Raw genomic sequence first — 105,627 nt, forward strand, 5'->3', positions numbered from 1 at the left:
TCACCCCGCCATAGGCGGACATTGTATGTCCTTGGTTCGGTATGTATCATCTACTATCGGCCTGAAAGCCGAAGGTCCTTTGATAGTCCGATCGGACAAGAGAGATCTGACTCGATATTGTGATAGATATAAATCCATTTCAAGGATCTTCAAGGCTTCGATTCTTTCCCCCTTTTCGATATTGTTCTTCAAAATTCTTCATTATGGCAGAAAAACCCAAAGTCCTCTTCCTCGGCAGTACCAAACAGTAAGTTCTGCCAATACCCCAAGGAACATGAATGTTCTATATTCTCCCTCTACAGATATCATAGTTAACGCGCTGCTCTAGAGCTCATGAAGAGTTTGCCTCGCTCTGTGAGATTATAGAACCTGTCTACCCACAGTCAAATGAGCGATCTGCTTTTATAGAAGAGACCAAGTCTGGTGCTTTCGATGGAGTCAAGGCTATCTATCGTACAAACAAGTCTGTTGGCATTACTGGACTCTTTGATGCCGAGTTACTAGATGTCTTGCCCAAGTCTCTCAAGTTCATTTGTCATAACGGTGAGTGCTTCGAGTATGCCGTGACCAGGTTTACTAAATAACTACTTCAGGCGCCGGATATGATCAAATTCATGTCTCTGAATGCACCTCTCGTGGTATTCGTGTTTCAAACACACCCACAGCTGTAGACGATGCCACGGCTGACATCACTATCTTCCTTCTTATCGGCGCCTTGAGAAATATTTCATCCTCAATCTTCACTCTCCGAGAGGGAACCTGGCGAGGTTCCCCTCCACCTTCACTTGGTCATGATCCTCAAGGCAAAGTGCTAGGCATTCTAGGCATGGGAGGCATCGGTCGCAATGTTGCACGCAAAGCCCGAGCTTTTGGCATGACTGTGAGATATCACAACCGAAGCCGTTTATCACCTGATCTAGAGGACGGTGCTGAGTATGTTGACTTCGAGAAACTTCTTAAAGAAAGTGATGTGTTGAGTCTCAACTTACCCCTGAATGTGAGTCTAGTCATGAGTGGGATATTCAAGGGATTCCAAACTGACCTTTTACAGCCCAAAACCCGACATACTATCGCAAAGCCTCAATTCGACATTATGAAGCGTGGCATTGTAATTGTCAACACCGCTCGTGGTGCAGTGATGGACGAAGCTGCTCTCGTCGACGCTCTTGAATCAGGACAAGTTGCTAGTGCTGGTCTTGATGTCTTTGAGAACGAGCCAGAGGTCCATCCAGGGCTCTTGGAGAACAAGAACGTCTTGCTTGTTCCACACATGGGAACGTGGACTGTAGAGACCGAGAGATTGATGGAGGCTTGGGCTATGGACAATGTTCGTCTTGCAGTGACAGAAGGAAAGTTGAAGAGTATCGTTTCTGAGCAGAAGGATCTGCAATAGACGGTAACTCTGTCCCCACATCAGAGCGTTAACGGTGTAAAGAGCTCGGAACGTATAGAATGGGCGAACAAAATAAAATTAGATAGCCCAAATGAAGCTCTGTTGTGTAACACAAGATCCCAAGCTGACCTAAGACTCTGAGTACTTGGGATGAAAGTCTTTCATCTCATCTTCACCTACACTACCAAGATCGGATGATAGATTGCAAATAACCTTATATCTGCTTAATTGACTTTTAGCTGGCTACCTTAAATTAGAACAGCTCAACAGTTGAAGCAAACCTGGTAAAACAATAAGCCCAAAGCGACCCAGAGCACAAGCAATACATGACGGCTTCAACCCAAGACTACGTAGAAGTGACCGAGCCTTTGCGCAGTAGACAGTCAGAGGATATCATAACGAAATAATCACATAAGGAGCAATAGTGTTAGAGTCAGAATCTCTCTTTTTGAAGTTCTACTCTATCCTGGCCACGGTTGACGGGCCTGCCTGTATCGAGTTACCATCTCATCCATCCCTATGGGGGAGGTCTCGTCTTGGTCATATCCGTCCATATCATTCCATTCATCATCCATTTTTATAATCTCGAAGGGGGGAATCATGATTAGCAAAAAAGCCAACGCCATTTTGTTGAAAAAGCAAGATTTTTTTGCCCCTCCCTGCACCCTGCGAGGAGTCTTCTCGTTGATGATTCAGAGAAGTAACCCAAATAAGCAGAAACAAAGAAGAGAAGAGAAAAAAAAATCAGAAAACCGCAGATGTCCTTGTAACTCTCCCAACCCATATGCCACGCAAGCTCATGCTGTTGAAACTAGAATTTTGCCGATTGTCATGTCGACAGAAGAGGGAAAAGTTCGTTACACGTAGGAATCCAGTTGAAGGATCCTGGGTATTGATTACACACGCTTAGTAGCGGTAGATATCGGCCTTGAAGGGACCCTCGACGGTGAGGCCGAGGTACTCAGCCTGGACCTTGCTGAGGGTGCTGAGCTCAGCCTGGCAGTGGTCGAGGTGGAGACGGGCGACCTCCTCGTCGAGGATCTTGGGGAGGACGTAGACACCGACGTCGAGCTTGTCGGTCTTGGCGAACTCGACATACTTCTCACCCCAAGCCTTGTCAGCGGCCTTGTACAGCATGATCTGGGCAAGGACCTGGTTGGTGAAAGAGCAAGACATGACGAAAGAAGAGTGGCCAGTAGCACAGCCAAGGTTGACAAGACGACCCTCAGCAAGGAGGATGATGTGACGGCCGTTGGGCATGAGGAAACGGTCAACCTGGGGCTTGATGTTCTGGACAGAGCTGGCGTTGGCCTTGAGCCAAGCAACGTCAATCTCGATATCGAAGTGACCAATGTCTGTTTACCAATGTCAGTGATGAATCATTATTGAGTGAAAGAGTGATAAAACTTACTGCAGACGATGGCGTCGTTGGGCATAGCCTCGAAGTGCTCGCCAGTGAGGATATCACGGCAACCGGTGGTGGTGACGAAGATTTGACCGACCTTGGCGGCCTTCTCCATGGTGGTGACTTGGTAACCGGCCATAGCAGCCTGGAGAGCGTTGATGGGGTCAATCTCGGTAACGAGGACACGGGCACCCATGCCGTGGAGGGCCATGGCGCAACCCTTACCGACATCACCGAAACCGGCAACGACGGCGACCTTGCCAGCAATCATGACATCGGTAGCACGCTTGATACCGTCGACAAGGGACTCACGGCAGCCGTAAAGGTTGTCGAACTTGGACTTGGTGACGGAGTCGTTGACGTTGATGGCGGGGACAAGGAGCTTGCCATCCTTGAGCATGCGGTAAAGGTGGTGGACACCGGTGGTGGTCTCCTCAGAGACACCGAAGCAGTCCTTGAGCATCTCAGGGTACTTCTGGTGGACAAGGGTGGTCAGGTCACCACCGTCGTCGAGGATGAGGTTGAGCTTCTTGTTGTCCTTGAAGGCAGTGAGCTGCTGCTCGAGGCACCAGTTGTACTCCTCCTCGGTCTCACCCTTCCAGGCGAAGACGGGGACACCGGCGGCGGCAATGGCAGCGGCGGCGTGGTCCTGGGTGCTGAAGATGTTGCAGCTGGTCCAGGTAACCTCAGCACCGAGAGCAGTGAGGGTCTCGATGAGGACGGCGGTCTGGATGGTCATGTGAAGGCAGCCAGCAATGCGGGCACCGGCGAGAGGCTGGTCAGCAGCATACTTGGCTCGGGTCTGCATGAGACCGGGCATCTCATTCTCAGCGAGCTCAATCTCCTTGCGGCCAAAGGCGGCCAGAGAAAGGTCAGCGACCTTGAACTTGTGGGCGGGAGCAGACATGATGAATGGATGTGGAGGAGGAAGGGATGAAAGGATGGATAGGAAGAGGAGAGAATAGAAAGAGAAGAAGAAGGGATTGAAAAAGTTGAACGGGAAGAGGAAGAATATGTAGGTTGTAGAATCAACAACGAGATAACATTGGGCGGGGCAGAGAGAACTGCTTCTATGGGCTGAGAGCCTCTGGAGGGGCCTGGAGGGGGAGGGGTTGACCAGGGCCCAGCAGTGTCAGTGGGGTTTTTTTCGCGGGCGGTGAAGTCAATGGACGGCAAAATGAGGGGCAGAATTTTCTTCTGCCATTGAGGCCCAGCAATTTTGAGGCGGGGCAGAGCAGAAATGCACTCCGAGTCCAGTCGATCTCGAGGCTAGGTACTTGTAAGCGGGTGGTTGGCTGGGTGCTGAACCTGGTACCCTCGAAGAAACAGCGCCAAAAAGGTACCTCCGAGTGAGGGTGGATCTCAGGGACTCGGAGAATCCACCAGAGGAAAAAATAAAGAGGAGCTTTCTCATGATGGGAAGCTCCTCCAGGTCTTGGTACGAATACGGGACTAGTGAGAAGGAGACCACGTTGATTTTTCTCATTCAGTGAGTGGGCAAATTACTAGGCTTCTTTTTTACTGTCTATAGTGACTATTCAGTCGTCAATTGATCGTTCCGACTGTGCATATGTAACTTGCTTCGTACAGATGCAGCTTTGGCTGACTTTGACTTGACCCTTGATATTCCCCGCTCGGAAGCCGAGCACCGCTTCACGCGAACACTACGGGTCATTGATCGTCTACAAGCTACAAACAGACCGACTAATCTGTATATCCGAATATTCTGAGGGGAGAGTAAGCTCGGAGGCACCTCTTTGGTCTCGTTAAAAGACTCAATGATACCAGACCCATCACTCTGTTTCATACATCTTTTCGCCGCGTATAAGTGAGATGAGATATTTATACCATGAAACCCTGGTCTTGGATTAACCATGAACCACTTCAAATCCCGAGTTTATTTGCCGAGTTCACTCAAAGACAAAGCAACAAAGCGGCAGTACTAATGAACTTCTAAACGTAAAATTGTTTCAATGCTCTCAGACTATGAGAACTTGTTTGCAGGCGCTATCTACGAAGCCAGCTTTTTATGACCAAGGCAATGCCACAGTCGTGTCCATCTCTTCGTGACTCTTCAACATCAACACCAAGACATCAACGTCAGGCTGGCCCATCATGTGCTCATCAAGTGCTCCTTTCTTTCTGTCTCTCTCCCTCTCTCTCAACGCTTTAAAATCTAGACCAGCACTCGATATTATTCGACATTGTCCGGAACGCCGCCAATGCAAACCATCACTGAGCGTCTCGTATTCCTGAAATCCCTCGAGACTTTTTGAAATCCCCGTCTCGCCCGTCCTCCATCTATTTTGGCATCAAGTTCTCCCGCACGGCAAACATCTTGGCACTGACGTTGGCTGTGAATCCATCCACCTGCTTGCTGTATTGCTCCACCTGCTTCGCGTTCAGCATACCCTCCAGTCTGCTGGGCTCCTGGGGAAGCTTGAACAGTCGCTGCCACTCATCCTCGGGAAGAGGAGCCTGCTTGGCAGCAGCACGTTGGGCGTTCTCAGCCTTGCGCTTGGTCTGCCATTGTGTAATCTTGGTCTGCTCACGACCGAGTTGTCGCTGGTAGAATTGGAAGTTGTTGAGGTCGGTGTAGTGAGACTCGATGCTCTCGAGCAGAAGATCGCAGGTCTTCTCGAGGAAGGGGTCGATCGCAAGGTCGAGGTTGTCGATAGAGGGATACAGAGGAGGCTCGAGAGCGCTACGGTTGAGGTCGCCAAGCGATGAGGGCTGCTCAATATCGCCCTTCACGGGAGCGGAAGGAATCTGGTGGAGGAAGGTTGTGAGGAGGTGAGAGTTGTGGACGTTGACAGGGACCTCGGTGAGGATATCCTTGAAGGTGAGCTTAGACTTTTGCAAGCTGTTACTGGTTAGTATCTCTGTCTCCAGTCGTGGCAATAGCATCATCGTACCTCTCGGTTGTGAACTTGCCCTCCTTGTAGGCGCTCATGAAAGCAGGGGAGAGGCGGAAAGCCCGGAAGGTCAGGTTGCCCTGAGAGCTCTTGCTAGCATCATGGACGAGGGCGACAGTGTTCTCGTTGGCGCTTTGGTAGTGGAACTGGTTCTCGATGAAGTTCAAGTTGACAAAGTTGCCCATGGTGGCACTTGTGTACCAACCAACGTTGTTGGCGTCGACGTTGACCTCCTTGAGGTGTCGGATCATCTCATTTTGGTAGTGGATGTTGTTCTTCTGTCGGGGAGCAGCAGCGGCGATCTGCGAAGCATCGTTCTGGTGGCTATCGGTCGTAGCGGGGTCGACGGTAGGAAAAGGGAATGTGTTGGTGACCTCGAGGAGACCCTCGTTCTCCATACCAACAATAGCTCCAGTCGCAACAGAAGGGAAAGCCGAAGAGCAGTGCTTGGCAATCTTCATGATAACCTACACCACCGACTGAGGTCAGTCCCATTACTCTTTACTCGTACTTCAAGAGGGGGTCTCAAAGACCAAAAGGTGGGGCATATTCTACTCACCAGAGCCTCGACTTGAACGGCCTGGAAAGGCGCAGCAACAGCCGCATCGTTGGGAGCGTCCGCCATATTGACAAAAATTCGGGAGGATATATTCACGGTGCCGCGAGAGAAGGATAGAGGTTCGGCGCTACGATCGCGAAAGAGGCGGGTGGTGTTGCAAGGCTTCGGGGCTCTGAAGGTGGGAATATCGAAACTTTTCGTTCGTGTACTCATTTGTGGGCTGTGGGATTATCTAGGCGGTGAGGTGCGGCAGATTATATATCCCGCGATTGACGGTACGAGCCGACCTACGATCTTCGTTTATCACCATCAGGTCAAGCATACGGCGACCAGAAAAGATGCCTTATGTGCTCTAATTTACCGACATTACGCTCGATATCATGATAAGAAATAGCCATGTACTTTATCTCTTCGATACGTCTCTTCGCGGTCCGTTCTGAGCTCTGGCACTTTGCCCTCGTTCTCAACGTTCTACAGATCTTGAATGCCATCAGCTAGAATATCACGAGCAATCTAAAATCTAATTATTGTTTTATTTCGTTTATCATTCTACTGTCTAGTCCGTTTTCCGAGAAAATCATCATTTATCCGAGCAAACGCCATTCTTTTTTCTGTCCCATGTTTTTCTAAACCCTCAAGACCGACACCAAACGCCTCATAAGCTTCCTGAATAAAAGGTTTCAGAAGTCTCAAACCTTGTCATCTAATCCTGCCAGGGGATGATCTCCCAGCTCTCGGCATTGTCCCGAATCACAAGTCGATGTTGATCAATTCTCCAGAATGCGTACAAGGAGCGAGTTGCTCCAGCAGCCTTGCGATGGGCTGGGCCTGTACCGCCATTCTTAGCATCTTCCCGCGAACGCCAGACACAAGTCGCCAAGTTGGCCAACTCTGAGTCAGGTTCACCAAACCAGTATCTGTTCATGTCAATACGATGGACCCATACAGAAGATACACTTCCAACTTACTTCAGGAATCCACCACTCGCCACGGCCTCAGCGTGTGCTCCCTTGTCGAGAACACCCAGGTCAGCATACTCGGTCTCCTTCTTGATTCGTGATCGGAATGCCACGATATAGAACGATGTTTCTTTGAAGGGTTTTCCAGATTCGACCGCAAGACGTTTCACTTCTTCGATCACCTCTGGCCAGTTGAAGGATTCTGTGTATGGGGCTGTCGCATAGTCGTCGCGAAGAACTCGAAGTTGACTCAAGGCTCGAGCGAGGAGCTCATTTTCGTTGTCAAGAGTGTCGAGGTCAAGCAAATGCTCACGTTCCGTGTATGGCGATTGGATAAGATACCGGTGGTTGGATGCGAGTGCTGGGCTAATTTCTCTCACGTCGACTTCGGCAGCTGTTTTGGAAAATACGTCAAGTGATGATCCAGGGGCTGTTTGCACATCTGCAGTTGCCATTGTGGGTTTTTTTGAGTTTTGCTGTGTGGTTGAAGAGGTACCGAGTGCGCAGTCAAGACAGAGTGAAATGGTTTGGGTATCTCGACACACAACGGCAGAAGATGGAAGGGAAATATAAGGAACTACGAAGTCAGGGCGCGGCGACGGCGACAGCGAGTCATCAGCAATTTATAGCACTCGATACATCTTTACAATCTCTTAGGCAATCAAGCCTTGAATAACGTGCTCAAATGACACCATCCGAGCCGGACGACGACGGTTACACATGTGGGTCGGTGAAGGGTGTCAAAGGGTCGTTCTGCCGGTAGTTCTCGAAGTTACTTACTTGTTAGTGCGGATGGTCGGGCGTCTCAAAAATGGCACTCTTCGAACTAGACCGGTCAAGACTTGTTGTCCGAGTCAGCTAGGCGTGTTATCTGAAAATCGGAGAACTCTGCAAGTCGTTTTTTACTGGAATACCTTGATAAACGGCTTCGCAAGATAACGAAGTATGCCGGAATTCTCGTTGTCTCTGAGAGATCCGGAAACTCGCATATCAGAGACATGGATCTATGGCGACTTCTCACCAAACCATGATGAAATACCGGGATCGGCTACAAGTAACGAGCGAGATCCTTCCTTCACCGCCAGAAGAACGCTTCATCGACCATTTCACCGGTTTCGGGCATCCATGGAAGGACAAGGTGAAGAGTCGGAACAAAGAAGGAATTATACTTTGGTGTAACCAGGGGTCCTTGATAACACGGATGTGAGACTAACGCAGGCCAAAATGCAATGACATGTGGCTGCGGTTGGCGCTAAAAGAAAATGGCCGACGGTACGACCCAACCGACCATCTCGAATTACTACTACACCACACGGATACAATACTACATATTCGAGGTCAGCCGGACACTCGACGAGAATGACTCTTTGTTGACAGTTGCTTTTCACGTAACCCATTTACACACTACATTGTAAGGACCATGCCTTAATCTCCCAATCAAAGTCAACTCTTAAAGTTCTGAAAAGCTTCGTTTGCACGCATTTTTTTGAAGCAGCATAATTAGAAAGCATGGTCTTCGTTCTCATCGTTCCCCTCTGATTATAGAAGACGTGATCTGGCATTGTCGAATGAATTCTCTGGATTACGAGCCTCCCTCGGGTTGTCGCACATAACTTTGTGAAGACGTCAGAAGCCACGGGGATGTCGACATCTGATCTACGATCGTGCTCGTTGATCATTGTATAATTTCATAATTATTATAATTTTGTGATACAGTCCTTTGGGGTCTTTATATCAGTCAATTGATATGGAAATCGCTAGAATATATGATCGAATATCTAATTGGTTTATCACAACTTATATCGCACACCATCACAATGGACCATCGTCCTCCACATCTGTCTTTCCCCTTCTCAACCAAACTTTGGCCATCTCATACGACCCCAGATAGAGTCCACTCCCTAGCATCGTCCACCCGGATCGCAGAGCCGCACCCCGGAAGAATCCCCGCACTCCCCTCTCTTGGTAAACCTCCTTCGAGACAGTCCACGCCCCCTTCTTTGGTTGCTTCCCCTCCATCTTTGCTGCGACTTCGCTCTGGCCTTGTGTCGACTTCTCGCTCTGATTTCCGGCACTCAACATCATCCTCGTCTTGACGACATCACTCGGTGTCGTTATGAAGGCAGCTATTGATCCGGCGCTTCCAGCACTTAAACCTGTAGCGAGTCCCGTCTCAATCAGCCCCGGCTCCGAAGTTCCGGAGCCTCGTGATTTCCAATATGTTGCTCGCACATGTTCGAATATAGGGAATTGGAGAGCTGTGAATGGTAAATTTCGTGCGACGAGTGCTGTGTAGCCTGTAAAAAGGCGACGTGATACTCCATCACCGGCCAGCTGACGGAATGCCTGTATGGAGGTGGAAGATCCAGATCGTCCAACCCCATGACCATCATTTTGCAACATCTGAGCATTTTGCTTGATGACTTCTGCTGGTGCGAGGACTAGGCAGGATGCCATCTCTGCCACCCCCGAGGCTGCTGAGTGGACCAGTGGTTGTGGTAATGGCGTCGCATTACCGATGATGCGTTTGGCGCTCTCATATGTCGAGAAGAATAGACCCGCTGTGAATTGTGTAAGCCAGCAATTCCTCATATTACGTCTTCTGTTACAAACCTGCTGGAAGAGTAGCTAGGACTACACTTCCAATGCCCTGGTAGAGTCCTCGTACAGCCCATATGTTCTTTTTCGAGCTGTCAGAATATGTCTTGAGGTAATCTTGGCTTTGCAATCGAGTCTTGATGGTATCGAGAGGGTAAACCAAGACATCTACTGTAAATGCTGCAATAGCACCAGCCTATAGGTGTGTTAGTGAGTGTATCATACTCGGGAAATTGATTTATTAGCCAGCCTTACAATATATATGTCCGACATGTTCTTCTTTACACGTCTGCTGCATGCATCGTGATGATGAATTTCTTCCAGGTTGGTAGTGAAATATGGGCTCTCTTACACCATGAGCTGGTGATGTCATGGTTGTGTGCTTATATCCACTCTAGGATTACCCTGCACTTCGACTCATCATGGAAATATCTCGAGCTCACAGCATGTAAAAGGACGTAATATAACTCTGAATAAAGACATCTCTACTTTTTCAGTGGAAAACTCATTGGAACCCCCTGTCATGAGTCATAGGTATTTCAATTTATCATAAGAATAACTCCATATCGAGTTCAACACCTCACTCATCTTGTCTCATAACTCAAGTCAGATGATACAAATCAGAACTACTTTTAAGAATTAAGAATGTACATGATCCCATCTCTTGACGCCAGCCCATATACAACCCCATGATTCAATCCAAGCAAGCCGGCGCTTCCCCTGCCGTCTATGTGACTTAATGACTCCAAAACGTCCCAAGATAATAAATCACCAAAATGCTTGCGTTCCCGTCTTTATAAGATGTCCTCTGCTCTATCATAAAATCGCGCCGTAAATCCAATGACAAAGGAAATCATAGCTTGCTCTTTACAGCGGGGGTCGTCTCGTTAACTACAGCCACCACGACACAGATATCGTCGACTTTGCCGCCATGCCAGTTTTCTTGGGGGTAGTATTTGTGGACCTCCTTGGCGAATGGTCCATCAAGTTTTGTGTTGACGCTGGCTCGCTTGGCGGCTGTCACGATTTCCGTAGCGAGTGCGCTCTGGAGTGTAGCTGTTCGTTTGCCCTCGGAGGCTTCAGGGAACTCAACCAGAGGCTCTAGCGAATCCGCAACGCGCACACCTCCAGCATCAGTCATTACCCAGGCGCCTGTGGATACCAAAACTCGGCTGGCGATTCGCAGAATATCTTGGTTAAAGAGATTGTCTAGAACACCGTCGGTCGCAAGAATAAGAATATCGCCGTGACGGAGCGCGTGCTGGGTAACGTCAGCATCCCTGGGAAGGTCGCTAAGCTGAGCACCACCAAACGCTGCCATGCGAGCAGCAACGCTGGGAGGTACGAGAGATAGTTGGAAAGGAGTATTAAAGGCGTGTGTTTGGGGTTCGGAATATGTATGAACTCCATTGAGTCGAAGTTGCAAGAAGCCGGAATCACCAAGGTTCGCAACGTCCAGGTTGCCATCTGCTCCAGCAATAGCCACACATGCTGTGCTTCCGCCAGCACGGAGACTCTTGTCATTGCAGATTGCCTCGTATCCTTTCTGCATTAACTGTCTTGCCGTCAAGGGAGGCTCTGAGCTGGTCTGGTGCTCGTGGGCAGCCAATGCCATATAATCGCAAAATCCGTGTGAGAAATCAGCGGGGTCGACACCGGAATCTACCCAGCCCCCAACACCATCAGCAACGCCAAAGGCTACTGACCCGGAGTCGTTAATTCGGCTGACGAAGAAGGCATCGTGTCCAGATTCGGGTCGAGCGGAAGGTCGACGGTTTCGAGGGGGTTGAATGCGATTGTATGGGTTGAAGTGGAAGACGTGAGTGGAGGGATCGTATGGCCTGTCCTTGGCAATGAAGGAGGAGGCGACATGGTAAGAGAATCGAGGAGCATCGTTGGAGGTGGAGTAGAGTCTGGAGCGAGGGCACGAACTCATTGCGACATGAGGATGAGCACGGAGTCGGGAGCAGGATTGCGTCGGAGCTGGCACAGTTAGAATTGAGGGTTGTCGAGTATTTTACGGGCAATGCGACCAACCCTTAGCAAGCGTTCGCAATGAAGCCGTAGCAAGTCGATTGTAGGGCGTAGCCATGAAGGGCTAAGGTGGGAAATGGATCGTCTAGAGACAAGATTCGATGCGAATAGTGACGAGTCGGAGCGAGGATCGGAGGAGGATTAAAATATTGGTGACGATAAGACTTTGATAGAAATTACAGAGAAATCATCTTTGCCAAGGAGATCGTAAGAGAAAAAAATTGGTGTCATGAGAGAAGTGGGATCGTGAACGGAGAAACAAAGTTGTTGAGCGCCGATTTACCAACTTGTTATCTAATCTTCCATGACTGGCCAAGCAAAGCCCCTCCAATGGATATCCTTTCACAAGAACCAATTCCTCGGAACAAAGAGGCAAGCCTCAGGGGGCAAGAAAACAGCGAACCTTAATAGAGGGTGTCAAAATAAACTCAGCAGAGGCTATCCTAAGCTTAGGCTATCTTACCTAAGTCTTTTTGTCATTTAGGATCAAAATCCTACGTTTTCTTTCCTCCCCTAGGCAAGCCACATACGGATATGCAAGATAAAATAAAAGGAGGCGGTGCATGGGTTCACAGCCACTGCATGCTTCTCCAAGATTTTCCCGGATTCCCATCTCCGCAATTATTGATACCCGCTGTTGATCCGCGATCTATATCCGTGAGCAAGGCAAGTCACGTGGTTTCACGAGCGCTGTTCCTGCCGATTCCGAGAGCAGCGAAGCCGAAGTTGACAATCGCAAATTTGTGATTGGCCAGAGGTCATCCGTAGGTCCCAGTGTAAACTGCAATAACCGAGGAAGGTTTGCCAACCCAATACATGACGACGAGAATCCTCGAAACGCCACCCTTTGCGAATAGACAATTCAACTCTATCGGAGGAGATTGCACGGCATTTCTTTCCTGTCAATTGTCTGACCACAGCTCCAACTAAACATTGCGAAGTTTGACTGTCCTTCTCCTCCGGTCCCAATCGCAATTGTACTTCCTCGATTCGATTCTTCGTCAAGATGGCCGCTCTTCGATCTTCTTCCCGACTCGTCGGAGCCTTCTCAAGGACGGCTGCTATCCGACCTGGCGCTGTCTTCACTCGTTCTATGGCCTCAGTCAGCGAGCCTCCCAAGGATTCTAATGCCAACCTCAAGTCTTTCCAAATCTACCGATGGAACCCCGACACACCCAGCGAGAAGCCTCGTCTTCAGACCTACACTTTGGACCTTAACAAGACTGGACCTATGATTCTCGATGCCCTCATCCGAATCAAGAACGAGCTCGACCCTACTCTGACCTTCCGACGAAGTTGCCGTGAGGGTATCTGCGGTAGCTGCGCCATGAACATCAACGGACAGAACACTCTTGCTTGCTTGTGTATGTACCCCTTCACCCAGGTCGCATGCGGCAAATCATGTCGGGAATTGAATTGCTAACACATTACCAGGCCGAATTCCCACTGAGGCTGCTTCCGACGTCAAGATCTACCCTCTCCCTCACACCTATGTTGTCAAGGACCTTGTCCCTGATTTGACACATTTCTACAAGCAGTACAAGAGCATCAAGCCCTACCTTCAGCGCGATACCCCTGCCGAAGATGTACGACCCCTTTCTCACATACGGAATCTTGCATTTACTAACCCAATTCTCAGGGCAAGGAGTACCGACAGACCAAGGAGGACCGCCGTAAGCTCGACGGTCTCTACGAGTGTATTCTCTGCGCCTGCTGCTCTACCTCATGCCCGTCTTACTGGTGGAACTCTGAGGAGTACCTTGGCCCCGCCATCCTTCTCCAGTCTTACCGATGGCTCGCCGACTCTCGTGACCAGCGCACCGCCGAGCGAAAGACCAACCTCGAGAATTCGATGAGCCTATACCGTTGCCACACTATCCTTAACTGCACACGGGCCTGCCCCAAGGGTCTCAACCCTGGCAAGGCCATTGCCGAGATCAAGAAGCAGATGGCTTTCGGCAACTAGATTTAACAAAACCACGAATATGTCGCGAAAACGATGTGACGATTGCAGGGAGAAGCGAAACATTTAAAGGGTTGTCGCAGAGCAAAAATCTGCGTATGAGATTATTAGGACTTTAACCCTGTGTATAGGCTATGGATGGGAGTTCCACGCTTTGTTCTATAGCAAACTTGGCAATATTATTTTCTTGATCGTTCACCCCTGGTTCCTGTACTGTTGCCGTCTTTCTTGTGTTCGTTCGGGCATAATCCTGTAAACTGACTTTAGCTACGCTCGCCACCCCCGTCCTTACGATACCGTACTCTCGAGCGCCTCGAAAAGCCTGTCCGTGTTTGAGAAAGAGCACCATATACAGACCGATCGAGAGTTAAGAATTTAGGACTTCGCCTGACGCTGCGATTCTGACCTTCCGCCCTGACTGGCCCAGTCGCAGTTGTCGATCGAGCCCCTGCTGGATTGCCTTAAAGTAAGGGTCATACCGAATGTCGATATTTTCAAATTGCCCTTAATTCTCGAGCTTCGGGTTGAAACTATCATTTTTTCCAACTCGTGTTTCTGCCTCACACGAGCTCTTGGCCTTCTCATCACTTCTACAACACGAGTCTGCCATGAAGACAGCGAGTGCAGATTTCCAATGATCGACACACCCAACATGATCAACAAATCATGCTACGTGATACATTCCGTTATCTCACAAGGATAAGAAAGACCGGCAGTTTCCACGTGAATTGGGGCAGGGGTTGAAGCAGTGTAAAGTACCTGCAGAGTGGCTTCGGGACGGTTTATAGTGGCTTTTGATGACGGAACACTTTCATACAGAATGTGTTTTCAGAGCAAGTGGATCAAGTCATGTACTGTGATGTTTAATATGTGGCTTCGGAGAATTTGCAGGCCTGAATCGCAACTATAACAGCCAGAAGCTTGTGTGAACCTAACCTTGCTCCTGTTCTTTTGACATTTGTACGACTGTGGGCTTGAACTTTGTGGTGTTGTCAAGATTTCTTACAACCGTGATTAACCTCCCTGACCAAAAGATGCTTTCATCGAGCAGGGAATCACAGTCATTCTCGTCAAGACCATTTGACATAACAGGCGGCAGTTGAGTACATGAGCTCGTTGGTATGTTTGTGCTGCTCATCAAGACATTATGTTCCGAAAACTGCCAATATCTTGGTGCTTGGTACTTGATTCAAAGACAAGGTAACCTTAGCTTTTTTCCACGGCTACTTACATTATGTATGTTGAAGATCGCCATCATGTTTCACAACAACTGCCGGTCTGCGGAATACTGAACCTTGTATACTGAGTAGCCATGATGATACGTTCGAGGCAAACGGTAAAGTGAATGTTGATATGAGTTGGAGTATTTGGTTCTATCGTCGAAAAATCTTAATTTATTGGTAGGGCCTGAAGAAGTATAAAGTCTGGTAACTCCTACCCACCACAGAAGACAAACCTTGATATCACCATCCACAACTTCACAATTCAGACCTTACACTTCACATCTACACAAACTACCCACCTAAAACCTCATCATGTTCTTCAAAACCACCATCATCGCTTCCGCTATCGTTGGCCTTGCTGTTGCTGTGCCCTTAAGCACCAACACCACCACAAGTGCCTGTCCCACCCTCTGCGTGGACGCTATTAACGACTGTGGTGTCATGTACGGAGCGTAAGTTATTCCAACTCCAAAGAGATACAAACATAGAACATTCAAGTTGCTAATTTATCAGATGCTATCCTATTTGCTCTCCTCACCTGTATCCTACACCACGGCCATGCACTCCTAGCACCCCTATCACTACGCCTACCATCACCCTTATCACTCGAGACATAGCCATCAATCTTATCACACCAACTCCTGAGTCCGCCACTAACTCGACTCTGTAAACGGATGGCTAGCCATTCTGATTTGGCTTGAGATGGAAAGAGTTTGGCGATGGAACGATGGAAGTGTTCGACATTGGAAGCTGTATCTTTCAGGATGATGTCCTTTCCTAGGCATTCGAGATTGTCATTAATCTAGTTATACAACACGTTCTACTCTAAAACTACCTAGACCTCTCCTAGAACTAGTAGTAGGCATTGCCTGGCGTGCTTGGGCTTCGTGAATAATCATCTACCGTTCCTGGGAACGCACCAACTGGTGCTGAAGGTCCACCCTTGACATCGTCATCTGAACTTAGGTCATCGACATATGTATCGTCATCCTCAGGTGGTGCGCGCATGGCTTCGAGGATATCCCTGTCTAGCGAGGGCACTTCATAGGGCTTGAGTGTATGAATCTCTCGCCCTGATGGCATCTTGCTAAGCAGCGTGTTGATGGGGGGTATTACTTGTGTGTTCATCTAACATAAATGTTAGCAAATAACATATCATTCTCGATGTAGTGCTTACTGTATCGTTAACTTTGTTCCACTTGGCATCGAGCATCTCTAGTACTCGAATCTCCTCCATCTTACCAGCATCGCTTCCCCAAGCAGACTCCTTATCCACACGTCGATCCTCACGCTTTTCAGTGAAATCCTTCTTTAATCGACTGAAGCTTAGTCCCTTCTTGTTATTGTCTTTGATCTCAACACCTAGCTCTGATAAGCCCGCACGAACCCATCCAATGCCATCTGCAACCTGACCACCTATCTCAGCATCGATTCCAAAAAAACGACATGCGCGAGCTCGGCATGTTCGTCGAAGATCTTCTAGATATTTCAGAAGAGCGATGTTGATCTTATGTGAACCAGAACCTGCTGTGCTGCATAGGGATGATGCTTTGGCTGCATGCTCTGAGGCTGCTAAACACAGTCGGGCATAAAGATGGGCGCGAACTTTTGGAATTTCAGGAGCCTTGAACATCCACTCCTTATCGTTCTTATTCCGGTCCTGGGCGACTATTGCTGGATACGGATCGTCTTTAAGAACGGCTAGTAACGTAGCTTCGGCCAATGCTAGAGAGCACAAGGCTCGAGCTGTCCCAGGAGCAACATCAGGACATGGAGGGGTCGCTGTAGCGTGCTTAATTCGACCTGCGAGATAATCATACACGGAAGCAGCTTCGAGGAGACATTTCGTTGCGGTTGTGACTGCATTTGTTCGCTCCTGGGCCCCGAGAAACTCGTTACTGGTGGAATAAAGTGGTTGTAAAGCAGACCGAGCTGTCAGAACATGAGAGAAGCCCAGAGTTGAAAATACAAAGGCAATTTCATGTTCCAAAGACGAAATCTTGACTCTGGCTCTCTCACGTCCTGGGACGACTTCGCCAGACAAAGTTGGTCTCCATTCGATAGCCGGGGGGGTCTTTTGCGTGACGATAGCCAGACCCTTGTTACTTAGACCGTCGTCCACTGCTAGTAGGTATGGGATGTAGCCATTGACGCTGGAAATGACTGTGTTTAGATTTGAGACCTGAGAGCTTGGGGGAAGTCTCTTGTGCTTTTTCAGGGCATCTCGAACTACCCCACGATATGTGCTGGCGTTGAGGGGCAGTGAAGGATGAGACTCGGAGCTGAAGCTTGATGAGAATGAGAAAGCCGAAGTTGTTGGGAGAATGAAAGGGAACGGCATTTTGAATTAGAAGAGAGGCCTCACTGTGAGGTTAGGTATAGAAAGACTTGCAGTAACAAAAAGAAAAGAGTCAAGATCAAGTTTTGAGTTCAATTGTTTTGCCAAGCTCTTGGTCCAGTCCAGGCCTGACGATACCTATCACCATAAGAGTACTGTACTGTGCGCATATCAGCTGTTTACGCACTGCTTCAAGTGACGTCTCTGCCCTGGCTTTAGCTCCGGGGTTCGGAAGCTCCTTTTCGGCCGATGCTCTACCTACAATTGAAGCTCCACCAAAATTTCCGGGGTCGCATTGGATGTCATTTAGTTAGAGCTTCGCTACACGCACGCTCTCTCCTCCTCCTTCATCAACCAAACCACTCTTGTTAATGACGACTTTCGCTATCTCGAGGTGACAATGGCTGGTCCTTCTCCGTCACCACACAAGCCTCGTCGCAAGGCTAATACCAAGAAACCTGGCAATGGCAATGGCGGCAGTGAAAAGGCCCCTCGCACAGAAGCCCTAGTACGAGCGCCCGCGTTCCCTCTCGCAGCGTTTCTGTGGCCGGCGCGGACTTCTTTGTCGCAATGGGAGGTCCTGCCCGTGATTCTGATGGTGGTCGGTCTTTTTCGATGGGCTGCTGGTCTGTGGGGATATTCTGGTAAGGATGGCCGCTTCGACTTGACCATCATGACACCTTTCGCTAACGAGGAGCTTGATTTGCAGGGTTCAGCAAACCGCCCATGTTTGGAGACTACGAAGCGCAGCGGCATTGGATGGAGGTCACGACACAGCTTCCCATATCGCAATGGTATTTCCACGATCTTCAATGGTGGGGTCTCGACTATCCTCCCCTGACGGCCTACCACAGCTGGCTTCTCGGCAAGATTGGCTCTCTCATCGATCCCTCGTGGTTCGCGCTCTTCACCTCTCGAGGAAACCAGGACCCCAACCTCAAGATCTTCATGAGGGCAACAGTCATCATCTCGGAGTATCTCATCTACGTCCCAGCCGCCATTGTCTTCGTGCGACGATATAGCAGACTTCAAGGGGTTACAAACTGGACAGCATGGCTTGCGCTCGTCGCGATCCTCATGCAGCCTGCTACCATTCTCATCGACCATGTTCACTTCCAGTACAACACCGTTATGCTCGGATTTGTCATGGCGAGCATGTCGAGTATGTTGGCTGAGCGCTACAAGTGGGCTGCTGTCTTCTTCGTCGGCGCGCTGGGATTCAAGCAGATGGCTCTGTATTATGCCTTCAGCGTCTTCTCCTATCTTCTCGGCCGCTGCGTCTACCCGCGACTTAACTTTACCAGACTCTTTGGAATTGCACTTGTGACAGCTGTTTCCTTTGCTATCCTAATTCTACCTCTGGTTCTTGGTACACTCTACGACAAGAGCCAGGGCATCGATGCTCATGGGGATTCCAAGGATTCTCCTTCGCTTCCCCTATTCCCTCAGCTTGTCAATATTCTAGACACTAAAGCCTTTTATTGGCCTATTGTGGAACAGTTGGTTCAGATGGTTCACCGCGTCTTCCCATTTGCGCGTGGTCTGTTTGAGGACAAGGTCGCCAATTTTTGGTGCGCCGCCAATGTCGTTATAAAGCTCCGACAGTGGCCAACAGCTCTTCTCCAAAAGGCAGCTCTTGGTGCTACTCTTGGTTCGATTATACCACCTAACATTATTCTCTTCCTGCGACCACGAAAGTCCACACTTCCTTTGGCTTTTGCTGCCACAGCTTGGGGCTTCTTCTTGTTCAGCTACCAAGTGCATGAGAAGAGTGTCTTGCTTCCATTGATGCCAATGACCTTACTTCTGGCTGGAAAGCACGGGTTGAACAAGGACACACGAGCTTGGGTGGGCTTCGCCAACCTCTTGGGAGTCTGGACTATGTTCCCTTTGCTCAAACGGGTCGACCTGAGAGTTCCATATGCGGTCTTGACCCTCCTCTGGTCCTACTTGCTCGGCCTCCCACCGACCTCTTTGAGCGCCTACTTCCAAGAAGGTCAAGCTGCCTGGTTGCAATGGTGCACAGCACTACTGCATCTGGTGTTCTATGTCGCCATGGGCGCGTGGCATGTTCTTGACACATTTGTAACACCACCTGTTGATAAGCCCGACCTCTGGGTCGTGGCAAATGTTGGAATTGGTGCCGCGGGCTTCATAATCTGCTATCTTTGGTGCTTCTTTAAGCTTATCCAGGAGAGCGACCTATTACCTGGAGGCTCATCAAGTAAGAAGGATAAAAAGAGCAAGACCTTGTAGAGAGGCATTTTTTTTGTCGATAATAGATTTCAATACGATTTTGATTTGGCGTTATCTCTCCATCGTTGTCCAAACTGCTAGAACGAGCTTGTTCAACTTGTGTCCTACTCTGTACCAGGTTATTCGTTAATGGGTGTAACTCTTTCGACATCCCATCTCGTCTATCGGATGAACATTCGTTTATGCTTGGGCAGCTTCCTTCAGAAAGCCATGACAGTAGTGGCTGACCAAGGTCGAGGAGCAACGCTTGGTTGTCGACTGATAGACTGCTTACACGACTCAGCCCGTTGGCCACGGGCGACGATAGCAATGAACACATTCTCATCGTCATTGACTTGGCAGCTTATAGGTAGACACAGCCGACACTATTGCTAATTAGACAGCAGGATCACCTTGGGGCAATAGATCTTGGTCTTTCAAGTATCGAGGAGAATTGCAAACTGCACTTGTTTGCAGAAAAGACCTTGGCGAGATGACTGGATAAGAGAGTTGTGTGTTTTGGTCAGACTTCTAGGATAGACATAAGCTGAGACATTACCCAAAAATTGTTGTCCTCTCGTTCAGTGACGACAAGATCTATGGATGATTATGAGATCTAAGATCATAGAAAGAGCGCAAAGATAATCCCTCCTGTGACATCATTAATTCCTGCTGATACAGGCCGCAGGAACGGTTCCAGCGTGACATTCTAGGCAAAGAAGGATTCAAAGAAGGGGTTGAATCGCGAGTACGGCAGATGAAGGAGCTGTTGGGATGAATGCGACTCCCGTTCAAGGCGCAGTCATGACCATGATGCTTTTGACACCGAGACTGGGAACATGGCCTCATCCTTCTTCGTATTAGAGATGATTGTGATAAGGTCAGTTCCTGGCCATGATGAAGGATGACAATGAGCTTAGATCTTGCTGTTGCATCGCCACTGAGAGCCTATCAATGCCACAGCCGAGATTCTTTACTATGAGCCCCAGAGTATGGACAGTTTCATGGCATCAACAAATGTCAGAAGGCCTGGAGCTAACTTTGCCAAGTGTCCAAGAAACCAAAGGCCTGAAATATGCATGTGCTTCTTGCCTGGGGTCGGATCCGATTTGAGAGCCTGGTCGAGATGATTGCAGATCTTTGCTGACACTAGGTCTCTTGGGGAAGTTGGGAGTCGTTCATTTGGAATTTCACATTCTACTTTGCCTCATCATCAGTGTCAGTCTTGGTAGCCAGTGCTCGAAAGCCAAGGGTAGATCATATCGGAATACGATGGACGCATGCACTTTCCAATCTGCAAGGTCGGGAATAAGATGCTGATTCTGGAAACGAGTGAGAGCAAGGTTCAAGACTCTTGGTTATCCCTCCCATGAGGCAAAACGACTTTGGGGTGAGGTTGGGTTGCATGCTTCGGGGAGGAGAAGAGCCATTGGGGGCCAAATGAATTGGGTGAGGAGATTGTTGATCTGGATCATATGCCAATGACCGAGAATCTACCCGATGCCTATTGGTGGAGAAGAGTCTTGTCGAGTAATATTTTATGCAGGATAACTTATCATGGAGTTGTTCTCGTTCACAAGCGAACCATGAGATACCAGGCTTTGGCCGATATGACGAGATATGGGATTGACGAGTAAGACAGAGCTGAAAGCGAGGATGGGACTTGGAAGGACGGACGCGTGGAAAAGACCCGAGAAACGAGAGACGAATCTGCAGGGCAAGGATATATAATCCTTGCCCTGCATTGACCGATCTTACATATTTAGAGAGGCCCTGGCTATGGTTATAAACATGGCGATGTGAGGATAGACCCCAAAGTCCCAATTTGGTCAACCAAGTCAAGCCAAGAGAAACGCAACGTGTCACTGCTTGGTGAACAAGTGTTTCATTTATTATCCCGTAGCCTGTGCAATACAGTACAATATACTCGGTAGTATAAGGTAGTATTAGATGGTGAGTATTGTATAAGGCTGAGATGATTTTCATAGCAAATTGCGGAGCGGCCAGGAATAGTTAAACTTGGGTTAACCCACAACAGGCCAACAGCTCCGAGAGAAAGAAACAAACCAACCTCGGCCGTGTTGCTCAGCCTTTGTTATGGAGTTGCAGTGCAGCTGCAGCTCCAACTGCAAGAGAGAGCAAAAGAGAAGAGGTGAGAGGTGAGGTTGAAGTCTTGGGCCCCAAAATAACTAGTGTCCGTTGCTGCAGCGCTTGGCATGGATACTAAGCCTACAAGCCCCAGCAAAAGTGCAACCTCAAATTGCTGCTTATTAGTTGAGGCTGGTGCTGACTGGTCGGATATAGAACATCCCTACATATAATCCTTGGATAGTGCTGACTGTGTCGGTACGGTACCTTGTTCGACAGTCTGAGCATTGGACTCCTACACAGCAGAAGTAGAATTTGGCTAATAAGCTGACAGTGGAGATTAGGAAAATCCTTTGAGAGAAAAAGACTTTTCTACTGTGCTGCAGTGTACAGTACGTAGAGTACTTTGGTCAGTTGTAGTGGTTGGTGGGAGAATCTAAGTCTAGGCTTAAGCATAGTGGCCAACTCTATCTTGAAACTAACAAAGCCCGAGATCACGACTTACACATAGTCTATACAGTATGATTTACAGTAACTTCACTCGAGCAAAAGAACCAAAAGACAGCAAAATATCAATGCTTCGTGATGCTCATCTCAATCTGAACAGGGCAGAGTTGTCTAGTGGGATCGCCGAGAGAGACAGAGACGAAAAAAGTGAGCGGGCTTTGGCCATCTTGGCTCCTTTGTTCACCTTCCAACCCATGCATCCTCCACCAACAAGACAGGCCCATATACGTAGATACGGGAACTCGTAGAGCAGATCCACAGATAGAAACAGGTGGTGTGCTGAACCGAAGCAGCGAAGCAGAGCTGTGCGTTCCCTCAGCCCCCAGAAACTCACTCTCAACGCCCCCCATCCTCCATCCCCTAGTCTCTTGACCCAAAGCCAAGAGATGCTCGAGCTGTCTGCTGTCAGCCCTCCTTATCCCGTCTTTGTCTAGCCCTGCCTCCTCCAATATCATCCATCCCATCCCTTCACCTCCCCTGTCATGTCATGTACTGCCCTATGGGTTCGCCGTGGTACAACGGCAAGGTAAAAGGGACGAGGGTTACCGTTCCCGTCTGTTGTGGACTGTGACACTTCTCTCTTCATTACTCAGCTCCTCCCGCCTCGTTTCTCCTCCTACTCCTCCTATTTCTCTCGTTTTGTTTCTGTTTTGTTTCGTCACTTTCACTCTTGACCCTAGAAACCTGGCTTGCTATACTCAAGCTGTTCCTCAGTTTCAACTAATTCACAATGGTTTCAAAGTCATTGCTAGTCCTCACGGCGGCTCTCGCCACGGCCTGGGCTCAGACAACAACAGACGAACCTACAGCAACAGCTGAGGAGTCTTCCACAGGAACTTCATCTGGAGAGGCTGTAACACACACTGTCAATGTTGGAGCAGTAAGTTGACATCATGAACACATAAAGACACATCAATGCTAACTAGTATACAGTCCGGTCACAAGTTTACGCCAAACGAGGTCAAGGCCGATGTTGGTGATATCATTGAATGGCGCTTCTATCCCACCGACCACTGGATTATTCGAGGCGATTATGACAACCCATGCATTCCCTATGAGTATATCGGAGTGAACCGCCAGGGTTTCTCAAGTGGCACACAAAAGGTTCAGGCCATCACCGACGATGTAAGTTGATCAAGTCTCTCAGCTCAAGTCTAGACAAGATGTTGACACTCAAACAAAGGGCCCTCGATACAGAGTTCGTGTAAACAACACCGATCCTATCTTCTTCTACTGCGGAGCTCCAGAGTCATGCTCCAAGTGGAAGATGATGGGTGTTGTCAACCCTGTAAGATATACACTCTTACATAAGTGGTACTTATGAACTAACATGACATCCAATAGTCCAAGAATGAAACAATTGAAGGATGGCTCAAGAACGCGAAGGACGTCGACATGCAACTACGACCCGGAGACCCTTGGCCGAAGGAGGGAGAGTCAACTTCTACTGGCGCAACATCTGAACCGACCGCCGACAACAGTGACGAAGATGACGAGAGCAGCGGGAGCGGCAAGAAGTCTCTCTCAACTGGAGCCATCGCTGGTATTGCCGTCGGTGGTGCTGCTGTTCTTCTCCTCGCTGGTGCCCTTCTCTACCTCTGTGGACGACGAGGTGGCTTCGACAAGGCCTATCGCAAGAGTTTCCGCAACAGCGTTCCTCCTGCTCCTCCAGTTGTCGAGAACCCTTACTCGCCTCACCCAAGTGTCGCTGATCCCTGGGCTGGCCAGAAGAGCCCTGGTCTCGTGGCTGCTCCTTACGGGCAGAGCCCTCCTCTCAGCCCCCACCACTCGATTCCCTATGGAACACACCCTGGCATGGTCGCTCAAGATGGAACCCCCATTTCATACCAGTAAGTTTCTCTGTTCTGATTCTCATCTGCCTATTCTAACCCTTCACAGCGAGGGTTATCATCACCCACCCATGGCCGCTTCTCCCGCTACAACTCCCAAGCCTCACGAGCAAGTCGCCCCCGTGGAACTCCCTGGCTCTCCAGACCCCAACCATTCTCCTCTCCCCGCGTACAACAACAACAATGACGGAAGGGGATTCTCATGGAACGGGGATGAGCAAGGATACCGTCCCACGAAATAGTTGTCACGTATACGAAATCCAGCAAGGCAGGTCGTACATATTACGGTGTATGCGAATCACTATAAAGCGGCGTTCAACGGGAGTGTCATGTTACACGGGAGTTCTGTAAAGGAAAGCATTTTGTGATGATGCGGTTTTTGTGCTTTTTGTGAAAATTCACTTATACTTTACGATATCAGGGATTTTTAATCTTGTGGATGGCTTAGGGATATCGCATACCTCATACCCTTGACTTGGATTCAGTTATTTACAATTATAGCTTGTTACTACTATAAAAACAATAAGTTATTTCACTGCACGAGTTTATTCAAGTGTACCAGATTCAAGATGTAAAGACACCAACCATAGATGTAAAACTCAATAAAACTCGCTGGAAAACAAAGACTTGGATAAGATGAAATTGAATCGTGCACTGGGAGATTGACTCGAAACAACAAAGAATTCGCAGTTGGTGCTGAAATTGCTGAGGTCAATGCCTAGTCTCAGATCCTCGACAGCCAAGCTCAATTTGATCATCGAGTGAAGAGAGCACAGGAGAAACTTGAGCCGCTGAGGTCATATGAGAACAAAGAAAACCCTTGACGACTTGATCCAAGTCGTAATTGACTGACGAAACTGATCATGTTTGCACACTACGGACATCGCCTAACACAACATGGCCGAGCAATGATCAGTGCAGTTTGACCAAGCAAGCCGATGGTATGCAGAAACAATTCACTGCTTAGAAAGGCCAATAAATTTCAAGGTAAATGAGGCGATAAAATACGGCACTCTACCGACGAAACTTTACAATGAACTCAGGAGGTTGGTTCGATCATCGTCGTTGGGACCCTGAACCAAGGCCTCAAGGTTTTACTTCTCAAGCAACTGACCAAAGAAACTCACCGAGAATCATTTCTATATCATCATCAGTCATAGGGTAAGTTGTGTGATGCCACACGCCGTCAGGCCGAACAGTCATACTTGGCAAAGTATGGTATGGCAGAAACCCTAATTGGAACCAGTTGGTGTGGCTTCACCGAACATGACAATACATCAAGACATGCTTTCACGAGAGACCATTCACAGTGTGACCAAATACTCGAAGAGCCGAACCGCCTTTTTAATTTTCATAGACCGTATTTATCCCATTTTTACAGAGACCCAATCCAGCCATGAGTGGCCAATCCATCCACGCCAGAGACACGTAAGAACTGGTAAACAACCCGTGCGTAGCATCTTCGAAATTCGTGAGGGGGCGTAACCGTGCAGATCTTTAGATAGAGATCGCTTAGTCGAAGAGACCGAAGCCCATATCCTCGTCGGACTCCTCCTTCTCGGACTCCTTGTCCTCCTCCTTGGCCTCCTCAGCGGCACCGCCAGCGGCAGCAGCACCACCGGCGGCGGCACCACCAGCACCGCCGGAGGGAACGGAAGCGAGCTTCTCAGAGCCCTCAGCAATGAGCTGAATGGTATGTTAGTACACTGCAGTCTCGTAGCGATCATCATTGAATCTTACCTCCTGGATGTCCTTGCCCTTGAGCTCGGAGATCAGGGTGTTGAGGCGCTCGTCGTCGGCCTCAATGCCAACGGACTCGAGAACGGCCTTGACATCGGCGGCAGAGGGGGAGGTGTTGCCTCCGAGGCCGAGAAGAAGGTAAGCTGCGAGGTGCTTCATTTTGATAGTGGTTTCTGATTCCAAAGATATTAGAAAAAAGTTCTTGTTGGAAAGATGTTGCAACTCGTCGAGTCCAAGCAGGGGGGTAAGGCACAGTTATATACTTACATCTGAAGTCGGAAGAGAACACGAGAAATCAATCACTTTAACCGCAAATTGGGCGGAGACTGAAACCTTCGAGTTCGGTGGTGAGGTTGTTCGGTGTGACAAAAAGTAGAAAAGTTCGCGATCCCGTAAAGGCGATTTTTGATCCTGTGGGAACCAAAACTTTGGCGACACTGTGGTCACGTGTGGCGGGGTTTTTTGGGCAAGACTCACGCCGAATGCACCTGAACCTTGAGACTTGAGACTTGAGAGGGTCATGGCGGGGAGAGATCGGAACAAGACAAACGCCGGATCCGTTGGGCGCACAGCCACAGACACCACATTCCCCACGTGACTGCGTTCAGCTTGTGGCGCTTTCCTGATTCCATGGCCTCGCCCATAAAGTTGGCTGTTGACTGATTCTTTGCTCTTCACTAACTGTGTGTTTTCCTCTTCTTTTGTTTCGTGATCGCCTGTATTTCAGGCGTATTTGATGAGATTTTCGAGCGAATACGACCACGAATAGCCCCTCTATCGACTCTGCGCCTCTTATCACCAGAAAGTCTTAAACTCGAGAGTTTAACGACGTCAAAAAAGTGCCTGACGACAGACCGAGTGAACAAGCTTTTGCCAGCCGCTCAATGACTCACAAGCCACGCCTGAGGCTACTTGTTCCTCTCTGTCTTTGAGGACTCGAGTCAACTGATATTTTTTAAAGTTTTTTTCAACTACATTAACGACGCGATGCCGGTGAGTAACTCCCCGGAGGCAAACTTCGTGAGTATCAGGAAAAAGTTGACCATGGCTTTCAAGATTGGAGACCTCCTGGCCCAGATCAGCGGTGGTGATGAGGGATCTTCCGTACCCCCCAAACAGGGCCTGGTCCGGTCCAACACGTTACCCAAAAGGAAGGCCGACGATGATCCTCGATCGAGTATTTCAAAGGCACCTCGAGTGACAACATTATCCAGTACCGTGGCACCACGAACGATACAATCCCCTACTGCTGTCTCAAGACCCAACCTCCCATCACGACCCGCCGAAAGATCGATACCCTCACAACGACCCTCGAACCCCTCGAATGGTAGTAGTAAACCTTCCGTCTTGTCGTCCAAACCCATGAATGGGGCTAACAGGGTCTCCAAGCCTGTTGCCCCCAGCAGACCGTCACCTGGTCCTGCCAGTGCACCTTCAGCACCACCGAAGAAGGGGTCTTTCGCTGAGATTCTTGCTCGGGCTCAGAAGGCCCAGCAATCAATGGGACAAGTTGGCAAAATCCAACACAAGAAGGTTGAAGGTGGTGCGTTGAAGAAGGTCAAAGATGAACCGCCTGCAAAGGTCGATCCTCGAGCAGCCAAAAACATGAAGCAACGTCCAGCATCTACTCACTCAGGCTACTCCGGTACAGCGAAACCAGGTCAAAGGCCAACTCAACGGAATGGTGTACCTGTGTCTGGAAACGGAAGGGATCCGCGCAATGGAAAACCCCTACCTCCATCAAAGGCAGAACGTGGCAAGATGGCCGGCAGCAAGTCGTCAGGTAGAGCTGCACCCCCTGAGGAAGAGACCAAGAAGGTGAAGAAGGCTGCCATGGCTACGACTGGTTATACTGGCACAGCCAGACCCAGACCAGGAGGTGACGCTGGCAAGAAGAAGGAAACCCCTCGCGGTGGCGCATTACTCAGTGCCCCACGGGCTCCTCGTCCATCACGTTCAAAGTCACGATTTGAGGACGATTACGACGAGGATTTGGATGATTTTATTGACTATGACGATGAAGAAGACGACGGTGGTCCACGATATGATTATGCTTCCGATGGTTCTTCAGATATGGAGGCGGGCATGGATGATATCGACGACGAAGAGCGGCAAGCAGAGCGACTTGCCAAGCTCGAGGATCTCAAAGAAGAGCGGCTCGAGAAGCAACTCAAGGCCGAGAAAGAGGCTCGTAAGCGACAGGCCTTGGAAGCCTCGCGTGGTCGGCGCTGATGATGGAAACATCTCAACGCCTCTTTGTGCCATCTATTTGGTCACTCACCTCAGCTGGGTCTATCGTGCTTGGAGCTTGCCCCCATAGCATCGGACATTATTACACCTCACTCACCTTTGGATACCTGCATCTTTCTTCCTTACTCGAGATTTCTTCATACGCAAGCAACGGTCGAGGAGTTTGTTAGTAAGGGGCGTTTCACGAGCTTGACTTTTTCACCACATCTTCACAATTACACCCCTTTGCACTTTGCGTCCGATTGTTTTAGGTTCAGGGGCTACATTAGCGACGGAGTTGTCATCTTTCCTCCCCCATTCTGTTTTCCTTTTGTTACGTCTTCATTTTCAGGGGTGGTTTGCATGGTTTTGGCAAAGGACACTGGCGATGCGGATGGATTAAAGACAAGAAGGTGATGAAATCATCGGAGCTTTTTTTGGCCAGGGATGGCAAAGTGGATGTACTGTAGACAGAGATGGATATATGTAGACAACGCTTCACAATGATATCGTTGTCTAGAAGTAATTGTTAAACCTCACGATTCCTACGACACCCTATCCTACACGCAAGACTTTCTATCTCGACGTGATCTGGTCTTGCGACTCTGGTGTTGTTACCTCAGTTCCTCATTCTATCGCTACGCCGTTAGCACAAACTTGGAGAGTACAGCGCACTCGCGCGATCATCGATATCTTCTAGGTTGTTATTTTACTGCAAACCAGTTGATACACTAGTCGTGTGTAACCATGAAAACCACAACTTTGCGGCGTCTATGGGTAGATCAATTGTTCATGCTGAGAAAGACTGGCTGGGCAATGCGCATAACAGAAGCATGAAGTATATATTTTCCGATCCCAACAAGTCTAAAATTTAGACGCCATTAATGCCCTTGACTGATTAAATAACGCCTCATTTTCCAGCCCAATCCAAAAGCAATGCACCCCATGAACGTCGCAACAAATGTGGTAAATAATCTTCAGTGAAGCTCGTCACTGATATAGCCATGCTCTTGAACAATGTTTAGACAACCTGACATCGTTTGGGTGCGTGAAAAAGGTGCAGAAACCCACAGTAAGCTCGACGTTAAGAATCGGCTGTTATACTTATACACAGTATATAGGGAAAAGGGATTCCAGGCCAGGACAACTATCCTTTTAAGGGGTACCAAGCCACAATCTGACGGGTCAGATATCTGTCAAGACAATATCAGGCCAGTACCGTGACATAAGTTGATCAAGGAAGATCGTCACTCTTGGACGACTTCCCACCAGTGCTTCCATAAGGCCTCAAGTTCCATCCTTGATATGGTTTGACTCCCTGAGTGCTGCTACCGTTGGCACCAGGGATAATGGACGGAGGTGGGTTATGACGAGGTAAGTTGGGCTCTCGCTTGATAGGTGGAGGGGGAAGGGATGCCGATGCAGCAGGAAGAAGGCTTGAAGGAGGCGGATGGGCCGGTAGGTCGGCCTTGACTGGCTGTGTCTCCTTTTTGACCTCAGGCTCCTCAGGCTGCATGAGCCCCTTTTTGCGAAGATACTGGATTGACTGAAGGACAGTAAGATCTTCTTGCTCCTTGTCGTTGAGAATCAAACGTTGCTGAATAGTGAGCCGTCCATTGTTGGCCTCACGATCCTTCATGGCTGCTTCGCGGACTTCAGGGTCGTGGACGAAGCGGCACTTGCCCTTCTTGCCACATGTTCCACCAGTGGAATAATATTTGCAGTGCTTGGATACATCGGCTTTCTTGGCCGGCGGAGGAGGCGGGGGAGCAACATGGGCACGAGTAGACATAACTTCTGGCTCGTCATCTGTTGACTCCTCTGATGGGTCTCGCATCTCGTCACCTTCGTCACCCTGTTCTCGCTTTCGCTTGATCGACGACTCAACTTTGCGCAACTGTCGTCTGAGTTTGTCGGCTTGTTTTTCTAGCGAGGAGGCCTTGTCTTCGCCATTCTGTGCCAACTCGGCATTCTTCTTGGCTTCTACGCGAGCCTTGGTGGGGAAATGCTTCTTTCTCTCCGCTAGGAAAGAGGCAACATCTTTCACACTATAACTGTTAGCAATATTATAGCGGAAGGGCTACTAGTACTTACTTGAGTGTTTCTTGTCCGATCAAGTCCGTCAAAACCTTCTCCTCACCTTCGTCATCTTCAGACTCCGAATCCATACCAGGAGTGAGGCCAAGAGTGTTGGTCTTGCGCTTCTTCTTCTTTCCCAAAGTTGGGGTTTCGGATTTATGATGAGCAGATTCGTTGTTTCCATGTTTCTGGTGACGTGACTTGTCATTTCCATGGTGACCCCCGCGACCTCGTGTGTTCCCGTCACGAAATCCTCCTCTACCGCGGCGGTTGTTGTGGCCGTAGTAGCCGTCCTGATGATGACCAGGGGGCAGAGGGGGGCCAGGGTAAGCCGGATACTGAGGAGGGGGATAGTGAACTGCTCGTGGGTCATGAGGATAAGGCTGACCATAGCCATTAGCTGGTGGCATGGCTTCATGCTCATAGCCAGGTCGCACGGGACCATTTAACGGGGGCTTTGGGCCATTGCGGTCATTGTAACCGCCGCGACCTCTCCCGTTGCTATAAGGGCCTCCAGGGGGCTGTCCACCACCACTCCACTGGGCCTGGTTTGGGGGAGGTGGCCCTTGGTAGGGGTAGGCCTGTGGAGCGCCGTAAGGTGGCTGTTGAGGGTATTGGGAGGGAGGGTATGGCTGGGCAGGATAGTTGGGATGGTAATTGCCTGGAGGCATAGAACCTTGCGGATGCCCATGAGGAGGATGCCCGTGCTCTGGTCCCCATTGAGGCTGCGGAGGGTAGCTTCCTGCAGGGGGATGCGCGGCACCGTAGGGGGGCGGGTTGTGATGGGGAGGATATGGCTGGCCATTGTATTCATAATGGCCTTGAGGGGAGCCGTGGTAGTCTCCACGACCGCCATTGTAATGGCCACCGCGTCCTCGTCCATGATGCCCTCCTCGACCCTGGCCATGTTGAGGGTATGATGGAGCTTGTGGCCCATAGGTTGAAGTTCCACCAGAAGAAGGCGGCGGTGGCGGAGGTGGAGGACCGTAACCGTAACCTGACATGGTGAAGATAAGTGTTGATGGCAGTAGACGTAGGGGGTTCGATGCTTAGATGGCAGGATTTGAAGATCGCGAAGGGAAAAGTCGAATTTTCAGTTGGGGATCGAAGCCTGAAGGCGTACGTTTGTAATTGAATCGATTGTTTGTTCGCCAAGTTACTCGATGGAGCGTCGGGATTCAGTGAGACGAAAGTCGGGAGTGGTAAAAAATCTAGGGAGTTGCTCTGACCGAGTAAAAGTTTACGTAGGATAAGATAAAACGAGAAAGAATTCGAGTGAAAGAGAGTAGGAATCAGAGTTAAAATATGTTGTTGGAACTCTCAGGCCGGTAATTGGGGCAATGGCACCTGGACTGCAGTTGCCCGTTTGTGATGCCCTTTCCAAAAAAAGACGGCACGACAATGATTGAAAGACGGAAGGAGCTTCCTCTGGAGCGCCAGACGGTGACGAACTTCCCTGTACACCGCAGTCGCGGTTGGTGTACCAGTCTTCTTTCAGAAGGCGGTGGGATGTTTGAGGCTTCAGGCTAGCCAAAAGTGGCTTAGCGGTACTGGCATTCTTTTCTGCCGCTTTCAAGGTTCTTTGGACGCTGAGAAACACCCTGAGGCTGGTAGGCAAGAACTTCATAGAGCTGAGTTTCTTTTCATAAGCCTTGATCGATCTTTTATATCTTCTTTTTATCCAAGACTGACCACAAGACTCACACTGGTCATTTTACCAGCACTCGGTGTTCCAATGTTCATCCTGGTTTGTTTCGCCCTGCTATGAATGCATGAATGAAGAACTCATAAGTTGTTTAGACGAAGATCGCCGACTTGGTGCAAATTGCGCCGGAGGATTTCTCCAAGCGCAGCATAGACGCAATCGAAGACAACATCAATGCTAAATACTCTAATAAAGTGAGATTCATTTTACTCATCGCATATTGAATCCGTGACTAACAGGGCGTTGCAGGTTATTCAAAAGATTGGACTTTGTATCTGCTTGTACGATTTGCAGTGGGCTTCAGAAGGTCTCATTGGTCATGGCACAGGCTTGGTGAACGTGAACAGTGAGTAGAAGTGCACTTTTAACTTGAGGTGAAGCTAATGGAGCATCGCGCAGCTGAGTTTCGTATGGTCGTATTCCGCCCCTTTAAAGGTGAAGTCATGATTGGCAGAATACGAAGTTCTACACCCGCAGGCATCAATCTGAGAACGGACTTCTTCGACGATATCTTTGTGCCATTTGAGGAGTTACCAGAGGGTGCTGAATAGTGAGAAGCCCGTGATGGTTTGCATATGCAGATGCTAACACCGTGCAGCAATCACAGCGAACAGCTCTGGATCTGGAACCTCGATGAGGACCGACTCTTCTATGATAACCATGAGATGGTTCGTTTTCAAGTAATTGATGAGGAGTGGCACGATCAAGCTCCCGCTGGACCAACACAAGCCGAAGATTCACCTTTGAAAACTCCGTACCGCATCAAGGCCAGTATGGCAGCTGAAGGATTAGGCGTATGCCTCTGGTGGGATGGAGCATAGTGTTGGATAATGGACTGAGGAATTATGGAAGAACATGGGCCCAGGAAAAATATGTCACCGCGTTTTATTTGGCGTATGTACATTTGCTCGTTCTATGAATCTACGATTTGATACCCGCCAACAGACGTTCCTCAACGTTGTCCAGCACAGAGTAGTGCTCCACAACGTTCAAGTTCTCAATCTCGGCCACGAACTGCTTGTGGGGGTCTTGTCCAGGACCACCCATCATGGGGTTAGGCATCTGCTGCGCTTGCATTTGCTGGGCAACCTGGCTAGCGGCTTCATTGTGTTAATGGATGGTCAAGGAATTGTTAAATCAGGACGCTTACCGTTGTCACTGCCAAGAAGGAACACATAAACAAACTGGAGACCGAAGATGCAAAGGAAGTACCAGCTGATACTGGACATCCATCGAGGATCCATTTCCCTGGTCTGAACACCAGCCTGGAGCATGCTCTTGAACTTGATAGTAATGGGAAAGGGTAATTTCACTGAAATGGTTAGCATTTTCCAGATTCAATGATGAAAGAACATACTGATGACGTATCCACTGAAAAAGGCGTTGATCCAGCTCATGATGAGCGTATTGGGGATAATCATGGCCATATTATTCTTCATCATACCCATCATGCCGTCCATAGCGCTGGGATCGGACAGAGGGTTGGCAGGAGGTTGGCCCTTGCGATCAGGCTCCTTAAGGTATGTCCCAGCCTCGTAATTGGTTGTCAGAACGTCACGTCGAGATTCGAAGGCCTTCTGTGAGAGGACATGGTGGTTGGTTCGAAGAGCTACGCCCCGAGCAAGGTAGCGTTGCTCACGCATCGCCTTTTCGTCCTGCTTCTTAGGTGCGGTCGCCATAAGGACAGATGCGTAATGACGAAGCACACCAGTCAAGACCATGACAATGGTGATGGGGATAAGGATCCAGTAGCTACAAGCTCAAGTTAGTGGCTTCGTCCATTGGCGGACCATTCGGGAGGCGACGAACAATAACTGAGGATCCCTATGAAGGGTCTGAACCGGAGCTTGCGCCATGATGCCGATAGTTGCAAACGTGGAATAGCAGCGTTGGGAAAGGCGAAGCTGATGTCGCGTTGTAATGGTGCTGTTGAAGATGTGAGGTTCAAGGTCGTCAAATAGCCACGATTCAAGGCAACCGACGCCACATGTAAGCGGAGCTGCATGATTGGTGGCGGTACACTAACGACCCTGGAGCAGCCACAATTTACAGAGGACTTTAGCTGTTGGGCGTTAGACTTTCAATGAAGGGACAGCTATCCACATGCTTCGCTTCGGCCCCACGACAGCCCAGACTTCCCATGACAGCGAGTCTCGATACTTACATAGAAAACGACCAGTTTCTTTAGCAACATACCACAGCATTCAATTTCCCCAACACAAGCCATTGCGCGCTTATATATATCATGGCCAACGCCGCTGAAAAGATCTCGGTCTATAATCTTGCTGGTAAGCTCTCTAGCTCCTTATAAGCTCTTATACGAGACCATCTTCTGACACGGTGGCTCTTCGCGACACAGACCTCAAGAACACATCCGACGATGCTATCCCCAACTACCTAAACTCTCTCAAGTTTCGCCAATCTCATACCCTCACCGATGTTCGCCTTGCGCTCGGATACACTGCTTTCGGTGTTGCAGCTGCTTGTTTCCTCTGGGACTACAAGCTAGGCTTTGAGAGCACGAAATACTACACAGCCGCTGCTGTTACGCTCTACACCTTGATCAATGGGGCCTTGACACTATGGATTATGTTCCGTGAAAAGGGTGTTGTATACGAGGGAACTTCACCATCAGGAGAGAAGGTCAGACGCAGTTACTCGCATCTTCGTTACAGTCTACTAACATCTTTGTTAGATCTCCATCAGCAGCTCTACAAAGAAGAACGTCCCCATCTACAACCTCACCATTACCGTCACTGATAAGAACTCGAAATCTACCGTTCACAAAATCTCCAAGCCTTTCAGCGGCTGGTTCGACCAGACTGGCCAATTTGTTGCTGTTCCCTTCCAGGAGCTCCTCGCCAACTCAGTACCTTTGATCGGCAAGCGAGATCCCAAGCGTGTTACCGTCTCTAAGGAGCTGTTGGATGCCAGCCCTGATGTTCTCGATGCTATTCTGGCTGCGAACGCCACTGGTGCCGAGGCCGCATCCACACCAGAAGTAACTGAGAAGAAGGGTGGCAAGCGACGCAAGGCGTAAAATGGAGTATGGGAGAATATGAAGTGGTTATATATAGTATGGCGTTTGTAGGGACTCATATTGATACCATGCACTGACAGGGTATTGTCAGAACTCCGGCAGAACGTCTGATTGTGGTTCTTGTGCTTAAATATTGTCCAATTCTGAATGATCTCTGTTTTATGAACCTTTTCCGACTACCTATCTAGCGCCAATCACGAAAAGGAGATCAAGTCCGATAATGCTATGATGCTATGACATTGCCTCTATGTAAAAAACAGCTCGTCATCTTACTTGAGATCTGCCCAAGCGGCCCTAGCCAATCGTGCTGTCTTTCTCACCTCTCGTACGCGATGTCCACAAACCAATGTCAACTGTCGTTGCACTTGAGGCGCATGTGGTATCAAGTGCTGGGAGTCGTATGTCTGTGGCAGGCTCCCCACGATCTCCAGCGCAAGCTTGCCACAAGCACCCTCCGTCTCTATGTCAACAGATGTGGGAGATGGTTTATGTGAGAAGACGCTGCTGCAGATCTTGATGATGCTTCGAATATGCCCCTTGCCCTTCTCAGGAGCCTCTGCGAGTGTGTTCTTAATCACGTCCAGGGCTGCCTTAGTTTCAGGGCCGATGCCACTGTTTTGCGCAACGGCGATCGAGATTCGGAGGATGCTGTCTGCATCGGCTTCATAAATTGGGAAGTTCATGTGCTTGACCATGAGTAACACGGCTGTGCTGTAGTTCGCCTTGCCCTGTTGGTCCTGGACCTCTGCTTCCTTTCCAGTAGCGGCTTGTAGCATTGGGCTGACAAGCTGGAAGTAGACCTTCTGGGTCCAGAGAGGCTTGACGATGGCGTAACACTCTTTGGTAAGCGGTTGCTGAGGGGCCACGATCATTTCGAGTCGTCGAGCAAGTTCAGTGCCGAGCTTGGGATCCTTGGGCGAATCCTTGACCACATCTAATAGTGTCTTTGCCTCCTTGCCGCTATATCGTCTGACCATGCCCGCAACAAGAGCATAGATAGAGGTGATTTGCTCCAGGCGAGAGGCGTCATTTTCAGATGTAGATGCGGGTAACAGACTAGAGGATCGTTTCTCTAGAGCTGTTATGAGACTCGGAATAGTCTCAATTTTGAACTTGTTTGCTAGAATAGTCAAGAGGGAAAGGGTCACTGGTCTGCTGAAGTTTGTGTCTGCTGCGAACCCGCTAAGAATTAACTCTTGGGCAACCCCAATGTCAAACTACAATTGAGTTAGCAATAAAGAATATGAGTTATGATGGAAGGGACCTTACCAGGCGAGATACTGCTGATGGTTGCAAAGCTTGCAGTATACCAAAAGCTAGAACATTGGGCGCTTCGGAAGCTAACCAACTCCAAGATGAGCCATTCTCCAGACTCGACTGAGCTTCCGGCGCCGTCTTGGGAACCGTAATCGATTCATCACGGAAGAGGCTAATGGCAAAACTCTCAGCCTTGAGTGATGTTTGTTGAGTTTCACTGAACTCGTGGATGACAAAGCCTGCAAGAGTGGAAATAAGATGAAGGTACTGGTGTCCAGAGACTTCGTCGACATTGGCGAAATCATCGCTCAAACTCAGAGCTTGTTTGCCTGTCTGAGGATGTGTTTCAATTACCTTGGTCGCTCTGCGATAGAGTTGCCTAGCAATGAAAAGGGTAACGAGTAAGAACTCGCTTCTTATCTCGGTCACAGAGGCTGACTGAGAAACTCGGCTATGATATTCAGGAGAAGACCCAGCTGCTGTCTCCCCACCAAGCAGACTCAGGGCAGGGTATGCAGAGCCGATCTTTTGTAAGGGCTCGTCTTCGATGGAGAATTCATTGTCGGAATTCTTTGCCAAGCAGGCGTCGTTGAAGTATCGAATAGTGGATTGGATTGTAGCAACCAGGGCACACCAAATTTCAGGATCCGACTTGGACTCCAGCGAGTCAAAGAGTTCTGATAGGAATGCGCGAATAGAGTAAATGAAGTGATCGAAACCGTCTCGTGGTGTGAAGGGTAGTTCCGAGGAGCCCAGGTATGCAACCAAACCTCCAAGAGTCTTGATCGTCTCAACCGTATCAGGAACATTGCCATTTTGTCGACTGGAGCGAATGATACTCAAACTCTCATCCACAAGACCATTGAAGCCGCGAGGGAAGTATCGAATAGCCCGTTGGAGAGCCTGGGCAGCATCGTTAATGAGTTCATCACCCCCAGAAGATCGAGGGTACCCGGGACCCGACTTCTTGAGAATGGCAAACAGAGATGAGCAGATTTCTGAGCAAGTTGACTCGGGAAGTAATCGCTGAGAAATGTCGCTAGCAGCATTGTTTGAGAGATCCAATGACTTGGAGGGCCGTTGGCAAACCAGAACTCCAGCTCCCGCGACGGCTTGCGTAGCAACCTTGATATCATCATAAGAGGCATCCGGTTTAGAGCCAAGGTTGACAGGGTTCTTGAAGACATCTTCATAAAGAGACTTGAAGAAACCGTCGATGGCAGCAAAATCCTCCCGGTCCTCAGCGGTCATATTTGTGTCAACTAGTAGGAAACGAGTTTCTAGAATGACATGCAAGACTTTTAGAAGGTCCTGGGTGTGAACAGGTGCCTTTGGATGTCGCAAGTTCTCTTTGATATGTGTAATGACGGGCGCAGCCATTAAGACAAAAGCACTAGGCTTGGAGCTTAAGACACTGACCATGAGTCGGCCAGCAGGTGAAGCATACATAGTTGTCGCAAGATCTGGTACGCAGTCTCGGGTAACTGATAATGTGTAGTCGCGAAGGCTATCCCCAGCGAGTCGTCGGGTGAGAGACTTGAGAACTTCCAATGTGCCCCAGATGGTATCTTCAATTTCTCCATTTCGAACCTCATACTTCAAGCTGCCCCATATTTGGTTGGCATAGGGGGCAATTGCTTTCTGAGGATGGCTGTACTCATCAAGACAGGCTTGCATGGTCTTGAGGATATCGAGCTAGTTTCGGTCAGCTTAACTTCTCCCTTTCAAGAATCAAAGAATGGGTTCCACCAACCTTGACATTGACCGTCACAGCATCCCCCTGGTCCAGTTTGCCCAAGAGGAATGGAAAGACCTTATCAGCTAATAAGTGGTTTGCCGAAAAGCACTTTCGTAGTGCTAGCTTCAGCTCTTCAGGGGTGATTGCAACTTGAGATGCTCGAGGGAGTGAGATGGGAAAGTATGGCTTGAAAACACCATACACCTCTTCCAGCACGTCTTGAGAGACTGTGTACTCAGACATGAACAATCTCAAGATATCAAACCACACCATCAAACACTCGGGGTCTCGTTCACTTCTGCACAGTTGAATCAAGTCGAGCATAAAGCCAGCAGACGAGCCATGTGTGTTCTGTAAGTCACTTGCGACACCAGGAGTTATCATGAGTAGTCGTATGAGCTCGTAGATTTCGAGTCTGGTCTTGGACACTTGACGTGGGAAGTCATCCTTGAGAGAGCACACTTTCTGGAGAATGTCGTGTCCCATGTGCCGTTGGAAGGACTTCATGGCGACTATCCTAGATAGCGCACTTGCGGAGGGCATAATTCCAGCTTTATGATCGACCTCAAACATGGCTCCGAAGAAGCTGACCAATAGTTTCACTGGTTAATTGTTAGACAAAATTGTAGTCATGTTTTGTACATGAGCTTACCTTGGCTGGGTTTTAGAATATCATTGCTTAGAAAATCCAACGTCCGTGATAGAAACTCGAGCGCTACGACAGTTAGACATGATCAATGCCACGATGTATGAGCCGAGACTCACCCTTTGCCCTCGCCGTCCAATCTGGTGTCTCATTCTCGGACTCGTTACCACCACCGGGCATCCAAGGCTGCACAGCCTCGACCCATCGAGCTACAGGGTTTGTATTGGCGGCTGAAGTTTGAATCTCTGGTCAAAGTCAGAACATATTCATTTAGCAGGGACGGACTAAAGTACCATTGGCAGCCTTCTTGGCTATCGCTGTCTGTTGCCCCTCATTGTTGGCCAGAACAAATTCAAGAGCCCATTGCCTAAAGTCCGCCATGATAAGACAGTGTGAGGCGGCACAAGCCTTTCGATTGTCTTCTTGGATGCACAAAGCCAACTATTCGGCCTATTCCAAACAACTTATAAAGAGCAACCTGCAACTTTGCCCCTCGAGTTTGCGATAGTGAAGCGGCAGAAAGTTGAAGCCCACCAAAAGCGGTGAAATTGTATGGCGGGGTAGTTGAGCACTGTAGTTAGTTTTCTGCAGAGTGATGTCAAAAGTGAGAAGATATTATGAGAGACGTTGTGAAATATGACCCGGATCCTTTAGTATATTGTATTTCGAGGTTTTTGATATCAGTCTTATCAGATTGGTCCAATTGCTGAACCCTCTTTGTCATCATGTCAAACTCCGAAGCCGGCCATCAACCTCAAACGGAGATGTCCCGTCATTTCGCAGCCACGGCCCCACTACAGTATTTCTTGGGTTGAGTGACGACAGCGAATTTTGGTGGCCGGCCCCTGTATTTCTTTCTCCGTCATCGACCTTCAAAACACATCAACACAGCTGAGCCCGACACGTCCACAGGTGGCTTGTCGACTCAATTGACCTCCAGCATGGCCTCACTACGAATTCCTGCCCTTCGCCGGCTTGTAGCCGCTCCCATACGCACCACCCGAGCTATCAACCAGCGACGATGGGCTCAAGTTCACGATATTCGGTTCCTCGCAACAACCCAACCTTCGCAAGCCGTCGTCGAGAAGTACAAAGAGAAGCTGAACCAAAAGGCTCAAAAAGAGGGTCTCCAGAGCATCGACCAGCTCAAGGCAGCTTACGCTGACAAAATTGATGCTGAGCGTCGAAAGAGTGGCATTGAGATTCCAGTTGGAACAATTCCTCAAGCACCCGAAACACCAGTTGTTCAACCCAACGCCGACGACCCTCCTGGGCAAGACGAACCCACCAGAGACCCTCGCGATCCTCCTACCAATCCTCCTCAATATCCTCCACCCGGCTCCGATAAGCCTGCTATTAAGACTCTAAATGACATCATTGACCTCCCCAAGGCACGGGAGCTTCCAGAGAAGGAGCTTACAGCTATCTGGCGTCTACGACATGCCTCATCGGAGCAGAACCTCTGTGCTGTAATCCCGATGTCTACATACAAGGCCATGGAGGACGCTGCACGAGCAGCCCCTCAATTCGTCCTCCCGGTGCCTCATCCCGCCCAAGGCGCAGAGATTCACTTCCTGCAGTGGACCTTTGATGCCGCGTCCAAAACTAGCACTGTTCTGTTCACCCAGCTTGCTGAATACAAGAACCGAGGCGAGTTTGCGCAGCCTCACACTACAATCACACACCACCTCGACCTCGCCGATGAGCGAGGTCTGGTTTTGATGCAGGGCCAGGTCCTGCCTGACCGAGGTGTTACACCAGAGAACGCCAAGTGGCTACTCATGTCCCTTCAGCGATTCTATGGTGGCTGGGATGGTGAGGAAGTCGAGCTGACTGGTGAGCGTAAGGATAGGGCTGAGGAGCGAAAGAAGCTGCTGAACTGGTTCGCAGCTGGCGACTCGAGATTCAGCGTTGAGAAGCTGCTGGAGGAGGCTGAGCGCATGGGTTAAGTATGGGTGTATTGAGTATCAACCATGAGTTCTGCACCATGGTTTTGTGCTATTGAAGACAAAGAGCGTGACATCCACCTAAGAAAGGTGATGCATTGTAGAACATACGACTAGTGAACAAGATAATTTAAACACCTGCCACGTCCTACGATGCTCTCTCCTTTGCCGTGATCTCAACTCTTGGTTAATACAGACTTGCCACAAAGCAGTGCAGTTGGTGCAGGTAGGATAAAGTTCAAGATATCATGTTGACTTAATGATTAAAATAATATGTCTAAATTCGTTGCCTCGATATTCAATACAACATGACCAACCTCAACGCCGTCCAAATAACACCATTGCCCCATAGGTAGGTAGTGAAAATCAGCTCGTGTTTACAAAGCCAAGCAGAGGTATCCGTAACATGATATCAATCCATATATGCTCCAATCCGTATATCCTTTTGCGTTCCATGTATATCCACGTCCGTCTTTCATCTACGTGTATTGGCTCGTGTATATCGTTATTTCTCTTCGAACACTTTCTAAGTCTCGCCACTACTACTCGATTGGCACTCCTCTACCATATCTTCTTTGACAGACAGTTTCGCCTTTTCTGGTAGCACCGCCTCACAACCTTCAGGGACACGGCAAATATCGCGTGCATTGCATGTCTTCCATAGAACTTCACGTACTTCTTTGAAGACCTGATCGACCGCATCCATCGCCCAGATGACATCCAGATGTTCGTATTCAGGGATCACCTTGCTGTGGACCAGGTTGACATGAGGCTCGCGGCCCTTCTCAAACCGCCGGAGCAGTTTCCTTCCGTCAACAAGATCGTCGTTACCACAAACCCACATAGCCATAGGTGGTGCTTGTTTGTTGTACCACGCGGTAGAGCCCTTGGGATGTTTCCGATGAGCTTCGAGCGCCGACGAGGTCCTTGGTGTCACGGGACGTCCATCTCCCTTGGAATCCATGTGCTCCTCAGCTCTAACAATCTCTTTCGTAGACAAGATACATTTGTGCTTGGCAAAGCACTCTCGGCCAAGCCACCATCGCATAGACTCTGCGCTGACGTAAACAGGCGCAAACTGGAACATGCGATTGCGAAGGCCACGATCCCAACGGGCGTCAGTCCAGTCAAACAGAAACGAGAAGACTTTGTAACCAAGCCAGCCATATAGACGGGGATCCAGCAGTTTGTGCATCTGCATCATGAAAGGGATGAATGCATGGATGCCAAACATGAGACGGAATAGACCCGGTGAAATGATTCGCATGAACTTGAAGTACATTTTACCGATCAACGGCCCAGCATATGCGGCTGGGGCGAGGGCACAGAATACGGTCAGCTTCTCGCCCAGCTCAGGTCGCTGTTCTTTGGCCAAGGCGACAAAGGTTTGAGTTGTGCCTTGGGAGTGGCAGATAAGTCCAATCTTTTCGAACCCTGTCTCTGTAATGACTCGCGACGTCAACGCGGGAAGATCGAAAACACCCATCTGTCTGATATTCCAGCACCACATCCTCGGGTCGTTGTACTCAAGCAATGCATGCTTAGGATTGAATCCACAACGGTTGTTGCCAAGCCACACGTCATAGCCAGACTTGCACAGCCAGAAAGCGAGAGAGTCGTCATCATTACAGCAATAAGCACCCGAGCTTTGAAGGAGGCCATGCATGAGCAGCACTGGGAACTTTGGCTTCTGTGACGGGTCTTTGAGCTTCTTCCTCTGGCGTTGGAATACTTCCGGTCCCTGGTCAGACCTTAGGCTTTCCTCGAGTTCGGTATACTCCTTAGGGTCGTAAACATGCCATAAGTCGATTATGAAACCGTCTTCGGTTTGAACCTCAAATGTCTCAACGTCTAGACCAACTCTGCGCGCATAATATGCGACGTCACAGATGATTGGGTCTGGTCCGCCTTCGGTTGGAGGGAATTCCTCAGCATTTTCCATCCTGTCTAGTGTTCGTCCATTTGATGATTTTTGCTTCCAAGCCTTTTCTTGCTCGCGTCTGGCTTGAGCTCTGCGCTTTTCCTCTTCATAAAACGGTCTGTCAGAATCAGGATCGCGAAAAGTCAGCCTGTACCAGATGTTCTTCCAGATCACGGGTATCGTCGTAAACAATGAGCCCAAGACGATGACTCCGAGAAATGCCAGGCTGAGAAAGAATGCGCTGATTCGAAAGAACATGCATTGAAGATTGCGTAGCATATTTGGTGGCCCATATAGCGGCAGTGGAGGGAAGAGAGGATTGGTATGAGAAGGGGGTGTCTGTTTTCGCAATGTGCTGTTGCTGTTGGACTTTTGCAGAGATGCGCCATTCTGTTCTGAAGGCAACTGAACGACCTTTTTTTGCTCGGGGTTTGCGTTCTCGACATTGGATATCTTCTCTTTGGTTTCGTCTCCTGCTTTGATTTCGACACTCTCAGGCTCGCCTTGAAGCTCTTCCCTCAGGACATTGAGCTTATGCGCCTCCTGCAGTGGCACACCCGGGAGTCGTTTTCCATCTGAAGTGATGATAACAGGGTCATGAGGCGTGACAAATTGTGCTTCGATGGCAACACCGGGGTCTTGGCCCGTTGGATGTTGGTGTGAGAGCTTCTCAGCTTGTTGTGTGAATTGGACGGCTGTCTCGGCTAGTTTCTTGCCAACAACTTTAGGACGATGCTCCTGTGTCGTAGTTGACGAGCCATGCTGCTGTTGTGTCATGGTTTCTATGCAATCGTCGATTATGATGGCCGACTCGGCCAGTAAAGAATGTGTAGATACCAGATGATAATATGGCTATGGCTGTGCGGGACAAGTACCTAGTCGAGCGATTGAACGACTGCTGGCCTTGAGATGCGCCGTGGAAGAGAGATCTACTGTTCAGGGAGCAACTCGCATGTCGGACAGGGGATTATAAAGGATTATGGAGATACAAATCCAGGACGGAGATGGCCAATGCAAGAACAGGTCAAGGATGGATAAAAAGAGGGTGGGATCATAAGGAGAATAGATCAGATGGTGTACGTCCAATATTCCACTTAACGGACAGACCGATCGTTGACTTGAGTCTCGGTTGTTATGCGGTGTATAAGAGACTGGCGTGATGATGAGAAAGAAACTGTCAAGATTGTCTAGACCGAATCTTTTCTTCTGTAACGGTTAGAAAGAAGGGGAAAATCTGTTTCAAATTCATCAAACAGGCCGGCAATGTTTAATCATGGGAAGTGACAGGGCAATCAACTGTGAATGGCCGCTAATAAGATAATGGATGGATAGTTGCGTCATGGGGAGTCGTTAGAAGCAGAGATTTGGCCAGACAGCCGGATTTGTGGCGGGAACTGCGACTTTAATGAGCGATGATCCTTGCTGAAAAGCATGTGAAGGCTGTCAAAAGGGGTCTAAGAGATCATCTAATTTGCGTTCTCAGCTGTAGTTCACTGTATGTTTTGGATGATCATGCTGCAATAGACACTGCCAACGGCCAAGAATTGATGATGCGTATGACATTCTGTATTTGAGTACTGTTTGCTTACAATTGGGGAAATGATAAGAGCGTATTCGCGTCGTAAACGACCAGACATCCAATCCATGATGTATGATTTCGTTTTCGTTCATATGATGCTGATTATACATACTTGGGTAAGTTAGACCTGAACAAGTAGGACCAAGTATACAATGCCGCTTGTGTCATTCTTCATGCAAGATAAGCTATTTTCAGCTCCTGTTGATCTTGCGCTGTGCTCTGTTTCTCCAATTGAAGCGTTGCAGGGTCTCGCCACGAATCGACCAACCCTGGACTTGGCTTTTTACCCCAGATTGGAGACGCTGGGCTCTGGAGTTGCTGGCCGATACAGAGTACCCGCCTGTAGAGTAGGGAGTAGACCTAGGGAAGACCTGGTAGAATCTTCATCCATGGTGACAAAAAGACTTATATGAACTATCCTAATATTAGTGGACTAGTTGATGAGTTTACTTTAAATGTTCTTTTCAAGGCCTTAAGGTATTGTATATTTTTTGGACCTTAAGTCCTGTCGCACACGCTTCTCCGCGTTCGGGGCACCTCACGGGCTAGACGGGCTTCTCGGTCTCGGTACGTACCTCGGAGCGGTAGAGACCCCGTGTATATTAGCACCTACCAACCTTAGTCAAAGCTGGGAGAAGCCGAGGCAGGCCACTGTTGCTGCTTCGGTCGCTCTGAGCCGCTGCCGAGCTCCAATGGAAGCCACCTCCAATTTCTTAATCTCAACCTCACAGTCAGTCCCTTAGTTTCATCCTCATCCCCTTGGGGTTTCTTTTTTTATTTACGCGCAATTGTATACTCGAGACTGCTGTTTCTTGTTTGTTTGTCCAGATCTTGCGACTTTACCAATTGAAGGAGTCCCCGAGCGATGCAGTGATCCCCGCGTTTGCGCTTCGAGCTTCCTGTAACAATATCGTCCTCCGCAAACTTTACCACATTCCTTCAAGCTTGACTTCTTCGCAAGATGGCGTCCTCTTCAAAGCCAGCTTTAACTTCAAACAGGAGGAGGAACCGCAGACGTCGCCAGGATAAGCCTGCCCTTACGGCAAAACTGGTGCTCGACGATCATATCAAGAGCGATGTCGGCATAGTATCCGAAGACATCTTTCGAGATCTCTTCCCTCATCTAGGTAACGGTAAGTGAAGCACATCTTTCATTACAAGTCAATACTAGAACGAAATCTTAGCTCAACTCTACCAAGGTGCTACCGAAGACGTTCACCACATTGCGATCGCTCCGTGGATACCCAATGCCAACCCTACCGACAGTCCGTGGTCAATTGTACCCATTATCGAGTCTTCTGCACTCGCGCCCTCGACCGTCCGATTCTCACCGTCTTCTGCTTCCTTACAAAGCTTTGCCGTGACGTTACAGCAGGTCGCGCCATCCAAGCTATCAAGTCACAGCCGCGGCGGAATCGAGATCCTCGTGCTTGACGTGGCACCCGTTCCTCTCGAGACCGTCTTTGTGAGCCTGGAGAGTGAATTGACGAAAAGGCTGGAGAATGGGGAGGGTACCTTCTTCCGAGACCACCCTGCCAGCTCCAAGACGAAAGGTGCGGATTCAACACCGGATGGGCGTCTTGTGACTTCTCTCAGAGCTGCCCTGGGCAGTCTGAAGGTTGTACATGCTGGCGATTTATTTCCGCTTCCTCTTCCGCCGCACCCTCTTACACATGTGCCTCCGAACCCTGGAAAGATCATGCTGTGCGAGCCTGTTGCCCAAGGTGTTTTAACGGAGTCAACTAAAATTATTCTCATGCGCGGTCGTGTCCATACTAAGCAGATACGTCGCGTTGCTTCCATGAGCGCCAGCCAGCAGCTTAATGGTGTTCCCGAGGATGAGGATGATACCAGCAACGACCAGTTCTATTCCGCAGCTGAGGATCGCGATAAGTCAGGAATGACGACTGAGGATATGGAGTCTGCGACCGAAACCGAGCCAGATATATCTGATTTCGACAACGAGGACGAATTATCAGACGATTCTATGGACGATATGATTTCTTTGCAAGCACCAACCTTGCCAACAACCAATGCCAGCGGTATATCAACGCTCCAGCCAGGCACGCCTATGACAGTTGGAACACTTCGTGGCAGGAAAACAAATGGAATCGCAACGCCTGGCTCCGTTTTCTCCAATTTCACTGCGACCACTGCTCGACCAGACCGACCCCGAGGTCGTCTCTTCAAAGCACAGGGTCTGATGGAACAAATTCCGACAGACCTTTTGCATCCGAAGCCATCCTTAGAAGACGATGAGGAAGCGCGAATCTACGTCGATGTGACATCGCTGAGCCGTATCGGATGTTTTTCTGGGGATTGGGTACGAATAGAAGCTGCAGAAGAACCCCCTACGAATGGGTTCGGCGCATTTGGCCTCGGAAGTTTTGGACAAGTTGAGTCAGAGCCTGCCAAGTGGCGACCCGTACGAGTCTATGGTCTACCCGAAGGGTACTCGCAACGGCCAATGACCAGAATACCCAGCGCCAAACATGGCGAGAGAAGATTGTCGTTCTTCGAATCCCAGATTCAGCGGCCTGCCAGTCCCACGGCCTACGCCTCACCTATCCTCTTAGCCAATCTTGACGATGCACCCTATCTGCGTCTTGCGCCCTTGAAAAAGGCGTCGTATCAGGGCAAGGGGACAATCCCTCGATTCACAAGTGCAGCTCGCCCCCCTTACGCTCGAGATATTACTATTCACCACATTCGAACTCCTATCTCTGCAGAGCGAGCTTTCCAAACCGCCGTTCTGGGTGGCCTCAAACGGTATTTCGCCCAGAAAATCCGCCTTGTTCGAAGCGGCGATCTTATCGCTGTCCCAGTCGACGCTGAGCTTGGCCGTACACTTCAGGAGATGCCTGGCGCAGGAGGGTCCGAAGTGGACGACGTGATGGCACTCACTGCTGGTGGACAGGAGGGAGGAAAGCAGCCCTCCAAGTTCGACAGCGTAGCATGGTTCAAGGTTGGACATATCCAAATCCAGAAAGCGGATGAGGACGAAGATGGAACTGCCGAGGCTTTCTGGGGATCAGTTGCGTGCATTGATAGTTCATCTGTTGCAATGCATGGTTCAGGCTTCGAAACAAGTCGCATACCAGGTATCAAGCAGAGCACATGGCAATATTATCTTGGTCTCAAGAAGACACCCAAGAAGGCATCCGAGTCAACTCCAGCTCCAATTCAGGAACCCGAGTTGCCTTATGTGTCACCTCTCAGACGCCAGTTGAGGGAGTTGATCGCAGCAGCCACTAGCGCTAGAGCGATTCATCTGAAGATGCCCCCTGTCGCAATTCTGTTAACGTCTACACATCGAAATATTGGAAAGTTGACTCTGGCGTCAGGGGCTTGTTCCGATATGGGTCTTCATACATATAAAATTGACGCGTATGATATTCTCAGTGAGGGGAGCGGCAGTGGAAGCGATGTGAAAACTGAAGGCTTTCTCAGGACAAGAGCCGAGCGTGCCATGAGTTGTGGTCCCGATTGCTGTGCTTTACTTGTTCAGCACGTCGAGGCCCTCACTGCCGATCGCATTGAGTCAACGATCAAGGAGATTCTAGAAGACACACGAGTTTTGATTGCCACAACGAATGAGGTTGACAAAGTGCCCGATGGTGTTCGAGCCTTGTTTACACACGAGCTGGAAATGACAGCCCCTGACGAGGCGGAGCGTGAGTCTATTCTGAAATCCATCATCAGCGATAGGGGTGTTAGCCTTGAACCTTCGATCGACCTCAACTCAATCGCTCTCAAGACCGCTGCGCTCGTGGCTGGCGACTTGGTAGATGTTGTTGAGCGTGCCTCTATCGCTCAACAGTCACGACTGGAGCAGCTCTCAGCCAAGAATACGCATGATAACACGATTATCACGGTACGGGATGTGCAGGTCGCCGGTGGTCCCCTTGCCCGCTGCCTCACCAAGGGAGATTTTGAGATTGCTGTTGAGGCTGCTCGCAAGAACTTCTCCGACTCCATTGGTGCCCCCAAGATCCCCAATGTTACCTGGGATGATGTTGGTGGTCTTAATAACGTCAAGGAAGCCGTTACTGAGACCATTCAACTACCTCTTGAGCGTCCTGAGCTGTTTGCGAAGGGTATGAAGAAGCGATCAGGTATTCTATTCTACGGTCCACCCGGAACTGGAAAGACATTATTGGCCAAGGCAATTGCCACTGAATACAGTCTCAACTTCTTTAGTGTGAAGGGACCAGAGCTTCTCAACATGTATATCGGAGAGTCCGAGGCCAACGTTCGACGCGTGTTCCAACGTGCTCGCGATGCTAGACCTTGCGTTGTCTTCTTCGATGAGTTGGATTCAGTGGCACCCAAGCGTGGCAACCAAGGTGACAGTGGTGGTGTTATGGACCGTATTGTCTCCCAGCTTCTGGCAGAACTGGATGGTATGTCTGGAGGTGATGATGGCGGCGGTGGTGTTTTCGTTATTGGAGCAACCAACAGACCAGATCTTTTGGACCCTGCCCTTTTGCGACCTGGTCGATTTGATAAAATGCTTTACCTTGGTGTCTCTGACACCAATGACAAGCAGCAAACCATTCTGGAAGCTCTGACCAGAAAGTGAGTTGATACCATCTTCCTCTAATCCAACAGCAGTGGCTAACCTATTTGCAGATTCACACTTCATCCATCAGTATCCCTCGCTTCAGTGGCAGAGAAACTGCCCTTCACATATACCGGTGCCGATTTCTATGCCCTATGCAGTGATGCAATGCTGAAAGCCGTTACACGGCAAGCCACAGCTGTGGACAACAAGATTCGCGCCATCAATTCCGACCCAGCAACTCAACATCCAATTTCTACGGCATATTATTTTGACCACTACGCTACCCCTGAAGACATTGCTGTTATGGTTCAGGAAGAAGACTTCCTGGCGGCTAACGATGAGCTTGTGCCCAGTGTCAGTGCTGGCGAACTGGCTCTCTATGAACACGTCCGGGCAACATTTGAGGGAGTCCGAGAGAAGGAGCCGGAAAACAAACCACCTCCAGTCCAACGTGTTGTCTCAGGGGCGTCGACATCATCAAAGGGCAAGGGCAAGGCGGTTGCTTCTGGATCGAGCAAGGGCAAAGGCAAGGCGATCGCATTGACAAGCGACGACGAATTTGATGAAGAGGATGAGGTGGATGATATGAATGGCAGCAGATCCAAGGGCAAAGGCAAGGCCCCTATGGGTTTCCAAGATGGAACAGCCAGCGATGACGATGGACTGTATTAGTCGGGGATGGAGTTGAACATTACAGCATTATATAGCATTTTTGTATATTGAGTGGTTGAGGGGAGACTGGGTATTTGTTGTTATTAATGTCATGGTGGTATATCGGTCGAGTTTGACTAGACTCTGTACACTATTATTTCCCCATCTGACTAGAACATTAAAGCGAAATTCTTTGATTCGTCCTGCTCCAAATCGCTCTTATTTCTTGGCATCCTTCTTGACTTCTTTCTTCGAGTCTTTGTGGGAGTCTTTCTTGGTATCTTTCTTAGACTCCTTCTTAGTATCTTTCTTGGAATCCTTCTTAGGGTCTTTCTTCACGTCTTTCTTGGTCTCCTTCTTAGGATCCTTCTTGACTGGCTTCTTGGTATCTTTCTTGACATCTTTCTTGTGGTCCTTTTTAGAGTCTTTCTTTGAGTCTTTGTGGGAATCTTTCTTGATCTCTTTCTTGGTGCTCTCGGACTCTTCTTTAGGCTTGTCATCTTTGGCGGCTTCTGCCGTTTCTGCAGGTGCTGCCGCCTCGGGTTCTGGCGTTACCGCAGGCTTCTTGGTTTCTTCTTCCTCGTCGTCTGTTTCGTCTTCCTCATCTTCTTCGCTGTCCTCGTCACTATCCTCATCAGTGTCCTCTTCCTCTTCCTCTTCGGTCTTATCCTCATCGTCGTCCGAATCATCATCGTCCGACTTTATCTCAGCCTTCTTTTCCAATTCGGGCTCTTCCTTTATGGCCGTCTTAGCTTCCACAGCTTTAGCCTCGTCTGGGCTCACCTCCACACTGGCTCGTTTCAACGAGGAGATTGAATCTGGACCGCTTTCCTTCCAAGTGCCGCTTGTTGGACTCTGAATAGCGTTTCGTCCTGCATCCGTCTCGGCCCACGAACCGGATGTTGGCGACTGAATGCCATCGGTCTTTGAGGCAGGAGTTCCTGATTCCTTAGATTTTCCAGTCTCCTTTGCGCTTGTGTCGTCCTTCTTAGCCTTCGCACCATCTTTACCATGGATCTTTTCTCGCAGAGTCTTCAGGCGAAGTTCCTTAGCCTTTTGCGCAGCTTCGTCGGCGACGGATCGGACAGGTAGGGCCTTCTCTTCCTTCTTAGGTTCTGTAGAAGCCTTCGGTGTCGCAGAAGACGCGGCGGCCTTGGCTGCCGGTAGCGGAGGCGCAGCAGGAGCAGGCTTTGGAGCAGCAGCGGCGTTGGCTGCTGCAGCTGCTACGGCCTTGGCGACAGGCGAAGGGGTCATGGAAGCAAGAAGGCCGCCGGTAAGGTCGATGGGCCGTTTTAACGGGGGCTCGGGAAGCTTGTCGTTAATGGAGGGGATGGTGAATTCGTCGAAGTAAATCGTGACGTGCTCCTTGAGCTCGCCATATTCGTTCCATTCTTCGATTTCAACAATATCCTACAGAAAGCCACATGCATCAGCTATACGACCCAAGGTAGTACTAAGGGGGATGTCTGTCGTACACCCAAAACCCAACCCTCCTGAACCAGGGCAGGAAGTTTCCTTGGGCGACCGCTCTTGTCTTTACCGGCCCTTCGACCCCATAGTAAGCGAGCCTTGGTGTCGACGGCAATATCGACGGCTTTGAAGGGAACCCGGTTGGCGCGTAGGATGGTCTCGAGACGTGAGGTGGCCGTGACGATGTGGGACGAGCCAGCTGTCAAAGAGGTGAAGATAAAGAGGGCGGGATCGGTCAAAAGGTTTGTCATGTTGGATTAAATATTAAATGAGAGGTTTGATATGATTCGACTTGATAGAGAGAGTGTGAGTTGTTCGTCAGGGTATTCGCATTATCTGGTGGAGTTATGGAATGCGGTTGGGTTTCTATGGACAACTGTCAAAGCAATGGAACGGTAGTAGGGATAATGGAGCTATCCTCATCAGCTACGTAAGCACAAGGTGTCCAAGGTACTGTGTCTCATAAAATAGCAGGCGGAGTACTTGAACGCCCAGAAATAGGGGAACCGAACTCCTTAATTATAGCGCCTTGGAGCGTCAGTTGGAGAGGTATGATGCGGGGGCGGGGCATTTGGAACTGTTCCATGCAGCAAGAAGATCCCCTGATCCCCTGAATGCATGAGAGTACTTTAGTGGAAATAAAATGCATGAGAAGGGTTTCGAAATACTTTCGATGTCAGAAAAGTGTTTTATGGGAGTTGCCAACTGAAGATGCAATACTCTCACAGAAACAGAAACAGACAATACAGTGACTGAACTGTGCATGTATCTAATCGTTTGTGGCTGATAGAAATCTCGTGTTAGTGATATGATGATAATTGAGGTACGGAGTAGAGTGAGGCTGTTGAACTGCATTACGAAAGAAGAGAAAGAGATTCTCCACCATGTCGTCAGCTCTTTCTTCCCTTTGTTTTCGTTCTTCTTCTCATCTTTCTTTGTCTCTTCGATTACTCAGAATGTCCTTCTCTCCTTTATCATCAACAATTGATATCAACCCCCTGAGAAGAGCCCCTATGCCCGAGGCCTGTCCGCCCTTTGTTGGCCGCTACTGACGGATGCCCACGGACACTATGGACGCCATCTTGATTCGGAATCGTCCACTATCGACGCATGGACAGCGAAGGACAGTGTCCAACTGCCCGTGATATATCCTGAAACTCCTTTATCTCCCACTTGATACCAAGCGATCCTCAATTCGATCAAGCCATCGAGCTAAAGATAGCCGCGTACCCGTCTGCACCAGCAACTACCCGCGTCTCCCGGCGTCCACCAACAACTAGTATCAGCAAAGGAAGCCATATCCTTCGCCTCAGAGGACGACAATTTCGTGTTGTCCCCACTCTCAATCTATTTATCGACACTGCAGATGATAGTCGCATCTTGGCATGACTCTGAGTGGCAGTCGAGAACCAACATCAGAGTACCATCGGCTAGTCGCCGCTCTTTTTCATGATATTTACTTCTCTTATCGATGCGGTGTACCAAGTCACTGCGCCAGGACTATTCCATTGGCAACTGGAGCCGCCGCAGATCCAGTAATTTTTGTGCTGTACCAGTCTGGCTCAAGTCATGCCGCTCGCAATAACCAAGGGCCCGCCCCTTATGGCCAGTTAGACATTCTCCCTTCATCTAGACTAGGCCATGGCCTTCGGTGTGGCTGTCATTATCCGTGGGCGGCGCCAGTTCAAGATCTGGAGGCGTCTTTAAGTGTTTCAAGCCTTGTGCACGCACTTTAACTGAGGCATCTGTGACTGTCTCTGAAGTCGATGTCACTCACAGCCAAGTCATCACGAGGGTTTTGTCTGACATTGGTTTGCAGTTACTCTCCTCTCACCACCAACCTATCTTTGCGTGGCGGAATAATCCCCTCGTCAGACGCGCTGTAGCAAGCCGTTTCATAACCTTGCCCACGACGCCGCGTCGTGGGACGTTGAATGAGACGCTCTGGTCCTCGCCATGGGTCCGGGAAATTGTGTGTCAAGCGATGCAACCGAATTTTGCAGTCAACTCCGTTAGTGAGTCGCATTGGAGGACAGTCCGAGTTGCACAAGGATATTGGGTCTGAAGAAATTTCTCTTCTTCTTTGTCTCTCTTGACTCATTTCGACTTACAGCTTTGTCGACGCACAAAAAGTCAAAGGTCGCATGGCAACGAACCCACACCGACTTCTAGTCTACAACAATGACAGTTGGTCAAGACACAACAAACCACGCAAAAGGGGAGGTGCTAAAATAGAAGTTCTTTGCTGGCTCCAGCAAAACACGTCCCTGTGAGCCTGGCAAGCTTTGATTGGCCCAAGATATGCAGCCGAAGACAGTTTGCCAGTGACCGATGCTTCCTTTGCAGGGAGCAGACTGGGGCCAGAATAGAGCTAGACCGGGGTGAGCCCTCTAGCTCAGGAACAGGCCAGTCAAAAGCGCAGTAGCCAAGGTTCTGCCCGATCCTCAACCGGGTTCTAGGCTGCCTTTGGATCCAATCACCGTCCACATTCATGACTGCAATGCAAGGTACCGTTGTGTGGTGGTACTGACGAAAAGCATTTGGACCCAATGCCGGGGCTAACTCATTAACTTCCAGGTACGGGGAACAATGCCAATCAAGTTGGGGGCTAATGAGGTGACAACGCAACGCACCAGGGCTCTGACTGCTAGACAGGCAAGGGTGTCTATGGACAGGTCCAATGGATGGATGGCCTTTAATGGACAGAGATTAAGTCCCGCAATGTGTGCGAAAACTACAAGTTGCGCTCGGTATCCGCCCAGGCGCCTTGTTTGGTTTCCTCTTGTTTACCTCTTCAAGTGCGCTTGTTTTCACGATATCAATCTTCCAGCCTTGTGCTATACACTCATTAAACGATTCTTGATAACATTCTTTGTGCTTTGCACTCTACAGTCTTTTTTTTGCTCAACGCAACAAGAATCTCTTACGATATCTTATAAGAAACCACCACAATTCTTTTCAAACCACCAACAATCACCATCACAATGCAGTTCTCCAGCATCATGATTGCCGCCGCTGGCGCCTCGGTCGCCGCTGCTCAGGACTACGCCGCTCCTCCTGCTGCTGGTCTGGATACCACAACACTCACCTCGACCACTACCCGGGTTATCACTCTTACTCAGTGCAACCCTACTGTGACCGACTGCCCCCTTCGTACCACAACCTCGACTGAGGTTGTCGTTACCACTTCGACTGCTGCGCCCGAGGTTCCTACCACCTCTGTCTACGTGCCCCCTACCACCAGCGTCTACGAGCCTGTTGTCAACACCACCAGCCACGAGCTGCCCACTATCATCAGCACTCCTACCATCAGCACCACCAAGAAGGCTCCCTCAGCCAAGACCACCTTCTACCCTGCTGGTAACACTACCACCAAGGCTGGCCCTACTGCCCCTGGTTCTTACACCACCACCAAGCTGCCCGTTCCTGGCAGCAGCACTGATGTTCCCGGAAACCCTGGCTATGAGGCCCCCAGCCCTTCCACCGTGCCTACCGCCGGTGCTAGCGGCCTCATCGCCTCTTCAGGATTCGTCGGTGCTGCCATGGTCGCTGCCCTGATTGCTCTCTTCTAGATGCATTAAACCACTTGGTTACACGACCCAGCCTGTGCCTTGACATACATGAATTATTCTTCACTTCACTTATGATACCTTGTTCTTCTTCTTTGGGGATGGCCGTTTGGAGATTTTTATAAAGGCGAGATTTTTGCTGCGAGGCAATGTCTTTTTCGAGGTTAGCTACTGTGTAGCCCTTTGATTCCTTGCAGGTCATCGATGAGGCGCATGGAATACCCAGCGCGGAGTTTTCTGAATGCATCATATGTCGATCACGTACACGTACATCTTGAGTTGTCTGCGTGCGTACGCATATGGTGTCTAGTTCTGGGCTTGGAGGCGGAAGCCTCGGAATGTTGAGGAGTTTAGAAAATTATGTTCACATCACATTGATAGAGTCATTGAAATCCAATTCGACACGAAACGACACCTGACGAGTTTATCTATGCGTGTTTGATGATTGTGCATATAACTACTACGTGGTTGTGTGATCAGCTGCTGTTGTGGATGCATCGCCTGCTCGAACGAGCTGATTCTTTGCTTACATGTGCAGACTGACTCAGCGGCGACGTCTTAGTAGAGTGACATTATTCTCTTGGCCTTCACTGACTCGATAGTATATGTATGGTGCAGGCGAGAGACGTCAGCTATTTCCATCATGTTCCTTGCAAAGATTCATGCAAATGTCATCAACTCCAATGAGGTTGAGGATTCAATACAGTATAATAGGCATGTACTATACTGTAGTATGTCATCTGTAGATGTCTGCATATGTAACTAGCAGTATATGTAGACACACTTTAGAGTATGTCTCTCGGTCTCTGCATTGCATTGCATTGCATTGCCTTTTGGTGTGAGGCATGACTCTCGTACCTTGGACATTAGATGCGTGTAACCACGCCACACCACGCCTCACTCACTAGTTGCGAAGATGAAATTCTCATCATCTTTTTCGCCTCTTTATGACGTTTTGCTCCAACGGCAACTAAGAATTGATTGACTCAAGCAGTCAAGCTAATAAGGTAGAGTTGAAAAAAAAAACTGGACATATCCACAGCTGCAAGACCGTTACTCACGTGGTAAAAAAGTAAAAAAAATTAAACTAAAAAGACACAAAAAAGTTCGCCGAAGTTTAGCTGCTTCGTTCCTTGGCCTTTAGAGGCAATTATATCCACAAATGGATAAAACATTGGCCCTTTTTCTCTCTCTCTTCACACCCTCTTTATTAGCCTTTATTGTTCCTCGCCTCCAAAGCTTCGGGCCCGAGCCGTTGGAGTGCATTGAAGACTTGAGGCCTGTAGCGATGGTGTAGGGAATACCTACCAAGTCGATGAGCCTGCCAAGCTTCTCCCAGAGTTCCAAGTATTCCGGCCACTTGAGATCGAGTCTTTTCGGGTTTCCTACATCTCCGTTGCATGTGAGACCTGTCATTTCTTTTTTCTATGTCCTTGTTACACTTATCATGCCTGCACAGCTGATCAACACGGGCTAAAAGACGGGAATTTGCCTTATCGGGAAGATTCTTCCTCTCTTCTGGCGGCCTGCATATGCGCTGCTTGAGTCGTTATGTAGGAGCCTGAGGAGGGAGGTCACTGTTAATGTCGATCTCTCTGAGCCGCATCTGGTGACGTGCTGGTTTTGGCTGAGCAATGACTGGGACATGCAGAGAAACGCTTGGAATACGTAAAACGGTAAAATACTTGCTCGCAATGCGCAGTCATCAGCTTACCTATGATTGTACATGTATCAACTTTAGACGCTGTGAGACAGACATGACGGGACATGGTAATAGCTGCGAACAGTTTACTAGAACTGGCTTAGATAACTTAGGCTGTCAAAACTAAACAACCAACGCACACGGACGGACTAATATTATTAATCACTAAAAACATACGGACTAATAGAATCTCACTTCTCTGCGAAGTTCTCACTGTCGGCCCGGTCCACGCCCTACAGAGCGGTCCGCCAGGATACACCCCCCGGCCACAACCCACGGATATAGCCAAGTTTATTACTGACCTTTTTTGGATAGTCACATACACGATACATGGAAGATGATAGACTATTTTGGTGAACAAAGAAACAGCTAAAAAAAAAACAAAAAAAAACATCAGATCATATCATATCATATCGTATTCTCAAGCCTCAACGAACAAGCCTGTTCTCGCAAACCTCGCCTGTTTTGGCTCAGCCACTTTCATACATACAGGAAAAGTCGATAAACTTTATGAGGCTTAGACTCAGGAATAGTCTCAGTATCTCGTTTTCAGTCCAATCACGACATTGACGGTTTGGATCTGGGGGGAAATGGGACGGGGATAATAGCGCCTTGCTTCCAGGCTATGAGATACCTACTGTACGCCGTAAGCACCACGGCCCTTTTGAGAATATGCATGTCGTATATATTGTCTATTTCGGAGCCCGATATTAACCTGCTTCATCCATATGGATCTCCGTGTCGTTGGTCTTACATACATACATAGTACAGCATCTTGCTTGGCAAGGGAGCGAGTTGCAGATGCCATGGATGATGACCTCTTGATGGGGTCTGTCATGAATCGCATCTGTCACTCATGGCCGATCTTCACTTATTTTTCTCTTAACTACGAATAAGAGAACCACTCTGACAACACACTTGTCACCTCATGGAGCGTCTAGTCTCTTGGCCCTCTCTGTGAAGGTTGCGTGTCATTTCGCTATCTCCTCTAGCCTCGTGATCCTACAACTAGCACTGGCGGACCTGGAGCTTTGCATCATATTCACTGGTCGATTGACAGCGCTTAATGAGATCCTAGGTGGCTTTAGTACGGGCGTAGTGGCATCAAGGTTGGCCACGGCGGCTAAAACAATGAACTAGTTAATAGATATCCATTACACTAATACATCATATCCTGAATATCACGGCCATATTATGGGTCGATAGATAGTTTCCGCCGTAGTAGACGTGCAAATCGTAGACTATCTCTTGATATATGCTGACTTACTCAAGGAAAGGGAGAGAGAGAAAAAAACAGGACCCCAATTCCATCCACTCTCGGTCGTCAAGCCGACACTTCTCACTGGCCCAAGTTCATATACGTCTGTGCCTTGTGTTACAAGCCCATCAGTCTCACCCCCTCCCGCATTATGCTTTCCGATTCTCCAATGAACCCTGCTAATGTTACGCCCCAGCATGTGGGAACCACAGCCATGCCTGGCTAGGTTCTTCATCAAGACAGGCGGTTGTCTTACATGATTGCGTGAGTGTGTGTGCGTATCTGCAGGCAGACCCCTACCAGTCTCCCATACCGCATGATCCGAACCATCGCATCGGTTACAAGTCTATCTCCAGACCTCCTCTGAAGGTTGCCTTGCTCGATCGATTCAGAGCGCTAAGACAAGACCTGGGGTCATGTAGGAATGGCTCACCATCACCATCGCCGAGGATCTACACGATGGCCAGCCAAGGTCGACAGAAAGTTTCTTTAACCGCATTGCGAAGCCTTGCACATGATGCAAAGACCACTCCCGTCTTTACTCAAGTTCGCGCAATTGTGAACAGAACTGTGTTCACACAGGGGGTCGGCTTGGTCGACAAGTCCTGACGAGCTGGCGCCAACTTTCATGTTGGTGTTTGGTCGCATTGCAGCGCCGTTTCGACGAGATACCTCCAGATGAACCATGGGGGATTGTAGACGACTTGATTTGACCTTGCAGCGGCTGGTGAGGCTGCAGATGATATATTGCTCCAGATGACAGAGCTGAGTGGGATAGTTGGTCGAATTCCGCAGACAATTGGGAAAGTAAATGGTAAAACAGTCAAGAATTGCTTTCAGAGTAAAAGATTAATCTCCTATGCAGATGATATTGGCCTCAATGGTAAGTTTGGAAAGGGGGACAGGCTGTAGTTTTGTAGGGCTGAGATGAACGAACGAGTGGCTTGGTTGCAGCAACAGTGCTCACTTCCAAGTATTGGGCGGGACGGGACCTCCGGCTTCTTATGAGCATTAGTTCTCGTCCATGACGGGGGTGTTTGGCTCCAGGATGGTCATCTGGGCTCTACCTTGAGGGTCCTCAGTTGAATCTCTTGCCTTCATCGTCATCAGACGGGGCTCCTCATTTCTCTTCTCTCAACGCAGTTCCCATTTGCGTATCAAACGTCATGCAGCAAAGCGGCGGGTGAGAGGATAACATCTGTGCTCCAAGCCATTGGTACTAATCGTTGCCTTGTCGCCAGGTACGGTCTATAGTTGGCCGTGGAAATCCTCCGTTTGGCACTACCAATCCCAATACGGTGGGTGAAGGTCTCACTTCATTTCTTGATCTCCTTCGTTTCTAGAAATCCACACTGCATCGACGCCAATCGGCAACGGGTCTGAACTACAGGATCAGCAGTGGTGGTACCAACAAGAGATGGCTTCTGCATAAACCACGCAGGGGTGTTCTGTATGGCCAACTGAGGTTACAGCATCCTACTGCCGGTCTCTGGTCAACTGCCTGTTTTCTCCCATGTGCCGTACTCCGTAACCGTTCTACAGCACCTCATGTTGAGCTTTGCCGGGGTGGCGCGGCCAGCAACACCACCATCTGTTCTTCCAGGGCCTCGCAAGCGACTAAGTACTCATCTGTGTTTTTGTCCGTGACCACCGCGGAGGGCCCAGTTGACGAGACAGCGCAAGAGACCAAAGAGGGGCTTGGCGGGTAACTAACGGCGGGTTTTCCGTGCATTCGAGTAGTGTACCGTTTAGTACTGTGCTATGCTATTATCCTGTGCATGTAGCTCCTTGCCCACGTTTGTATGGGTTGCAGTGCAGAGCTATGGGCCAACATGAAGCATATTGTAGCTCGACATGTCAGTAATTGCGGCCATTTCCCCGCAGCGTAATCCACAGACAAGTTGCTCACCCAGGTCTCCCGTCCCGTCTGCATTTCATCAATGCGACTGATAGTATATGTGTGGTGCAGAAACCAGCGTTAGACCTTCAGAAACTGAGATCTGATGAGTTACGTATGCTATTGGATACTCCATGCCCGTTTGTCTTGTGCGTGTGTTTGTGTGGGGGCCGGGCTATGAGGGGAACAACACACAAGACGATAGTCGGCCTTACTCGCCGTGACTAGTCGCATCTTGTACGGCCTATCAATTGAATTTTTTAGGACCCGCGGGAGCTGCGTATCCCCTGTGTTTGTGTTGTGCCGCCGCCTGGGCCGTTCTTGGACTTGGACCTGGACCTTGGACTGTCAGGGTCTTCTTCCCTGAACCTTATGCCAAGCCATGAATCCTAAAGACAGGGGATGGAATGGTTGAGCAGCACAAGCATACCTAGAGATCGGAAAATCGAGCAGCCTTATCGTGCAGACCCAAAGAGTTCGTTTCGGTTGCATTGGTCCACAAAGATCGATCCGCCCTCTGTTTGTCACTATCCCTGTATGTTTGTGTAACACAGAGAGTGAGATTCCACGGTGTCGTGATGGCGAAGAGATGCGTGTGACAGTAAGCCATTTTCGACGATGCAACTGATGGACTGAGCCCAGCCCTGATGGTGACATGGACCACCTAAGACTCCCGGCAGTCTTACAGTGGAGAATATGTGACAACTAACATGACTTTTTGCCGGCGGCAACGGGCTGGCCATGGTGTGGCCAAGGGTGATATCAAGACTGCCTTTGGACATGCATGAGTGGCCGTGAGAGGGATAATGGAAGCACACTGGAGTGGCTAGCCGGTACATGAGACAGGGTCTTGCCATAGCCAAATGCTACTCAGCGTATTGAGCATTTCAGGCCACCGATTATAAGCCATCACGTCTCAGGCCGGCTCAGACGTGCACCGAGGTCCAAGACTTCCACTGGAAAACAGAATGTGTTCTTGATGGCCAACTCGTAAAGGACATTGAGCAACTTTAGAGATCGAAGATAACTTTGCCATGCTCTACCAGTAGCTCACCTTTGATCATACAGGCTAAACCTGTCATGGTCTTGCATGCTTACCCTAGCGTTGGCCATCGTCGGCTGGGTTCCATGGGTGTGATCTGATTCGCCAATATGAGGCTAACATGCAACATTTGCCTTTGCCAAAACCTACACAAACCAGATGGGCTGTGCAAGCCGTCTCAAATGGGGAAGAAACTGAGACATTTGCCCACACATCAAAGTGAACTATGGCCTCGGCACTTGAGCTATTCGATATGCTCTGCCATAATATCGAATTGACGCCAAATAACAGGTTCATCAGAAGAAGGATCTGGATGTCTAACGAGGGGCCCGAAAGGGTCCAACAAGAGGCAGGAAGCAGCAACATTCAACGAATCCTGAGGTGAGTACCTCTTGGACACCTTCTATTCTCCTATCGTGTTCCGGTTATGTGATCGTGGAAGTTGTAAGCTGCTAGACCACCTTGTCGCCCGAAAGAATTCAATTGATACAATCGATCTGATGCTTGCACTGTGATTTCTTATCTTGAAGCCTACTTGCATAGAGGCCATGGCAAGCTGAAGCGCCATTCGTTAAGCGAGATGCCTAATCTCGATGTTCAGTGTAAACGAGCCAGGCAGTCACTGGCGCTATAATTGGTTCAATGGCGCATGCCGGTTTGCGGTGGCGGTGGTACGTGGGTATGATTCTGGACTCGCAAACTAGTACAGATACTGCCCATGTTGTACAGTCTGATAGTAAACTGTGATCTTGGGACTTCAATCGTTGGTAGGATGGAGTGTATGGACACGATCCATAGAGGCTAGGTCGCAAGCATGCCTGGTAACAATGCAAAGGGAAGGATTGTCAACCAACCCGCGGTGAGCTATTAGTTATACTTTCCGAGTTTTGTACTAAGCTTGCTGCAGCGTGCAGTAGGTGGCTTGGTGACAGGGAGCATTGTTGTCCACGACCCATTGGACTCGTTTGAAATATGTGAAGGGACAGGTGAGGTAGCTGTTAGCATGGTAATCCAAGAGACCAGAAATCGGGCGACGAGACGCTTTATGTATATTCAATATATGGATCGACTTGCTTGACCCACGGCATGGCCAGGTAATAGAACGAGAATCAAATCTCATATCGCCGTCAACGTTGATGTCGAGCCAGTGCTTGCAGTGTTCAGTCAACAAGCGCTATGCGATGCCCCTACCATCTTGGTAGGGAATTCACCATTGAAAAGTACACAGCTGAAGCCATATGCATATGAAAGAAAGATCGAGACCTTGAAGCAGTGGCGGGTTCGTTCGGATGTAACGTGATGTCATCTTGAAACAACATTGTTTTTTTGGATGTGTTGGTTCGTGAGGTGAAGTTGAAATGAGGTTGCTAGAACCAACAGCTAAACGCGCTTGTGCACGTGCTATGTAACTGTACTTGTGCGGCTATCAAGGCAAGCGCCGTGATTGAGGTCATCATTGACTCTGTTTGGGAAACAAGATTGGCTGCTCAATGGAGTCCCTTCCAAATCCATACTTGCCGCGGCCGGGTACCTTCCAAAGTCTGTGCTGTGCGGTGTTGCACTGGCATTGTGGGCAGGTGCGGACGGATTGTACTGCAACTGCAGACGGCAGCTAAAAGGGCTCCCGTGCAAGCTAATACTGGTATCAAACTTAATCGCAAAAGGACCCTCAACTGAGATTCCTGGGACCTTTGAAAGTTCCTTGGCGAAGCTAGTGCCATTGACTGAGATTGACAGTAACAATGTTTGGATGTTGCTTTCTTTTCATCCTTTCCCCCGCACTTGACTCGTGAGAGAGAATTGCCTATCACTTTGCTGACTCAATTTCAAAAGCAAGATGCATTATCAAGACTGGGCTTACCCTACCAACTCGAATGAGGTGTCTAGTAGTTTGGAATCAGGAGTCGAAAAGAGCTATTTCTCGTTGTATGTGTCTTGGTTTCTGACTCTAATGACTTTCATAAGCAATATTCAAATGCAAGTCCAGCGCCACCAACGCTTGAATATCCCCGCTATCCCAAACCAGAGACTCGGGGTCAGGCAGGTCATTAAGGAAATCCCGCTATCTTTGTGTAACCTCATCTGGCTTAGGTGCCGTATCTCTCGTCGGCATTGACATCATCCAGACCCGAGAATCCGGGTGCCCCTCTGACAACTCAGATGACCCTCGACAAACATTTCTCGAGGCACTCAATGCCCTCATCATTCGGCCATCCTTCAAGCAAAGTTCGAGTCATCTTTCTATCCCGCACTGACCAAACTTGGCCAGGGCTCTGAAAAACACGAGTTATTATCAGTCTTTATCAAATACCGCAAGCAAACAGACCTCTGTTTGATGCACATGCTCCCCCTCCTTCAGGCAGCGGCACAGCAAATCCTAAGGTGATGTATCAATATTCTGGAGGTGGACTGACAACCTGACTTATAGGATCCTTGAAAATGTGGCATGGCTCTCAGAATCACAATCACCTGTTTGCCTTAGTACCTAGCCTGTTTGTTGACAGCCCCCACTCGACAGACTCAGTTCTTAAAACAAAGTTCCAACAACCAACAGACAGACAAACCATTATCTGCACCTGGCCAAACATGGTTCTTCTGCAGGATTGCACCCCATTTCAACGCCAAGAGTTTCAAGTATACGTCGCTCAAGCCCCGAAAAACTCTCGTCTTCCTATCGTTGGATCCGAACCTCTATTAGAATGGAACTCCCAGAGTTCTAAGCAACCCATAAGGAGGCCTGAAACATGCGAGACATTCATCAACTTGCATCAACACGCCGGTTGATGATCAGGCAAAACGCCAAGAACGCCAGTTTTTGCATGGAAACAACGTTGGAATCCCAAGGGGAGTAACAGGAGAAACATGCTGTCCAAAAACGTGGCGCACAACTCTCCTACCTTTCACGTAACTTTCAAACGACAGGTCAACTCGTCAACGACAGACCAACATACATCCGAGGCCATTAACCGAGTGGCCTGACCCGAATGCTACACAAGCATAAAAAGAAAAACCAAGGCGAAGGAACTGAGCTGCATAATGTCGGCTGATATGAGCCACCACCTACTTACGCCCAGTTATAGGTCACCAAGGTATAACAAATGCAGGCGGCATCCTGAACTGCAGCAGCCATGAAGACACGAGATCGAAATCAAACGATTCATTATATCAGGGCTTGATATGGAAGACAGCTTAGGGGTCCTATATGCATATGCCTTTTTTTCTTCTTTTTCTTTTCCGGAACGGACAACTGCCTGCACTGCAGCTTTAGCCTGAGCATTGCTTCATATCTGGGCCGTGTCAAAAAGGTTTCAAGCCTGGTAATCCTTGCTGGACCCTGAAAACTTTATGTTAGCCTGGCCAAAGCTTGGCAAGACATTATTCGGTCTCCCTGAGTCCCTGACACGAAACCAGTAAGCATATGAAACACTCCAAGAATTGCTTCAGACTCTGCCTGGCGGGGATATTGCGAAAGCAATGCCTCCATGAAAGTTGATAGTCTAAAATCGAGATGCCTTTTAACGGTTCTGACACGGGAGCATAAATGAGCATATATATACTGTAGGTACTTGTATCAAGACTTGAACAACAATATTTTCCCTTCACTCCAAGGTGTGGGACTCGTAGCTGAACGCCAGAGCATATTGTCAAATGGATCATCAAGACAAAAGTCGAACTGTTACTTCTGGCTGGCTGGAATCTTGTCCAGCAATAATCTCCCCTGATATAGTTTCTTAAATCTTAACCAAGACTTGATGGCAACATCTGAATCTTTAGGGATGAAGTGCCTTCGGCGCAAGAACAAAGTAGATTTGAAATATTAACCTGAGTCAAATCATGTGAAGCTACTAATGATTCACCGTGATGCTCTTACGGAGCTTCTGTGAGTTATTCCATGAACGGATGTGTCTCTCTACCCCGCGAATGGCTTGGTGTTGAGATGGGTCGGGGCCCGCGGACACGGACGACGGACATCGAGGGGACGAGCTTGTGTCCCAGCTACTTAAGCAACGAGCCCCGGTCAGGTTCGGTCAAGCTGAAACACGCAAACAAGCAGCTAAATTATCTATAAATTCATTTGTTTATTCTTGTGCTGGATTATGAACGACTTGAGTGTGGCTGGAGAGGAAACGTAATAGAGCTTGAAAAGTGGCCTCGAAAGCCATAGATAAAAAATCAGAGTCCTGAAGGGCCACGTATCCTCAGCTGCTAAAAAGAGGGGTCAAACGATTAGACTTGAGCTGGTGTCGTGCATAAGACCCTACGAACCCCTGAAAGAACCATCGTATCTGGTAAAGCCGAGTACGAGAGAGAAAGGACATGTAAATCCGGAGGCTGATATCGACCTCAGACCTCGGAGTCGTTGGATTGGAATTGGAATTGGAACGAGCTTGGTGGGGGGCTTGATCGACAATTGGTGAGGGAATGACTGGCTGGGACTGTAGCTGTACCTGCGTTTTGTGGCTGGGATTAAGCTCAGGAGAGAGAGAGAGAGAGGCTGAATTGAGAGAGAAGCTGCTTATATGTTGCATCAGGTTGTCGTGTTTATCTACTGAATCAAGTTATTGATGAACAATTAAGGATCTGGACTGTCCCGTCCCTCCGCGAGACATTGGACTGAATTGAATCTCAATACCTGAGCTGCTGCTATCTTACCCCTATCACCGCTGAAAAGAACACCTTAAAACTAGGTACCGACCCGACACTAATCTTTGTGAATCTAGGGGGTTTAGGTGACCCAGCCACCCAATCATATACCTGGGAGTTCATCTGGGCCCTGTCTTTTCACACCGCCCCTCCCCAAACACAGGCCAAAGCTCCCTCCCTTTTTGGGTTCTGCCCCACGAAATCTCCATCGAGTCGCCCTCTTTAAAAAATAAACCCGCCTCAGCGACTTTCTCCCTCTTCCCTTCCATCATATCTTTGGTAGCCATTGGGATCTGTCGTCACAATGGCAGAGAAATCAGGCGTCACCGGCGCCGACTTTGAGTTTGTTAAAACTCCTGCTTATCCCAAGCCTGACTTTGACAAGCTTGAGGATGTTGGTGTTCCTACTACCAGGGTAAGTTTTGACTTGACTTGAACGTTGTCTGTCCTCTTCGATACCAGGGAATCAATGCTAATATTCACCCTATAGTATCCGGCCATCAAGAACGCTCCTCTTCCTGCCGATGGCTCTGGTGCCGATACCTTCAACAACTATGTCCTCATCTCCATCCTGGTAGCTGTCCCTTGGTTCCTCAGCCGAAAGGTTGGCGGTGGACTCAAGACCACCATCTTCTTCGCCCTCATCGTCGATCTTCCCCTGCTCGCCGCTTGGTGGCTTGTAATCTCCTCCATCAGCCCTCGCAAGAATGAGAAGGTTCGCCTCCCTAACCGTGGTGTCGAGCACTACCTCGAGTTCAAGAAGGAGGCCGACCGCCTCAAGTACCGTGGCAGCAACAAGATCCCCATGGAAACCTTCCACGAGATGTACTTCGATGGTGATGTTGACTTCAAGGGTGACTGCCTCGAGGTTATGGAGTACCGCCATGACTGGGCCAGCTTCCGCTTCACCATTGGCCTTATCAAGTTCTTCCTCTTTGGCATGATTCCTGAGGTTATCATGCACACTCGCTCTCAGGGTATGTGCTACAATTGAGGATCAGTTGAAAGATAAACTAACGTATCACAGACGAGGAGCAGGTCCGTGACCACTACGACCGTGGTGATGACTTCTACGGCTGGTTCCTTGGTCCCCGCATGATCTACACTTCTGGCATCATCTCCGACATCAACCGCGAAGAGACTCTTGAGGAGCTCCAGGATAACAAGCTTACTGTCGTTTGCGAGAAAATTGGCCTCAACAAGGGTGACTCTATGCTTGATATTGGCTGTGGTTGGGGTACTCTTGCTCGCTTTGCCAGTGAGCAGTATGGCGCTCACGTCACCGGTGTTACTCTTGGCCGCAACCAGACCGCTTGGGGTAACAGCAGCATGCGCAAGGCCGGTATCCCTGAGGAGCAGAGCAAGATTCTCTGCATGGATTACCGTGATATTCCCGTTCCCGAGGGTGGCTACAAGAAGATCACCAGTCTTGAGATGTCTGAGCACGTTGGTATCCGCCACTTCGGCAGCTTCTTGAAGCAGGTTCACGACATGCTTGACGATGATGGTGTCTTCTTCCTTCAGTACGCTGGTCTCCGTAAGGCTTGGCAGTACGAGGATTTCACCTGGGGTCTTTTCATGAACAAGTACATTTTCCCTGGTGCTGACGCTTCTACTCCTCTCGGCTGGGTTGTCGACAAGCTGGAGGGTACCGGCTTCGAGATCAAGCACATCGATACCATCGGTGTTCACTACTCTGCTACCCTCTGGAGGTGGTACCGCAACTGGATGTCCAACCGCGACAAGGTTGAGGCCAAGTACGGCAAGCGGTGGTTCCGTATCTGGGAGTACTTCCTGGCCTACTCCACCATCATCTCTCGCCAGGGCAGTGCCACTTGCTTCCAGATCACCCTGGTCAAGAACATCAACTCTACCCACCGAGTTGAGGGTATTGAGACCCAGTTCGCCATCACCGGAGCTCTGGACAACTGCCGCGCTGATCTCCAGTCGTGGGCTCAGAGAAACAACGTCAAGACTCCCTCCGAGTACCTGTAAAGGTATGATTGAGAGGTCAACAGTGACTGGTCAAATCTTTAGCCGTGCCAGACGCGGCAAGAATTTAATGGAATGTCTTATGATAAGAGGCCAGCTCTGAGTCTTCAGTCACTTACTTATGTGACGGCCAACTCAGGAAATGGGAACTGGATCTATCTGCATATTTAACCCGGAATGCGCCCCCTCGGCCGATAGAGTCGGTTGAGGCTGGTCCAGTCGCAAAGGGCAAGCTTCATGTGTTTCATGATAGATGTGTAACGGCAACATAAAACAAACGGGATGGGTATGGATGAGTATCTATATAGATACTATATAAGGGATGAATTGAAAAGTTTGTTCGTGTTGACTTGATCGCCTCCTTTTTCTTCTTTGACTTTCAATATGTATCATGACTATCATCGGCTTATCATGACATCCGTAGCCCAAACCCCGTGAATTGCCGTGACTTTTTCTACCGTGTATGACCGTGAAATAAGACCTCAGGCACTTTAATCTTTATGAGCTTGTTTCATTTTATTCTCGATTTTAGCTATTACTGTGCTATATAGAACATTTATACGTATGGCGTTGATTTTCATACAATTTTCATATTTTTGGTTGATGATCTTTAAGCCGAGGCTTTCCCACTGTAATACCTTGACTCGGCAACTATTATAGTTGCAAATCATCAACCAACTTTGTTACCAAACTCAGGACCTCAATACAATTCAATATCAATAGATCTCATCATGAGGCCATTATCTACACTCAACCGCCAGTGCGGCCCTGTATTCCATAGAGCCTATACCACAAAATCATCCTCATATATAATCTCATCACTCAAAGCCCACCCACCAAAGATAATAGCAGACTATCTGACTCCAATGCCCTCTCATCTCCTCACAACTACAGTTAACGACCTTCTATATCCTTCGCCCACGGAGTCAAAAATATCGTCGCCTCCTCGCGCTCTTCCTCAAGGCCATCATCTTGTCTATTTCCCCATCCAATTGCCTCCCTCGCGCCTCATTCCTGATGGCGCAGATCCTGATCATTCACCAGGCCCGCCTTATACGCGGCGTGTATGGGCAGGTGGCGAGGTTATCTTCAGAGGAGATGCGATGAAGCTTGATGCGAGGCCGGCGATCTGCAAGGAAACGATTGAGGATGTTACCTTGAGAGGTAAAGAGGGCGAGGAGAAGGTGTTTGTTGATGTGTGGAGGAAATATGGAACTGGGCATGAGATTGAGGGGAGGACAGAGTGGGATATCGAAGAGAGGAGGACGTTGGTATTTATGAGGGACGAAGAAGCGTCTGCCTCATCCTCATCACCTTCACGTTTGCTCAAGTGTAAGGTTATCCATATCAAGCTCCAGGATCATCATTACTGACACACCAATCTCAGACCCTCAACCACCAAGTCATTCAATCTCTCTCACACTTTCACCAATACACCTATTCCACTTCTCAGCGCTCTCATTCAACGCTCACTCTATTCACTTCGATCCTCAGTTCGCGCGAGAAGTTGACGGCCATCGAGCACTTCTTGTCCACGGCCCGTTCACTCTTGCTCTAATGCTTCGCTTCCTCAACGACCGAATCGGTGCTGGTGTAGCCGTCCACAGGTTCAGCTACAGGAATTACGCGCCTTTGTACGTCAATGAGCGCATGGTCATCAGCATCCGCAAAGTGTCGAAAGAAGACGGCGTCCAGGGGCGATGGGATGTTTGGATTGATGGGCCAGAAGGAGGAATGGCTGTCAAGGGAACAGCGGATGTTGCCAGCAAATAACGACGAATTTGACGTGATATTTTGATTTGCTATAGATGATATGACTGGATACAAGAAAATGCCGACATGCTACAATATGATTGTCTAACCAAAAGACTGACATGGACTGAACGCCCCATATGACACCGCTCTATCCTCCATTATCCTAAGCTTCGTTTCTTTCCTATTGATTGATAACACAAGAGTTATTCTGCCTGAAATGCGGCAGAAGCCCTTATCTGTACACATATCATACACGCTTCTACCCATCAATACATCTAATCGGCCCAGCCGAACACCTCGCCTAGGGACAGGGTGTTGCTACGCAGGCCAGTCAGAGTGACGAGAATAGTCACAAGATCAAGAACGAGCAAGACAGTGCTCGCAAGCATGAAGCGAGGACTGAAGACACGGTAGAGCATCAGGTGACGACGCAGCCAGCCAGCCCAGCTCATAGTAGCCAGGGCTTCAACGGCATAGAAGATGATGAAGACGCCAATCCCGCGAGTGGCTGTCTCCAAAACTCCCTTCTGCTTGGGACCGACTTTCCACAGAGCGAGTAGTGGTACAGACGCAGCAGCGATGATCTGGCCCGCAAAGCTGTTGAGAATAACCACGATGGGGGTCCAAGGGTAGCGGATGCTAAACAGAGGGATAAAAGCGCTGTCCCACTGAATGCTGGACAGCACAGCCTGGTGGCCAGTCTTGAAATAGTAGAAATTTCCAAGTACGGCGAGCATGATAGGTCCAATAGGGCTGGTCTTGAGCTCATTGAGATCCAAAAGCTCAGCCAGGGTAAGAATCTGCCAGAACATAAGAGCAAGGGCACCACCGCCCATAGGCTTCGAAAGGAGGAAGCACCCCAAAAGAAGGTTGAGCGGGAGCAACAAGTAGCGAGCACCAATAGCGTTACCATATCCAATAATAGTGACAACAGGACGACCGCCAGCTCCAGCAGATTGAAGGAGGGAGACGCAGGGAGGCGCCCAAACAAAAGCAGTGCTTCCGGCAATGAAGGCGAGAGCGAGGATAATCTGGGCTAGATACACTCCAATGGTCTTGGGGGTTCCTTCGGCGAGACGTCCCGCGAGCCAGCCACCATTGTCAGCGGCATCGATTACCCAGTACAAGGCAGACAAGAACAGGCCTCCCCGGATGACATAGCCAATCCAAGTTGGGGCAAGGCCCTCATACGACCTGCTTGTGACGAGGAACGATTTGATAATGGCGGGAAGAACAAGGCACACAGCAAAAGGAATGGCAAGCTGCCAGATTGCAGAGGTTGAAGATGTCGAAGAGGCGTAGTATGTAGAGGTGCAGTAGGGCATCTGTTCCTCGCGACAAAGCTTGGAGTAGGAGGCGAGACGGCCAAGAATAATGAAGGCAACAGAGTGGTAAATGCCTAAATATCTCTCCCGTCGAGTCTCAATACGGAATGCAGAGACGGCACTGGCCACACCAAAAGTCGTAATAAAAAAGAGAAGGATTGAATCTTCCCAGATGGTGTAGGAGTTGGAAGCAAATCCAATCGATTGGCTAACGGTGAAGATCACAGCCAACCAACCCCAGAAAGTCGAGGGGAAGACATTGAGAATAGTCCTACCTGCGTCATGCAGGGAAGAGCTGAGACCAGCCATGAAGAGCACGGCAACGAGAGCAACAAGGCCCTCGATAGGCTGCTGGCGATACAGGCCTACGCCTGTAAGAACAGAGACAGTAAAGAGAATCTTGGGGTCCCAGAGGCCCTTGAGGATCTGCTTGTGCAAGACTTCCACGGTCTCAGGCTCGTTCTCCTTGAAAGCCATGAGTTCCAGCTTCTTCTCGGCATAGTCAAGCTCGGCGTCATTCATAATAACGTACTCATCTTCCTCCTCCCGTGATGAGTACATCAAGAGCAAGACGAGACCAAACCCAAAGACGACAATACCCATGATCATACGAGGAACATCGAAACGTGCCCAGAGGTCCTTGCAGACAGACAGAGTAGTCTCCTGGAACTTGGTGAAGGCAACATAAGCATCGCGATCGTTCTTGGCAATAGCGCGAGCAGCCTCCCAAAGAGCGGCGGGAGACTGTGCTCCTTCACCCTGGGTCAGGCCTCGAGCCTTGTGGTAAGATGCCTGGTATCTCTCAATTCCAGCTGCAGTAACGCGCGAAACAGCGTTGAGGTTACGCCAGTCATTGCCCTTAGTACCAGCAAACGCCTCCTCAATTGGTCCTCCCAGGTTGTTGAAGGGAATAGGAATACCAAGAAGCAGCGCAAGGGTAGGAACGAGATCAATCTGGTTCACTGGTCGAACCTTGGCGTTGGGGGGAGGAACAGCAAAGTCGGAAGAGGTTCTGCCAAAGAAGGGTTTCTTTGAGTACATCCAGAGAGCAGCCTCAACTTCGTCGTCGCTCTCACCACCGTGGTCACCCTTGCTGTCCATACCGTGATCTCCCATAACAACAAGAAGTGTCTTGTCATCGATACTCTCGACAAGCTTGCGGATAAACTCGTCCATCTGGCGAAGCTTGGCTCCCATGGCAGGGTGATCAGGTCCGTATCGGTGGCCAGCATGATCAACACCAAGACAATGTCCAATAAGAAGGTCCCATTCGCCCTTTCGCTCCTTGTTTAATAGTGGGAAAATGTTGTCAATAACGCCGTTATCAACAGTGTGAAGATCCCAGACGTTGAAGCTGTCATAGGCCTTGCTAATATTAGGCTCGAAGTAACCAGGGAAGAGAGACCACCACGTATCATCGCCAAGGTGAGCAATCTTCTTGCCAGCGTCCTTCAGCTGCATCAACAAGTTGTCCTCCTCGATAGCCGCGCCAGCAAAGTTGCTTCCAACATCAACAAAAGTAGGCAATGTTCCAGTCGTGAGACCCTTGAGTCTCTGCATCGTAGCGGTCGGAGGATCAGCAATAAAAGGGCGAAGGAAGGCATTCTGAGGCGATTTGGCAGCTGTCTCGTACAGGTAGGGGAAAGCATTGTGGAAGTGCTGAGCTTGCGCCGGATCCTCGGGAACAGTAAAGTCGTATCGAAGCGCGTCAATTAGAACGACAACGGCTCTGTCGAACGATTTAGGGTGCCAGCAACCGCGATCGACATTCAATGAGCCCTTGGTGTTCTCAATTGGAGGCATTGTGCAGTTCGACTTGTCCTCCAGCACCAGCCGTGTCAACAAGAAACCACTTGTAAAGAGCCAGATGCCGAGCGCGTGGATAGCTAGCAGGACGACCCAAAACGCAGCAGTCCATCGCCAGCGCTTCTCATATGTATTCTGCCGTCTCTTGTCGAGCGCCTCGCGTCGTCGCTCCAGAACCTCTACGTTCTCTTCGGCGGGAGGGAGTCCGAATTTTGCATTGGCAGCTTGTTGAGCTGCACGAGCTCTTTCAGCTTTAGCCCATTGTTCCGCAATCTTTTGATGTTCGGTCTGGGGAGGCTGCTGCTGAGCCTTGGGCTTAGCCTTCGGCTTCTGTGGCATCTTGAATGTTCGTAGGTCGGTAGTTAAGAGTTAGGGAACGTAATCGCTATCGAATGGGAGGAATTGGGGCTAGGTTCAGGACCACTGAGATGCCCGAGCGGCGCAAGATTGATTAAAAAAAAAAAAAAAAAAAAAAGAAGGAAAAAAGGAAAGGAAAAAAAGATTAAATGACGATAGTGGTCTCTGCTGTGAGGGACTTGAATGTTTAGCAGAAGAGCTGTCGACCCTGGTGGATTGTTCAGTGGAGCTCTAGAGGAGAGTGGAGTCATTAGAATTGGATACTGACTACAGATGGAGCTTCGACACCAAGCTCAGTATAAGCCAATCATTATCACATGTTGTTAAGGTCTGTCCAAATATAACACTCAAGTACAATAGCTTCACAGCAAACACACATCACACCAAGTTCACTATCATAATCGCTTTTTTGTACGAGAGAAGCGCAATTCTGAATTCATTATCGTCAATCCTTTGTGGATCCCTCCAAACTCTAGTAATAAGAAAGTTGCCATATATCAAGTTATCATTCTCAAGCCAATCAATTCGTTCATTGACATCAGTATCGTCCTCCAAGTCTATCTGCGAACATTGAAATCGATGTGACGTGACGTTACGAAATCCACAAATCTCCCTCCAAGAACGCCGCCCATGCTAGATAGATGCATATCTTTTCACCAACCAATCGCTCACCTGTCAGCTTGAAGTCGACAGACAAACGAGAGACACCAAACTCTCAATCCTCGGCCTTTTAGTCAAACATGTCGACATTGGTAGTGGCAGGTGGTTCCGCAGTAGGTCCGCTTGCACGTCTCCTTTCGAGTCGACGCCGTTGTCGTCGATTTTCTGCCGCGGCCGATCCATCAACTGGCCCTTCTCCAGCAGGTCCAGGGGGTGAGGTGTTGATAGATGGAGTGATGCCACTCCAAGTGCCATGGCTCTCAGCCAAACTAGACACTGTTTGGCCAAACTGGGCCGAGGTGCCGCCTGGCAATAGCGACGCCGGCGTTTGTGCCTGCGTGGGTTGTCCAGAGTAATACGCCGAGTCTTTGCCTCGTCGTTTTTGCTTCGCAAATGAAGGGTTCGGGGGGGACAGAGGCGGCATGGCATCCTCCTCTTCAGCTCTTCGCTCGGCAGCGGTCTCAGCTCGCTTTTGGCTTGAGTCTCTTCGGTAACGTCGGCGGTACGAGGGAGACTCGATTCCAGAGATGCTGCTGGCAGAGTCTCTTCGGCCCCGTGCTGCCTTTGCTTCCTCCTCTGTAAGTCGTCGGAGGGTCACGTTCCTGTCTTTATCATCATGTACCTTCATCTTGACACTGACACTGGCTGGGGATGCATAGCGTTCATAACGCGAATCTTCCTCGCCTAGGGCAAGTCTTGATGTATCTCGGTCACCGGGCCGGCCTTGACGGGAGCGCTGAGCCCGAGATCCTGGGGATATTCCTGAGGCCGTGGTTTCAGTGGGTGCCAGGATACCGTGGGGATCAGGTGGCATCGCAGGCATTGAGACATGCTCACTGCTGCGTCTCGAGTGGTTTCCTGCACGGCCAGCCACGGGTGGGAGATTTGATTGCGGGGGTAAAGTGCTCATTTCAGTAGGTGGGACGTAGTTACCTCGTGCAGGCCGGGGCTCAATGGTCGATTCCGACATCTCGGTTGATAGAAGCGTGTCCGTGGGAGGGTAGCCTGTTTGTCGACGTTCGATGGGCCGGCGGCTGTCTCGTCTCGTGGGAGAGTCGTGTCCGTCGCCGCCGGTAAACCTGGACAATGAGGTACCGGATCTCAAGTCCTCTTCATCACGCAAGCGTTGCTCTTCCTTTGCTGCCCTCCTGTCCGCCATCTTCTTCGCAAACCATCCGAAGCCAAGGCCACCTAGCAGTCCTTTGGCAAAACCACGACCAGATTTCTCAGGCGGTGGTCGTCGAGAAGGACTGACATAGGAAGAATAGTCTGACTCTTCGAAGAAGCTGCGACCTGAATTTGGCGGGTATCGTTTGCCTCGAGGGGTTACAGATGGAGGAGGGGAGCTCAGAGCAGTCTCGGTATAACTTCCATCAGCGGCGCTCCGCATTTGCGACATTGCGGGAGGTGGAGGGCGATTTCCAGAGGGAGGGAGTAACGAAGTACGGGTGATATCGGGCTCTCTTCTATTATTGGGTGTCACATCGCTGGTGAAATCAGTCCTGGTAAAGTCAGTCATAGTGGGAGCGCTCGCGGTTGCGCGATGGCGTCTAGGTGTTTCAGTCGATACTGCAGAATACTCTGAGTAGTCTTCGTCGCGTGTGCGATTCTTTTTGGAGAACAGTTTCCCGAGACCCAGGACGGCCAAGAACTTTGCGATTCCACCTCCGGCTCCAGCTCCGCCATTGTCCTTCCGTGTTACATCGGAATACTTTTCCCCGGTATGTCCAGTGAGGTAGCTAGCTGATCCGTTCCTAGAGGGGAGAACTTCTGGTCTTTGGCTGCGATCAAAGGAAGGGGATCGACTTCGGACTCGACTTCCACTGTCTTGGTTCTTATTCTTGTTTCGTCCTCTGGCCAGGGCTGCGAGTCCACCAAGTGCGATAAACGGGCCGAGCCATTTGGCTTTGCTCTTAGGAGGCTCCGATTTGTACTCTGAGAAGTATTCAGACTCTGTATATCGAGTGCGTGTATCTTGTGTTGGCGCCAGCTCAGACCGCATTTCTGAGCGTGCTCCACCCATATAATAGTCTCGGTGAGAAGCAGACCGCCAACTCAAGATGAAGTACAAAATAAAAAGGAAAAACATCCAGACGGCGTAGAGGATGAACAGGTAGAGTGGGGAGCCGTACAAGGTGAGTCCCAGGGGAACTTGAGTAATGCCCAAAAGGGCAATCGCTCGACCGAACCATTGGTGAATCATGATGCGCAATGAGACGGACTTGGCCACCCTTCGCACGATCCAACCGCCCATAAGCTGAACCAGAAATAGAGTAAATATGGCGACACCAATTCCATGATGTGGGTTCGTCAAGCTTCGTTCAGGTCCGACTGCGAAGTAGCCAAGAATAAATAGAGGCACAAGCAACAAGCCGGAAAAGACGTTGAGTTGACCATGGTATTTGATGGCCCAGCCAGGACGCCTTGAGTAGAATCTGGCAGTCATGACAGAAAAGGGGATGAGAAAGAGGAATATTATCGTCCCCAAAACGGCATGTGCTAGTACAAGGCCATGATATTGTGTAAGTGTGGAAAATCTGTTTCCCATGCCTATCAGCCAGTGTTAGTCGAATACATTCCCTTGAAATCGAAGACGGGCTTGAATACCATTGTAACGCATGGTTTCATGGTTAAGACCCTGTAAATTGGGGAGTAGAAATGTATTTTTGTCGAAGTCCCACGTTCCATCCCCGACGACTTGAGTATTTGAATCATAACTCACTGCACCAGGTGCAGAGAGTTCATCGGTTGCCGGCGCCATGATGGCGACGACAGGAAGGAAAGTTGTGTTTCAGGCGGGATCGGGATGTCTCGCGCGGTAACGTTTCGAGGTATTTTTGGTTCCTCGTAGCGTTTGGCGTGGTTCTTGTTTCGAGATCGGAATGAAGGAATGTTGTTGATGACCTCGCAGAATTACCTGTAGGTGTAGGCCCAGAAGCGAGGGCGATGTCGGATGTCTTAGGCTAAGAGTTCTAGCACAAACATCTTGCCTTGGATTCGTCGTAGTCGTAAAGTCGTAGAACTGGAGTCAAAGACAACTAAGAGATGCCTAGAGCCCAGGTTTGTGAGGTGTAGGTGAAAAGAAGCTACGTACAAAAAAAGGTACGCAAGCCAAGCTCGAGGACTTGAGTCGTTCCGTTTGGGAGGGAACTCTTTCCCGTCACCGTCACCGTTGCCAGTTGCTAAGGTAGGGATGGTTGGTGGGGAAACCGCGACCCAAGCTAGGCTAGCCAGCGCATCCCATCATCATTCGTAGTCCGTACCTGCCAGGTTTGGAGCATTTCGAAGTGTGGGTCAGGATATAATGGGGCCGTCAGCGGTGAAGAACAACGGCCCGTTGAGTTTGTAGACGGGAGGCTTCATCAATAGCCATTGTATTGGATGTGACGAGTGCCTGTTCTATTATATCTTTTTGACTGGTATGCACTCAAACTGAGTTATCGTTACACAAGCTAGGCAGTGCCTGAAAATTCTCGATCTTAGTTTGATTTCTAAAGATTTAGTCCCTCTCGGTACTCAACTAACTAACTCGCCTCGTTCTTCACCGTCTCTGTGCTCAATCAGAGAACCCACATAGTACTTCTCAAAACTGCAATGTGCTTCGGCCCCGATTTGACACTTGTCAAGCTTTTCATCATGAGGCTGTTTGAACCACTAGAAGTTCGCAGTCTGATGCAATATGCCCCAGGCCGTGCGCTGTTACGACGTGTCGGCCCAAGTTCCGTTTGATCCGTTGCGATGGTACCTGAAAAGTGTAGTCTAGGTTCGATGATGCTATTACGCAGTGTTCAACTCACTGAGAAGTCGGGGCGTTTAGTAACCTGAGAGATGTAAAATCTAAAGTCTATGCTATTGTGCTGCCAGGATCTGCAAGGTCATCATGCAGCTAAGCTACCACAGAGTCACACCAAAGATCTCTCCACAAACAAATGCACCGTTTATGCAGCCAAGAAATGCACAATTTGTTCCTTTCTTCTTTCGTCTTTCACTAATAAAGACCAGCTGATTAGTGAAACAATTCTTATGAAACCGTTCCTTGATGCTACTCCACCATTTCCTAGAACAAGACCTTTCACATGGGTTGTTGAAGGATTGGGACGAAATGTGCCAACAAAGTAGAGGTATGCTCCAGAATCTCTAGAATTTTGGAATCTTTTCTCTCGCGATCATAAGTCCAAGTCATTGTAATCTAGAATCTGAAGAAAACATCTCTTGGGGCTGCCTCTATAGTCAAGAAGTCTGTTGTGTTTCCTCAGCGTCAATTACACCCATGTAACATCATTTATCTAAGACTGAATCCTGATCCTACAAACCAACTTACACGCACAGCCACAGAGCATCAAATGACAGTGGTGTGCTATGAAAGCATGAGCAATTTCCCTTGCAATGTTACTAACGTGTGTTTCACTCGATTAAGATGGCGTATAAGTGAAGAAAGACCTCAATAACAAATCCTATTCTTTGTTCTCTTCCTCATTGACCTTTGCACAGTTTGAGATGTTGAAAACTGCCTTTATCACGGCCCTAGTGGCTCTCACTACGTCTGCCAGCGCATGGCTCCCTAATACCGAACCTCATGCCATGAACGAGCGTGACAATGAAATCTTTGTATACCCTCTTCGAACAGACCCGAACAACAAAAGGTGGCTTCCAGCAACCAAAAAGATCCGAGGAGTAAACCTCGGGTCCCTCTTTATCTATGAGCCCTGGATCGATAGCCAAGAATGGGCCAATACAGGTTGCGAGGGACAAAAGTCCGAATTTGACTGTGTCATGAATAAAGTACAAGATCTTGCAGACAAGAACTTTCAAGCTCATTGGAAACGCTGGATTAATCAAACTGATCTCGACGAGATGTTGGGTTATGGTCTCAACACTATTCGTGTGCCTCTAGGATATTGGCTAAAGGAAGACCTTGTTGATAATTCAGAGCACTTCCCCAAGGTACGTGAAACATTTCTTGATATGATGTAGTTAACATTTGAAGGGTGGCTTGGAATACTTGACGCAACTCTGTGGTTGGGCAAGCGACCGAGGGTTATATATCATTCTTGAGTAAGACTTTCAAAAGGATCGCAACTCATACTGACTGTAAAATTAGCCTGCACGGTGCCCCCGGTGCTCAAGAACCCAATCAGCCTTTTACGGGTCAATATGCTCCGACAGTTGGGTTCTACGGCGACTATAGCTATGATCGCGCGATCGAATGGCTCGAGTGGATGACCGACATAATCCACACCAAGAAAGAGTATCGCAATGTTGGCATGCTTGAGCTCGTCAATGAGCCGCTCAACTGGGACAATGCCGTTGATTCGTTGCGAAAGACATATTACCCCAAAGCCTACAGTGTACTTGACATCCCACTGTTGACGTGATCCAACTCTGACCATTCGTAGGCAATTCGCAAGGTCGAGGATAAACTCAAGGTCACCAGCAACGACCGTCTTCATATCCAAATGATGGGTTCTCTCTGGGGCAGCGGGAAGCCAACCGAGTTTCTCAGTGATACCTCGTTCACGGCTTTCGATGACCATCGATACCTCAAGTGGGATACCAGTGTTGAAGTTTCCCATGAAGCTTACATCAAGAAATCTTGTTCCGATGATCGCAACACCGACGGCCCCACGATCGTTGGCGAATGGTCACTAGCTGTGCCCGATGAGGTTGAAAAGACTGATGCTTGGAATCCTCAGACTCAGAAGGAGTTTTACACCAAGTGGTTCTCTGCTCAGGTGCATGCATATGAAAAGCATACTCTCGGATGGGTCTTTTGGACTTGGAAAGCCAATCTTGGCGATGACTATCGTTGGTCTTATAGAGGTGAGCCCCAATTTCCAAGACGTACGGGCATGATCACTAATAGTAGGAGATGCGGCGAGAGCTGGCGTAATTCCCAAAGACCTCGACTCCCTTCCCAGCGTTTGTTGAAGAACTACATCTTGTGAGCTTGAGAAAAGACGATGCAAGAACTGTCGATGCTATTGATTAGGATTGATTGTACTGATTTCATCTAAAGCCCGATTAAGTCATCGCTACATAAGACTGAACTGACTTTGCGACTATCTACCAATAAACCTGTGCTCCAATGAACAAACGTAATTACCTTCTCAATACCAGCACCAACCATGATGCCAGTCGGTATCCAGCAATGATGGAAATCATGATGCCAACATTGCGTCCCATATGTCCGTTTGAATATCCATACTGGTTCAACACAGCATGTCCGTCAATTTCACACTGATCTGCCAGGGCTGACTGATACATGCAGCGGCACCCATCACCACAGCTGTAGACTCGATCGGCAAACTCGTTGACCATCATGCCCTCAAACACGTATTTCTGATAATCCCAGTAGTGAAAGACGTATTTGTAGAAGACATTAAGGATAGTTGGAGGCACCATGAAGCCACCAACAGACATCCACAGACCATTCGCAAAGGCCACCAGTGCGAGGGAGATTACGAAGCTGGGGAACAGGGATGTCATGAAGACAACTAGTGACTCTGCAGCAAGCAGATCGAGGAACAGCCACAGAACCCAGGTGAAAAAGGCCTTTGCAGTTGGCTGGAAGTTGGAAAGCCAGTATGAGATGACTGAGAAGAGAATAGAAATAAGAAATAGATAAGGAACGCCGATGAAGAAGTTGGATATAATGAGTTCCGCTGCTCCGTAAAGGCCATTGTGATGCTCTTTGACGTATTGAAGCCGATCTTCAATGAAAGCAGGGACATAAGCCACTGCCATGAAACTCATAAAGGCTGAGCCAAAAAATATGGCGTTGATGAATGGCTGGATTGATTCCTGCGCAGGGTCGAGCCTCACCCAAACAGTGCCCATCATGATGGCGAGGCCAAGGTACATGGCGATACGAATGCCGTAGGCTACGACATCTCGATAACTTTTGATGAAACTTCGATGGAGAAGCGTAAGCGTAAGACTGAACATGCTAGGCCTCTTCTCAATTGCATCGACATTCCAGTCACCACCCGAAGATTCGGCAGACTTGATTGCAGTGTTGACTTCACTGGCTTGACGTGAGTTTTGCCATGCAGCTTGTAGTGTTTCCAAGTCTCTTGATGCCTCGCCTCTATCTTGTGCGAAGTCAATGTTGACCAGCTCAAGGAGATGCTCGGCAGGGTTGACATATTGAGGTAGCGGAGACCCAACCTCGGCATAGTACGCTGCAACACTGTTTACAGGCCCAAAGTAATGGGTCTTTCCGCCAGATAGGAGGAGCAGCTTGTCGAATAAGTTAAAGGTCGATGTGGACGGCTGATGAATAGAGCAGATGACGATAAGGTTGTTGCGCTTGGCCACGTCGCGAAGATACTTGACAACTTCTAAACTGGCAGCTGAGTCGAGACCACTCGTAGGTTCATCGAGGAAGAGAAGCTTGGGACTAGTGATGAGTTGGCTCGCAACACCGACGCGACGTTTCTGACCACCTGAGATACCCTTGCGAATAGGCGTTCCAATAAGGGTATTGGCTTGTTCGACTAGACCGAAAGACTCGAGGAGGTTGTTGATGCGGACGATTCGTTCTTTCTTGGACAACGAGCTATTCAAGGTCAGATGCTATCTAGAAGCTGAGTATACTAGACCCTTACCTTGAGCTGGCGAGCCGCGATGAGAACTCGAGTGTTTCTCGAACAGTCAACGAGCCAATGAGAGCATCTTCCTGTTCAACAAAGCACGAAACCTCTCTAAACTCAGCAAGTGATAAATGGCTCCCGTTGATGTTGACTTCTGCTTCAACACTGCTTGCATTCGTTGAACGGCGTGCTAGTACGTTAAGAAGTGTTGTTTTTCCGCAACCTGAAGGACCCATGAGGGCGCAAATCTCGCCTGGAAACTCATCAGCTTAGTATCACTGAAGAATGACGGTCACAACAAACCTGCTTCGACTATGCCTTCAACATTGTCAACGATTGCCTTGGGCTGTTTTGTTTCTCTGTCTTTGACTGTTACAGTGACGTTGCGCCAAGTGAAATTCTTGATTGTGGTGTTGAGAAGATGCTTCTCTGCGACAGGACGTTGCTCCGAGTCCATGCTGTTGTCCAAGTCAGACAACTTACGGACTGTCATTTTGATGGCTTTACAGTAAATAGTAGAGATAAAGGGGGTCAGAGAGCACTGGTGAATGTAGTGATTGATTGTTTGGTGATGTCAAGAAAAGACAACCTGCATCTTGCCTTCTTATATATGAGGAAACACTGCAGTCATCAGGAGAAATCAATTCAAGAGGACAGAGGAGAGACTGTCTCATCTTTCGGCGTCTTGACTATAGCCCGTGCCATGCACCAATTTTCAGCTGAAGCAAAAGGTGCGCGCGACTGGTAAATTCTGATTGCTTACTCAAACTCCGCCACTACCATTTTGGGACTTTGAGCTGACGTAGTAGGTAGGTATGTATGTATTACTGCTTTCATCGCTCTACGGCCTGTTAAAGCTCAACATGTCTCCGAATGGGAGCGGACGATAAACAAGAAGCAGACCAGAAAGACCGATATCCGAGATCCGGCTCATCTCTCTCATATCGAGATCTCTCTGAATAGTGATCAACTGCCGAGTTATCAGATAATCGCAAGCTTACAGGTGGTGAAATTGGATCCATACACGTCCATGCATGTCAGCAATCTCGGGGTTTAGATTATTTCTTTTCGTATCACCTCCTAATGCATGTGAATTCAGCTTCTGAGTAAGATTTCGCCCAGTTCCTGAATCCGTCCCGACTTGTTGGCTCGTTCATGTGATTGGCTCGTAATAGCTTAATTCCCGAGTAATAGGGCTGAATCTCGACCAGGGTCGCCGACGAGCCGAAGACTCGACATCACCGAGGGCCGTTTTAGACGGCGAAGGGCAAGAATATAAAAGCTTATTCTTGATCTACATTGGAAATCCAGTGTCTTTGAGGCCCGAGAGTCAAGCTGACTTATCCGGGCTCCATCATCTTCGACTCAGCATCCTCACGTCTCAGAGATAGGTATCGTTTAAATAGATGCCATGCCGGGAATAACGTGTAACCTCGAATGTCCAAGGAGGGCTATAATACTCTGTATATAACAGTCTCACTACTTCTCATTACATGTACATTTTGCATCTATCCATCTTGTTATTACAACAATGCATCAAAGTCTCTCTGGTCGAAGCCAGCAGCCAAACGCCAGGCTTTAAATCAAGTCCCAAGTACAAATTGTTCCTGGAAACCCAGTAATGTTTAATTCCATTGCTTGTTCCCAGGATCAGCCCAATGACCCATCATACCAGGCACAACCTGCATATCCTCAAACTCGTGAATCATCGCGTCGTCTGCCGCAATCTTCTCCATCGCCTCATCATGGGTCATACTGATCCAGAATTGGGGCAATATCCTATGTTGCTTCTTGACCTGGTAAATGCTTCGAGCCATGCTCTTCACAGAACTACTCTCTCGCTCTGAAGCACTCCATACTAAAGACATTCGTGAGAGGGCACCAATGTTGAGACGGAGTACCTGGCGTAAATTGTTCTCGCTATCGGGAGTAAATATAGCCCATCTGTTGAGATGGATTATAGATGACATTGTCACCACGTAACTGAAGAAGTGGCTGTGAGAAAGTAGCGAGACACGATGGGTGACAAGTTTGCTAATCTCTGTCGCGGCTTGTATTATGTTCTCCGTATGATTGTTGAAGCCATCTACTGACGAAACAGAATCGTATTGGTCGGTTTGGTTGTTTGACTGGCTCAGTATCGAGTTCAGCTGTGAGTATGGTTGGTGAAGCAGAATCGATGTAGCGTGTGTTATCATGTGAGCTTGAAAGAGCATCTCATCAAAATGGCCATATTGCCGTAAAGCTTCTGCCTTTGACTTGGGTAAGCTGACTCGCCAACTCGTCAGCATCGTCTGAATGTTTCTGAGGCTTTCGTCGTCGGGTCCAGAAACGGGAGGAATTCTCAAGAGTCGCCCGAGGTTTTGAGCCGCTTGGATTCGATACGCGAAAGACGAAAATTCGTGGTTTGTGCCGGAGAAGTCACTATCATTCATATCCCTGAGATACATTGGCTCGGGAATGTCCTACAGAGTCAAATAGGTCAGAGAGATTCTGCCATATGAGGAAATTGATATCTTACACCAGACAGATATTCATATTCCTCGCAAGGCAAGGCAACATCAGAAGCTACATCGAACAGAAAAAAGTTCGTGCTTCGATGGACTCCAGCGATTAGCCCGTCCACAATGAAAAGCTCCCACCACGTCCGCCTCCAACTCTCTTCCATCATTGGAATACCTCTTCCGTAAGTAGTCGCATATGATCTCGTATTGAGGCCAATATCCACAGAGATTCTCTCAAGTCCAGTTAATATTTGTCGAGCTTGTTCCTGTTGGCCTTGCCCATCCAACCCGATCAGAAGGAGTAACAAAGCCTGTACAAGGAACCCATCTTTTCGACGACGCGGTTCGTAAATAAGTTGATGAGCTTCCTGGAAGAACCTTCCACGCTCTGAACATGCTGGGATGTGTAATGAGCCGATCCAGCGCATTACTGCGAGTACGGGCATCACAGAACTCTCGTGGGAGATCATCAGAAGTGACTCCTTCGGCAACACAAAAGGATGCGCTGCATGGAAATGGTTGTAAAACGAGTCTATACAGCGTTCGGGCAGAGTCAGTGCAGGAACATGAGTCACGACGTGTTCATGCTGTGGACTCGTGAACAAGTTGAGCATATCGGTTGATGTATCTGTTGTGTCGTACGGCCCGAAGAAAGACATATCGCTCTCCATGCTGTTACTAGCGTCCAAGGCAGGGTCGAGAAAAGGTGTCGATAATGGTGAGTTGAACATGTCGTCGCTCATATTGGGACTCAAAAATAAGGATGAGCCTAGTGAAGCAGAACGTTCTGGTCTTGAAGTCACTGAGCTTTCGCCGCTACGTGTTCGAGTTCGAGCTGGAGATACTCCATGCTTCTTGCTATTCTTTTGAACAGTGTTTCTTCGAGGGCCTTTGTAGCCCCGTCTTGAAGCCACATAGACACACTCAGAGCCAGAACTCAGGCAGCGAGAACAAGGATTTACACCATCGCATTTCAGGTGTCTACCCCGCTAAGAGAGAAATGATGTTAACAGTGGCTCTGCCTCATTACAAGAGATAGTACTTACACAAGCCAGACAAGCAGCCGGGACAGAAGTGACACTCATGCGACTACTCTCAGCTGTTGTAGACGTTGATCCACAAGGTGAGGCCCTCCCATCGACACCAGAGCTCGGCGAATTTGAGTTGGAGGACAGTTCATCGTTTCCCGAGTATGTATCTTCTCTATTTGAGTTTGAGGTTGTCTGGTGGAATGAGTTTCTGGAGCTCATTGTCGGAGAATACCACATGTAGGATGTGTTGAGAGGGTCAGAATAGAATGAATAAGGTTGAGGGGAGGGAAACGGCGAGGAGAACTCGGAATGAGTCCCAGAGAAAGTCTTCCTTCTTTCATCCATTGATGCGCACTTCTTTGAGGATTGTTAGTGGTTTCAAGAAAGGAATCAAAGTTTCGATATAAGCCAATAGTGGGTATTTCGAGACTGAGGCGTTGCCGGTAGTTGATTTAATGATGGGACTTAGGCCCCAGGTGCTGACTGTGTCTTAGTCGAGTTCAGATCTTGAATCCCGCTTTCTAAAAGAAGGCGGCCGCTTGGCTTAGATCTATAAGTGAACCTTGCTAGGGTGCCAAAGACAATATCTCTCTGAAGGGCGCAAGTGATCCAAGGTGAGGATGTTTGTTGAATAATCAACTCTCGCTTGAGATGTCTGCCTGTATAGACTTGAGAGGGAAATGGAAGATGGAAGAAGATTAATAATACTTCGAAACGAATACGCTTCTGCATGGCCTGCCTGTTATAGATATCCTTCCTCAGGCACAGAACAACGTCATGTCACTGGTGAACGAGCCGAATCTCCGAATGATTTCAAAAGCAACCCTGGTACCAAGTCCAAATAGGACATTTAAGCGCCAGTCTCGATATCATCATGCTTCACTCGGAGGGCTATGAACGGAACCCGGCATTTCCATCATCGCAAACCGTGTACAGCCAAGCATCTCTCTTACAAGGACCATCTTCAGCCCTAGCACTAGCAAACAGCGGTAGTTCAGGGATCACAGAACAAGTAACTATTTGAGATTGGGGGTTATACCCCCTACTCCATACTCTCTTCTCCATCCACCTCATTCTGCCACTTGCATCATTCGCTTGCGTTGTCATTGTATTCGCTTGTGCCGCACAGGTTCAAAGATGACAGGGGTAAGCTTGGTCCGACCTCGAAATGCAGACAGAGACTCATGTCAGCCAGTAAGGTTAACCAAACTAGCGGACGCCCGCCCAAACTGTCGGTGCCACATGTTGAAATGGTGCAACGCTCGTTTATTAGTTGAGTGTCTAGCCTAGAGGAGGCAAGAAATCTCAAGGACCTCTATCCTAGGGGATGAAAATATTTGAATAACTGTAGCCTAAGCTTGGGGGGTCTTTATTAAGTTTATTTCAACACCCTCTTCTGAAGCCTCAGGTTTCTTTTGCCTTGCCTTGTGAAGCACATTTTGAAGAGGCTAGTCACAATTACTAAGTAACCCCGAGTCTTTAACATGGGACTAAGTTATCTCCAGGAGCTTATAACCACTAACTGCGGGCGTTATATTTGAGAGCCGAGGCTACCAGCTCAAGGGTGTGTCTAAGTGAATGGCAGCTTCGACATGGGCCAATCAGGTCAGTCAGCTCGTACAAGATGATCCATTTCTATAAACGGCCATGCAGGTTTCATTGCTTCAGAATATTGATGAGTGAACAAGAGAGAAGAGCATGTCACTTAGTTCCCGTTTAGACGATCCTCATCCCATTCCAGTACCGAACATGATGCAGCATGCACGCCTTTGCCGCATCCCGACGTTGTCGGGCTTGGCATATCAGAAGGACAGGGGTGAGAGGTATTTGCATTCTTTTGGTCTTGACCTCGTGGCTGCGACATGTCTGTGGGTGTGAAGGCCGGCACTCAGACATCCCGGCCACACTGCCTCGACGTCAACTCTAGTAACTATATGCGAGTCTAACAATACTTTGAGGCTATCGTCGTGCTTATGGCTTCACCCAAAGGTCTAATTCTAAAACCTTAGTTCTTAGCACCAAAGATCGTATCATTGCATAGCATCATAACTGGCTGGCTAAAGTGCTGTCATTACCCAAGCTTTTGCTAAGCTAAATCTTGCATTCACCAGAGGTCCTGTTGCAGCTTGAAAGGTGTGTGGGTATCCTCCCCAAGCCGTTACAAGGCACCGGAAATCATGTCGGCAAGGTGATGCAACGCTGCGAGGTCCGTCTCTGCGGAAGTTCAAGGCCGCGGAGGTGGAAGTGGGAGTGGAAGTGGGAGTCAACTCAAGCCACGTTTTTACGCTTACTTGAGCCAGTAAGCCACGCAATTCTAGAACTGGCTTGGAAGATATCTCTACCAAAAAGTGATGAATTGCGGCCCGCAAGCGGTGTTGCGGCTTCTATCACGGACCGCGTACCCGGGATATTGGATGGCTTACTGAGAGCTGATGAGGATCAACTCCATAATTAGTAAGAATTAGAAGACGTTGACAAGAACTTCCAAAAATACAATTGGTCTAACTCGACGCGGAATTTGAGAAATGACGTATTTGATTTCCCGCAGGCTGACTCACAAGATGGTTCAAGCTGCCAGCATCAACCTTAAACAAACATCCATCACGTAGGTAGGTGAAGGTATAGCTTGGTGTTTAGCATGTCGGAGAAGCCGTCTGCATGTAACATCCGGATCTACAGCTACAATCCGAGTTAAATCCTAACGAATCATGTTGTAGCTTCTGGTGACAGGACATTCCATATTAAGTTAAGCTTAAGACATGGGTCTGGAGAAGCTGAACAAGAAGTGCTGTAGGCAACCGTTTACTCAAGTCCTGTAGGCGGTCTGCTTAACAATTTCCAACTCAGGTTTCAGAGTAGCGCAACATGACTGGCCTCAGGACTTCGAATCAGTTCTCAACTTCACAAACTACCGGCGTTAAGAAGATCATGCATGAAGCGGACGCGGAAGTGGCAGTTGCTTAAGGACCCTGGTCTCGAAGGATTCATTGTACATCCGATCCATGGCAATTCGGGTCCTTTCGGCATTTATACGTCCCTTACTCATGGTAACGGGGTTGCTTACACGACACGACACGACACAACACAACACGGCGGGTGTCGCTAATACGAAAAAGTGATCGACAAGATAGATAGACGAACAGTGCACGAGTCAATTGCAGCCCTGTTGAAGGATCCGAACGACTCGATCATTCTTGTACGAGGAATGCCATTGGCCGCATTTACGGATTTCCATATTCGACGTCAATCAACCAGCCTTTGATCCAGATCATTCATCGTCTTTCTGTCTCTCCCTTCTATCTCCGGGCTGCTTATCATAGCTCCCACCAATCATCACCTCATCCCAACCTCGCATGATCCCCCGCAGTGTCAAATACAGCACATAATTTTAGCTCCTGAACCACCCGCTGAGTGACAAGAAATCACTCTATCACATCCTTCACAGCGAGTTCGTCGGCCGCCTCGTACATACCCTGCTCAGCCGCACAGCCTCTCTGCCCTGTCAGGAGCCCTAAAATAAGCTGCAGTAGGGCCCAATGGACCCTGTATCCCTTGCCGGCTTGGCACTTGGAGTTGCTTCCATCAGCCTCCAGGTCTACACAGGATGTATTCAAGGTAGGTAATTCTAGTTCATCGTAACCAGCATAACATGTGAAATTGACATCCATCAGGGATACAGCTCCTTGTTACGGCATTGGGCTATGAGGACGAGTGCAAATATCTCAATCTCCGTCTCAGGATGGAACAGCAGCGCCTGTTTTGCTGGAGTGAGGCTTCTGGCCTCCTTGACCTTGATGCCAAGAACCAAGACAAGGTTCTCAACTCAAACGTATTCAATCTTCACCGCCAGACTGTAATTGATCTGCTTGTCCAAATCCAGTGTCTCTTCAATGAGTTTACAGAATACCAGCAGAAGCACAATAACCTTTCTACCGTCGTGGATAAAGATGGTGTTTTGGATGCTCCAGAAAAAGATGCCAAGCTGTCAAACTATCCTATGAGTGATAAGAAACGGAACTTTATCAAAAAGGCCATGGCTGGACTCAAGTCCAAATCATCAGAAGGCCTTACCAGGTTAAGGTGGACGTCATTTGACAAGCAAGGGTTTGAAAAGTTGCTGGCCAAGTTTTCAGTTCTAAACGACAATATGACCAATATTCTTGACCATTCCTTACAGGTTGAGATTCGCAATACCGTACAGGATACCAATCGTGGGGTCCTGTTACTCCATCACAAGATAGCCGATCTGAGTCATCTTGTGTTAGCTCTCAAGTCTCAGCTCGATGCAGGTTCCCGGGTCGGACCATCGCAAATGTCCAAACTGGAAAGGGAAGCCAACGCTGACGCTCTACGGCAATTATCAAGGTTGGCCAAGTTCAAGGCCTTCAATGAGACTATCGATCCCAAGTCAGATAGCCCAGCAGTCTTTGACGAAGCTGCTGCAAAGTTCCTCGATCTTGCAAAGCCAGGTCATCAGCGCAATCTATTCATCCCTCGATACCTCATAGAGCTGGACCCCGAGGTGGATGAATCAGAGGCTCCGCGGTGTGAGGCTTTCATGAAGACAGCAGAAGGCAAGAAAAAGGTGTGGATTGAGTGGAAGGACTATGACAATACAGATACCCAACCAGGTTCGCTATCAAAGGCCGATATCATTGAGAGAGTCCAAAAACTTGCTGCTTTGCTGAATCATAGTCCCAAGCCCAAGGCCTTTCGCACTCCTCACTGCCTGGGGTTCTTCGATAAAGTCGATCCTAACATCTCCGAGGACGACGTTGATATTCTAGATCGAAGACTTGGCCTCATCTTCGAACGACCATCCGATGATAATCTACATACCTCACTCCCACCTGTTTCACTCCGTGAGCTTCTTCAAGACCCAAAGGTCCGCAAGCCTCGTGTTACAGAACGAGTATACTTGGCACACGCCATCAGCAACTGTCTCCTCTACCTCCATGCTGTACACTGGCTACACAAGGGTCTTCGCAGTCACAATGTATTATTCTTCCGAACACGTGATGGCCACATAGACTACCGCCAACCATATCTCTCAGGCTTCGACTTTTCACGACCTGGAGGATCAGATGAAATGACTGATGCGCCAGGAGATGACGCAGAGCATGATCTATACCGGCATCCCAACGCTCAGTCCAACCGCCGACGGGATAGGGAGCGTTCCAAGAAAAGTTTCGACATTTATAGCCTAGGTGTCATCTTGGTCGAATTAGCACATTGGCGGCCGGTTGAAGATGTGCTGAGTATCGATATGAGGCGTGCACGCGGGAGACCCGACGTTGTGCGTGGTGTTCGAGAGGCTCTGTTGGAGGAAGACCAAGTCGCATCAGTAGGTGCTGACATGGGAGAGAGGTTTGAAGATGCAACACGGAAGTGCTTGGCTGGAGGTGATGAATTGGGACTAAATGAGGGAGATGATGAGACACGAGATGAAGTTGCTGAAAAGTTATCTATGAAATTTTATGAGGACGTAGTAAAGCGATTGGAGGGCGTGGTCGTGTAGAGCGAGTGTAGTTTATGGATGGGTTTAGGCTTGTCATGACTGCACGAAGCGATGAGAAAATGGCCGTAGATTAAATATTCGAACGAGGTATTATTTGAAGACAAAGCTATCAAAATCGTCGTATCATTAGCCGACGATGGTATCCCTTTAAATTGTCCTCCCAGTAAATCGTGCCTAAACGCCAGAGCTTAAAGACTCTATGATATCCTTGCCCAGTGAAATTATTTAACAGCAGCAGTCTAGGCATTCGAAACAGCAAAGACCGGCGCAGATACCACAGCAGATGGCCTGAGAAGAATGTTAGTTAATGTTGCCGAGTTAATGAATTGGTCGTTCTTACACCACCGTCTTTGCCTCCTCGCATGCTCATTTCAGGCTGTTCCATTGTCATGGGCTGAACTGGGCGCTGTTCGAAATGAGTTAGTCAATCATAATTTACGGTGTCTAAAACTCAATGCTTGGCTATTGTGTCTTGGCGATTGGAAAGACTTGTTAGAAGCCAAGCCGGAGGTTCGTGAGTGACATACCGGCTGTTCGGTGCTGGTTCGTTCGGTAGGGAACGCTGCGGGGGCCGGTTCACGGGGCATTTGCATGGCCGAAGAAGTAGTAGAAGGCATATTGACTGTTGTTGTAATCGAGAGTATGCGACTGAATTGATTGGTGTATATAATAACAGAAGTTTATAGGCGAAGCAGTTGATGTTCTATATCACGATGGGTTGAAAAAAGAAGGATGGAAATCAGACCAGGACAAAGAGCGCAACGTTGTTGTTATAAGGCTCTCACTCTCAAGCAGCTGATTCTACGGGACAGGGTCCACGGTCCATTAGAGGCGGGCCCTCATTGACTCAAACGAGGCGTCGGGATTTGGGGCTGACAGAATTAGCATTGGATCTTCCCTTCAAGACGGACGGCACATGGACTCATCCCCAACAATAACATGACCATGCCCATGTCCGTTCGGTGCCGTGACCTCCGGGTGAGGTCAGCCGGAGCCCACATGGGAGTCACTCTACTGAGGATTCGTCCACTGCAAGACATCACAATTCGGCAACTATCGACATCATCATGACTTGAGAGATACTGCCTCCTAGCATCACACATTCTACACCTATCAAGTACCGCACAAGTCTCCCACTTATGCGTGGCTGCTGATGCGAACCGCTCCACGGACGGCACGCCCGATGCCCCGGGCTAAAAAGGACGACTAGACAGAGCGAAAAATAGGCCTGAGCAGAAGAAACAGAAGCAATGACGTATGCCTGACGGGAACTACTGAGTGGTTGCAGGCGGACCCCTGCTCGCAAACCAGCGTGTTCTGGAACAAGCCTAATCTCTGGCTCCTCTGTAATGTTACATATTCTAGAAACTAGAGAGAGCCACTTTCTCGGTGTTCGGATTGAGGCTTTTCTTCTTGATACACGTATTGAATTGCGACTTCTTTCTAATAATAGCTGTGTCGGTTCGGCCGAGTCATTGATCATGGCTTAGAGTCTATCTGGCAGATTGGCACGGTTATAACGGCGGAGAACGTGTGCGTAATCTGTCTGTTAAGCCACTGCAACAACGTCAAAGCTGAGGCTGTAAATAAATGGGTTAACTCTAAGTTTCTCTAAGTTTAAGAGAAGGTTAGTGTGACTTAACGCAGGGGCTTCTCGAATTATTACTTTGTGCGATAATAAGTAAACTTGAAGAATAATTCATCTCCTACCTGAGTTCCGTGTGACTTTACAAGTTCATCGCTTATGCCAAATGGTTATAGTGAACAAATAAAGAACGTAGACTACATGGAACATTTATCAGATATAAGTCCCAACTCCAAATACTTTATCTCGCCCAGACTTCTCTTATGATGAAGCTGACTGTTTGTTCAAGGTAGCAGGACTGAAATATACTCGAATCGCTAATTGGCATGATCCTCTTTCCCTGGCCTTCAAATGATATATAAGCTCTGCGATTAATTTATTTAGTCAGTAAAGCTGTGGAATTATGTATAAAGCTAGTTTGGAACTATCTAGCTTTTACAACCGTACTCTTGTACGACGAGGGAAATTTAATGCATAGATATTGCATTATCATGCCCTGTATGGCCGCTCAGGAATCCGACACGGCGACAGACACACAAGCTATGCCGTTGGGATCGTTTAAACTATGCGCCCAGTCAACTGATTATTCGAAGCTAACCTAGTGGCATCCATATAAAAAAGATCTGAGTGCGACAAAAATCATTATAAATTCCAATAAGTTGAGAAATCAAGCATCTTGAGAACGCCTCGAGACTTGTCCTTCGCAAAAGACTCGTGGGTGTGGTACAGGGTAGGCAGCTCTGCGACTGGCAGAGTAATATGGCATCGATGAACGAACGTGATAGTAAATGCAATTCATAGTTGAGATGAATGTTATTATGCTTCTATGTGATTTCTCTCTTTTCCAAGTTATCGATAAGGACATTCTCATTGCCTCATTTTCGATCACCACATTCATGATATAACTAACCTTAAAGGTGTCGCTAATTATCGACAATAAGCCCAAGATTTAAGCAACACCCAACACAATTACATTGTCTAAAAGAAGCAGGCTAAAATTGCGGGAAGCACATCCTTACCCGCGGTTGTATCAATTTCATAGCGAAACATTGATTGTCAGCTGGATGAAACATGAAAGCTAACAGGGTCATTCATAAACGTGTTGGTCACAAGATTAGAGAAGTCAACAAGAATACTTTGTGTTTTTACCCACTGACATACATACTTCTATAACTGCAAAACGGTTGTATTAGCAGCTCGCAACTAACAAGTTAGTAAATATTAATGCCTCCAGTTGAAATAAAGTTACTTGGTAGATCTCACATCTAGATTCGGGCTGGGATTTACCGACAATTCCCCGCTGTCGAAACAATGAATTGGATCAGAAAATGGAGTGGAATGTGAGGTGGCAGCCCAGTGGAGTTCCTTGATCCGGGGACTACCTAAGCCACTGAGCATCGAACCTATGATAGGTAAGGTCAGGCCTGCAACCTCCAACAACTTGCCAAGGGGCCATGTGTTTTTGACGATGCGACCGTTCTAAATCACTCTTATACTCAGCATTTGTTTGATCCCAATGACTTGAATTGCCAGTTTTGCCGTTCCTTTCACTTCAATTCTGCCCCGATCGAATCTCCTCGACCCCCTTTCGACCGCCAGACGCTTTCTTGGCTTCTTGGCTCAAGCTCGCTCGCTCGCTCCCTGTTGGACGGGGTCGCCGTCATCTCCCTCACCCTCGAAATCCTTCTCAACTGTCATCGTAGATAATCGTCCATATTCCCGTTCACGATGGCTTCACACGGCCAATACCCCCCTGCGCATATGATGCCCAACAAGCATCATCACCATGCCCCTTACGGCTCTCCTGTGGCCATCCCTGGAGGCGCTCCGGCTGGTACCTTCGCCCCAGGCACCAAGATCCAGGTTGGCAGCCACCGCGTGGTGATTCAGAAATATCTCTCCGAGGGAGGCTTCGCCCATGTCTACCTTGTCAAGCTGGCCAAGCCTGTCGACGGCACCGATCAGGCTGTCTTGAAGCGAGTTGCGGTCCCCGATAAGGATACATTGCGGGGCATGCGCATCGAGGTTGAGACAATGAAGCGTCTGAAAGGCCACCGACCGATCGTCACATATATTGACTCGCATGCCTCCGAGCTTCAAGGAGGGGGATACGAAGTTTTTCTGCTCATGGAGTTTTGCAATGGCGGTGGCTTGATCGATTTCATGAACACCAGGCTACAACACCGCCTAACGGAGCCAGAGATCCTCAACATCTTCACCGACATCGCTGAGGGTGTCGCGTGCATGCACTACCTAAAACCACCACTGCTCCACCGCGACATCAAAGTCGAAAACGTTCTTATTACCGCCAGAGGATCCTCCAAACGATTCAAGCTTTGCGATTTCGGTTCAGCCGCATCACCTCGTCCCGCCCCCACTACCGTCACCGAATGTCGTCTTATGGATGAAGATGTACAGAAGCACACTACAATGCAGTACCGGAGTCCTGAGATGATCGATGTATACCGCAAGCAACCCATAAACGAGAAATCTGATATTTGGGCATTGGGAGTTTTACTGTATAAGCTGTGCTATTACACTACTCCCTTTGAGGACCAGGGCCAATTGGCAATTTTGAATGCCAGTTACAGATTCCCTAGTCATCCTGTATTTTCTGACAGGCTCAAGAAATTGATAGGTAATGCTCATTGGCCCTGGTTGTTTGTTTCAGGACTGACATGATTCCAGCATCAATGTTGAGAGAAAACTTACAAGATCGACCGAATATCTTCCAAGTACTAAAGGAAGGATGCGCCATGCAAGGGCGTGATGTTCCCGTTCAAGATGTAGGTGTACGGTTATCCCAAGAAGAATTCACAATAACAATGGTCACAGATTTACAGTCGTCCGCAATCCCACGCAAGAACCGATAGTCCTCAACCCAAGGCCCCAAAACCAGAACAAACTCCTGCTGTGGGTGCCGTGTTTACGCGAGCCGAACCTCAGAAGCAAGTTATTCCTGATGTTGTACCGATGCGAAGAGGACGACCGACAGTTTCACCGGCTCCAGCCAAGGTAGCCCAGAAGCCAGATTCTTCTCCGATGAGAAAGACTGAAGGAGACCCATTTGCTGCACTTGATTCCAAGGCTGCTTCCAAAGGGTTTGACGAATTGTCTTCAAGATTCCCTACCCTCGATCAATTTTCACTATTGCATGATCAAGGCACCAAATTCGATTTTGATGTCTCCTCACCTATCTCACCCACAGGCGGCAATATGTCATCTGATTTGAACGAAAGAGTGACGGCAAAACTGGCCGACGAGGCATTCGCAGCGCCGCAGACCGAATCCGCTCGTCCGAAGCCAGTGTCTAGAACACACTCGGTCACGCCTGTGGGACACCATGCTGCAGTTGCTTCACCTCCATTGGAGCCTCCGCTTGCTAAGACCTTGTCCGCACCAAGTAGACCTGACATTAGCAGGGCGCAGTCCATCATTAGCAACAACCCCGAGCTGCAGGCCATCTCTTCTCAATCCAACTCGCGCTATGTATCAACTGGCACGATGACCTCGACACCTCCACCTGAGAAGTTCGGCCGGGATGTGGAACGACCTGTTCAGCGCGAAATCCCTGAATATTCTCGTTCCAGCAGCGCCACAAGGCAGGCTGACCCGAGTGCGGCCCAATGGAATGCGGAGGAACCCCGTGCTGCAGTCTCACAAAGAATTTCGGCATTTCAGCAGCCTAGTCATGAACGTCAGCCATCTTCATCGAGGCCTTCACTTGAAGGCGGCCGTCCTCGTGCTGATTTCTTAGAACCTGTTGCTCGCGCCTCGCCAGCCCCTTCGCGGCCACGACCTGCTAGCACCAACCTTGAGGGTACAACTCTGGATTTTTTGCGTGAAAGAGAGGCTGCGTCACGCTCATCAAGCCGACCTCCTCAATCTCGCTCGCCCTATCAAGAGCCAGCTGACGAACCACGCACGTCGAGTGATATGGAGTTCTTGAGAAGTCTGGAGGATTCGGAGCGAACCAAATCTAGCAAGCGTTCCAGCTTGACTTCGCTTTCTGGCAACAAGAATATTCTGGCAGGAAAATTCGGTGACGCATTTAAGCGCTTTGAAGGTAGCTCCCCCAACAATGGAAGAATCCCTTCGCCAGAAAGGGATATGGCACGTCGTGATCTCACTCCTATCGCGGGCTCTGAGGCAACTGATGGACGCAGTGATGATGGTCATTTCCACGATGACGAGGATCGCATGACACCTGAAATGAGACGGGAAATGGAACGACTTAAGCTCCAGGAAGAGGAGCAGCGCGTGGAAGCAGCACAAGCCGAATATCGAAAGCGGGTTGCTGCAGGACAACGCGGACCACCAGTTCCGCCTAAGAGTATCGGGGGAGTTTCCCGAGCTGTCAGCATTCAGAACAGGGTTCAGAGTCTCTTGAACGAAGACCAAAAGCCGTCCAGCATTCAAAGAACTGCTCAAGGTTACGGAAAGTACACTGATGTTCCGGAGACTGGCAACAAGCCCGAGAAACCTCTTCCCGGAGTTCCAAAGAAGCCCTTGATGGTGGCTAAAACACGGGTCGAATCACCTCAAGCACGAGGTCCTTCTTCGACATCTTCTGCACCCCCAGCTCTTACATCCAAACCTCCGGCGAAACCGCCAGCTCCAAAGAAGCCAGTGCATCTCAATAGTCTGCCTACTGGCCAACGCCCATCATCACCCCAAAAGCCCACACGGGCCCAAACATCGACGGAAGAGCTGATTGAGTTTCCCGGACAACAAATGGTGGACATGACAGCTAAAGAGAAGGATGATTATATTCAGGACTTTTCCAAAAGGTTCCCCAGTCTAGGTTCGATCGAAATGGTTGAGCGAGAGATTGGGGGCCAGAACGGAGGATCAAGCCGGTAAATAGACATTGGTGAGGGGATTTAGAACTGCCATACTGCACGTACATTTGAATATACTCAGCGCATAGCGTCCAGAATGTTTCTGGTAAAAGAAAAGGTCCTGTTTCTGGATGGTGAAAGTCATGCATATGGTGGGGTTATGCACATATGCAGTATAGTCTCTTATCTTATCTCCCAATATTTTTTTTCGGTCCTGGACTCGTAGCTGGGAATCGAAGCTTTCTGCAGCGACTACTCAACATCATAATAAATTCGACAAAATGGCCAAACGCAAGAGACAAGCTATCGCTCAAAACGAGCCCGCTTCTGAGCCTTCGATCAAGAAGAAGGCAAAGGGTGCTCAAGTTCTTAAGGAAAAGCCTGTGAAGGCAAAGACTTCAGCGTTGAAGAAGTCTACTACTACCTCGAAACCTTCGAATGCGCCCGAGACTATCCAGATCGTTGTCGGCTCCTACGACCGAATTCTTCACGGGTTGACAGTGACGGTTGGAGGAAAGGAGAAGGCTGAATTCGCCGACACATTCCTCTTCAATGCTCATACCTCGGCGATTCGCTGCGTCGCTGCGTCGCCCATTTCAGCGCCCGTTCCTGGACAGACACAAAAGGTCATGCTTGCCTCTGGCAGCACTGATGAGCGGGTAAACGTTTACAACTTGTCGGCGCATCCCCCCAGCCGAAAGAACCAGGAGATCCTGGCCAAGGTCGCTCCCCGGCCAATTCTCGAGAACCCCAAGAACCGAGAGGTTGGCACGCTGCTTCATCACTCTTCGACTGTGACATCGCTATGTTTCCCTACACGCTCAAAGCTACTATCATCGAGCGAAGACTCTACAATTGCGGTCACACGAACACGAGATTGGTCTTTACTTAGCAACATCAAGGCACCTATTCCTAAGCCCCAAGGCCGTCCAAGCGGCGACACAGCGCCTTTCGGTGGTACACCTTCTGGCGTCAACGATTTTGCCATCCACCCCAGTATGAAGCTTATGATTAGCGTCAGCAAGGGTGAGCGATCAATGCGACTGTGGAACTTGGTCACTGGAAAGAAGGCTGGAGTGTTGAACTTTAGCAAAGACATGCTGCAGGAGGCTGGCGAAGGAAAGCATTCTACTGGAGAGGGCCGAAGAGTTGTTTGGGGAAGCGTTGATGGAGCAGATGAATTCGCGGTTGGATTTGACCGGGATATTGTTGCATTTGGCATGGACAGTGTGCCCAAATGCAGGATTATGGGACCAATTCGAACAAAGGTGCACCAGTTCTTCTACGTTGCACTGGACAAGGAAGGGGATGCGACACTATTGGCGGTTGCTACGGAGGACGGCCGCATCCTGTTCTTCTCGACCAAGGAATCGGACCTTACACAGCCGGAGTCGGAGGACAAGAAGCTCCCGACAGCCAAGCTGATGGGTCAAATCGGCGGAAAAGCCGGCGGAGTTGAGGGCCGAATTAAGGACTTTGTGGTGGTGCCGAGTGCGGAGGACGACTCGACGCTGTACGTAGCTGGCGGGAGCAGCGACGGACGGGTCCGCGTTTGGCGGGTGGGCGTACCGGAGCTGCAGGATAGCGACAAGGTAGAGGAGGGCAAGGGAGAGTTGTTGGGGACGTATGAGACGCAAAACAGAATCACATGCATGACGGCGTTTATGATGATACCCCGGCCAGAGGGAGTTGAGGAGAGTGAGGATGAGCTGGAAGATGAAGAGGAAGATGAGAGTGATAGCGATGAAGAGTAAATATCGGGGTGTTAAAAATGTATGCATGTTATTGGTTGGATATTTGCGTTTGTTGTGATATACAGTAGTAGCTAGCAATCTATAAACTAATGTGAGATATGCATGAATTGGAGGTGGTGATGTGAGTGAGCGTCAGTTGTTTTATGTGCCCAGAATCACATGCAAATCGAACCAAGCATGCCATTGAACTCGCCACAGTCACTGAGTTTACGCCAGCGTCAGACCGGTCAAGAAAATACCACCTACAGTACATGATTATGTGTGTAGAGTTGCAGTGCAGTATCAACAGTTGAATCGCACCGCAGATTTCCCTTTTGGACTCTTGGGTCACAGCTCAGGGACCCAGGGGATGGCTGATCTTGTACTGGACTGGAGTTAATGGATGTGCTTGAATCACGAGGGGGTCACAAATGCAAGTCAAAGCAGAACTACCTTAGTCTGACCAACCACGGAGTCTCGAATTCAAGCTTGAGGCGTTTTGAATGTGGGGTAATAGACGGGATTGGATGGAGGATGACGATCAAGAATGTCAACAACAGCACTAGCTTAGATGTTGAAGAGTAAGGTAGATACTTAATGTCTAGAGTTCATCTTTACAATGGACAATGGATAATATTATCAAGTTATAGAGTATCAAGTTCATCACTATTGACGGGACTCTTCATCATCAGTGACATTGGATTTCTACAGAACCAGGCGGGGGCAGCAAGGGACTCACCCACCTAAAAGATACAGGGGTCCAGGGCCCTCAACAGCTGCTGATGCTGCAGGTAAATGGGGCACATCTACGTAATTCCTGGGGCCCTTAGTCGTGAAACTGCCTGTCCCTTGGTCTTGTGAGCATGTGAAGAGACCTCGTTCAGCTCATTCGTTTCCCTTTTCAGTTGAGGCTAAGTTTACGTGCCGTCTCTGTTTTCTTTTCTTTTCTTTTTCCTCTCTCTCACTCCCTCACTGCTCTTATTATTGCTCTCTTACTCAGGTACTATACTCTCTCTATTTTTGGGTCTCAGGTCTGGGTATTAAACTGTCCTCCTTCTGTTTCCTCTTACCCATCTCCTCATTCCTGTCTTACTCTTTCTTTGCCACTCTATCCCAACCTCGATATCACAGCTTCAACAACAAGATATTTGGAGCTCTTCAATTCCTCTCAGTATTTGCCGTTCATCCTCAATTGCTTGAATTGCTTCGGATATCCCGGTCCAACTAGCTTTAGGCCCTGTGCTCGTTAGCTCGCGCTGTGAAAGTAAGTGGTGGACAGGGTTGCTTTGCAGAGACTGGACCCCAACAGCTTCAAATTGTTTTCTTTTATCCGGGACAGACAATTCCTCCCCTCGGAAGCTACACCAATATTTGCTTAGGATCCCTACTAAGCTGAGACTGGTCGAGACTGTGTGAGTATAGTAGCACTGCATTGTCCAAATATCGAGACTTGCAGGTTTCAGCTCACTTCAGCTGAACCCGAGCCTCGTTCATAAACCATTGCTGCCCTTCACCATTACCTCGATATCTGTTCCTAACAACCAAAACAGTCAGTTATACAGTCCCTTACCTTCAAAATGGCCGACGATGGTCCTCCTCTTATTCGTCCCGTCCCTCGAAGACCCTTCGATCTCAGCTCGACGACTCCTACACCACCAAGCGAGAACTCGTCCCCTTTAACTCCAGCGCCTGTTCCAGATCCCAACATTGCGCGCTTCTTACAACCGACTCCCGAGCCTGCGAGCGCAGGTCTTAGCAGGCCTCAGTCATTCATGAATTTGACATCCTCGACGCTCTTCGGAATCTACTCCCCCACGACGTCCTCTTCGCGCGACCGTGTCTTTGCCGATCGCGATGAACTCGATACACCCTGGGGAACTGGCGCTCAGACACCCATTCAGAGACCTAGCATTGACGACGCTACGTTTGATTTCCTGAAGGATCGATCACACCATATTCGTCGTCGGTCCTCGATTCGAGCTCACGAACCCGCTGGACCTCTAAAGCATTCTCCATCTGGTGGTGCTCTGGTATTAAGAGGACTTTTGCTTTTCGTTCTCGGCGTGGGATATGGCGTATTAGTCACATCGCGCTTCCACGAGTCGGACAATCTTCCGTCTCGTGCTACATACAACTGGGGCCATTTGACGTTTTGGGGTCTTGCTGGCGTTGCACTGGGCGCGCTGTTCCCATGGTTCGATCGAGTATGGGAGAATTCGTTCGGCGACAGTGGGGATGAAGCTGTTTTAGAAAACAGTGCTTCGGCGAAAGATGACGACCCAAGCACTGATTGGGCGCTTGCTGTCCGGGCTATCGGTGCCTTTGTCGGAATTGTCTTTGCGATTGTAAGTCAGCCAACGACAAAACCATTGTTCCATAGGACTAACATCCTGCAGCGCAAAGTGGCCTGGGCGTCCACCCTTCAGGTGTCACTGACCTTGGCACTTGTCAATCCCCTCCTGTGGTGGCTTATCGACCGCTCCAAGCCTGGTTTTCTGCTCTCAGCTGCGGTTGGGCTCGCAGGGTCGGTTGTGCTCCTCGGCGTGAACCCAGATATGATGCCGGCGCCTACTCAGGTTCCGTTCAGGCATTTGGTTAATGCCACAATGGCAGGCGATGGGGATATGCCCATTCTCGGTGGACTCGCCCAGCAGAAGACGCTTGAGACGGGCATGTGGATGCTGAGTGTGCTTTTCTGCAGCTGTGTCTGCTTTGGAAACATTGGCCGTCGACTTACTCTCGGGCCATCGACAACAGCCAAGGGACGCTGGGCTGGAGTGAGATGATGACGAGCGAGAAGCTGATCTGATGTTCAATCAGCCGCATTGGTCTTTTCACATTCTGTAGCATGATGTGTCTATGATATCCTTTTCGTTTGGGCGACAATCATGGGGAGGTATATACATGGGCGGGATTATTGGACAATGGGAACGGGAGGCATGTGTATAGTTATCGAGATTGGATAAAGGGCATTTTGCAGATCATAAGGGATGATATGATGCTTAGTTTACCGATATGGTCTGTTTATGACGACAACTATCCTGCTCTTCTGTTCTCCTGAAAGGAAGAGCATGAATAGGCTAGGCTTAAATGGCTAAGGAATGATAATGCCATTTCATTCTACGTTTCAATTACCCAAAGGGAAACTCACGAATCTGTCACGATATGTTGTTACTTTTTTATCGTTCAGATGCCTAGGCTGTAGATCCAATCTGCTGAACTAGCCATCTCATACTATCGAGTTGAACCTCCATTGGCCCAGCAAAGAATGAACCCCAATTGTAAACTTTTGCTTGTTCTTGTTCTCTCTGTATTTTCTTCTTCGAGCTCTGGATTCTTTCCCAATGTCAAACCAAAATATGTTCGCAGGGTTACTCCATCATGGATCAACCCTGTAACGACCGACGATCATCGCGTGACGCACGCTCTACAACGTCATTCGTGTATCAGGTCCAGAGTAGATCAGATCTAGTTTGTGCTCTTGATCGCCTCCTTGACGGCTGCTGATTTTTCTTGGATAGCGGAGCCAAAGTCGACGTTGGAGAGGCCGAGCATGACGAGCATACGAGGATTTTGAATCATCTCGTTGATTGTGATGGTACGTGTGCAAACGTCGGTGTAGGAAGCGAGGGCAGCTTCAGAGCCAGAAGCGACTGTTACAAAGAAGATAGTGTAAGCAGCCCAGGTACACTCTTCCATAGGGGTTAGCGTGGGATAGCTCCTGCTACTTACCACCTTCGTTCTTGGGGATTTGTTCAGGATGCTGGACTTTTCGACCAGCAGCAATGTTGTCAAGCTCGGTCATGATATAGTGAGATCTCTTGACAAAGTCCCAGACATGGAAGAGACCACGGTCAACATTGGGGGGAGTCCATTGAGAATGAGACTCGATGGCTGTGACGAGGTCTTCCAAGCGGGCGGTGATGTTCTCTCGTTGCTCTGCCGTGGGGAGCTGAGAGATGGTGTTGGAAGCCATGATGAGTTTGTGAGTATGTACGTGATGTTGATAAAGATAGGATCAGCTTGAAGTTTAGAAAAAGAAGAGAAGATTAATAAAGAAGAGAGGGTCAAGGGAAGAATAAACAGAAAAAGAGGAGAAAGAAAAGAGAAACCAGAAACCAAAAACCAAAACGTTGCATCAACGTCAGAAAAAGCACCTCAGCTTCCCCGCTGCATCAAGTGTCGTCTGTCCAATTGCCTCTTTACTCAGAGCAAAGCAAAAAGCTCCATTTCCTCTCTAAACCGTCCCTAGTACGTCAGGGGCCCCTTGTGGCTTTTCCCGTATCTCTCGTTATATACGTTACCGCCTGCAAGGGCTGAAGTCTTGGGCGTCTAGGCCATTGATCGGTCGGAGTAACATCGATACTACTTGAGCTCAAAACGCTTGAGCTTGGATGAGTGGGATAAGCCCTAGTAGACTTTCACGGTTCCTCTCAGCTTGTTCGGGGACGAGAAGCCATCATGAGCAGGGGAGCTACCTATACGAAAGGACGGGACGTTGAGCTTATGCACAGACAAACCGTTTCTAACAAGCTCAAGGGAACGGGAATGACATGTGACGATGGAGTCGGTAGACGGAGGAAGCCGTTGGTGAATAACAGAATTGTCTACTAGAGATAGATAGAAATCAAGGTGACGTTAAAAGTATTAATCGTATTTACTAAGAGAATAATGCTCATAGGCAGAGATATTCCTGAGGGAGGATCCGATCAGATCAGATCAGAGAGAGCTTAGTTCAGCTAATGTGGGGAGGGAGGTTGAATTCAGGGTCCTAAGTTAATTAGAGCTTGAGGTTTGAGGTTCGAAATGGGGCTCTTTTGTTAGTTATCGGGTTGTAGAGAATCAACCAACATATGGAAATAGAAAAAGGTCGTGTGATGAATTACCTTTCTTGGCAGTCATTCTCACACATGATCAGTCTTGATGACCAGTTCAGCCTAAGGAGAGAAGTTGTATTTACTAAGCGGAAGAATCAATGTCACTCGTCATCCATAACTCGGCATCGCCAAGGGACGGGCTCTCAACAGCGACAACAGAGCAAAGTCAGTCCTGATTCGGGCACCAAGAAATCGGAGATGGTCTAGAACAATTGGAACATTTCTTGCGAATGCGAACTGATCTAACTAATTTCGAAGGGAACAACACTATAAGTAAGCGTCATCCAAAGAAGGGTCCTGGGGTACGGTTCCCTAGCTCATGACGAGAAAAAAAGGGCATTCCAGAGAACAGGTACAACAAGTCATGACAGTCTGCTAGAGTTTGATCAAGTCTGGGCGGCTAATCAGCCAACAGAGATGTTGCTTGCCTCTCATAATCGTCGGAATGGAAATCCGTGGCACACTTTACTCGGAAGCACGTTTTCAACTCGTGTACCGTACCTGTACCATGCGTACTGTGTGCTGTGCAGCCCCGGAAAGCTGGAAACGTTGTGTGCCTTGACAGGCTGCAGCAGAGAACGAGAACTGCTGCTTGTCTCGCTGTAACAGGATAATCGTTGCAAGGGAGGCTGAAAGGTTGAGGGAAAGGATTGGCCGCATCTCGATCCGGGCCGCCACACCCTCGAGACTATTGGATGACAAGTGCAAGGCTTGAGAGAAACGATGATGCGTAGATTGGCCCGACCCAACGCTCGCTCTGAACTGTTAGTGTTGATTGCCGAGAGTAGAGACTGAGATCTATGATTGAACAGTACCCAACTCTCCCGTGTCTGAAGGAGACCACATTGCTAACTGACAATAGAAATGTAGATCAAATCTTTTTTTGCCTTCCAAAGATTAGTTATTCAACAAGGCAAATACACATAGAAAAAGAGATCGTTGGCATCATGACCACAGCCCATCATGGATCCTCCCTCTGCGGGACCCCCCAGTCTCATATGACGCCAACGACTTTCTTTTTTGAGCCTCTTTCAAGTCTAGCAAGTCAAGACACCCGTGACACTGACACTGACCCTAGAACCTGGACTAACTACTTGTACTAAGCTGGAGTTTCTTAGCTCTTACTGTGTATACGCCAGCCCTGCCAGGACCTTGGACCTGTCTCTCTTCTCTGTGTCCCCCTCCCAATTATGTCTGCCCAATCGCGAGGCTCTCACTTAGACGCAAAGCTCCATTTTGTCTCGGAAGCTGCCAGCCCGTTTTTATTGTTAATGTCGGGTTTCCCTCTCAACTATTAAGTAGCGTCGATGCGCCAGTTGATTCACCCGATGGCCGTTGCAGCTGCGGCGTTGTCTCGATCGTCTTCGTCAACCAGAATCTCTTTTGCTTCAAGAGAGAAGCGACAACGACAACGACAACGACACCCCTTTTTGCGATAACCCCCGACTCGCGCGCGCGCGCTGTATTGTATTCCGTTTCCCGCGGACGAAAAGAGGAGATTGTCCTGTACTGTACATACACACACAAACAAGAGCAAAGATCGGCGACAGATGCGAAACTGGGGTCCCTCTCTCTCTCTCTTCTGCCACGGGGACAAAGAGGTCTTGATCGAGTACCGTCTACATCTACATCTACAATGCTACACTCCCATCTTCCACTGAGAACCCTGCCCTGCATCGCGATCTGTGATACTGGTCTCCATGGTAATTGGCCATGCTTGCGCTTCTGGAGGGCAACTCTCAACTACTTTTCGGTTATCTTATGCTGTGAAGAAGAGGGTACTGTAAGTTTTCCTTTGTCTGTCTTGTCGTGTCTCAATTCTCTCAGCTCAATCGAGGTCCCCCATTCCAAATCTTGAATCTGAACGGTTTTCTTGGCCCCATTGAGCTGGGATGTTTTTATTTTAGGTCCATCCTCCCATGCATCCCCGGTTTGCGGCACCAACGCACCACAAAACAGCACTGCATGAGCACAGCACAACACAGCAAAAGCAGGTAATTAACATGCTCCCGATCATCGAAACTGAATGAGGGGGTTTATTAGGGGGTTTAGGTTCCGGTTGCTGCTGTATGTAATGGCGACTAAAGTCTATATATCCTGTGCTTCAAATAGATTACCATTCGACATTCGACAGCGCTTGGTGTTTTTACCCCGAATGTTCCACGGTGTTTCGGCCTCCACGTCATTGAGTCCATGACCCCCGGCCTGCCATCGTCATCCGTTTTTGCCCTGTAAGATAGACACAGGTTGATATGTACTGTTGTGTGACTCTAAAGCTTCAGGGCACGAGTTCTTGTGACTACTTGGCTGGCTTCATTCCTCTGTGTCTAGACCACCTGAGCACAGTATTTCCATGACCGTTTGAACCCTGAGATGAGTTTACACTGGAGGCGTCTAAAAACTCGTGATATACGCAGGGTCCTCTCAGGTTTTCTAGGGGACCCTCTTCTGTCCAAGGTAGTTAGCAGGTTACTAGGTGCTTACTAGGAACTGCCTAGTGCTAAAGTTGGGAAAAGTCTACAGCATTTCCCAGTTGTCAATCAGTGTCCATCCTGCCCATCCTAGCCTGTTCCGAAGTACTGTATACCTGCCAGAGACTAGAGCCTCTCCACCAAGTTTCTCGATAGATTTTGTATAGAGACAAGACAAGTAACAACGGCCTCCCTCCCGTGCCCGATCTCTCTTCTCTTCCCTTCTGATTTGGCTTGGCTTGGCTTCGTTTGGCTTGGTTTAGTCTAGTCTCGACTCGCCTCGCCTTGTGTCTAGTTGCTTCTATTCTTCATCTTATTGAAACCGTGACGCCTATGATTTTGTCCTCTTCCCTTATCTTCAAACATGTCTCCCTCGTCTTCACTTATTTCACAGCGGACATGAACAACTTGAGCTGAACTGCCAAGTTCTTCTTGTTCCCCATTTGGGAGCTCGTGTGTGTCTCTCTCTCTATCGTACAGAGGTTAGTCCTTTTACATCGACACCCCCGAGCTAGACTCTTGTCTCTCCGCGTGCCTCTAGAATTGTCCCCGGATCGGTAAGTCTCTCTGGTGTATGACGATCTCTATATTTTGCTGCACCTCATCTTCAACAACTCTTTATCCTTGTCGACGTATTTATTCTATTTTGGCACTACGGCCTGAAATAGAAGACCCCGTCTTTCTGCTTTCCCCTTTTCTTTCCATTTCTCTCTCTCTTATTTAGCAAGCAGCCCCCTCCTTGGTCCTACGATAGTCCCCTTCTCATAGTCTACACTATACTACACTACACAGTACAGTACATACATATTCACAGGCTGAGACTCCGGAGCCAGCCC

At 49.0% G+C, this 105,627-nt stretch overlaps 36 protein-coding genes across 36 annotated transcripts; 18 read left to right on the forward strand and 18 right to left on the reverse strand.

Moving 5' to 3' along the window:
- Positions 1-203: 203 nt before the first annotated feature.
- FTJAE_12448 (d-3-phosphoglycerate dehydrogenase) lies at positions 204-1,393 on the forward strand (the record flags this gene model as incomplete). The annotated part of the gene is made up of 5 exons (XM_037345494.1): positions 204-247; positions 303-310; positions 367-543; positions 594-997; positions 1,052-1,393. 5 exons carry the CDS (start codon positions 204-206, stop codon positions 1,391-1,393), a joined length of 975 nt encoding a protein of 324 aa, XP_037200477.1.
- Positions 1,394-2,299: 906 nt separating this feature from the next.
- Positions 2,300-3,705, reverse strand: FTJAE_12449 (adenosylhomocysteinase; the record flags this gene model as incomplete). Its single annotated transcript, XM_037345495.1, has 2 exons — positions 2,300-2,748; positions 2,805-3,705. The coding sequence occupies 2 exons, from the start codon at positions 3,703-3,705 to the stop codon at positions 2,300-2,302; spliced, it is 1,350 nt and encodes a 449-aa protein (XP_037200478.1).
- Positions 3,706-5,099: 1,394 nt separating this feature from the next.
- Positions 5,100-6,338, reverse strand: FTJAE_12450 (translation initiation factor 3 subunit H; the record flags this gene model as incomplete). The annotated part of the gene is made up of 3 exons (XM_037345497.1): positions 5,100-5,661; positions 5,714-6,180; positions 6,273-6,338. The coding sequence occupies 3 exons, from the start codon at positions 6,336-6,338 to the stop codon at positions 5,100-5,102; spliced, it is 1,095 nt and encodes a 364-aa protein (XP_037200479.1).
- A 637-nt stretch (positions 6,339-6,975) lies between these two features.
- On the reverse strand, positions 6,976-7,686 carry FTJAE_12451 (uncharacterized protein; the record flags this gene model as incomplete). The annotated part of the gene is made up of 2 exons (XM_037345498.1): positions 6,976-7,189; positions 7,241-7,686. The coding sequence occupies 2 exons, from the start codon at positions 7,684-7,686 to the stop codon at positions 6,976-6,978; spliced, it is 660 nt and encodes a 219-aa protein (XP_037200480.1).
- Positions 7,687-9,043: 1,357 nt separating this feature from the next.
- Positions 9,044-10,202, reverse strand: FTJAE_12452 (s-adenosylmethionine mitochondrial carrier; the record flags this gene model as incomplete). The annotated part of the gene is made up of 3 exons (XM_037345499.1): positions 9,044-9,792; positions 9,845-10,025; positions 10,182-10,202. 3 exons carry the CDS (start codon positions 10,200-10,202, stop codon positions 9,044-9,046), a joined length of 951 nt encoding a protein of 316 aa, XP_037200481.1.
- Positions 10,203-10,682: 480 nt separating this feature from the next.
- FTJAE_12453 (PTC7-2C phosphatase) lies at positions 10,683-11,765 on the reverse strand (the record flags this gene model as incomplete). Its single annotated transcript, XM_037345500.1, has 1 exon — positions 10,683-11,765. The coding sequence occupies one exon, from the start codon at positions 11,763-11,765 to the stop codon at positions 10,683-10,685; it is 1,083 nt and encodes a 360-aa protein (XP_037200482.1).
- Positions 11,766-12,869: 1,104 nt separating this feature from the next.
- On the forward strand, positions 12,870-13,829 carry FTJAE_12454 (mitochondrial succinate dehydrogenase subunit B; the record flags this gene model as incomplete). Its single annotated transcript, XM_037345501.1, has 3 exons — positions 12,870-13,227; positions 13,298-13,449; positions 13,503-13,829. 3 exons carry the CDS (start codon positions 12,870-12,872, stop codon positions 13,827-13,829), a joined length of 837 nt encoding a protein of 278 aa, XP_037200483.1.
- A 1,532-nt stretch (positions 13,830-15,361) lies between these two features.
- FTJAE_12455 (uncharacterized protein) lies at positions 15,362-15,719 on the forward strand (the record flags this gene model as incomplete). The annotated part of the gene is made up of 2 exons (XM_037345502.1): positions 15,362-15,501; positions 15,563-15,719. The coding sequence occupies 2 exons, from the start codon at positions 15,362-15,364 to the stop codon at positions 15,717-15,719; spliced, it is 297 nt and encodes a 98-aa protein (XP_037200484.1).
- Positions 15,720-15,901: 182 nt separating this feature from the next.
- FTJAE_12456 (pH-response regulator palC) lies at positions 15,902-17,390 on the reverse strand (the record flags this gene model as incomplete). Its single annotated transcript, XM_037345503.1, has 2 exons — positions 15,902-16,177; positions 16,227-17,390. 2 exons carry the CDS (start codon positions 17,388-17,390, stop codon positions 15,902-15,904), a joined length of 1,440 nt encoding a protein of 479 aa, XP_037200485.1.
- A 397-nt stretch (positions 17,391-17,787) lies between these two features.
- Positions 17,788-19,643, forward strand: FTJAE_12457 (glucosyltransferase; the record flags this gene model as incomplete). The annotated part of the gene is made up of 2 exons (XM_037345504.1): positions 17,788-18,031; positions 18,097-19,643. 2 exons carry the CDS (start codon positions 17,788-17,790, stop codon positions 19,641-19,643), a joined length of 1,791 nt encoding a protein of 596 aa, XP_037200486.1.
- Positions 19,644-22,947: 3,304 nt separating this feature from the next.
- On the forward strand, positions 22,948-24,309 carry FTJAE_12458 (uncharacterized protein; the record flags this gene model as incomplete). The annotated part of the gene is made up of 5 exons (XM_037345505.1): positions 22,948-23,097; positions 23,151-23,342; positions 23,401-23,505; positions 23,562-24,067; positions 24,117-24,309. The coding sequence occupies 5 exons, from the start codon at positions 22,948-22,950 to the stop codon at positions 24,307-24,309; spliced, it is 1,146 nt and encodes a 381-aa protein (XP_037200487.1).
- Positions 24,310-25,579: 1,270 nt separating this feature from the next.
- Positions 25,580-25,966, reverse strand: FTJAE_12459 (60s acidic ribosomal p2; the record flags this gene model as incomplete). The annotated part of the gene is made up of 2 exons (XM_037345506.1): positions 25,580-25,753; positions 25,808-25,966. 2 exons carry the CDS (start codon positions 25,964-25,966, stop codon positions 25,580-25,582), a joined length of 333 nt encoding a protein of 110 aa, XP_037200488.1.
- An 885-nt stretch (positions 25,967-26,851) lies between these two features.
- On the forward strand, positions 26,852-28,039 carry FTJAE_12460 (spt2 chromatin; the record flags this gene model as incomplete). The annotated part of the gene is made up of 1 exon (XM_037345508.1): positions 26,852-28,039. One exon carries the CDS (start codon positions 26,852-26,854, stop codon positions 28,037-28,039), a length of 1,188 nt encoding a protein of 395 aa, XP_037200489.1.
- Positions 28,040-29,270: 1,231 nt separating this feature from the next.
- On the reverse strand, positions 29,271-31,119 carry FTJAE_12461 (uncharacterized protein; the record flags this gene model as incomplete). Its single annotated transcript, XM_037345509.1, has 2 exons — positions 29,271-30,084; positions 30,131-31,119. 2 exons carry the CDS (start codon positions 31,117-31,119, stop codon positions 29,271-29,273), a joined length of 1,803 nt encoding a protein of 600 aa, XP_037200490.1.
- A 731-nt stretch (positions 31,120-31,850) lies between these two features.
- On the forward strand, positions 31,851-32,641 carry FTJAE_12462 (RPC25-DNA-direcred RNA polymerase III; the record flags this gene model as incomplete). Its single annotated transcript, XM_037345510.1, has 5 exons — positions 31,851-31,862; positions 31,916-32,014; positions 32,070-32,166; positions 32,220-32,370; positions 32,419-32,641. The coding sequence occupies 5 exons, from the start codon at positions 31,851-31,853 to the stop codon at positions 32,639-32,641; spliced, it is 582 nt and encodes a 193-aa protein (XP_037200491.1).
- A 100-nt stretch (positions 32,642-32,741) lies between these two features.
- Positions 32,742-33,676, reverse strand: FTJAE_12463 (DUF850 domain protein; the record flags this gene model as incomplete). Its single annotated transcript, XM_037345511.1, has 4 exons — positions 32,742-32,920; positions 32,971-33,132; positions 33,178-33,572; positions 33,630-33,676. The coding sequence occupies 4 exons, from the start codon at positions 33,674-33,676 to the stop codon at positions 32,742-32,744; spliced, it is 783 nt and encodes a 260-aa protein (XP_037200492.1).
- Positions 33,677-34,065: 389 nt separating this feature from the next.
- On the forward strand, positions 34,066-34,860 carry FTJAE_12464 (microsomal signal peptidase subunit; the record flags this gene model as incomplete). The annotated part of the gene is made up of 3 exons (XM_037345512.1): positions 34,066-34,108; positions 34,180-34,463; positions 34,516-34,860. 3 exons carry the CDS (start codon positions 34,066-34,068, stop codon positions 34,858-34,860), a joined length of 672 nt encoding a protein of 223 aa, XP_037200493.1.
- Positions 34,861-35,129: 269 nt separating this feature from the next.
- On the reverse strand, positions 35,130-38,882 carry FTJAE_12465 (DNA repair transcription mms19; the record flags this gene model as incomplete). The annotated part of the gene is made up of 6 exons (XM_037345513.1): positions 35,130-36,077; positions 36,130-37,812; positions 37,871-38,457; positions 38,508-38,570; positions 38,621-38,746; positions 38,795-38,882. 6 exons carry the CDS (start codon positions 38,880-38,882, stop codon positions 35,130-35,132), a joined length of 3,495 nt encoding a protein of 1,164 aa, XP_037200494.1.
- Positions 38,883-39,442: 560 nt separating this feature from the next.
- Positions 39,443-40,450, forward strand: FTJAE_12466 (ATP synthase mitochondrial F1 complex assembly factor 1; the record flags this gene model as incomplete). The annotated part of the gene is made up of 1 exon (XM_037345514.1): positions 39,443-40,450. The coding sequence occupies one exon, from the start codon at positions 39,443-39,445 to the stop codon at positions 40,448-40,450; it is 1,008 nt and encodes a 335-aa protein (XP_037200495.1).
- A 523-nt stretch (positions 40,451-40,973) lies between these two features.
- Positions 40,974-43,145, reverse strand: FTJAE_12467 (triacylglycerol lipase; the record flags this gene model as incomplete). The annotated part of the gene is made up of 1 exon (XM_037345515.1): positions 40,974-43,145. One exon carries the CDS (start codon positions 43,143-43,145, stop codon positions 40,974-40,976), a length of 2,172 nt encoding a protein of 723 aa, XP_037200496.1.
- Positions 43,146-44,908: 1,763 nt separating this feature from the next.
- On the forward strand, positions 44,909-49,183 carry FTJAE_12468 (peroxisomal biogenesis factor 6; the record flags this gene model as incomplete). The annotated part of the gene is made up of 3 exons (XM_037345516.1): positions 44,909-45,080; positions 45,132-48,525; positions 48,580-49,183. 3 exons carry the CDS (start codon positions 44,909-44,911, stop codon positions 49,181-49,183), a joined length of 4,170 nt encoding a protein of 1,389 aa, XP_037200497.1.
- A 198-nt stretch (positions 49,184-49,381) lies between these two features.
- On the reverse strand, positions 49,382-50,883 carry FTJAE_12469 (cylicin I; the record flags this gene model as incomplete). Its single annotated transcript, XM_037345517.1, has 2 exons — positions 49,382-50,572; positions 50,638-50,883. The coding sequence occupies 2 exons, from the start codon at positions 50,881-50,883 to the stop codon at positions 49,382-49,384; spliced, it is 1,437 nt and encodes a 478-aa protein (XP_037200498.1).
- A 2,733-nt stretch (positions 50,884-53,616) lies between these two features.
- Positions 53,617-54,204, forward strand: FTJAE_12470 (uncharacterized protein; the record flags this gene model as incomplete). Its single annotated transcript, XM_037345519.1, has 1 exon — positions 53,617-54,204. The coding sequence occupies one exon, from the start codon at positions 53,617-53,619 to the stop codon at positions 54,202-54,204; it is 588 nt and encodes a 195-aa protein (XP_037200499.1).
- A 10,844-nt stretch (positions 54,205-65,048) lies between these two features.
- FTJAE_12471 (cyclopropane-fatty-acyl-phospholipid synthase) lies at positions 65,049-66,739 on the forward strand (the record flags this gene model as incomplete). The annotated part of the gene is made up of 3 exons (XM_037345520.1): positions 65,049-65,159; positions 65,235-65,721; positions 65,772-66,739. 3 exons carry the CDS (start codon positions 65,049-65,051, stop codon positions 66,737-66,739), a joined length of 1,566 nt encoding a protein of 521 aa, XP_037200500.1.
- Positions 66,740-67,602: 863 nt separating this feature from the next.
- FTJAE_12472 (mesaconyl-C4 hydratase) lies at positions 67,603-68,509 on the forward strand (the record flags this gene model as incomplete). Its single annotated transcript, XM_037345521.1, has 2 exons — positions 67,603-68,068; positions 68,124-68,509. The coding sequence occupies 2 exons, from the start codon at positions 67,603-67,605 to the stop codon at positions 68,507-68,509; spliced, it is 852 nt and encodes a 283-aa protein (XP_037200501.1).
- A 257-nt stretch (positions 68,510-68,766) lies between these two features.
- Positions 68,767-71,961, reverse strand: FTJAE_12473 (phosphatidylinositol-glycan biosynthesis class O (PIG-O); the record flags this gene model as incomplete). Its single annotated transcript, XM_037345522.1, has 1 exon — positions 68,767-71,961. One exon carries the CDS (start codon positions 71,959-71,961, stop codon positions 68,767-68,769), a length of 3,195 nt encoding a protein of 1,064 aa, XP_037200502.1.
- Positions 71,962-72,709: 748 nt separating this feature from the next.
- On the reverse strand, positions 72,710-75,400 carry FTJAE_12474 (uncharacterized protein; the record flags this gene model as incomplete). The annotated part of the gene is made up of 3 exons (XM_037345523.1): positions 72,710-75,189; positions 75,247-75,277; positions 75,362-75,400. 3 exons carry the CDS (start codon positions 75,398-75,400, stop codon positions 72,710-72,712), a joined length of 2,550 nt encoding a protein of 849 aa, XP_037200503.1.
- Positions 75,401-77,136: 1,736 nt separating this feature from the next.
- On the forward strand, positions 77,137-78,567 carry FTJAE_12475 (murein transglycosylase; the record flags this gene model as incomplete). The annotated part of the gene is made up of 5 exons (XM_037345524.1): positions 77,137-77,583; positions 77,627-77,694; positions 77,741-77,987; positions 78,036-78,459; positions 78,503-78,567. 5 exons carry the CDS (start codon positions 77,137-77,139, stop codon positions 78,565-78,567), a joined length of 1,251 nt encoding a protein of 416 aa, XP_037200504.1.
- A 171-nt stretch (positions 78,568-78,738) lies between these two features.
- On the reverse strand, positions 78,739-80,724 carry FTJAE_12476 (ATP-binding protein cassette; the record flags this gene model as incomplete). The annotated part of the gene is made up of 3 exons (XM_037345525.1): positions 78,739-80,197; positions 80,247-80,484; positions 80,535-80,724. The coding sequence occupies 3 exons, from the start codon at positions 80,722-80,724 to the stop codon at positions 78,739-78,741; spliced, it is 1,887 nt and encodes a 628-aa protein (XP_037200505.1).
- A 1,132-nt stretch (positions 80,725-81,856) lies between these two features.
- FTJAE_12477 (uncharacterized protein) lies at positions 81,857-83,478 on the reverse strand (the record flags this gene model as incomplete). Its single annotated transcript, XM_037345526.1, has 2 exons — positions 81,857-82,696; positions 82,753-83,478. The coding sequence occupies 2 exons, from the start codon at positions 83,476-83,478 to the stop codon at positions 81,857-81,859; spliced, it is 1,566 nt and encodes a 521-aa protein (XP_037200506.1).
- Positions 83,479-87,302: 3,824 nt separating this feature from the next.
- On the forward strand, positions 87,303-89,284 carry FTJAE_12478 (uncharacterized protein; the record flags this gene model as incomplete). Its single annotated transcript, XM_037345527.1, has 2 exons — positions 87,303-87,381; positions 87,438-89,284. 2 exons carry the CDS (start codon positions 87,303-87,305, stop codon positions 89,282-89,284), a joined length of 1,926 nt encoding a protein of 641 aa, XP_037200507.1.
- A 225-nt stretch (positions 89,285-89,509) lies between these two features.
- FTJAE_12479 (uncharacterized protein) lies at positions 89,510-89,901 on the reverse strand (the record flags this gene model as incomplete). Its single annotated transcript, XM_037345528.1, has 3 exons — positions 89,510-89,572; positions 89,625-89,690; positions 89,812-89,901. 3 exons carry the CDS (start codon positions 89,899-89,901, stop codon positions 89,510-89,512), a joined length of 219 nt encoding a protein of 72 aa, XP_037200508.1.
- Positions 89,902-92,597: 2,696 nt separating this feature from the next.
- FTJAE_12480 (NAK BIKE kinase) lies at positions 92,598-95,732 on the forward strand (the record flags this gene model as incomplete). Its single annotated transcript, XM_037345530.1, has 3 exons — positions 92,598-93,507; positions 93,558-93,655; positions 93,705-95,732. The coding sequence occupies 3 exons, from the start codon at positions 92,598-92,600 to the stop codon at positions 95,730-95,732; spliced, it is 3,036 nt and encodes a 1,011-aa protein (XP_037200509.1).
- A 259-nt stretch (positions 95,733-95,991) lies between these two features.
- Positions 95,992-97,464, forward strand: FTJAE_12481 (MAK11-like protein; the record flags this gene model as incomplete). The annotated part of the gene is made up of 1 exon (XM_037345531.1): positions 95,992-97,464. One exon carries the CDS (start codon positions 95,992-95,994, stop codon positions 97,462-97,464), a length of 1,473 nt encoding a protein of 490 aa, XP_037200510.1.
- A 1,556-nt stretch (positions 97,465-99,020) lies between these two features.
- On the forward strand, positions 99,021-100,229 carry FTJAE_12482 (insig domain protein; the record flags this gene model as incomplete). The annotated part of the gene is made up of 2 exons (XM_037345532.1): positions 99,021-99,788; positions 99,840-100,229. The coding sequence occupies 2 exons, from the start codon at positions 99,021-99,023 to the stop codon at positions 100,227-100,229; spliced, it is 1,158 nt and encodes a 385-aa protein (XP_037200511.1).
- A 682-nt stretch (positions 100,230-100,911) lies between these two features.
- On the reverse strand, positions 100,912-101,419 carry FTJAE_12483 (uncharacterized protein; the record flags this gene model as incomplete). The annotated part of the gene is made up of 2 exons (XM_037345533.1): positions 100,912-101,135; positions 101,176-101,419. The coding sequence occupies 2 exons, from the start codon at positions 101,417-101,419 to the stop codon at positions 100,912-100,914; spliced, it is 468 nt and encodes a 155-aa protein (XP_037200512.1).
- Between the last annotated feature and the right edge of the window lie 4,208 nt (positions 101,420-105,627).

This window comes from Fusarium tjaetaba (genome assembly GCF_013396195.1).
Source record: "Fusarium tjaetaba strain NRRL 66243 chromosome Unknown NRRL66243_c0000337, whole genome shotgun sequence".
Classification (NCBI taxonomy): Eukaryota; Fungi; Ascomycota; class Sordariomycetes; order Hypocreales; family Nectriaceae; genus Fusarium; species Fusarium tjaetaba.